The sequence below is a fragment of the Haliotis cracherodii genome, unplaced genomic scaffold (assembly GCF_022045235.1).
Source record: "Haliotis cracherodii isolate W230 unplaced genomic scaffold, xgHalCrac1.p SCAF_7, whole genome shotgun sequence".
NCBI lineage: Eukaryota > Metazoa > Mollusca > Gastropoda > Lepetellida > Haliotidae > Haliotis > Haliotis cracherodii.
The window spans coordinates 37,381,287-37,525,465 of record NW_027266330.1 but is presented as its reverse complement, the minus strand read 5'-3'; the positions used below and the strand labels follow the sequence as shown (position 1 = coordinate 37,525,465).

General features: G+C 40.1%; 5 protein-coding genes and 1 pseudogene across 5 annotated transcripts; 1 reads left to right on the top strand and 5 right to left on the bottom strand.

Moving 5' to 3' along the window:
- Window positions 1–6,845: 6,845 nt before the first annotated feature.
- Window positions 6,846–10,437, bottom strand: LOC139447879 (uncharacterized; annotated as a pseudogene).
- A 7,516-nt stretch (window positions 10,438–17,953) lies between these two features.
- On the top strand, window positions 17,954–36,730 carry LOC139447249 (uncharacterized). The gene is made up of 12 exons (XM_071228515.1): window positions 17,954–18,201; window positions 18,289–18,372; window positions 18,848–19,374; window positions 19,725–19,748; window positions 20,293–20,488; window positions 22,480–22,519; window positions 26,322–27,373; window positions 27,572–27,627; window positions 28,321–28,413; window positions 28,683–28,743; window positions 28,904–28,972; window positions 35,908–36,730. The coding sequence occupies exons 1-12, from the start codon at window positions 18,051–18,053 to the stop codon at window positions 36,561–36,563; spliced, it is 3,009 nt and encodes a 1,002-aa protein (XP_071084616.1). The 5' UTR covers window positions 17,954–18,050; the 3' UTR covers window positions 36,564–36,730.
- A 6,441-nt stretch (window positions 36,731–43,171) lies between these two features.
- Window positions 43,172–68,335, bottom strand: LOC139448112 (5'-nucleotidase domain-containing protein 3-like). Its single transcript, XM_071229626.1, has 16 exons — window positions 68,185–68,335; window positions 64,842–65,017; window positions 63,246–63,320; window positions 62,275–62,330; window positions 59,493–59,583; window positions 58,189–58,257; window positions 57,757–57,813; window positions 56,460–56,520; window positions 55,411–55,513; window positions 54,239–54,340; window positions 53,112–53,196; window positions 52,206–52,292; window positions 51,855–51,908; window positions 51,231–51,317; window positions 47,416–47,480; window positions 43,172–47,153 (listed from the first exon to the last, which is right to left on the bottom strand). The coding sequence occupies exons 1-16, from the start codon at window positions 68,333–68,335 to the stop codon at window positions 46,946–46,948; spliced, it is 1,527 nt and encodes a 508-aa protein (XP_071085727.1). The 3' UTR covers window positions 43,172–46,945.
- A 4,623-nt stretch (window positions 68,336–72,958) lies between these two features.
- Window positions 72,959–80,887, bottom strand: LOC139447205 (uncharacterized). Its single transcript, XM_071228430.1, has 6 exons — window positions 80,378–80,887; window positions 78,332–78,474; window positions 77,173–77,462; window positions 75,550–75,691; window positions 74,233–74,393; window positions 72,959–73,203 (listed from the first exon to the last, which is right to left on the bottom strand). The coding sequence occupies exons 1-6, from the start codon at window positions 80,885–80,887 to the stop codon at window positions 72,959–72,961; spliced, it is 1,491 nt and encodes a 496-aa protein (XP_071084531.1).
- A 3,114-nt stretch (window positions 80,888–84,001) lies between these two features.
- Window positions 84,002–109,778, bottom strand: LOC139448229 (uncharacterized). The gene is made up of 6 exons (XM_071229747.1): window positions 109,260–109,778; window positions 108,248–108,390; window positions 102,568–102,824; window positions 86,246–86,387; window positions 85,772–85,932; window positions 84,002–84,789 (listed from the first exon to the last, which is right to left on the bottom strand). The coding sequence occupies exons 1-6, from the start codon at window positions 109,767–109,769 to the stop codon at window positions 84,545–84,547; spliced, it is 1,458 nt and encodes a 485-aa protein (XP_071085848.1). The 5' UTR covers window positions 109,770–109,778; the 3' UTR covers window positions 84,002–84,544.
- A 6,096-nt stretch (window positions 109,779–115,874) lies between these two features.
- Window positions 115,875–122,475, bottom strand: LOC139447206 (uncharacterized). The gene is made up of 6 exons (XM_071228431.1): window positions 121,966–122,475; window positions 120,880–121,022; window positions 119,863–120,152; window positions 118,431–118,572; window positions 117,417–117,577; window positions 115,875–116,119 (listed from the first exon to the last, which is right to left on the bottom strand). The coding sequence occupies exons 1-6, from the start codon at window positions 122,473–122,475 to the stop codon at window positions 115,875–115,877; spliced, it is 1,491 nt and encodes a 496-aa protein (XP_071084532.1).
- Window positions 122,476–144,179: the final 21,704 nt, after the last annotated feature.

Here is a 144,179-nt window from a genome sequence, read left to right as displayed (position 1 = left end):
AAACTGACATGTAAATAATGTCTTGAATATATAAAGAAATCAGATTCTGTGATCGAGTATCTTATTTGGAGAAGACCCGCACTTGATCAAATACGCAAATGATTTTTTCAAACAAATAAAATATGTTTTGAATATGATGTATTCGTTCATTATGATATGGCAATTTATCTTCATATCGTGTCATAATTATGCAATGAAAGATCGAACAGGTTGCGTTTATATGGAATTATCATGGTGCATGCGATTTCATTTGTAAACAACATGTTGTATTTATCTTTATCCTCACAGAAATATATAAGTATTACAAATCAGATGTATAATATTCGCTTTCGTATTCGTACATCTATTTTGATATAATGTGTCTGAAGGACAGGAACTATCTGAACACGACCGGCTATTTACGGTGAAAATAGGCCTGTGAGTTGTCATGAAAAAAAAATATATTTGATATATTCTTCATGAACAGAAAATGTACATTCATAATTGATTCTCATAAAAATAACGTTATACATACGATACGAAAAATAGCTTGCCACAAATGAAGAAAATCGATTTTCCCCTATGACGTCAGAAGACGACAGTGGGGTGTACACACGCACAAAGCTGCTCTGTTTATATACGTTCGAGTAGCTGTGCATCTCTTGGCTTAAGGAGATCTATGACACATAGCGGGCCTAACTGTAATTCTTGTTTGAAACGAGTCCGGTCTGGGACGTGGTCTTGACATTCCAGTAACACGTGAGCAAAGGATTCAGGTTGATTGCAAGATGGACAAACCTTGTCATGGTGCTTTTGAGACCGAGTCTGAGGCCGGAGATGGCAATAACACCTTTCCTTTCATTTGAGTATGAGTTTGGCTTTTGGTGGATCTTGGGTTGAACTTTGTATAGCCATCTGCCGATCCTACTTGCGTCCCACTGGGCTTGCCATCTTTGGGCTATGGAGGCTTTGATTTTGATTTTTATCTCTAGTTTACTTAAAGGGCAAGTTCACACGGAAATGAACCTTTTTTTCTTGTACTTTTTCCACATTAAAAGTGTTAACATAGAAGTGTCATAGACAAAAATATGAAAACATCATATTTAATTAACATATTTTTTGCACTAAAACGATTTATATTTTTCACATTTACCAAGTGTTCTATTTCCGTAACAAAAACACCATGGCTTATGTCCCTTGCAATATGACGTCATTGGTGCCAATTGATAAACATTATGACGTCATCATGCTTTGTTAGAGCCGCTTCACGTGGTGTAGGTACAGTTTTGTGATTCTTGCATCTCAGATGCCAGCCAGAATTGTGTTATGCTGAGTCACCACTGCGCCGGAGTGTGTCGTAGACCATGTTGTTTTACCGCATACTGGTACTTGATATCTTTTGCGTTGAGAATAGACATGGACCCAGTTGAATTGGCACCAATGACGTCATAATCTAAGGGGGATAACTCAGGCCTATTTCGCTCGTAAAACGAAGGCCTCATAACGGCATATCACTTTCACACTATTGTGAGCTTCCTACTTTCACTGTGAAAAAAAATGAGTGTATATTTTCAAACACATATACTAACTAATTCTAAAATTGCGTTTTGTTTAGAAAAAGAAAGAAAGTGATTTTTGCGTGTACACTTCCCCTTTAAGGGAATAGGCTGTATATCCGCTTTGTCTAGTGCTAGCTTCGCCAGTGTGTCTGCTTTTTCATTTCCATGAACATATATGTGAGTGGGGATCCAACACAGCTCCCCCTGCTGCCCTTGGTCCGATAGTTTTGTATATTCATATAGAATAGTATTGACTGTGTTTGGCGTGGAGTTTGAGTTTCTGCCGCTGATGGCTTGAAGTGCACTTAGTGAGTCTGATAGGACGACTGCCTTTGCTACCGGTAGTTCCGGTATGAGTTTGAGTGCATGGTGAATTGTCTCCAATTCAGCAGTGAATACTGACTGACCAACTGGCAGGCGAATGTGCTTGGGGTTTGGAGCTGTGGATATGGATCCCGTAACCAGTACTATTGTTGGTAGGATTCATGGATCCATCAGTGACTGAGACTGACTGATTTATAGGTTTTACGTCCAATTCGCATTTATTGCATTTCGCGGACGGGGTAGGTGGGGAAGTAAAGATAAATAGATGAAATATGAAAATCACCATACCAAAAAACTGTAACCAGCCGGGGAGTAACCTAAATTATCCTAATGACTGTACTTGGAGAGTATTATTATTAGGGGTGTTATTCTTGGGAGGAGAGGTTTGGGGCCATTACTAAATTTTACAGGGGAATAGTAAGGTAAGGTTATAGCAAATTGGGTAATTGAAGATATGCAGTTGGGCTGCATTATTTAATATGGGAAATAGTTGAATAAAGAAAAACACAAGGGCTAAATATTAGAGCCGGTTGTCCCGGGGATAGGGAAGAGGGGGGGGGGGGGGGGGGGGGGGTTGTGACGTGGTTTGGTGGCGTGCGGAGTGGGCTTGTTGTTGGCGCCGGCTGGCTTAACGACCTTATTGAGTTAGTGTGTGGTTAACTGGGGTTAAAGGCACGGACGTCGGAGAGGGCGACTCGTGGTGGAAATTTCGATCCCGATCCGAAAGTTGGGGTGTTTGTTTACTAGGGCATAGTAAGGTTGTATTGTTTTGTTTGGGAGGTTCTAAATTCGGTCTAAAAGGTCGGCTTTGATGATGAATTGCGTTATTGCATTGAAGATGTAGATAGGGTTGGAAGGGTTGAAAAGTAGTGTGAGGTTTTGTTTATAGTTAGGAGGGATAGCGTGATAAAGTTCGGAGTGAAGGGTGTTATAGAAAGGACAGCTGTTAAAAACATGATACAAATCTTCTGGCTGTTTACAATATTTACATTTCCCGTCCGGGTGTCTGCCTTGTTTGTTTAGATTGTAGTTGAGGTAGGTATTTCCACTGATGATTCTTGATATGATATTGTCCAAATGGTTAGAGCTGTTATCGTTGCAACATTTGAGACTGTATTGCGTAAAAGATGTTTTGAGCCATTGCGAGTTAGTGTTTTGAATTATATTGTTGTAGTTTTGAAGTTTTATGGACTTTTTAAATTTATTCTTGATCTCCGCTTTGGAGGTATGGAAGTAGATTTCTAATGAGGGCTGATGGGTGGCTGTGTTGGCTGCGATGTGTGCTTTATTATTGCCTGTTATATGTGTGTGTCCCTGGGCCCAGAGTAGACTGATTTGTTTGTTGTTGTTAAGTTGGTTGATGAGAGTATTAATGTTGTTGATGAGGTCTGGACGTGTTCTTGAGTATTTGTTTTGTATTTGTTTGAGTGAGGTTAGTGAGTCTGATATTATTATAAATGTTTGTTGGTTAATCGCTTTGATAGCGTGTATTGCTGTAAGGATGGCTAATAGTTCCCCTGTGTTGTTGTTAGTGAATTTTTTATAGTGAAAGTTGTGTTGACGGGGGGTCGTTGGTCTATGCGTATTCCTAGTCCTGTTTTTCCATTGGATTGGGATGCGTCGGTGTAAATGTAAGTGTCCGCCAGTTATCGTGGAGGTGTCTAAGGGTTGCTTCGGCCTTTTTTTGCAGTTGGAGTGCCGGGGCTTTGTATAAAAAGTTCCTGGAGCGTTGTGTCAACTGGGGGGGGGGGGGGGGGTCGGCTATGTATTGTAGGGAGGGGGGTGAGTGTGTTTAGATTGTGGGTGTGTATTAGCTTGTGTAGGTGGGTCATGTATGGGGCTTGGTCAGGGAATTTATTGAATTTGTGTGCCGTCTGTTTGTTGATGTTGTTTGTATTCTTTGTGTAATGGAGAGAGTGTTGGTCATAAGTAGTAAGGCATGGTGTGAGGTACCAGCCCTGGTGCCGGTAGCTATTTTGAGGGCCTTATATTGGATTGATTTTATTTTGTTGTATTTAGTTGAAATGCCGCTTAGGACCGGAGCGGCGTATTCGATTTTGGATTGAATGAGTGTTTTGTAGATGTTGAGGAGGGTTTGTTTGTCAGACCCCCAATTGTTACCTTTAATAGCTCTCATAAAGTTTAAATCTTTTTCACAAGAGTTGACCAATTTTGATATATGGGGGCCCCATGTAAGGTGTTGGTCAAATGTAACCCCTAGGAACCTTTTTGTATGTAATTTCTATGTCACTAAGGTAAAGTTTGGGTGTGTAATTTTGCATATATTGTTTTTTAAAGAGCATGCCAGTGGTCTTATTGGTGTTGATTTGGAATCCCCAGTTTCGAAGCCCATTTTTGGATATTGTTTAAAGCAGATTGCATTCTGTTTTTTAATAAAATTGATGGAGGCCGAGGAGGTCCAAAGGGAAACGTCATCTGCGAATATTGCTGTGGTATTTTTCCTTTATTTTTGGAATCTGAGAAGATGTCATTAATCATAAAATTGAATAGTGTTGGCGATAAGATGCTTCCTTGTGGGTTACCGTTTTCAATGGGGTGTGTGTCGGATAGGGTTTGATGGGATTTTACGGTGATGTGTCTGTCTGATAGGAAAGAGTGAATGAAGTTTAGTATTCTCCCATTGATATGATTATTTGCGAGTTTTTTAAGGAGGCCGTTATGCCGAACCATGTCAAAAGCTTTGCTGAAATCTCTAAAGATGGCCAGGGTGTATTGTTTCATTGATTGCGCAGTCCTAATGTCTTGTTCTAGATGTAGAATGTGGTCTAATGTTTGTCTGTTATTTGTGAAGCCACTCTGGTCTGGGCTTATTAGTCTGTTTATAGAGATGTGATGCTTAAGTCTATTCAGTCCTACGTATAACCCAGTCTCCCTAGCATTTTGCCCCGATAAGCTATCACTTGTATTTGTTGTAAAGTGCCAAAATAAATTCAGCCAACAGGCCTTACCATACGACCTCTCTTGACCCCATTCCCTGACTTTTCTCATTAGCGATACGACCTTGCTTCCAGATGTGTCATTTGAGGAATTCTTTACTATTCTGTGTAGCCTGTGTTTTCAGCAAGTTGAACGAGTGGTTTTATAATTTATTATTACATGGTTGATTAATTAATGAGTATAATGTTGAACTGATGTTTAATGTTGAATTGGAGTGATTTACGGTTACACTAAAATTTGCAACTATTCAATAATATTTTATACATTAGAAGAAGATTAATTGTACAAAAATACCCACAGGGAGCAGGGTGTACACTTCTACTTATAACGGAAAGTTGACATACACCATTGAATACAAATATTAAAAGGCCAAGAGAGGAAATGCAAATTTTCTTTGCATGAACATTTTGTAATGTAAATGGAACAGGGGAGAACCTAAAGTGCGTCCTCCAGGCAAAGAGTAGGGTTTGTTCTCTCAATAAATATGTATTGAATAGCAAACATCAAATGAATTTAAAACAGAACGCACACAGCTGAGCATGAACTTCCGAGTACAGTAGAACATGGATATAACAAACTACAAGGAACCAGAGAAATCAGTTCATTATATCCGTTGTTCGTTGTATATGTTTTTTTCTCAGAAACGTCCGCCATCTTCGATAAAACAAAATGACAATACACGTATTTTCAGCATTGACTTGTATTAGCAGTGATCACTTCATAGCATTCAACTTATAACATTTCATAAACTTCATTTAATAACATCAAATTCATAACATTTTCAGAACATTGTTATCAAATACATGTAAACATATTTAGCAAATTTACGATTTGCATGCGGGGAGTCGGTAACTGTGCTCTGGTATGTATTTTCTGAAAGTTATTCAGCGTCAAATAGTATTGTATGAAAACTATGCTAAACTTATTGTAAACAGATTCGGTAAACTATTTACATATACTTACACATATACATATCGTTGTAAAGTATCATTCTGGTATAGAAAAAAATTATAAGGCACTTTATTCTGTCAATGAAAGAATCCATTCGGATCATGGATTGATATGATGTGTCAATTATGTTTTGTTTGTTTGTTGTCTAACGCCGCACTCGGCAATATTCCAGCTATACATGTATGACGGTGGTCTGTGAATAATCGAGTCCGGATCAGACAATCCAGTGATTGACATCATGAGCATCGAACCACGCAATTGGGGTGACATGCATCAACCAAGTCATCGACCTTGACCACCCGACCCCGTTAGTCACCTGTTACGACAAGCATAGCCGCCTTTTACGGCAAGCATGGGTTGCTGTACACCGTATCTTCCCGAGCCGTGAATTATATAGTGCACATTGATGCACTATAACATACATGTGTCTGCCGTTTTCAATCATCGACAAAAATGGCATTTCATGCAATATTACAGCGTTAAGTGCTCATAAAATAAGTTCATAAAATAATGGTAATTCACACGACTGTGTGGTGGTAAAAAGTGTTCATGACAGTATCATCTGTATGACTATCCACAACATAGTGAAAAACTGTCCATGTACTGCCTGTTGTCTGGCCATAACATATGCTAATTTAAATGTCTGTACATTGCTTAGTACAAACACAAACTGATAGTATGATTTTGATGAACATGTTCTACTTTATACAACTTGGTCATGAGAAGATACATATCTGTCCATATTGTAGATGTTACATAATACAAGGCACAAATATATACAAAATACTGACTATTGCAATTCACTGTGATAATATGAGCATAAAATGTCTTTTCATTTTCACTATCAACAAGAAATGGACTGTCTTGTCCTGGTCGTGTGATAGAAACTGTTTGTGAAATGTGTTGAATTCTTCTTTGAAGGAAGCAGTACTAACAAAATGCTGAATTATGTTGTTCACATTGTCAACTTTGGTATGTATAACATCTTCCTCTAAATATTTATCAACATTGTCTTTTGAATAGTTAAGTGACATCTGAAGTTTGATGATGTCAATTAAGGTACTGACTATATTTTCAAGGTTTCTTTCTGGGTGTGGATGTAAGTTGTCTCTTCCTCCTTTGTCCTTTCTGTGGTGTACCTTTTTGTTTTCTCTTGCCATCTTTAATTTTAGTTTGGATGTCTTGTACATTCATATGGACCTCCGGTCCAAAGTCATATTCGACCTCTCCTGTTTTTGTTATTTTGAGGCATGAGGAAGCCATGAAATCCGGCAGATTAGCATCGTGGTATCCTGCTGTCTCCAGGTACTCTACCTGGAGTTGGATCAGGTCAGCTAGGCGATGGAGTGCACTGGTTGGTGGCATCCATGTTTCGGCATTTCTGAGCTCAAGCTGGGAGATAAAGCTGTCATCGGATTTCTTTTTTCAGTTTCATGCTCACCGTTCTTACTTCTTCTACAGAAACAGAATTTGGGGATGCATTTTTTGGACAGTAGAGATGTTTTACGAAATCTTCATAAATATCTTTGTCAATTGAGGGTTGTGTTCCTTTCGAAATCTGGAAAAGATTTTGCCTAAAGTGACTGCTGGAGAGGTATGTCTTCAAAATTTGGGTATGTGAGATACCTTTGAATTTGGGGATGAAGTCATTCCTTCCAATGCAGAGACCCAATGCCAGCTTCACTCCTATGTCTGGATCTTGGTATTTGTCCTCAAAAAGTTGAATGATGGCTGTGATGTTGAAGATATCATGAAGCATATGAGGCTTCTGCAGAACCACAAAAACTTTATTCATAAAAGAGCCATTGTCATCATGAGGCCAGTGCTTGGATATGGCATAGAGATGAATGCAGACAACACCAATGTCCCCTGATGTAATCAAACTGACAACTCTTTCGCCTGCTTTGAGATCAGATCTGCTGGCTATTAGCCAGTCTACCTGTGACATTTCTGCTTCACCTTTACGTTGTTGAACATCCACCAGAGCTGTAATGGTTGGTTTTTGACTTTCTTTGTCAAATGTACAACGGATTGGCGTTGCATAATGTTTGCATGTGCAAGCTCCATCACACGTACAGGTGTGCATTTCAAGTTCACTGTCGATGTCAAGTGTGATCCCTGGTGGCAATAGCAGGTCTTTAGCGTTAGCTGCAACATACTTGCATACGAGAGATTTCCCAAATGTTGTTCCAGTTATGACATCTCGTTGAAATCGCTGCTGTGTAATGGCATCATCAGCTGGTTTCAGATGGGTAATAGAAGATACACTGCAGGCCTTCTTTCTCTGTTGCCTTGTGCCTGCCTTAAACTGATCGGGAGTGAAGGAATACTTCTCTTCACACAACACTATTCTCTCCAAATTTAGCATTTTTGACGGTAGGGGACGCATTATAGCATTTTGTACATATATTTTTCCTGTGATAACTTTACTTTTAAATTTCACTCAAGCAAATTCAAGGGTAACTAACTTTACATTACTTGTCAGCCATATTGGCAAGGGTCCTTTAACAGACTCAATGACATTTCCTGCCTGACAATCTTCAATGCATTTCATGAGAGCATTCTTCATAGAAGTTGATTTCTGGACCTTAGGTTTGCTGCAGTCTGGTTTCACTAGTGCTTGGCACATGTTCATTTCCGAGGAAAGGCAATCCGTTTGCTTAACTTCCCGTCTGATGGCCTTGGATCGTTTTGCTCCTTTCTCATCTTGTTCAGACTGTTGGACGTGTCTAGTAGCTTTGATTGTTCTCTTGATGGTAACACATTGGATCTCTTCACTCTGCTGAGCAGTGGTTTAGGACCTTCTACTGTTGTTAGGCTTGGAACATCAGCAGAGGATAAACCAAACAGTTGGTCATGACAAATGAACTTTTGTATACGATATTCGCCAATTGCTCTGGTGTCATCATCAAACATTTCTCTGGACAGTAAAGACATCTTTTCAGAATACATGTTGAATGGAGTGGTGCAGGCTTCCAAAGACAAAGAATTCTGGCGTAAAATGACTTCCACTACCCTGAAAATGTGCTCAGCATCTATGTTTGAACATAACCACTGTACTCCTTCATTTTCTTTGGTCTTCTCCTTGGTGGAATGGATGTCATAAGAGACATCCTTCTTGAAGCAGATTCAAGAGATGAGCCCGATCTAAATCCCTTCAGTGCATCTTTGTGGTCCATCTCCCTTTTGGCATCACAAGCAAAATTTACCGTACTGTTCCCAATAGGTGTTAGTACCTAAAGTACAGTGTCTCCTTTAGCTTCTGGTGGAAAATGTCTGCTGTATAGTGATGAGCCAGTAGCCTTGCACAATAGGGAGCATACGAGGTAGCACTATTCAAGAAAGAAAACTTCAAAGATGACTTTACAGTTCCCAATAGGAGACTGTATCCTTTGGAGCCCCCGAGCCGTTCCGAAACTGAAATAGCAACTACTTCATTGCAGTGTGTCATCATGTCATAATGGAGGGCAAAAATAGCATTCATCTGCCTTCCTTTATCCATGAATTGCGTCATTCGTTCATCCCATGTCTTAGAGGCAGTAGTTGACTTTCCTGTGATCAAGTGTCATGTGATTACCTTCGCATCATCATCACCCAAAGACTGTATAAATTTCAGTAAGAATGCCATTTGCAGTGCCTGAGCAATTCTTTTAACATGTATTATGGCTGTGTCGATGTGATCAGCAGTTAGTAGCTTTGACCATTCTGTGACATCTTGATCACTCATAACCTTGAGCAGCTCCACAAGGCCAGCATGTTTGTATGCACTAAACAAAGTATTAACTTTGGACTTTCTCAGATGTAAGAGGGGGAACTCTGGCAAAAACTTTGCATACTTTTTGTTTTCCTTAATCAAGGACAACAAATTCATATCAATTTTGTTGTCTGGTCCTAAAAGTATCCTGTCATATCCAAGATTATCATCCAGCTCAGTCTTGATCAGAATATCATCCAAGATCTCCCTCAGCTTGTTTATGTCATCATCTCTGCCAGAAGCCGGAGGTGTCTGGTAAGCAAAGGAGGGGGTGATTACTTCTGGAAGCCAAATGCAGTCATGATGTTTTCATCTCTTGTTGTGTCATCATCTAAAGTCAACTGATCTATTGAGGTCTCTAGCAGGGAGTCTTCTAAACCTGTGGCAATCCCATCCATGATTGTGTCTACACTTTTGGCATCACCAGCTACTTCTTTTTCTAGGACATCAACAGCTGTCACTATATCAATAAGGTAGTCCTCTTCCTCACTATCAGACTGGCCTTCAATGCAATCTGGTAGGTCTCATTGGGCAATCTAAAGGAGAAAAACATTTTTGAATTATGACCACCCTTTTTTGGTGTTAGTTGCGTTTTTCATATATAATTGTTTTAACATACATACATACATACATACATACATACATACATACATACACACAATACCACACACACGCACACACTCACACACATACTCACACTCACACACTCTCACACACACACTCTCAAACACACACACACACATACACATACGCACACACACATACACACACACACACACTCACACTCACCTGCAATGGAGATTCCACATCATACATGATGACATCTGCAGCAACAGAACCACCAACATCTATTTGGTCCTGGGTCTGTACATCACAGCCTTGCTTAAGATCTTCATTTTTTTCAGGTGCCATTTCCTTGAAATATGTCCGTAGCCATGCTGTTTTCGTACACAAGCCATCTGAAAAGTGTAACAATCTTCCTTTAATTCTGTGGATGGAACATTATTAACTTTGTATAGAACTAAGAAGGTAACTGTAAATAGGCAAATGTATTTGGTTATCTGCTCATTACAGAGTATAGGTTTGTCAAGTATTTATGTAAAATGGGAAAGACTTATTACAAGTACAAAAGTAACTATGCTCACCATCTAGTAGTCTCCACAATCGGGTAATATTCCAATACTGGTTGTTTCTTGTGTGGAAGGATTCAGAATGACATCAAAAGCTTCAGGTTTTGACAGGTGTCATCAATGGATTTGCTTGTTAAATTTCTTTCAGCAAGAGACAAGGATGTTGTTATTCTAGAAGCACCTGTTATTGAGAAGACATTGCTTATGCTATGGTAGTTCATTAGAAGCTCATCAGTCGTTGCCTGCTGCAGAACTCTGATAAAATTATTGTTGTAAGTATTCAATAGCAGGTCATAAGCTGTATAGAGTCGTTCCAATTTCTTCTGCAGGGTCTTTTGAGTGTTATTAGATTGCTGAATGGTATCTTTGTTGATGAATGTATCCAAGACGATTTGCACAACCAGTTGTACATCCAAAGTCCATTCCTTAAGGATTTCAAAGTTAGAGACAAGAGAGTGGTTTCGGTAGATTTGCTGTGAAACAAGATCGACATTTTTCACGGGAATCGAGAGAAATCTCTGTAACTTCATGTTGTGAAAGAGCATTGAGCTGCACAAATTCTTTCAGCTTTCACTTAGAAGTTTCTTCATGCGAAAGTCATATTGGAGACTTAACATTGCAATTTGGCCATTCTTTTGGTAATATGGTTCAAGTGATCCAAGTGGAAACAACACAATAAGATGACATTGTAAGCAGTGCTCTTGATTCAGCCTACTGGTAATGATCCTTTGTAGAAGTTCAGCATTTCTTTCCTCAATTGCTGGGTTACATTCCACAAACACCTCCACAAGATCTTGATGATTTTTGGTTGAAACACAATGGCAACTCACGCAGGTGACTGATAGTATTTCTCCAGGGAAAATGTTAGTTAGATCATTCAATATTTGATTTTCTACAATATGAGGGCGATGACGAAATGTTGCGTATATCTCAATGCTTTCTGCTTCAATGTGCGAACTATATCTGTCTAGTCGTCTTGTGATTGTGGATTTTGCAGTTTTTAGTATAGCACTGCTAAGATGTTTTGCACTGGCAACTGTTCCAAAATATTCCCATTTTTTGTCAGTGGTGTTATCACGCTCAGTCACTACAATGTCATTTGCAAAGTGCAACTCAAACAAACAAATGTTAGACCACTCCTTCTCTGTGAAATACTTCTTGTATAATATTTCTAAGTTCGGAACATCTGATTCAATGGCAGTGTAATCAATAAGGTCATGGATATCATGTGTAAATTGTGATGTTGTAATCTGTTTATATAAGTCAAATAATGTTCTTGAGTTTGTTTTTTGTTGGCCTCCAAATAAACTGCTGTGAATGCTCTGTGTTATTTTTGAGCATATTCTAAAGTCATCACTGTGGTGACAAATGTATTTTACAATTGCAACTGTATTGAGAAAAATTGCATTTCCGTCTGTCTTGATATAAGTATTGTGATAGGAAGCAACTTCTCTTCGGATATTTTCTTTTTTTTGTCTTTATTCTGTCTTCTTCGTGGTGTTCAGTCCTCAAAAATTTACAGAAGTCCTCAATGTTGATCCATTTGTTCTCCTTATCAACTAAAACCGGTATTGTGCTCAGCCCAAATATCCTTGTTAAGCAAGCCTAAAAGAAAAAGTTTGCTTGCTGGTATTATGCTGTTTTTCATACCCAAATCAAGTTTCAATATGGTTTCAAAGAGTGTATACATTATCAAGCAATTATCTTATCAAATATACAATTATTTTAATTAGGTTAGATAATTATGTTTTGATTTACATTTCAACTGTTTTTCTCGAAAGTAAATGGTAACTGTTGTGTATGTTATCATTTCTCAATACATATACACATCTCTAAATAAATATATATTGACAGAAGTCACAAGGAATAACTTAAAACATTACTCACCAAACTTCATGATGTATCCAGGCTCATAAATGTAGCACATTGCGTGATGAATATATTAACTTCACTGATAAAATGTATTCTCTCACAAGATATTTCTATGTCCACGTGTGTACACAGCTTGTTGTGGAGAGTAAAACAAGTCAAAGTAGGAGAACCATGGAATATTAACTGTAGCTAAAATTAGATTGTTTATCTTTATTCAAGTTAGCAAGAAATCCTAAACCATCCAGATACTGGAGAATGTCTCCCGCACCTCACCCCAACCCCCCAGTGTGTTAATTCATTGTCCACCAGAAAATTGGTGTTGCCAGCAACAGAGATCTTAGATGTGCTCAGACCGAGCACTGCTTAGGGGGTTGTACGTAGGACTGTATTTTTGATAATTGATTCAAGGATTTTGCATATATGGGAGGTTAGAGATATGGGGCGGAAGTAGTCGGGGTCATTGGGGGGTTTGCCCGGCTTCAGGACTGGAATGATTTTTGCGTGTTTCCAGGTTTGTGGTGTTGTGCCATTTGACCATATTTGGTTGTAGAGTTGTAGTAATAATTGTTGTATTTGAGGTGTGATTTTATTTAGTATTATGTAACTAATGTTATCGAGTCCTGTGGCTGAGGCTGTGTTTTTGTTATGGAGTGCATGTAGAAGTTCATGTATATTGATGGTTTTATTGATGGGAAGATGGGCTGTCGGGGCGCTTTATGTAGGGGGGGGGGGGGGGGGGGGGGGGTTGGGGTGCTTTTTGATTGTGTCCTGGAATGGGGGTGGAGGGTAGTTGGCGGTGCTGCTGGTATTTGCAAAGTGGATAGTTAAATGATTGGCTTTATCTTTATTGGGTGGGCATTTGTTTTAAGTTGGGTTGGACTGATTTTCGAAATGTTCCTTTTACTGATTTAACTTTGTTCCAGATTTGTCTTGAATTATTTTCGCCAATTTTTAGGGTATTGCAGAAGAGCTGCCAGTGTTTTTTTCCTGGTCGTTTTAATAAGCTGTTTAGTATGGTTTCTGAGATGAATGAAATCAGGAATGTTTGTTTTATCCCGTTTACTTCTATTTAAGGCTCTTTTTCTTAATTTTCTAGAGTTTTGGATGTCGTCATTCCACCAGGGGACTTGGTTGTGGGAGGGGGCGGGTTTGGTTGTGGGTATGCATTGGCTTGCGATGTCGAATAGAGTGTTGGTAAGGTTGGTGTTGAATATGTCTATGTTGCTGTTTTGTATTTTGTTGGGGTCGGTTTGGTTGCATAGTTTGGTAAAGAGTTGCCAATTGGCTTTTTTAACATTGAATTTTATTTGGTGGGTGGTTTCTAAAGGAATTTCGTGAGTGAGTGAAGGGGGATTTGGAGAGAATTTGGTTTCGATCTTAATGGGGCAGTGATCACTGCCCCAGGTGTCGTTATGAACATCCCAGCTAGGTTTGGAAGTTATTTTTTTAGTTTGAGGGTAGCTGTTTGGAGAGATGCAAAAGACTTCTGGAAGATTTTGGACTTGGTGGCTAGTGTGTGGCGGTAAGGTGTTTCAGAAGAATAGCTGCGATTATAAATTCGACTAGTTTGTTTGTGTTATTGTACAATTTTTGCGGAGTGATGTTTGAGGAGGGTGTGGACTTGAGTTGATGTATTTTGTTTGTTAGGAATTCCCTTCTGTGTTTGGAGATATGGAGTGGATTGGTAGTGGGGTGGGTGGGGGTGGAATTGGTCAGGGGGTTTGGGTGTATTGGCGGGGAAGTGGGGGTTTGCATTCTAGAATTTGTTTGGGGATGGTGGATGTGGGTTGGGGGGTTGGTAGGAGGGCTAGGGCCGGGGTGTTGATTGGGAGTGTTGGTTTGTGGTGTGTGTGGGGGGGGGGTGTATGTTGGAGGGTGGGGAGGGCGCTGTGGTTGTGGATGGTATGGGATGGACATCGGCTGTAGTTGTGGTGGTATTGAGTGGTGTGGTTTGGATTGGTTTTTGGATGTTGGCTCGTGAGTGAGTTGAGGTAGTTGGAGCTAAAGGAGGTGTCGGGGTCGTGGTCGGAGATGGGGTAGGGGTCTTCGGGGTTGTCTTCTGAGAAAAACTGGAGGAGGGGGATTTTGGCTGGTTTGGGGAGGTCAGTTTGTTTGAGATTTTTGTTTAGGCTGTGAATGAGGGACATTGTACAGAATATATATAGTTGCTGGCGGATTAACAGTCAGGGATTAAAAGTAACAACATTTGCATACATGAGTGGGATAACATGAGTGTGTGAGTGAGTGAGTGGGTTTAACGCCGATTTTAACAGTATTCCAGTTATATCGCGGCGTGTCAGCTTAATACGGGAGGAAAGCCCGAAGTGATGCAGGTCTCGGACGTTTACCACTTCGGTGAAAGCCACGAGCATGGGTGTGGCGCTGACAAACCTAGAAACATAATCGGGGCGAACCGGGATTCGAACCAACAATCATAGGTTTCTGGCGTGCCCAAGGGAAGCAGCTCTGCACAGCGAATCGCGGCGCCTTATACGACTGGGCCACCAGTGCCCACTGATAACATGAGTAATAACAACAGAAGGATAATACTGTCACAACATGATGGACAGAAACCACAAAGGTGGAAGCCAATGGGACATGAAGCCAATAAAACAGGATAAGTGATTATTGCTTAAAGAGTTCATAGAAGCCGGATGTGATGAAATAGCATTGATCTGTGTTGATTGATCGCTTGTTGCGGCGAATGCGGACTGATTCTGTTGGTTTTCCTTTAGTGAAATCATGGAGGTTGTTGGAGAGGATTTGGACGTTGTTGATGTGTTTAGGACAGTGACTGATATGGTCCGAGATTCCTGGTTGAGGTTTTGTGCTCTTTGATGCTGGTGTTGATGAGGCAAGATGTTTCAACTACGTAAAATTGTTTACAGTTGCAGTCAATTTTGTAAAGTACACCTTTAGGCTCTTGGGGTTTGGTTGTGTTTGTGTATAGGCTTGGGTGGCGGCTTTTCTTTTACACAATCATTTTGTAAGTCCAACTAATACTGAGTGACCTTGATCTTCAGAGTCATCCAATCACATGCGAGAACATCACTTTTGGCAAACTTGGGTGGTGTTACAAATATTAAAGCTGCTATCACATTGTCAGTAATTTCTGAATGGTAGTTTTTACAAGTCATTTCATGAGTCTATCTGACCTTGACATTTGACATAGACACATGCCCAGGATTGCGTTAACGTTTTAGAGACAATCATAAATCATTGGAAATTGATTCTAACGAATTCATTTAAAAAAGTGAATTTCGAATCATATTTCTAAATTTGACAATTAGTGACCTTGATCTTACAGGGCTATCTCCTAAAGGTTGTTATGGTATGTCAGACATTTTCTCCAGGAGTATAAAGGAGATATATCATGTCTTGGTTGCATCCATATCATACATTCGACTTCCCATTATTCTCTGGTGCCCTCTGCTTGGTATGACTTGGCATCTAATCGGGACAGTATACAGGTGAACACTGTGTTTGGGAGTTTCCTATTCTGCCTGGACTGTGGGTAGTAGTGGCAGGGCTCGCCACAAATTCAAACACACCCTCTGCCAAGCCAAACACACACACACACACACACACACACACACACACACACACACACACACACACCGCTGCACATCACAGTTCACGTCTACTTTAGACTGTGAAAATAAGATATTAATCCATCCATCCATCCATCTGTACATTTCTTCTTTGTAATCTAATTCAAACTTTACACATTTTCAGGTTGTAGAGTGATTGACTGGGGCGTGCAAAGAAGGCGCATCCAGCTTTGTTAATACTATGGTGCTGATGTCATGTCATCACTGGGTTCAGAAACAGCTAAGAAGTATATAGGTAACAATATTAATTGCTATTGTTATATTGCCTGCAGTTTATACATCTTAAGAATATTCTAATAATTGTAACAACAGTAGGTTCTGATGATTCAAAATTATTGGACACTTACTATTTGGTCTCATATATTGCGAATTTGTCATACACGTTGACGGATTCGAAATAATGGTTTCAGGTCAGATGTTTGTTTTTACATGTCAGTCAAGCTTCAACAAAAAGGAAAAGATCAAGATAAGTGTTGGGGTACCATATGTGATGTCTGAGGTGTAATAATGAGTCTCTGCAGTTGAATGCCACTTCAGTTTTCCAACTAAGCTATGGTTCCTTGTAAATTATCAAGTTTGGACTAAACAAATGTCTGACCAACAGCATGAGAAACCTTCCACACCATAGGAGTACGGCACTTTGTCACCAGCATAGTCGCAGTGCAGGATCAACAGATTTTACCGTTGTGATCCAGATTTCCAGAAGCGACAGTTTAGAAAGGCATGTACTGTTATTTGGTATATTGCAATGCATGTTTTTAGTAAGTGTTTTTCAAACATTTTACTGTCACATGTATATTTACAGATGGGTGCACAAAATGTGAGGCGGTAGGACAATCATACACGTCTCAATACAACAGCGCTAATTGCATCCTTCTTCACACGGAACGGTGTATTATTTGTGCTGGAAAGAAATCTGGACAACGTTTAGAAAAGAAAAAGAAAGCTCTTGACAGACTAGGGAAGGTAGTCTCAGCTTTGAGGAACAGCGGAGGGGGTCATGTTCTGATCCACGTAGAGGGTCAAATACCCGAGGACAGGTGTCTGGAACACTTTGATGAGTTCATCACCAGGAGTCTGTCGGATCTCATTGATGACGGAGAGTTATATGTAGAAACATACAAGCGACATTGGCTCTCTGATATACATGAGTTTCAAGGCCATACGGACTACGTTTTAATAAGCGTGAAGGAAACGAATGGGATAGCTACTGTGGATTTTAACACGAAAGTGAGGAACGATATTGAAAACGTATCAGTCACTTCCGCCAGTTTGGCTCTGTGCATGATCAATAGACAGAATAACACACATACCAAGAAACCCAAGACAAAAGGTTTATGTGAGAATAGTCAAGATCTCCATGAAAGCAGAAATATTGAGATCAAACGTTTCCATATTGGCAAACTGAAGAATCAGGTAACAAAGCAAATTTCTAGAAGTCTGTCAGATTTCGTAGATTATATATGGCATGATCTCAAACTTAAGGATAATCTGACCTCTATGTCCAAGGTTGAAGGAGGCGGATCATACTATGTTGGGATAAGTGAGGACATTCTGGACATTGAGAGTTACAGAACCAAACTTCTTAACATTGACGGGTTTTGCATGACATTTGAAGAATCTGAGATCATCAGAGCCATCAAAGCTAAACTTGAAAGTGACACAATAGCCTTAGAGAGGAGCACATTCCGTAGTGTCCCTGACGATTTGATTGAAGTGCAGTTACATCCATTACCGGGAACTGAGAGACGTGTTCTAGAGATAGCCGTACGCTATTATGATGGGATTGTCTTCAATGACAAGGACGGACCAAGGGCTTATGAAGTAAAGGACAATACTATACATCGGATGGACAAAGCGACCTGGCTAGAGCGTTTAAAACCACAAATAAATACTTTAAGAGACGTTCAACATGACAGAGCGTTTGGAGTGTCCCAGCAAGACGAGTGACAGTGACGAGAGTGATGACTCCAGTGTGCCCAGCAGGTACAGCTCGGAAGGAGAAGTTCCATTACTGACCTGTGATGACCTTTCTGACTCGGATGATCCAGTATTGGCTTCTGGTGAGGCTTTTTGTGTGTTCTATAATAGATACATCATTTTCATCTCTGTACAATTTGAAAGTAGACCGTTTCCTTTACCTGTTTCAGGTGATATGCTCCCTTTAGGAAGTGTCTCAATAACAGACCAAAGGAAAATAGTGAGGATTCTATCAGATGAATCGGGACAACCATGTACGTGTAAGATAGAGACTTCCTAATTTATATCAGAACATGCAATAATTGTATCTGACATGTACTGCGCCCGATCAAATGCTGCCTGTATGATTTTGTCACATGAACTGTTTCTTGTTGTGCCTTGTGATATGTTATATATGTATTATATACACTGTACAACTATATACATATAGTTTTATGCCTGGACATTCCAATTGTTTGAACGTACATAAGCCACGTCCATCTCTTTAGTTATCTCCAAGTTAAATAAGGGAAAACAATTCAGTGTTTATCATCAGGATCATCTCTTTCACACATATATATGCATTTTAAGAAACTTTTATATAAATTTGTACTCCGACATTTGTTTGACTTTATGTATACAAACTTTCGTAGCTTCCGACCTGCTGATTACCATCAGCTCAATATGAGCATGTGTGACTCAGTTGATTTCAAAACTTATATCATACTAATTTTGTGGTGGCTGTTTCAGTCTTTGGCATCTTCCCGGCCGTTATTGAAGGCATTCTCACCACAAAATATGCCCACATTGTACAGAGGCTGAGGGAGCTACCAGACAGAGATCGTACAGTCATCATCTCAGCAGGCAGCTTACTGAAGATAGTAGACCCATTCTGGGAGGGGCGGGTCCCCGTGTCTCTCCTGTGTGATGTATGTGTGTTCTCCCCTACACGGCCTGTCTTGGTGCTGACTTTCACAGCTAGGGATGGGGTCAACCAGAAGAGCATTCAATACAACACCCAGTTGGCGAGATTGATCGTAAGACATGTGAAGGAGGATACGAAATTTGATTTCAATGTTGTACACGCCGCTTTGGACAACTTTGTATGTCAGAAGAAGCAAAGTTTTCTGACAAGGATCGATCAACGTGAGAATGCAGCAGAATGCATCTGCTTCCCTGCCGACCTGCACATGAATAGAGACAAGTGTACAGCCATTATAAAGTCCTTCCTGAAATATCTGCCTGGAGACACTGAGTCAGAGACATCCAAACAAGATGTAAGTATACATTCCATTTCATAGGTCAAATAAACCAGTTGAATAACGTAATCTTCAGGCAGGCAGGGAGGGTTAGGTATAGATTTTAAATTACCAGGGGTAGAAATAGGGAAAATGAGGGAAAACAAGGGTGTGGATAAATGGGGTTATTACGAGAGTGTGAGTTGATACGATAAATATACTTAATCAGGCTTACACATTGTATTTATTCAAAAGTAATATCGGTGATTCGCACAGTGATATAGGTAATACGATTCCGACTGACAATGAGTTAACTTCCATATATGCAAAGTTCATAATTTTAAAAAATATATTTTTAAAGTACAAAATAACTTTGTAAGTCTTCGCAGAACGCCAGAGGTCCGCTCGTGAGAGTAAGCGCCCTTTCCTTTGGCAAATGAAAGCTTATTTAGTGTGTGGTACTACGAGACATTTGTTTAAAGTCATAATGTTAGGAAAGAGTGTCAGATATCTCACATTTATTTATTTTTACGAAATCCAACAATTAGGAATTAAGCTCCAGGCGCAGGTATTGAAAGTAATGATTAGCGTGCTCTCTAATATCCTTCGATAATATCTCCAATGGTAAATTACTTGTATAGTTCTAAAGACTTAGCTTTATCCCCAGTTAGACGCTGATTTTCGATATCTGATACATCTATTTTCATAATCACAGTTCCTGTAACTCCCTGACTGTTACGTCTGTTTCGATATTTATGTTTAATTTGTAAATACTGCAAGTACTGCCTACCGATCTTTTTATGTGTATAGTTTTCTGTCTGTTAGCTTTATTCAGCCGTGAAACATACCCATGATATGATAAATCATTAAATTGAAATTATAGTTTGTTCCTCATTGCCCCACGCTTCCTAATCAAATATTAGTTTTCCTACATACATGTTTATTTTATTTTTCAAGGCACTTGATGAATTGCGACAACAATTACATACAACGGAGACCGATCACGACCGTAAAATCAACAGCGTTAATCAACAATACAAAGTACAAGTATCACAACTGAATTATCTGCATGAACAGCAAAAGGAGAAACTGGAGAGCGAAATCAAAGAATTTCTTCTGCAGTTTCCGCATGATAGACAAGGCAAAACAGCTGGTAAATAAAAAAAAAACATTTGACATATGTAAAACATTAAATAAGGTTTTCAGTCTAAGGTTTTGAAACCCTCTAGCACCTGATTAATGTATTTATATGTCTCTGTGTTTTTCCTTGTTGACTCCTTAATTGATGCTAATACATGTATACCTACTGTATCAATATAATACAACTCGTTGGTTAATCACTTGATACCAAACCCAGTGAAACATAGAACCTGACAATGCCTGGATACGATACAAGTCATTATATACAATTTGTAAAAGCAAGTCAAAACTTTTATGTCGTATGTGGACTCTGGGGTTCATAGTTTTACACAGATGACTATGACCAACCATTTTGTCAGAAAACGGTGTCCTGGATGAACTGAACGTTCTTGCGTCACGACGAAAGAAATGAGTAGCGTTGGGATGTAGAAGTTCACCTCACAAAGAGATCAAGCTCCACTTTCTTCCCTCATGAGAAAACCGATGCCACGAGAAGAAAGTGTGTGTTCACGGATGCACTTTCACAATGGAGACAATGAATTGTTAAAGTCGAGTTTCGATGCATACTGGTACATCTCGGTGTCTAGGTTCAGACAGTACTTTATAATTCCGCGGTAAATTTGCTTAGAAACGGTTACATTCTCAGCGGCAAAAATATTTTTAAAAGGATTAACATTAACAATACCTTATAAATATTGGACAAGCTGACTTCACTCTAAACAGTTGATGTGTAAGTTATCCATTTTCTTACCTCATATAACAAAACACATGATAAATCAGACATGTGATTCTATTAGTCCTGCGGGAATCTAGATTAGTGGCGCAAGGATATTTAATAACTCATTTTGAATTTGTTGTTACAACACTTTTGGACGTAATAATAACAGCAGGAACATTTGGTTGGTCAGATGATTTCACCAAGTAAGTTATCAATCTGTATATAGTCGAGCAGCAAAACCTAGACAAGCCTTCACCTCAGGTAATTTTCAATGAAATAAAGATTAAATATTTCAGTTTAATATTTGAGCGAATGTAATGGATTCTGATGGAAGGAGATTGGCAAATATGAGGCTGTATATTATGTCTACAGTAGCAAGTGTATCAGCTTCTATTAAAGTTTGCAGTTTGGAAGATTTTATTGCTGTGAGATGAAGGGTGTGTTTAAACGTGTTAATAGACCCTGAACCGTGTCTAATGAAATGAAGGAGATGAAAGACACTCTGTCATTGTGTGTCCGCTCCACAGTATCATACTACTGAGCTCTAATTTGAAATGGAATCACCATAATATCTTCGCTAACCTATTTCTCCCAAATAATATTCGAAACTATCTTACACACTACCGGGTAAATATACTAACGGCCGCATACCTTGTGAAACATTACCAATTTCAAAAATGATAATTAAAATTACACTTAAAGAGTACCTGATTTCTGTTTTCTAGTATATCTGGCATGTGTGTCAATTGCAGAACTTACGCTTTACAAGCAATTCATGTAAACCGAGTTTCGCGTCATACTGTAACATCTGAAATAACTGTAACATTTTCAACAACTTTACCTGAAAAATACCATTTCCCTGACATTTGCATGGCGGTTGAATGTCAATAAATGTTGTGGTGAAACCTTCCGGGGTTCCCCGAGACACAGTAACGCCTCTTTGTTTCTAACAAACTGGCATCACCAGGACATTTCCATTTTTTTATCAGTGACCAAGATGCTGTTGGTTGGATGCAGGTCCCTATTTTGACATGTGTCATACGTGTTTGAACTATTGACTTGTCGTTGCATTAGACGTGCTACCATTGGGAAAGTTACGCTCACGTAGGTACCATCACTGTTTCAAATGGAGTGAAATGGCTTTATGTCCTTCGAGGATGCGTCTAAATCTTTGAGTAAGTGCGTTCGTTTTAACACATTCGTGTAGTGTACAATAATGGGACTTTACGGTTACAAAAATAATGTTATTTGTTAAAAGTGATGGTGTCATGTTATTCCTTTCACAGATCTACAAGACTTGAACTCCGGTACCAGAACATCGAGCAAGTAAGGCACATTATTTATCTTCCTATTTGCTATCCACATACATATTTATTAATTTAATTAAGGAGCAAGGCCTGCCAAAGGTACATTTACACCCCATTGCCCCAGTGGAATTATCTGTCTGACACTGACTGCCTTCTGCTATAAATTTGGAAAATTCGAGATTCTGTTTGGTCAGTTGGTGGTTTAAACCACAATAACCATTTGATAACAAAACAGATGGTTTGACGTCCGGTGAAGAAGTAAACATCGTGCAGATACAGTAGCATACAGAAAAATACGGTTATAACGAATTCAAAGGGACCACCATTTTTAGTTCGTGATAACCGTAATTCGTTCTAAGCATATATACAGCGAATATGCAGCATTATACATGTACAGCACATTGTTGGAATCAATACACATTTCACTATATCCGTCAGTTCGTTATGAGCGTGTTCGTTATAAACGTAGTTTACTGTGTTTGGTCTTGTGTTTGTTGTCGTTGTTTTCCCAATTCAGATCGACAACCCTTTCAAAACAATGGACTGGAGCCAAAATGCAAAATATTTAATGTTGCCACAATAGAATGGAGATGAACTCATTTTAGCACAAGTGAATCTACAGTTAATCGAGCTGAACATTGAAAACACAGTACGGTTATCTTCTAAATGGTGAGCCTCCTCTGCTTCACGTTACCCTGTAAGGAAGTCATTTTTTCAGCATATGGTCATTGGACGACGGAATATTCTTTAACGCTGTTACATTGGTGCGCTCCAGAACGTCGACATTTTGTTGTTCAGTCATAAGTCGACTTGTCTCAAAGGCGATTCTGCGAATCATATATCTGATAACGATACACAAGTGAATCCCTCACTTACAGGGGGCAACGTTTACTGGTAAGCTTTACTACATTTGAGTAAACAAGCAGAGCAGCCGCGAACCATTTCAGTGGAGTTAGTACAATTCAATAAAGTGAGATTAGGATTGGACAAATTCAGAAATTGGATAAATCAGGTCATTCATAACACTCTTTCGCTTGTCTGTAAACCTAAATGTATGAGGAGTATTTATCCAGAACTTTAATTACACACAGACAACGTCTTAGTTTGAGTGAGTGAGTAAGTGAGTATGGTTTTACGCCGCTTTTAGCAATATTCCAGCAATATCACGGCAGGGGACACCAGAAATGGGCTTCACACATTGTACCCATGTCGGGAATCGAACCCGGGTCTTCGGCGTGACGAGCGAACGCTTTAACCACTAGGCTTCCCGACCGCCCCTCTTAGTTTGAAGATATAAGTCCCTAATCACCACGTCTATACTATGTACCTCGTGTTTCATTCGCAGTGACCTGCTGAATTGTCACTAATCACGTTCGATTGTTTCGTGATATCCGGGTTAGCAATTAATTTCAGATAGGTATGCCATCTAATATACAAAGAGTACATTATACATAACGCTAACCCGGGCCTTTGGCGTGAAGAGCAAACGATTTAACCACTACACTATCCCACCGTCCCGAAGAGAAGAAGAAGAAGAATAAACTCTTAAAAGTGTCACACATTGTACAATGCAAGCAGGACATACATACACACATACACACATACATACATACATACATACATACATACATACATACATACATACATACATACATGTATGTTTGCTCGCAGTGTTCAGGTATTTCGATGTGCAAATTACTGTCACTTATAAAGTGTATTTCAATCATTGAACATGTCACCTTATGAGACGCAAAAGGTATTCCGAGATGATTTGTCGTGTCACACACTCGGCGACCATGTTGCAGTTCTTTTGAATTTTCACTCTTTTTGAATGTGGCATGTTTGTAGCTTTACCTCATGCTAGCACCATTCAAAAGATTCGTAACAGCGGATACACGTGGAACTTTGACTATTTTATTTCAATCTGTTGATTATTTATTTCGAACCCTCACTGTTTACATGTTGTGCTGTGAAAAAAAAAACACTTACTGTTTGTGCCTGATGATACTTGTGTGAGATCGAAATGTCCGCACGGTTATAGTTAGGGTCATATTTGACCATGGCCAGAAATCATCTGAATATAACGAAAACTGGTTGTCCTTTATCGTGTTATGCATAACTAGGATATCGCTTGCGCACAACATACTCACTCACCCATTGACTCACTCACTCACTCTAATATAGGGGCGGTCGGGTAGCCTAGTGGTTAAAACGTTCGCTCGTCAAGCCAAAGACCCGGGTTCGATTCCCGACATGGGTAAAATGTGAAACCTATGATTGTGGGTTCGAATCCCGGTTTACTGCGATTATGTTTCTAGGTCTGTCAGCACCATACCCGTGCTCATGGGTTTCACCGAGGTGGTAAACGTCTGAGACCTGCATCACTTCGGGCTTTCCTCACACATTAAGCTGACACGCTGCGATATGACTGGAATACTGTTAAAAGCGGCGTTAAACCCAACCCACTCACTCACTGTATTATGATCATGTCAATATATATATATATATATATATATATATATATATATATATATATATATATATATATATATACATATATATTTCACTACAGTGGTAGTGTTGTGTTTGCAGAATTCCACCTTGGCCAATGTACTAGGATATGTCACGACCTGAAGGGCTGGTGACCTAAAATCCTCATGGTGGTGTGATAAAATGAATTATTTCTCTTTCGGGATTATTAAGGCAGAGGGTTAAACATAAACACCACAAAAATGTCTATATTTATAAGATTTATATACTGGTAAACAAGCAGTTGTTGAGGAAGTAAATCACATCAGTATTATCTTTAATATTAGGGAACCTTGAAATAATGATCATAATAAAACTGATTTGATCCAGATCTTGATAATATTCGTATGTTATTGCAGAATAAATCAATTAATATAAAAAAATCTGGCCAAATAGTGTCCGGTATGTTGTGTTAACACGACTGTATGCGTGAGTACGCAAACAGAACTCGAGACATTTGTGATAAGTGAAAAGTTCCCCTTTGTTTCCGGATTTGTTAGCGTTTACTGTCTGACTAACAAGAATTCAACGCAAGTGTCAACATTATATAATCGCTGACCGTCACACATTCCTACTTTCCTACCTGTCCAGTCGTTATTCATACAAACCATAATCCACATTAGCCACTGATATGTTATGTAGAGATAAACCTCCGCCGTGTAGGATAACATTGGAAGCGGGATGGGTTGAGCCATGTTCATTTTCACACTGCACCGATATTGATTATATGGAAAAATAAAAGCACGATTTTTGTTACTATGATATTTGTGTTTGTGATCCTTAATGCAGAGTGACGGAATTGGATATGCCTTTTTTGAGTAAATGTATGGTGTATCTGAATGTGTCGTGTGGATGTGTTTCAATGTTGTGAGACGATTACTGGATGTCTGCAGTAAACAACATTGTGTGCTGCAATTGGTTAGCTTTAAAAAGTTGTCTATCCAGTGATCGTAGACATAAAGCATAACTTATTTTATTAATACTTATGGAAAAATAGCAAGACACAGTGAACGGGCGCAACAAATTATATCCATGTAATGAATCGAACAAGGCTCTTTGGCGTGGCACCTTCCATATATCTGTTTGATAGAACTGTTAGTGACAACTTTGAGTTTACAAGTTCAAACATTTTAGATGTTGGGCATGTTTAAATTATGTTCATGCAAAACAACCACAGATAAATCTGTAATATTGTAATGCAGTGTACACTTAATTTGAATGATGGTCTGGATTGGTACGTGTCACAACATTAAACAGATCTTAGCCGCTGATATACGTTTTCTGCCTTTCAGAATAGAAATATTTCCGATGTGTTCAGTCTGTCAGCTTCAGTTTACACTGAAAGGTCCAGTGCCCTACTTACTGCCCTGTCTACACGCTGTGTGTGAGACGTGTGTGACATCTGCAGCTCGTGGTGTGATATCATGCTCTACATGTCATAGGAAGGTCAACCTCACAGACACACGTCTCCAGAAGGATGCAGTGAGACAGAAGGAAATATACCACCTGACAGTCAAACATCGCCCCACAGACCTCCTCTGTACATATCAAGATGATGGGAACCAGGCTGTGTGTTGGTGTCAGGAGTGTGAGGTGTTCCTCTGTGAATACTGCCAGAACATGCACAGCAGCGTCAAATTTACCAAGAACCATGTACTTCAAAACTTCACTGACATGGAACCGACAGCCTCGAACATTCCAACATTTTGCGGTATCCATAAACACAACTCTCTTTATCTTGTTGATAAAAGCTGCAAGAAGTTAATCTGTGCGAGATGCAGGATTGAAGTCCATGCTGACCACGAAGTTGAGAAGATTGACGTGGTTGCTGACACTATAAGAAAACAGTTGGACCATCATAAGAAAGAGCTGTCAAAGTTACAGATTCGCCAGCAATCACACATGGGGAGCATCAGACTAAGAAGCGAACTCACAGACAGAACACACAAAACTTTGAAAGAACGTATCGGCCACTCATTCCAGAAACTGAGATCACAACTTGATCAAAGAGAGAGGGAACTTCTGGTCGATCTTGAAAGTCATACAAAGGAGACCAAGGCAACTCTTCGTGCTCGTCTAAACACCTGTGTAGAAGATTGGAAGACATGCACTAGGACTTTAGACTACATCGCCAATGTCTCCTTCTATGCCTCAAACTCAGACATCCTGGATCTGGAGAGTTGTGTAGGGAAAATGACTCAGATATGCCTGGACACTGTTATGCCACAAAGACATCACGTACCTACAGCTGTCTACAACACCAGCAGCCTGTCAAAACTTCTATCAAATATATTAGAATTTGGTACCATTCTGACGTGTGAAATGGATGGAGAATCTGTTAAAGGTATTCATTTGTGAAAATATCTGTTGGTCATTCGATCATGGTGCATTCTCTTACAACCTCTTTCACATTGTTATACAATTTGAGATCCAGTTTGTTTGAGGATAAGTAATGCATTGTTTCAAAATTCTCAATTTTCCAGTTGTTAGACCAGCCATGTTAACCTTTGAATCATGTCATATCCGTTTTGCTTTGTTTCAGACATGGATACGCTGACATGCGACTTTATTGCAGATTCAGAAATGAAACACAAAATGGTGAGTATAGTCAGTGGTGATACATAATGAATTCGTGTCTGCAAATTAACCAACAGACTGGAAATCTATCTGAACAGCCATGATTTGGTTTTATCAATTTGAGAGATAGCATCAGTTCATTAACTGTTTTGTGTTTATTATATTTTGGTATGAGGTGATTAACCAAGAAATCAGTTCATACACAACTAATTTGTGAAATCAGTAAATTACTACACAAGATAAATGAGTAATTAATACATTGTAGCTCTAGTTTAACAAGCACAAAATACAGGTAATAGAAAGGGTCAATACAGTGGCAGTAATAATGAGAAACAGACCCTATTGCATATTTCGATGTACTCATGGGCTCCATACGCGTACTTTAATCATTAGTGGTGTTGGAAGTTACAGAGCTTTTGACGTTTTCAGATAGGTATCCCATCCGCACTATGCAAGTAGATAACTCATGTCGTTCAAGACCACGTATCACCATAGTATTGCTCATATAACGTTACGGGCAAAAACAAAACTTCTTGACCACCAACCTCTCCTCATGTCAACAACAAACAAAAGAGGTAACTCTAACTCAAACTTTGGGTGCAGATTGGCCACTACAGTGTTCGATATTTTCCGAACGACATAATCATTTACTGTTTCAGGCATTCACTAGAAGTAAACTGTCAGGTTACATCATGTTGAAGATTTTTGTTGCAGGACATTACAGAACTGAAGACGAAAATTGATGCAGATGAGAAACACATTGAAAGCCTTAAACTGCTTAATGCTGAAATCAAAAGCTTGAAATCGGTTTGTTTATTAACCTACGTGTATTCATACCTTCTACCCTTCAGAATTGACATCACAAAATGTTATCACATTACTTAAAACATTTTACAGGAGATGCTTATATTAGTTAATGCGGAGTGAGGAGTGAGGAGTGAGTGAGTGAGTGAGTGAGTGGTCTCTATATAAATGGCTTATTCTTGACATAGATAGTAAACGTTCATTAGCGAATTATTGAACGCACACATTATTTAAGGCCGACCATGACAAGCAAATATTTGTTATATTTTCAGCGCATTGACGAGAAGGAACAAGTCGAGAAGAGAGCCACCAAAACCATGGATTTCTTGCTTGGTAAATTAGCATTTCCCTTCTTCCTTGACCTCCAATAATCACGCATCTAAAATTAATCTGACGAGTTTACATTACAATTGTATTAATATGGTAAACATGTACGAACGATATCCTCACAAAACTGACATATCAAGCAAGAAACTGTACACTGATGTTGCAGATTTAGCCAGTGAATACAGTATTCATCTGCTGAATCCAGGAGCTGTAGACACATCCATGCTGCTGAAATGTGAGTACATTTATCATTTACCCTTTTACGATATAACGAATGATGTACACATTTGATTAAGTAAAAATAGAATATTAGTGTAGTCCATACTTGTCTTGAGCAATGAAGACAGGGTGGTGGCCATGGGTGAGTGTGTGTCATTGTGTCAAAATGACCCATATTCATTACTTGCAGCAAGATATGATAAAGATACAATATTGGTGGCTGTTTGGCACGTATATTAACATGCAGGTTGCACCAGATTGGAAACCAGGAACCAGCATAACGTTTGTTGCAGTCTAATTTGGATAACGACAGATTTGAACCTTGAGCAATCAAATGAACACCTGTATCATTACATGACTAACCACACTGTGTGAGACTGGGTGTAAATGAGAATACACATAAATAATCTAATCTTTCTGTAATAACAACAAGCACGATTCCTTACTTGTAAGATAAAATCTGCCAAACCTTCCGAAAGTAGAATGAAAGGTTGATGCATTTGACACTGGAAACCATTTTAACTTGCCAGCAGGAAAACACAGAAAAGATGACATAGAAATCTTCTGAAAATGTCTAACGTATCGTTTAAAAGATACAATGTGATTTCAACTGCGTCAGCAATACGTTTCTAGTTTTGGAAGGTGAGGGGATTGGCTGAAATCCCCCAATTCAACAGTGGATCGGTTGTTCCCTTAAAACGTCAATGGTATTGTTAGCAGGTGAGAATATAACAAGGTGATTTTAACATCAGGTCTTTACTGTTGGGGTGAGGCTGAATTTTCGGAGCACCTTTAGAATACAGTACCACAACTTCTCGTGAGGACGGTCTCTGTCGTAGGTCACATGTCTCAAAGACAAGCAACCAGTTTTTGTGAGAATCCGTCGGACGCGAACTCGCAACCTTCGGATTGTTAGCCCGACAGCTAACCGACTGAACTACGTCCACACTGTGAAACAAAATGCAAATTTACCTAGTCATGCCTACGTATACGACGTTACGGAACTGAATGAAAAGGGTCGAATAGGTGACGGACCCTACGAAGGTTACGGGTAGACATAGTGTCTCGTGACTTTAGTCTATCGACACTTACGAATGATCCCGAAGCCATTTGGCTGAGTCGTCCCATTCCGTAATCTACAAAATACCGAGTGGCGAGGAATGATCCGATATAGCGCGAGCTGAAAACGGCTCAAGGCGTCAGACGTCAGACGTCGAACTCGCGAGTACGCACGAGTGACGTGTTTATTTAATAATTCGTCGGGTGGATTTTGTGACAGAAAAGTGTGGTAGGGAACACTGTAAGGATGGTGTGGAAAATAGTAAGGAACCAGGGAGACATGTGCATGCATGGCTAGTGACGACACAACGGTGAGTTCGCTTTTGAATCAGTACGGAAAAAATGTAGCCGTGAAAGTGGCTTGTGTGAATGTTCCAGGACAGTTTCCAGTAGCCAAAGTATTCGACACAAAACCGTTTTATTCTTATTACTCGATGTTTTTGTGTGAAGAATATTAGGAGCCGCTGTTTATAGAATCTATAATAGAAACTAAACGGGTAGATTTACCTAACCCTAATGATCGAAAAGGGGTGATTGATGGTAAAGGGGATCCAAGGGCTAAGGATAGAGTTCGGCTAACCTACCCTAACACGAGCGATATTTTGATGTGTTCAGCGCCAATATAATATCCCTAATAAACTACATTCTTGTGCATAATAATGAAAATTAATGCACCGAAAAAATATTATATGTATATCAGTTCCGATTTATAACCCTTTTAGCCACTTGAATTACGAGAAAAACGGAATAAAAAATATATAAAAAATAAAAGTGCTATCGTAAACTAGCGCTTGCTATAAAATGCGCCGCCGCAGGCTATATTCAGTAAACAAATATTCAAAACTCTCCACAGCGCTTGGCGTATTCAATGACATTTCGTATAGAGATGATAGATCACCGGGAGGAGCGTATGCACACTCGATGACCCCTGACGTCTCAGGGCATTGTTTCGCCAGTGTGACTGCCAACAAAATACTACAAATTACGTCATAGGGTAGTGTCACGTGTTTGAAAAGTTTGTGGTGTATTCTAAAGGTAGGCCGAATTTTCCAATAATGAAACGTCTGAAACATTGATGTTAAAAGACCCGCTGAAAACTTTACATGCCTGTATATAAATTGACCTGTGTCTGGGGACATGTAAAGAATTACAGGAATTGGAAAGGTGAGGGTCAGTAGATAAAAAATAAACAAACTGCGACATGGAAGTATGATCAAATGTATTGTTTGACAACGTATCATTATAGATTTTGAATGAGCTCACAGACACATAAATACAAGAAAATGTTTGCGCAATGTGAGTTCTAAGGCTAATTGCATATTTACCTTGTTTCACTTGGACACTTGAGTGTGTTTATCAGGTTCGTCTGCAGTGGCATTGACCGATTAACTTAGCAGATTCTGTTTACTATCAAAACTGTGGCAAGTATACAGTCAAGAGTCGTTTATCTGACACCTGTTAATCCGACTATCGGCTTTATCCGACACTAATGATGGGAACCGATTAAATCAATGCTTTTTAGACCCGTTAATCCGAAAGTCTCGCACTCCGACTCCGACACACCTAATTTGCAACGAATTGCTGAAAACACTTATTAATCAGTCTCGTTAATCCGACACGGCGATCAGCGTACTCCGTGGTCATCTGCCCGCGAGTACACAGCCCCGTGTTTTGGTGCGAGACGAGTCGGCGAGTAGCTGCGTATTTCAACGGCTGCAGAGATATACTTGCTTACCAGTAAACAATTACTGCTTTAAATAAACAAAACAGGATTGATCAAATGCTTAGACTACCTCAATCTCATTAAAATCGGATACAAGTTCTCGCTACCGCTGAGGTCACCCCATTACAGGTCACGCTAGAACGTTTATGAGTTCCTATTTACTACGAGTAACTCAAGGAGTTATATTGGGTTGAAACACTACTTTCCCTTATCAAACTACCTAGCTGTTATAATCTATTCTTGTTGGTTGCCAGATGTCTGTCATTTTATGTCCATCAGGCGGAGAAGTTGAGAGGTGTCGCCTGTGTGAGTGAGTGAATGTTGATTTAGGTTTCATGCAGCAATATTTTACTCGATTCACGGTGGTAATCGAGTCTGGGCAGGATACATCGGTATTTGATGGTCTCAGCAACGATCAACGCTGTCGAGGTACGATGACATACAATCAGCCAGATCATTGAACCCAACATTTTCTAGTCGCACGTCAAAGTCCCAGCTTCGATTCCCCACATGGGTACAATACGTGAAGCGCATTCTGGCGTTCCCCGCCTACATAATGCTGGAATATTGCTTAAGGCGGCATAAAACTCACTCACTCACTCTATATTGTCGCCTGTTACAAGAAACATGTTTGTGAAGGGGATGTACTAGTATTCTGCCTCCGAAGTGATGTGCATCGTGCAGAATACACGTAATTTCCAGTGCTGCATAGTTTACCCTTGGAGTATGAGCACCATGGGTTAAAGTGATATGTGATATTTACATGGCAAGTGTTGGTGTCAATATACATGGACGTTTGTGTTACATCTCATCTAAACGTAATCTGTTTATTTAATAGTTGCATTCAACTTAAAACAATCGTACAAGCCACATGTCATGCTGTGTCTTGCTCACTCTCAATTATTTTCAGGCTTCCGCGATAAAGCTATTCTTAACTATGAGTTACAACAAAATGCAGTTACTCAATCATCCCCAATCCCGCATGAAACATACTATTATCATTCAACCTGGATGTATCCTAGTTCTTGTGGCCAGCACACCCAGAAGATATCCCCATGCATGTGTACCTCGTCTTTCAGTGGTTTTATTAGTTATTAATTTGTCATTATGTTTTATTCATTATGAATCAAAAAGATAAATCAATTTTGGAATACCTAATGACTTGCACGTAATCACGTGACAGATACGGTGAAGACGATTGCGATAACGGGTACTGTAGAGTTTGTTATATTTCCATTGTTTTCGTTCCCACTTGTCGCTGTGTAACAGATCCTCTCAAACCTTTCTCCTTGAACCAAGATGAGCGTCTTTCCTCCTAGTTCCACAAAATCAATGTCGGCAGTACACTGAACTTTGAACTTTGAATAATCCTGAACTAAAGTGGTGACGACGGCGCCAAGTGATCGTCTGCTGTTTACAAAAACGAGAACATTCAAATCGAAAGCGCCTCAGCAAGAGCGGTGTCACCATGGTTTTACAGTCGTGATCTATTTCGCACGTGCAGGACGAAGTTTCGCGGGACCGCCTAAAAGTCGGGCCAAGAAAAGTCGGGCCGGGCCGGGCCAGCGGGTAATACTAAAAATGGATTTCAGAATAATAAAACGAAACGTGCATATCTAGACAGATCTCAGTTGTCCAGAAACGTTTAGTTTTGCTCATTTAATTGAGTTTGAATCAAAATGCATCTTCAGCAATGTAATAAATCGATAATTATAGCTACATACCGAGAGTCCACCCGGAAAAGTCAGTGTCTTGACTGTGTCTTTACTTTGATGAGAAGGTTTCTCACCGACCTTAGCGTGCAGGGGCGTGATGTCCTGGGCAGGAATTCGAAATGACCGTGTTTTGACTACTCTTCTTTCATTAATTAACGTGTTTGGCATCCCTAATAAACCTTTACTACTTCATGTAAAAACAACACAGGATGTATTCTGCAAGTGGATATTCGCGAATGTCATAGGACTGACACGACACGTGTTAGTAACTGTCAAATCGCTTCTAAAATGACATCATATACTTTACATCTATAGAATATTATACCTACCTAAATAACACTTTAGTGTTTCATATTGCAGTAGCAAACAAGGTGCTCAAAAGTGGAGCCCTTTTCCCTCTACATTCTCTCTATCAGAAGTGTTTGGCTTGTGTTGGGTCCGACTTGGCCCGGGCCGTCAAAATCAACTTTAAACACACAGATGTATCTTCAAATATGTTTACATCTATAGATTAGTGTTCTATCTACCTATATACCACTTAATAATGTCACGGTACATCGTATTTAAAGAAAACAAGGGGCTCAAGGTGAAGCATTTTTACTTATTTTCTTAAGAAAATCCAAGTCAGAAGTGTTCGGTCCAACTTGGCCCGGGCTGTCAAAATCAACTTAAACCTCACAGATGTATCATCAAATGGATCCACATCTTTCGATTAGTGTTCTATCTACCTAAATACCACTTTATAGTGTCTCAGATCGCTGTACTTAAAGAAAACAAGGGGCTCAAAGTGAAGCCCTTTTCCCTCTACATTCTCAACATAGTCTCTATCAGAAGTGTTTTGCTTGTGTTCGGCTTCACTTTGAGCACCTTGTTTTCTTTAAGTACAGCGATCTGAGACACTATAAAGTGGTATTTAGGTAGATAGAACACTAATCTATAGATGTGAATCCATTTGATGATACATCTGTGAGGTTTAAGTTGATTTTGACAGCCCGGGCCAAGTCGGACCGAACATTTCTGACTTGGATTTTCTTAAGAAAATAAGTAAAAATGCCTCACTTTAACGGCGCAGATTTCTTTAAATGCGAAACACCTGGACATTATAAAGTGGTGTATAGGTAGATATAACACTAATCTATAGATGTAAACACATTTGAAGATACATCTGTGTGTTTAAAGTTGATTTTGACGGCCCGGGCCAAGTCGGACCCAACACAAGCAAAACACTTCTGATAGAGACTATGTTGAGAAAAGGGCTTCACTTTGAGCACCTTGTTTTCTTTAATTACAGCCATCTGTGACATTATAAAGTGGTATTTAGGTAGATATAACACTAATCTGTAGATGTGAATTCATTTGATGATACATCTGTGAGGTGTAAGTTGATTTTGACAGCCCGGGCCAAGTCGGACTGAACACTTGTGTGACTGTTGAGAGTATAGAGAGAAGAGGTCTACTTTAACCAACGTGTCTGCTTTAAATACGACGATCAGTGACATTATAAAGTAGTAGTTACTTATATATAGTACGTTCCTATAAATATAAACGCTATGCCGACAGATGGAAATTTGTATCACGATAGCTAGAAGTATTTGATACGTTTCAAATCTTATTTCGTTTAACGATTGCTCTTTTACATGTTACCAAGATCAGCGCCGCTTACACACAGCTCCACTTTCTTGTTTTCAAGCGATTTACTCCGAATTACTTATTTATGTTGCACTTTTTTGTTTGGTGATTGTTCATTAATGTCTTGTGTGTATGTTTCATCAATTATGTGTAGGTATGATCGCCGATAATGAAGTAATTAGCCAGTAACACTTTGGCCCGTCTTGGCCCGGGCCCGACTTTTAGGCAATCCCAAGTTTCGCGTCACAACAAGACGGGTAATCAATTTTATCAACAATCTCCAAGCTGGTATAATACCAAATAAATCAGGTGTTGTATGCCCATATCAGTATATTAAAACAGAACATTATCACAATAATGATAATTCCTGAAAATGTTTGAATGATCTTCAAAGCATGCCCCTACAAAACTTCACACAGCTGCCGGTTGAGGCCACCTGGCCACGTGACATAGTGCTATTTGTTTGCCAAGCAATGTACATGTTGCTCGTTATACCGTGTTTCTGTTATAAGACCACTTGTGGGAGCAGTAACTCCCTGTCATCGCCTTCAGTTTTATTATCACGCTCCGTTTAAACGTGAGTAAATCCAAATAGCATCCGCAAATATATCTGATGGTGTAGTATTATTTTCTAATGTTGATATGTTGATATGTTATATATCTAAATCCTTCTTCACTTCTGTTATGTGATTGTTTTTATGTTACATTAATAGTAGTTGAGTAGATTGTAGTTATTTATAAATCACGAAACCATCTAAATATCATGATACACCTTAATCATCACTGTTTGTTTATGTACATGTAAACTACATTCATATGTTGTAGGTATACATCTGAAGTATGACAAAGACAGAGTTAATCTCGACGACGTCCACATCAACAGAGAAGGAGACCTGGTCAACAGGAAGTCGGGCACCAGACCTGCAGGGGAGGGGAGACTGAAGAAGTACTGTGGCACATGTAGCACTGCCCCCCTCCCCCGGGCTGGCTGTCCCCAGTATTGGGAGATGGAGTCAAGGGTCAGTCTGGACGAATCACTGACAAGGGGCGACCTCATCCTGGAGTTGGGTGTATGCAGGGAGGAGCAGAGGGACGTGCATCATTGTATAGATGGACAAACCAGCTCCTGGTGCATGACCGTCGTCCAGTGTCCTACACACGGCGGGATATGCAGGACGACATGGAAGGAGGGGACGCATGTGCTGTGTCTGCCTGACACTCTCCCCAACACAGCAGGGCCATCACACACACTACATTACGGTGTTGTCTATGATGACGCCAGGAAGAAGATTGTCTTCATTGATGTGAAGGAGAATAGAGTGATGTCGACGTTAGACAATGTAGACTCTAGTCAGCCACTGTGGCCGATGTTCGGGGTGTATAACCCACATCTCCACAGTGTCAGCATGACACTTGTAGTGGGCAGCGACATCAACATGACAGAGGAGAAGAAAGCAATGATAGCCAAGGCGCTGTCGTGATGGTGACAATGATAGCCAAGGCGCTGTCGTGATGGTGGCAATGATTGTCAAGGCACTGTCGTGATGTCGTGGCGTGAGAGAGGTGGCCATGATGGGAATAATGAACAAATATAGACTTGTGGATATTTACTGCTCAGAAACAACTACATGACAAACAAATAACTTATACGTGAGGAAGGCTTTCAGTATGAGCTGACGGTATAAGATATCCTCTTGTATCCTTGTAGTGGCCATGTATTCTACTAACAGTTAAGAACAATTGTCATTGAGAATAATGAATACTCAAGCTGAAATAGATAGTATTTTTCAGTTACCGACAGCCAATCTGAAGGCGACACATATCCCATGTTACCACACAAGAATGAAGTAGCTGAAGCGTTCGTAAAATGCACGAGATCAACAAATTTGAGAGGCAGATAGTGACAACAAAGTTGAATACAATATGTTTTGATTTACTATGAATTAAAGACGATTGGGGGATCTAAATTGGGTAAGGTTTGTACGCAATTATTATTAATACTTAGCATGGTCGCGCTTTGAATAATACTTTTGACACGTTTTGCTTGTTAAGTACGAGCGACACTGTCTCTTATAGGATTCCATAGGTGACAAAGACATGTTTTTGCAACATTCAACAATACTGATTCAATAAAATACGAGTCAAAATATGTATATTATTATTCAATGATTCAATGTATTTTTGCATCCGGGATATATATTGTATGAATTAAATCAATACAGCTACATAGAATGTTGATCTCTTAAAGATGTAATGTTCGTGATCGCTACATTTGAGCAGCAAGACTTTCTAAAAGTCCCCTGAGATTGATACACAGCCTGTTTATGTAATTCACGTATTATCAATATGCTCTGAATTGAACATATATATCAATACTTTGGTAATGAATCATCTCATGAAAGGTATGATCTACTCCATACTAATGTGGATATATTGTTTCGGGGTCGTCCCAATATCCTGGCTAGTGGATAGGTTTGGATAGGTTTACCCCGTGTTGTTTCACGCATCAACATTAAAGAGTGGCCGACTCTAATCTGTTTCTATTGTCCATTAAATATATCAACTTGTTAAACACACAACCTGATGAAGGAGTAAGCATATACTCCGAAACGTTGTGTTCATCATAATAAGGGGGCAAGGGTGGCCCAGTCGTCTAAGGCGCCGCAATTCGCTGTGCAAAGTTGTGTCCCTTGGGCACGCCAGAAACCTATGATTGTGGGTTCGAATCCCGGTTCGCCCCGATTATGTTTCTAGGTTTGTCAGACTATGCCCGTGAACGTGGGTTTCACCAAAGTGGTAAACGTCTGAGACCTGCATCACTTCGGGCTTTCCTCCCACATTAAGCTGACACGCCGTGATATGACTGGAATACTGTTAAAAGCGGCGTTAAACCCAACTCACTCACTCACTCACTCCTCATAACAAAGAAGTTGAGATCCATATATTCTCTTCCTTATGTGCATCACTTCTTTATGCCTTTCTAAGACTTGTTAAACACAATTTTCAGTATTAAGAACCAGTCAGGTGTGATATAATGCAACAACACAACCGATAGCACATTTCTGTCCATTATCAATTTGTCTCTTGTATTCGGCGATCATGGTCACCTTCCCTTCCAAAACGTTTCTGTTTCTGATAGCACTACTGTTGTACCATATATTCCACATAGGGCTAAGAGGTTATATGAAATACTTTGTTGTAAACCCGTCCCCATTCGCAATGTCAAGGTTCAATGTCAACTACATGTATGTCCACTGTTATTGTATATATTATGTACTTTTGTCCTATTATCCTCATAAGGGGGCACGGGAGGCCCAGTCGTCTAAGGCGCCGCGATTCGCTATGCAAAGTTGTGTCCCTTGGGCACGCCAGAAACCTGTGGTTGTGGGTTCGATTACCGGTTCCCCCGATTATGTTTCTAGGTTTGTCAGCACCATACCCGTGCTCGTGGGTTTCACCGAAGTGGTAAACGTCTGAGACCTGCATCACTTCGGCATTTCCTCCAACATTAAGCTGACACGCCGCGATATGACTGGAATACTGTTAATAGCGGCGTCAAACTCACCTCACTCACTATTATCCTCGTATACTAATAAGATGTCTATATATATAATACACAACAAAAAATACTGTGATCCTATCACTTACTGATCAGTGGATATCTTTATATGATATAACTGCTACGTCTCCTAACTTTGCACACAAAAAGCCGCGTCCAGGGTGTAGTGGATAGAGAGAGGGGTTAGTGTTTCAATCCCCTGACCACGTCATACCAAAAGACATTACATGATAGTATTTCTTGTTACCCTGCCTGGTGCTCGACATTAAGTGTGCTAGCACTACAAAACAGCGCATCCGCACATATACAAGCAACCAGACACACACGTGCATGCAACAATCATGATCTCATCCTCACCTTAATATGTTTTGTTTCAATAACTCAATTAACCTATCGTTACACGAGTCAAAACTTTTAGCGCATGGATGTACAGGCCAGAATGGAAAAAAAAACAAGGAATGGTCGGCTCGGTGTCTATACTGTGTCTGAGTGGGGTGTCCATGTTAAACTACAGCATGGTATCTCAGCAGGCTAACACTATAAAACTGACATGATATAAGTATGGACTGGTACAAACATCCAGACATGTGTAATCCTTATTTGGTAATAAATAATGAAGTCCCCTTTACTCCTGTGAAAAACACAGAATTTTAATTAGAAATCAAACAAAATCTAAATTCTGAGAGAACCCTATTGTCCGATTGAACACTTGACTCGATTGTGTGAGTTGAATGCCTCTTGCCATCAAAATGTGATGGAAGAGGATATGATCACAGTAATCTTTTGTTGGGTGAAGTACACATGAGTTTTCACGGCATGTATTATTATTTTGCATTTTGTTTCATGCAGAATGTTATGTTAGATGTGACTGGCTTGACGAATGTCTATGTGTGTTAACATGGTAGTTACACACTTCTAAAAATATGACATACAGTAAAAACAGCTGAAAAGACGTCTTGCATACTGACCATGGTTTGCAGTTTTATGTTGTGGGAGATATAATACTTGATGTTGATGAAGCATCACAATCACATGTACCGTTATCTCACATACACTTGTATTATTGATGTCATATAGTCAAAATATATATTTTATCATTTGATTAAAATGATTTCCCAAAATGTTGATGGCCCTGAATGTTGTTTGAAATATTTATTCCTTCTACCTCTGCTCGTGGGTTTCAACAAAGTGGTAAACATCTAAGACCCGCATCACTTGATTGCAGTCAACATGAAGCTGACACACCGTGATATAACTGAAATACTCAAGTGATCCTTAACCCCACTCACTTAGTAATGATCTATCAACATGATGGGTTAACGTGTACAATATCTTCAAACTTGCACCTACATTTCAATATCTTTGATAGGCCCATGACGAGAAACGTGGTTACTCTTGTCCTAACATATACTTACAGATAGTCCATATGGTTAACTAAAACAGTCGGGCATCCAAATCACTATATTATGACACAACAGACGTCGGATGTACAAACTGACCAAATAACGCATATTCAGACACACAAAAAAAGTCGGATATGACACACAGTTCTGGTAGCCGTGTTGGGACACACCAGACAGGGGAACAATACCACATATGTTTGTATCGAACAAACAATCCAGAGACAGACTACCAATGGATTTCATAAACCTTAGAACGAATAAATATTCCCACATAACCGACAGGAGTACATGGAGATATACATGCATCAACAGTCTCGCACAACATGCAGACAGTTTTGTATGTTCAGTATCAACCACTGGTTTACCTCTCCACATGCTGGGTTGTATGTTCAGTATCAACCACTAGGTTACCTCCCATATACTGGATTGTATGTTCAGTATTAACCACTGGTTTACCTCCACATGTTGGGTTGTATGTTCTGTGTCAACCACTGGTTTACCTCCACATGTTGGGTTGTATGTTCAGTATCAACCACTGGTTTACCTCTCCCATGCTGGGTTGTATGTTCAGTATCAACCATTGGTTTACCTCTCCAATGCTGGGTTGTATGTTCAGTATCAACCACTGGTTAACCTCCACATGCTGGGTTGTATGTTCAGTATCAACCACTTGTTTACACCTCATAAGCTGGGTTGTATGTTCAGCATCAACCACTGGTTTACCTCTCCCATGCTGGGTTGTATGTTCAGTATCAACCATTGGTTTACCTCTCCAATGCGGGGTTGTATGTTCAGTATCAACCACTGGTTAACCTCCACATGCTGGGTTGTATGTTCAGTATCAACCACTGGTTTACCTCCACATGCTGGGTTGTATGTTCAGTATCAACCACTGGTTTACCTCCACATGCTGGGTTGTATGTTCAGTATCAACCACTTGTTTACACCTCATAAGCTGGGTTGTATGTTCAGCATCAACCACTGGTTTACCTGCACATGTTGGGTTGTATGTTCAGTATCAACCACTGGTTAACCTCCCCCACGCTGGGTTGTATGTTCAGTATCAACCACTGGTTAACATCTCCCATGCTTGGTTGTATGTTCAGTATCAACCACTGGTTAACCTCTCCCACGCTGGGTTGTATGTTTAGTATCAACCACTGGTTAACATCTCCAATGTTCGGTTGTATGTTCAGTATCAACCACTGGTTTACCTCCCACATGCTGGGTTCTATGTTCAGTATCAACCACTGGTTTACCTCCCACATGTTGGGTTGTATGTTCAGTATCAACCACTGGTTTACCTCCCACATGCTGGGTTGTATTTTCAGTATCAACCACTGGTTAACCTCTCACATGCTGGGTTGTATGTTAGGTAGAGGTGACAGTGACCCGGTCGTCACGGGTACCGCAAATCACTCGTAGAATTGAATTTTCGGGATAAGACTATATATTCGAATCCCAGGTTAGCGTGTGATCATACGTTTGTTTGATCCATGCATACTCTTGTGATAAACGTGATAAGACTTTAGGCTTTCCTCCCTTTTAAACTCATACTGACATATATAAACATGGAAGATGTCAGTGGCTTATTTTTGCTTCGATTTCATCATTAGTTTAGATGATCAGTATGTTAATGCTTCCATCTGTATGGGGGGACGTTAGACCATTCTGTACCTTGGAGTGTGTCATCTGTTTCCTTCTATATGGATGGATATAAGAGCACTCTGGACCTTTGTGTTTGTCATTAGTTCAGATGATCTATAGGTCTTGTTTCCTTCTATATGGATGGATATAAGAGCACTCTGAACCCTGGAGTTTGTCATTAGTTCAGATGATCTATATGTCTTGTTTCCTTCTATGTGGATTGACATAGGAGCACTCTGGACCTTGGAGTTTGTCATTAGTTCAGATGATCTATATGTCTTGTTTCCTTCTATATGGATTGACATAGGAGTACTCTGGACCTTGGAGTTTGTCATTAGTTTAGATGATCTATAGGTCTTGTTTCCTTCTATATGGATGGATACAAGAGCACTCTGAACCCCGGAGTTTGTCATTAGTTCAGATGATCTATATGTCTTTCTTCCTTCTATATGGATTGACATAGGAGTACTCTGGACCTTGGAGTTTGTCATTAGTTTAGATGATCTATATGTCTTGTTTCCGTCTATAGGGATGGATATAGCACTCTGAACCGTGGAGTTTGTCATTAGTTCAGATGATCTATATGTCTTGTTTGCTTCTATATGGAATGACATAGGAGTACTCTGGACCTTGGAGTTTGTCATTAGTTCAGATGATCTATATGTCTTGTTTCCGTCTATAGGGATTGATATAGGAGCACTCTGAACCCTGGAGTTTGTCATTTGTTCAGATGATCTATATGTCTTGTTTCCTTCTATAGGGATTGACATAGGAGTACTCTGGACCTTGGAGTTTGTCATTAGTTTAGATGATCTATATGTCTTGTTTCCGTCTATATGGATTGACATAGGAGTACTCTGGACCTTGGAGTTTGTCATTAGTTCAGATGATCTATAGGTCTTGTTTCCTTCTATATGGACGGACATAGGAACACTCTGGACCTTGGAGTTTGTCATTAGTTTCGATTATCTATATGTCTTGTTTCCGTCTATAGGGATTGATATAGGAGCACTCTGAACCTTGGAGTTTGTCATTAGTTCAGATGATCTATATGTCTTGTTTCCTTCCATATGGATTGACATAGGAGCACTCTGGACCTTGGAGTTTGTCATTAGTTCAGATGATCTATATGTCTTGTTTCCTTCTATATGGATTGACATAGGAGTGCTCTGGACCTTGGAGTTTGTCATTAGTTTAGATGATCTATATGTCTTGTTTCCTTCTATATGGATTGACATAGGAGTGCTCTGGACCTTGGAGTTTGTCATTAGCTCAGATGATCTATTTGTCTTGTTTCCTTCTGAATGGGTGGACATTGGAACACACTGGGTTATCATTATGATAAGTATGTCCCTGAAAGACATTCATAAAGCAGAACAATGAAACAAACGTACACATGAATCTGAAACAGTGCAGTCTGTAACTTTTTTATTTCATACTAAAATACATATTATTAACAATAGATCTAGATTAACCACAACAATCATCCTACAATAAAACAAACTGCAATGCATGAAGTACCAGCATATGCATAAATAATTTTTTGCTGACATAATAACAAATGGCAACAAAAACGTTGCTTAAAAAGAAGCCTAAACTACAATTTAACTTATCCAAACCAATTTAAAAATCAGCTTGACAGTCTTCAAACAAACACACATAAATCAAATTTTTCTAAAACATATCACAGACTTAATACAATTCATAGGTTGTTAGAGCAAAATGGTATTTTTAATGGCTGGGTTTTCACAGAGAAATAAATCATAATCTGAAATAACAGCTGTTTTTATTTCTGTTTGTTTGTTTCACGCCGCACTTAGCAATATCCCAGCTGTAAATAATCAAGTATGGACCAGACAATCGAGGTATTGACGTCATGAGCATTGATCTACGCAATTGGGATATGATGACATGCATCAACCAAGTCAGTGAGCATGACCACCTGAATCTCTAAGTCGCTAAGTTCCTGAAGACCATTTCTAAACGAGATCTTCTCAGTTCGGTTTCCTTACTGATTTATTTGCCAACTACTTCCAGCACTGAATGTGAGTGAGTAAATCTTGTTTACCTCTACAGCAAGAAATAAACAGGCCTGAAGTTGTGGGTTATTATTATCTAGTTTCGGCCATGCAAACCAGAGACCGAAGTATGTTCAAGCATCCAAACCAGTCAGGCACGAAGTCACCGAGACTTATCACCATTTTAGCTGTTTGTTAGGATAAGCGTGAGGTACAGCCAATTTATTGCTTATTACCCGATTTTAACAGGGGCAGGGATGAGCAAAGGAAGCATCAAAGTAGGTCAATAGTGTAAAGTGGTAAAACTTTCGATTTTCAATTAATGTTTTTGAGAAAAGTTGAATTGTTTTGTCATCCATAAACCAAGTAATCTAACAAATATAAAGTTGTGTTGACTCATATTATTGCATTTGATTTCTGATGATCTCATAAAATAAAATGCATTTCTGAAAAAACAACAATATACAAGATTCAAAATGTTATTGATGTGATTAAGGTGCTCCACGTGTGAAATGGCAGTGGTTTACTCGAAGGGCTAATGCATATATACATGAATGTTGAGTAGGTTAGGGATCTATATAACAGTCTTACTACCTACACATGGACTGGTTATCATTTTAACAGTAGAACAATGGGGATATCTACATCTTAAAAGAAAACAACTCATAATACCTCAACTCTACTTATACCTTGTATTAACTTATGCCGAGGATACTGACTGTGAACCATGATACTGTGATGCACTCTGCATCCTTTGCTGATGAGCACATCCAGTGTATTATCAACACGTGCTACCACACACAGTGTTTGAAACGTATCTGTTTTAGTATCACATGTATTATCTAACACATCAGATTGATTTAACGACTAACATCTTCTTTAAAAACGACGATGATCATGACTGTTATTGTTTAACAAACAACACTAAATAACACTAATTCTGTCATCAGAACATTATCTTGCAACTAACATTCCCCTTAAGTAACAGTATGTGGAGTATTATACTTTCAAGTCATAGAGCCCCATATGATATACATCAAGGATACCAACATAGTGCCCACTTCTCCCAAGGAGAATACATAGAAGATACCATGTGTAAGACAGATTCTGATATAAAATGTAGTCAAAATCAGAATTTGATATTAACATACATACAATATTCTTATTTTTACTTAATCCTATATTCTCCACACATATCATCTAAAGGTAAGTGAGTGAGTGATTTGGGTTTAACGCTGCTTTCAACAGTACTATCGCAGCGTGTCAGATTAATGTGGGAGGAAAGACCGAGGTGATTATGATACAGGTCTCAGACGTTTTCCACTTCGGTGAAACCCACCAGCATGGGTATGGTGCCGACAAACCCAGAAACATAATCGGAGCAAACCGGGATTCGAACCCACAATCATAGGTTTCTAGTGTGCCTAAGGGATACAACTCTGCACAGCCAAACGCGGCGCCTTATAATTAGACGACTGGGCCATCCGTGCCACCTTAAAGGTAAGGATAGGGTGGAGAGCAACCTTCTAGCCACAGTCAGTAATAGACATATATGCATAAGTGGAAACCATGAACTTTAGGAAATCAATTTGTTGATGAAGGTTGATAATGTTAACTATGCGGGTAAATATAAATATCCCCTGTCAGAGATTTATTGGCAAATATTAGATAGCTACGCGATAAATCGTAAAGAACAGTGAAGAATGAAGCCTTGTTTATTTCACGATAAAACATGGTTCTATCATGACCTCATATCTCGAGATTCGAACATGCGCTCGCAACTTGAAGACATCGTATATCTGACAACGTTATGTTTGAGAGGGGAGTGTCTAGTGAGTTGTTTCCCAAAGATGTAGCCGGGCAACACAGATAAACGAGATGACCCAAAGGTCACATCCCAAAACGGGAGAGATATAGTAATTGGTATTTGGAGAAAAGGTACAGATAATCGACGTGAGGATTGTGAGAATATGTAGGAAATACCCATTAAATGGACATTCTATTAAGGAAGTCATCATTATTTAAATACGGGTAAATATTTTTAAAGCTTGTACATTTTATCATCATTCTTAAACAGGCCGTACATAATGTTGATATCTCATATAAGAAATAAACGAGTCGTGGTCATTGTTTATCATTCAATAAAACACTGCAGGGAGAATAAACCATGAGGGGCAGTGTTTTATTGTACGATAAACAACAACTACGAGTCCTTTTTTACCTAAATGTTCTACAAGCTACCACAATGAACAGGGTGCAAGATATCACATTTGTCATGTAATAATGAGATTCATACAACTGATGGTTAACTGGTCAACACTTATGATCCAGCGCTGATTAGGATAGGTAAAATATATTACACATATAGTCAGAGAAGTACATATCTTGGCAAAAGTATTGCATCTTTTGCGCAGAAAAAAGGGCAGCCTTTCAGAGGATTCGTTGAAATATTGTGATACTAACGCAGTACACCATCAGTGCTTCAATGTCAGTATTAGGGCCAGGTACCAGTGCAATAGACCATCAATACTTTACTGTCAGTATTAGGGCCAGGTACCAGTGCAATAGACCATCAATACTTTAATGTCAGTATTAGGGCCAGGTACTAATGGAGTATACCATCAATGCTTCAATGTCAGTATTACGGCCAGGTAGTAATGGAGTATACCATCAATGCTTCAATGTCAGTACTACGGCCAGGTACCAGTGCAATTGACCATCAATACTTCAATGTCAGTATTAGGGCCAGGTACTAATGGAGTAGGCCATCAATGCTTCAATGTCAGTATCAGGGCCAGGTACTAACGGAGTATACCATCAATGCTTCAATGTCAGTATTAGGGCCAGGTACTAACGGAGTATACCATCAATGCTTCAATGTCAGTATTACGGCCAGGTAGTAATGGAGTATACCATCAATGCTTCAATGTCAGTACTAGGGCCAGGTACCAGTGCAATTGACCATCAATACTTCAATGTCAATATTAGGTCCAAGTACTAGTTAAGTAGCCTATCAATGCTTTAATGCCAGTATTGTCCCCAGGTGCATCTAGTGAAATGTTTCAATGACACAAGTAGGCCTATTACTCATGCAGTAGACCATCAGTGCTTCCACGTCACTAATAAGGTCAATGTGCTCTTTTACTTGGCCATTACTTCCAAGAGGACTTTAATACTGAATTACCAATGTGTCCGATCCATGATAGTACATGCTTATTTCAGTGTACTGTTTCCACTCAGTACTTGGAGAAGGGGCCTGGTTCGTGTGGCAGCAACACTCGGTGTGGGTAGAAGGAGTGGTCCACTGAGTAGTGGAGCAGGTTTGTCAGACTCGACATGTACATGTCAGCAAAGCGAGCCAGTCGTCGAGTGAAGTAAGTTGGATTGTGGTATGTCCGAAACAGACTGCCAAACCGTGGATTGAACACGCCTTTTGTGTAGTTTCTGCCACAGAAGTAAAATAATGATTATTAAATTCAAATGATATCATTGAAATGTGAAAATATTCATAACATTCAAGTCATTGAAAAGATCACATGTTGCGATATACTGCTCATGATAAACCAAACTCTAATCATATAAGCATAGAAATTAACATTCACAAAGAGGTGATTATCAGAACACTGTTTGAAAGACATCTTCATGTTTACTGCAAACCATCAAGAAAGAGGAAAGCCTGGCCCCAGATGGTTTCAGACAGCCTCACCTGAGATCATCTCTCTCCTTCAGCCATGCCTGTATCACTTCTCTCTGTTCAGGGCTGTCCTGACACTGGGAAATAAACAATACTGTTAGTTGAGTTTCTCAAGATCCACACAACCACCAACCATTCGAAATCATCATAATTTTAGGCTCTACTTCTATATGATTTCACATGTGACGTACCACATAAATATGCTTTCATATCAACTTAATATCTCATAATTGCCCATTTGCTTTCTGGTGACATTCCAAAAGACAAATTTTCTATAATATCAACTCTCCAAACCATACTACCAATACTTCCTGGATAGAATTGTTTCCTGAGAGTATAAGGTCATGACCATGTAACATGTTGACTGATTGGCGAGGGACTTTGATGTGGCTGATTGCATATCATCTTTCCTGATATTATGGACCGTTGCTCATGCTTTCAGTCATCAGTTTGCCTGCTCCAACTCGATTATTTACAGGCCAATGTGACAAAGCTGTAATATTGCTGACTGTGGCCACAAAAGAAAAACTACATCAAACTATTTCTTTGAGTGACCTTAAAAAGTGTCATTGGCATTTCACTCAGTCAAACAGCTGGTGATTTAGTTATTTATAGCTTCTTCTTCACAGATTACAAAATGCTTTGTATTGATAAAAATAAAGCCACATATTTAAGGTTTTCAACATGTTTCTATTTTGAGCTATGGTGCCATTGGCTTTATATGGAGGTCACATCAACACTGATGCAATCCAGGCCTCAACAAAGAGGTCATGAGTCCTAAGTGTCCTCAAATGCCAATTTTAAATACTCCAAATATTGTGAACACATGCTCTTTCAGGATGACCTTAACTTTCAATATTCCTTGATATCAATACCGTCAATGATGCAACTCAATGAGATATACAGTGCTTTTACCACTACCACTACCACAATTACACATCCTCTATATTTCACCTTGTGGTGCATAAGAATATAGCCATACTCATATGACAAGAATATCTCAACTGATTGTATATCAGACTGCAGAGAGATTGTCAACTCAATGAGATAAACAGTGCATTTACCAACCACAGTATGATTTCTCACCTTGTGGTACATAAGAATATAACAATACTCTTAAGACATGAATATCTCAACTGATTGTATGTCAGACTGCAGGAAAATTGTCACTCCGACACAATATGATTTCTCACCTCATGGTGTGAAAGAATATAACTATACTCGTATGACAAGAATGTGTCAACATATTGTATATCAGACTGCAGGGAGATTGTCACACCAACACTGTATGATTTCTCACCTTGTGGTGCATAAGAATGTAACTATACTCATATGACAAGAAAATCTCAACTTATTGTATATCAGACTGCAGGGAGATTGTCACTCCGACACACTATGATTTCACACCTTGTGGTGTGAAAGAATATAGCAATACTTATATGACCAGAATATCTCAACTTATTGTATATCAGACTGCAGAGAGATTGTCACACCGACACTATATGATTTCTCACCTCTTGGTGTGAAAGAATATAACTATACTCGTATGACAAGAATGTCTCAACATATTGTATATCAGACTGCAGGGATATTGTCACACCAACACTGATGATTGCTCACCTTGTGGTGCATAAGAATATAACTGTACTCATATGACAAGAATATCTCAACTTATTGTATATCAGACTGCAGGGAGATTGCCACCCTGACATAGTATGATTTCTTACCTTGTGGTGCATAACAATAAAACTATATTCATATGACAAGAATATCTCAACTTATTGTATATCAGACTGCAGGGAGATTGTCACCCTGACAAAGTATGATTTCTCACCTTGTGGTGCATAGGAATATAACTATACTCATATGACCAGAATATCTCAACTTATTGTATATCAGACTGCAGGGATATTGTCACCCTGACATAGAATGATTTCTTACCTTGTGGTGCATAAGAATAAAACTACTCATATGACAAGAATATCTCAACTTATTGTATATCAGACCGCAGGGAGATTGTCACAGCAACACTGTACGATTTCTCACATACTGATGAATATAAAGGATATTACAATATTAATAGCATTGTAAATTTTACATCAAATTGTATATGTTTATCAGAATATATCCTTATCCCATCTCACACTATGCATTTATTCCTTCTCCTTTCTATACTTAAGTGGAATTGTGCTTGAAGTTTTAAGCATTTAAAACCATTTTGCCAAAACACATCACTGTGATTCCTATTGTGTCACCTAAAGTCACCTCACGTGACTTGATCACCTGACTACCCCTCCCACAGGCGAAAGGAGCTGTGATTCCGTGAAGTAGATAAGGGAGGGCTATGCCAATCTAGACTGTCATGTTTCCAAACCAACATAGTTAAATTTGATCCTTGATTCTTATATATATGTCAATGCTATAGAGTAACCCGTCTTGATGATACAGTACGTTAGGATGTAGGACAACTGTACAAGGCTATTCTGCATTATGCACCGTGGCCGTGGTTGTCAAACAGGCGGGAAACATTCAGCTGTTAAGAATGAAACGGATAACACATGCTCTTCCATTGATAGTGAAGTGATGGTCAATGATGAGGTTTTGAAAAAAACACAATAAGGGTCTGATTGCTTAGGTTTCATGGTTGACGATGGTACAGAATTCTTCAACGAAGCCTTGAAATACCGAACAATTGAATGCTTGACAGTTGTGAAGGCAGATTATATTTCAATCTCAGGAGCTAAAAGTACTGCTGACATTCTTTAGAGATAGAAAATATGCCCCTGATATCGATTTTGATGCCGACCCTCAGGAAAGGGGTGTCATTGTCGCTCGAATGTAGAACCCTCACATGTCGATCCTGGTCAGAGAGGTGTGATCTATCTCAATGCTTCCTTTCTGTAGGTGAAGGGTGAAGACAAGGCATCGAAGTATGCTGGGGTCCATACTACAGGAGGACTGGGGAGCACTAAATCATCTCAAGGGGGAGCGAGAGATGACAGACAACTCTCAGCTGAGGGTTGTGGAATGCTGGTAGGGTTGGTAGCAGTAGTTGTCGTGCTTGTCTTGCTTGTCGTGAAGGGACTGTCTTTTGCCAAAACTGTACATATGTCTGTAGTTGAGCAAATATCGGCTCAGTAACAGGTGTGCAGGTGACAGTCAACAGTCATCGTCAACTGATAATGAAGTCAGGGTGGTCACATGAGGTTGTATCAAGACTGTCCTAGATGTAAACTGTCTATCGATGTTGCGTTTCTGGCATTTGCCAGAGATCATGAGGACCTGCTGGTGAATAAGAACGTCTGCATATCTTGCAGGTCGGGCGTTTATCATGATCATTTCCAATAATTTCCGTAAATGTTTGTAAGATGTAAGAGGAAACCCTTTAAAAAAACAAGAATCAATTCTCTACTTATTCAAAACACGCCCCTACACAATGGTGATGAGAAAGAGAGTGATGTAGCAGGGGTAGTCAGATGATAAAGTCGTGTAAGGTGACTTTAGGTCACACACAGGGAAATACAGTGAGTGACCCATTTGTTTGGGTGGTGACTAAGGTGATGCTGGGATGTGTTTGGGTGAAATGTTTTTAGAAGCTAGAAACTTTGTTCAAGCACGTTTCAACATAAAGGTTAAAAGAAGAAGGAAGAAATTCATAGGATAAGTATAAAACTGAATATCTCAGCTGGTGTGTATCTCTGACTATAGTGAGATTATCACACAGACACAGTGTGTATCACACATACACATGATGGTATTTCATCTGGTGATGCAGCTGTGTATAGCTAGAAGACACACATACTCATGATGTTTGGATGATATCTCACCTGGTGTTTTTCTATGAGTTGTTGTAGAGATACCAGCCACCTCACGGCTGACTTGTATGCAGGGTCGTTCTGCTGTTCAATCTCAGCCTGAAGCAAACAATAAATGTTATGAATTTCCTATTGTCTAGAAGGAGGGCATGATTTATAGTGATAAATGGGTAGTTTCACTGGGTTTTTATCGTTTGTAATACTTTGCCCTGAGCTCTTTCTGAGAGAGAAAGTATGGGTGAGACTGTAGCTATTTGGATATGCCATCACAAGTAGGTTGCACTAAAGAAGCAAAAACATCCTTGTTTACTGAGTGTCACACATCTCCATTCTATTATGAGGAATCCCCTGGACTCAATAGACACCGAAGCTTTGTTTCCGAAATGATGCCAATAGCTCCATCCATTCCTCTTATGACTGTTTTCTCTTACTCTGTGTGTAGTTTGATTAGACAGCTGCATTGAGTGTACTGTCTGTTATTAAGATCCTCCTCATAACGAAGCTATGGTTGTGACTGGGTTCAGGGTTTGTATAACAGATGATACATGGAAGTGTGACTAACATAATGTATGTTCAATACAATGTTGAGTATGTGAAACTTTCCATATGAGTTGAAATTTCAACATGATAGCGTACCTCCAGCTCAGGAATGATAGCACCAGTTCTCCAGCCATGGCGTAGTGAGGGATCCTGAATGTAGAGGAAATTATACCCAGTGAACTTCAAGCATCATTGAAATGATACATTTCTACAGGCAGAACTGTCAGTGTCGGCAACATACCAACCCTGAAGTGTCAGCCTGCATATAATCAAGTCTGGTCCAGACAACATGTAATGGGGACCTCTGTAATAACACTGACTCGCATTTGAAAATTGTGTAATACTTTTAGTTGATTTTAATGCAAGAAGTATAATACTGTATCACAATGTGTTTCTCCCTGTACATGAAGTACTACAGAGTTCGCTCCCTTTATCTGCACTACTCACAGCAAGATCACTGTACACATGGTCACCAAAGTACAGAACCCTTGAGCCGTACCAGCCGGTCATCTGTGTCAGGAGGTAGAAGTTGCCCTGGTAAAAGAGATTGCGGTAAGTCACAGAATCAGCATCAAACATTGGAAATAACAACATTCAGTTCTTTGGTTGACCAGTAGTACATTCATTATCAGTACTTCAGACTGCAGACAACAAACATAAAGACAAACTCCCTTGCCAGGTCAACGAAACTGTGATGTTGACCTGGAGATACCTGCTGTTGCGCCCCAGTGAACTAAACCATGCATTATTATTATTAATTTCTTCAGTACAATGTCCACATCTTGTTCCAAAAAACACAGCGGTGTAGAGGGGGGTGCTCATTATACACTATATAATGAGTTTTGATGTCTTTTTCCCCCAACACAAAGACATTACCATGAGCCAATGGGAAAATGTATTATTTTTAAGTGCATAAAACTCAAAAGATTTTGTTTTTTAAAATAACGAATCCCCTAGAGGGGGGCTGCACACTTTACTCAAGAAAATATGATACTGTCTTACAGACTTCGATGATCTGGAGATATCTTCTGTTTATATCCTGGTGAACTAATCCGTGCATCATTGCTGTCTTATTGAAATAAGAAATAGGGGGCTCTTATTAGAATATTATTTTCGTGAAACAAAAACAGACTAGAATTTAATTGCCCATAACTAAGGGTGCATATAACACATGAGTGCGTATTGTATGCTAGTAAATTAGTCTTGTGAACATTGATCAATCGGAAGGGGTGCTAATTGGGATTGTTCACTAGCCAATATATTAGCAAATACCGGTGTGGGCACTTGTTAGAGCAGGGTGCTTATTACATCGAATTCGGTATCTGCTGTTTATATCCAGATGGAGCCAAGTACCTGTTGATAAACTTTGCCTTTCTCCAGTGTCTGAACCCGGTCCCAGGATTGGCTGAACAAGGCTGGATCGTAGGTGCGGAATGGCCTGAAAGAACATGTGTGAAGCTGCCCATAAAATACTGTCCAAGACCACCAGCTTAACACTGGACCTGTAAAGATCCGGGGTAGAACAGATCTTCAGCAACCCATGCTTGCTGTAAAAAGCGACTATGCTTGTCGTAAGAGGCGACTAACGGGATCCGGTGGTCAGACTCGCTGACTTGGTTGATGCATGTAATCGATCCCAATTGCGTGGATCAATGTTCTTGATGTCAATCACTGGGTTGTCTGGTCTAGATTGAATTATTTACACACCGCTGTCATATAGCTGGAATATTGCTGAGTGTGGCATTAAACAGCAAACAAACAAGTTTAACACACGTGTCGCTAACACGAGATGTGGTCCAGTGTATGGATGCATTTGGACTGAGATGATGGGAAAAACTGCATTTATGTGGTCCTACGTGCCCCATGCATTTCATGCTGATTCAAATACGTCACAACCCTAGACATAATTTCTTTGTACTTGCAATTGCAAGACTTACATGAATCAGAATATAAACTAGATTGTGAAAACAAGACCTAATTCGAAATGAAAAGGCAAGACAAAGACACTTGATCGGTAAACTAGTTGAGTGTTGTTAAGTGAGATCAAACTAAAATTGTTTTTCCTTAACATGCCAAACTGTTAGGTAAATTTATTCCTCAACTGGGATCACCGAATGTGGATAAGGTTTGGAAACACAGGTACTTGAGGCCATTTCCTTCTAACCTTTAGAGCGCTACTCAATCATCATGAAGCCTTCAGATGTTGATGGACAGAGGTAATCAAGATAAGTAAGACATCTGATTTTAATGAGAATGAATAATAATATGCATACATGTCTAGCTCTCATTCAACACAATGTATGCCTGTAGCTCATGCAGTTATTACACAAGTCCATGGAAATGTGACTCAACATTCAACTGACAATTCCTTATCTTCCATGTGAGTACACAAACTGATAGACACTAGATTCTTCCCCTTTCTCACTCCCATGGCAAACCTACACATTTCTAGGAAACAATGTCCACAACTGTTCACTTACCGAGAAGCTTCATTGAAAAACTTTGGCTTTCTAGCATTTGTGATAATGACATCAAACAGGTCCTGCCAGTCTGGTCCAATCATGTACGACATGCCAGCATGTCTGGAACACACAAAACAACTTAATTACACCAAATTGTTATAAAATATGATTTGATTAGGAACAGTTGTAAAGTTTGATGTTGGATTAAGACCTTAATTTCCCAAGATTAGGGGTGGGGGAATTAATGGCCCTGCAAGTTTTTCATCCAACAAAATCAACCAACCTGATTTCTTGATGTTTAACGTTGTAACGAAACAAAGCAAAAAATATTTTCCATGATTCCCATTTTCACCATGAGCTCGTTTTCATTATCAGGGCAAGTTGAGAGAAAATGTAAATTGTTATGTAACAGGATTTGCAAGGCATATGATGTTAGGAGTTTTCACAAAGTAGAGTTTTGTCATCACTGTCTTCATGAGATTGTGTTTTAGAGTATTAGGCTTAAAAAAAATTAAAAGAATTGGTTCTCAGGCAATAATATTTTAAAATATTTTTTAAAATATTATTTTTGGTGGGGGATGGTTTCAAACAAGCATGAACCAAATAAACAGTTGTGTAACCAAATAAACAGTTGTGTAACCAGATAAACAGTTGTGTACAATCAACCTGGCAAGAGCCTCCCTACATAAAGGTATTCCTTGATAAGTAAAATACTGGAATACAGTATTTGCTTACCGTTGGACTTGGAATATTTAAGGTTTTTTTAATATTTTTTTTAAAATTGAAACGTGCAGCAAACTTTATGATGAGAACCAAGACTAATTTTTTTTTACCTTTACAAGGACTTCAACATTTTCAGAATTAATTTATTGGGTGGGGTGGGGAGATATGTCTCAAAACTTAAGGAATTAACTTTTTTATCCTACATTGAACTTTCAACTGGTCTCTAAGGCAGGTCTTGCATAAGTCGTCAGTGTTAGAAATAGGCAGAAGGCCTTAGTCCTTGCCAAATAGCCCAATAGTTAAGGTATCATGACAAGTATACATTTGCCATTTCTATGGGTTTGGCTACATGTTATCATTATAAGGACTAGTGGATTAAGAATGTTTGTTTCTATCCGTTGGTCGGTCGTTTCCAGACATACGAAGCACCTGTTTTCCCCATTGACTGATTCCTAACAGAGACTTACATGAAGGGGAAGCCACTGTTGGTGATGAGGAAGAGTTTTTTACCAGCACCAGACAGTCCCTCCAACAACAGCTTGGTTTCATTGCCCTTCTGTAAGGTTGTTTCTGAAAACAAACAACACACACATGAGCATATAGCAGCATGCTTGTCAACTGAGGTGCATCATCTCCAGTGGTGGCAACACCTGCTGATAGTAAAGTTTACCTTAAGGGAAGTGGGTACACCTTCTATATGTTTGTATGTATAGCTTGGATTCTGTTTAATGCCTCACTAAGCCATACTCCAGCAGTATGTCGACAGCATGTGAGTAACACAGTCTGACAAAGACAAACCAGTGATTGATATTAAGAACAATGTCCCATCAGGGTATGATGGCAAACATTCAACCAAATCACGAAACCCAACCACCCGATCCACTGAGCCGCCTTGTACGACAAGCATAGGTTGCTGGAGACCAGTTCTAAAAGAAAACCACTGGCTTACGGAAGGGAAATTGAAACCAAGAACTCATTGATGAGTCTTTTTGAGCAGCAATATTGTTGCCAGTAAATGTTCAAGGATAGACCAGACAAACCAGTGGTTGATAGCACGAACACCACAATTAGTTGGGATACAATAGTCACATGAGCTGCATGTTAATGTGCAGAAGAAAAGGTCAGGTGACCGTGTACCATATTTGCCAAATTCTGCCCTTCAGTCTCCATGTCTATCTGACTCTCACTTCTTGTGTCACACACAACACTCTCAGAAGTCGGACGAGGCATTTAGGAGATTGTATTACACTCCTGGGGTTTAATTAGAATGTGAGAAACATGATGATGTGTCATGTTTAAGATATATAGGGCCGAGTTGGACATCTCTATTGCTCAGAGACAAACACTTTGTGTTTGTTAGGGTTGGCATCCAGCCCCTCCATCACCACCACAACCCTCCCCGCCCCTCTGTCACCTGACATTGTTGAAATTCCAACAGTCTGCCTTTATGACAATCATTCACCACTGGAAACCTATCTACTCTGGACTCCCAAGGATATACTGTCCCAGTACTCACCAAGGTTCTCCATGATCTTCTGATGGAGCAGCCCCGAGGAGTGGACACCCTGCACAGCATTCTGTAACAGAGACGGAACACAACCAGTTTATCACTCTACAATCTGCAGTACTAGAGACGTCCAGATACACTAGTATCTTCTAGCACGACCAACTATGGCTGATGTCCAGGTACAATTTTATCATGTTTGGAGTCATATGTTCAATTGGGGAGCATTCACAGGAGTGAGTGAGCAAGTTAGGTTCATTTTTCATTTACATCACGGCTTTTTAATTGATGAAGGTCTTAGTTGTTTACCATGATGCAAAAAACAACAACATGAGCATGCTGACAAACCAGGGCTCATAACCAGTGAAAATCGGGGATTTGAAGCTGGGATTCAAGGATTCTTGTTCATGTAGATGGCACAACACATCATAGTTAAGTGTGACCCCTTTTTGAAAGAAGAGTTAGCATACATGACAGGCAGCTTGTGTCCTATATTCATCAATACATTTAATCAATAGTCTTCCATGACTGCAATCTCCAGTTCCTGTTGTTGTGTGTATCATCTACCATCCCAACCAATACAGATTTATTGTGCCATATGGGACATTTCCTTTTGAAGCAATTAAAATGACTTAACGTAAGTGCACTGTTGATCAATGCAAAGTACACTCATCAATTGAACAGTTTGTTGGTGTCATGTGTGGAAAAGAAGTAAAACATGTTTCTTGACCTTAATGAAATGAATCACTATGTACACAGTGCTCATGTCTAGGCATGTCTAAGCAAATGATGTTGCATGACTTTACATTACCAGGGATTTATCTGGACCTATCTATTAGGCCTCAAGTCTGCAGGAACATGTACTTATATAATTCCCAAATTGGAATTACAAATTTCCCAATCCACGTTAATATAGATAACTAATATTACTAATTTATGTCTTTGTAGAGGTCGAGGGAACTTGTATTTCACTGATACAAGACCAAAAAAGAGGAAGATTATCATCATCATCATCATCATCATCATCATTAGTATTATTGCTTTGAATGTAAAATCATGATACAAGTACATCTGGATTTAAGAAAAGAAGAACTGGAACAAATAACACTTTTTTCCCAATTTGCCTGCCAGAGGGGCACTTAGTTAAAATCTTGTAACAATCCCTGCATTATGGCAAAGGTAAAAAGTGTTTTACTTTATGTTTATGTAACAGATGTATGAACAGTCATGTATTAGGGGCAGGTAAGCCATAATTGATCCTAGCCCATGGCTGTTCACTAAATACAACACAGCTATCACCAGTACTTACCCTCACATCATAGAACACATACTCAGGATCATACGTGATGTTGTTTTGTACAAAATACTGAAAAGAAGGTGAGATTGGTCACAACAATATGATAAATTAATAAAATTATATAACAAGTTGAAATACTAAGCCTTATCAAATGAAACACTCCCATCAGTACTGTCAAAACAATATGCTACAGAAACATTTAAGATTTTGTTTCTATCCAAATGCAACAAATACAATTCTATATGCAACTTGGATCTCATGTGGGAGTCCTCCTTTAATTTACAAAGACACTCTGCGAGAAATGTTTAGAGTGGAAAATTACTGCCACCATATTTTTAAATACCATAGGTCACTTTTCATGCAACCAGATGGTTTTGTCAGAAGACATCTAATGGTGGAGGAAAAGATGAACCACGCTGACAACCCAATGTAGGCTGTACGAACCTCTGTGATATTGGATATGAGAGTTACTTCAGGCAGGGCAAACAGATCCACAAGTTGATGCATGGGACCCTGGAACACAGGAAACCAAAGTAAGGATTGTGAACATTGTGTTATAACATGATATAATGAGAAAGCTATAAGTAGGTAAAGATACTGAGCGTCAACATTTAAGCAATCAGTAAATTGAAACAAGACAATGCACAATGTCCAGTAATTGATGAAAATTAATTCTGGACAAATAAATCAATGAAGTTAAACTAGCAATGAGGTCTATCAGCATACTCAACAAGTTGCCGAATGTCCAAGTACATATTTCACATGTTGGTATCTGTTGGATGTCAATGAATCAGGGGTCGATATAAAGAACTTGATCTTACTTGCACCAGGTGCATGTTGACATGAAAACCAAGTTGCACCAAACAAAACCATGTTGCACCCAAGTCTGATAAATGTATCAAAGTTGAAACACAGGCTGGTCTGCTGCCAGTGTCACAAAACTTAATGACCCATTGTAATAGGAACATGTGCACATAATCTTGAAGTACACACATTTTGATGATGTCAAGCTTAAGACAGGCATTAGTGATGTAGTATGGCATATAAACTTTAGAGGCACTGAGTGTGTACAAAGATGGATTTTGTTTGGACAAGTAAGGGTTTGTCAGACACATTTGACGTGCCCTTGGTGCACATAGACATAAATATTCGGTTGCATTTTTCAATACTAGGTTGCGCTGGTGCATGTTTTAAATAGCTAATATCGAGCCCTGTTTTCACATTCTTGCAGGGTCAGAAATTTATTGATATTTTCACTTGTCTGACACAAATTACATGCCAGAGAGTTGCAATCTAAAAGTGGCAGTCCACAATGAAATGTCATAAGTCCTTCCTGCGTGTTACTAGTCTTCCTGCATGTTACTAGTCTCGGACTAGAAGACTTATGGTAATGTAAAACCCAGGTTAGTATACCAAAGCCTGTCATGAACGGGTCTTATACATAATTTAAGTTTCTACTAAGGCCTTCCAAAATAGAACTCATAAAACAGTATCAAAAGTTCAAAGTGATACTCAAATAGGCAAAGTCAATATCAATTCAACATGTTGGAAGTGTTCACAAAAGAACAAATCAAACTGGAGCAACAAGGAGGAAAATACGATTCACAATTTCAATGAAAATCCGTTGTAGAAGTATTGTAACGGAAACATTAATTTGCAACATCAATTTTCCAACTTTATGTTACCGCACGTATTTCAGACTGTTCCCTAGCAGCATCTGACTTGAGGACAGAGGAAGCTGTACATACTGTTCCATAGAATGTGTTCATCTTCTCCAGGGAGACATGCGTTCCCTCGTAGGTGGCCTTCACCTCCACATCAGACACAGCCTGCATGCCCCTGTAACACAAGGCAAGATGGCCTCAAACAACTAAAGGTTTACTAGTCTAGGGACCTAGACCTGATCAAAGTATTCAGCCATCCTGCCTGTCCCTGTAACACAAGGCAAGATGGCCTCAAACAATCAACGGTTTACTAGTCTAGGGACCTAGACCTGATCAAAGTCTCCAGCCAGCCTGCATGCCCCTGTAACACATGGCAAGATGGCCTTAAACAACTAAAGGTTTACTAGTCTGGGACCTAGACCTGCTCAAAGTCTCCAGCCATCCTGCATGCCCCTGTAACACAGCAAGATGGCCTTAAACAACTAAAGCTTTACTAGTCTAGGGACCTAGACCTGATCAAAGTCTCCAGCCATCCTGCATGCCCCTGTAACACAAGGCAAGATGGCCTTGAACAACTAAAGGTTTACTAGTCTAGGGACCTAGACCTGCTCAAAGTCTCCAGCCATCCTGCATGCCCCTGTAACACACGGCAAGATGGCCTTAAACAACTAAAGGTTTACTAGTCTGGGACCTAGACCTGCTCAAAGTCTCCAGCCATCCTGCATGCCCCTGTAACACACGGCAAGATGGCCTTAAACAACTAAAGGTTTACTAGTCTAGGGACCTAGACCTGCTCAAAGTCTCCAGCCATCCTGCATGCCCCTGTACCACAAGGCAAGATGGCCTCAAACAACCAAAGGTTTACTAGTCTTGAAACCTAGACCTGCTCAAAGTCTCCAGCCATCCTGCATGCACCTGTAACACATGTCAAGATGGCCTCAAACTACTAAAGGTTTACTAGTCTGGGACCTAGACCTGCTCAAAGTCTCCAGCCATCCTGCATGCCCCTGTACCACAAGGCAAGATGGCCTTGAACAACTAAAGGTTTACTAGTCTAGGGACCTAGACCTGATCAAAGTCTCCAGCCATCCTGCATGCCCCTGTACCACAAGGCAAGATGGCCTCAAACAACTAAAGGTTTACTAGTCTGGGACCTAGACCTGCTCAAAGTCTCCAGCCATCCTGCATGCACCTGTAACACATGGCAAGATGGCCTCAAACAACTAAAGCTTTACTAGTCTGGGACCTAGACCTGCTCAAAGTCTCCAGCCATCCTGCATGCGCCTGTAACACGGCAAGATGGTCTCAAACAACTAAAGGTTTACTAGTCTAGGGACCTAGACCTGCTCAAAGTCTCCAGCCATCCTGCATGCCCCTGTAACACAAGGCAAGATGGCCTCAAACAACTAAAGGTTTACTAGTCTGGGACCCAGACCTGCTTAAAGTCTCCAGCCATCCTGCATGCCCCTGGAACACACGGCAAGATGGCCTCAAACAACGAAAGGTTTACTAGTCTATGGCCTAGACCTCCTTGAAGTCTCCAGCAAAAATCTCAGTAACATATTCTAAATTGGAAACATAAACTTCCACAATTCTTCTTAAAATATTGATAACTGGTGTTATAGCTGTGTTGAGGGGACTTGTATTTCACTGATAACAGGACCAACAAAGAGGAAGAAGAATCACTGAATTTCAATGTTAAGATACCTCTGAATTTCAGAAAATAAGACCATAAAAAAACATATAAGCTTTTGCACCAATAATGATAATTTTTTACCAATTTGTAGTTTGGAATCACAGATCAACCATTGCAGTTCCTCACAAATAAGGAGACAAATTCTTTGAGTGCACAAGAATAATTACAATGAAAATACTGTATTACCTGAAACAGGGAACTCGCTGCATATTGATTAAACAGACCGAATACAACATATAAAAAACAACCATAAAGGTTAAAATGCAAGACAACATTTAACCATCATTTAAAAGATGAATGCTCGTTTGGATGAAATGCATAAACATTACCAAGCTTTCCCTTTTTATGTAGTTTTTCTCACTGAGAGCATACAGAGCTCAATTATCAGGAGAAGAATGTAATCATGCTAAAAAAAGATATACAAATTAAATAATCCAATTTTCTTAAAACAATACACAGTACGCAGGACCAGTTGTGTAATTGTGTTGGAGGGGATATCAAGTAATAATGTTCTTTAAAGTTTATCTTATCCCCAAAGTGCATGACTTGTAAGGTTTATCATCTTGTCAAATTTGTGCCAAGTTTTTGAAACTTTAGAAAAGTTTATTTATAATCACAATTACCTATTTTGAAAACAAAAACACTTAAGGGTCTGATTTACACAGATACTGCATAACTATGCTTACATGTCAACAACAATGCATAAGGTTAAATCTGTTGCAGTGATTCACTGAATAATCACGTCAGATGATACTTTATATGAACATGATAACGCCTTGAAACATCATTTATATCAGGATCATATACAAACATGAAATATTCATGTCATGAAAGAGTCATGACTTGGCATTGTGTTATTTGTTTGTTTGTTGTTTAACGCCTCAATCAGCAATATTCCAGCTATATGACAGCGGTCTGTAAATAATCGAGTCTGGATCAGACAAACCAGTGATTGACATCATGAGCACTGATCCAGGCAACTGAGATACGATGACATGCATCAACCAAGTCAGTGAGCCTGACCACCCGATCCCGTTAGTCGCCTCTTACGACAAACATAGTTGCCTTTTTGGAGTCATGACTTGACATTGTGTTATGTCAACATAGCAACATGTTTATGAATAAAACACCTAAATCTTTGCAAAACAAAGAATAAACCAAATTGTTTACCTGTACACAGTTCCCAACTGTATGTTATGAAATGAGTCAATCTTCATGAGAAGTCCCTGAAATGATAAGCAAGCGTTCAGCCAGGTAAAACTATAAATATTGAAACTATATCATCATGCTGTCTGTGTATTATTTCCCCTTTACTCGTCCCACAAACAACAACATTGATAGACTTGACACTTTGACAATCCTGTTTTAGAAACTGTTATAATTTTTTTCTTCTCCAATGTCCTGGTTGCTGAAATACACTGCGTCTGCTGCTAAATGTCTGAACGCCATCTATGTAGGGGTGGGTAACTCTAACAAGAAAGATGTTGGTTATTCCAAGGGCAGTTAACTCTAACTGGTAAATTTGCCTGGGCTGATATCTACCAGTTGTTTTGGTTGTTAGAAATAGATTTCTAGTTCCCCAAAATTCATAAAATTTACACAACGGTTTTATGCTTGAAATGTTGCTGGTTGCAGCATAAACCACACACAATGTGATATTTTTAAATTAGCTGTTATGCAGCAACGTTTCTGCTAGGGCTGGGACGAGTCCAAATTTACTACCCGAGGACCCACCACCCTATTACCTGACCCTACCCGGGTACCCTCTGTAGGTCTCAAGCGATACAAAATGTCCGATTGGGAATTGTTTTACAAAATCACTTGCAAAACGTATTTAGATACATGTATTAAACAATCTGGTCATGCAGACACTGAAGTTGACTTATGGTTTATCTTTATTCAACCATATGAAAAGTCAGAAGGAATGGGTGCATAGTCAGAAAGAAATGCGAACATTAGTGACTTGTAGTGTAACCACAGAGTTCTAGATAATGTTTGTCTTTAAACAATATATCATGTGACTGACCATGGGTCCGGGTAGTCCTGTGGGTACCCGGGTCCTACTCAGTACCCACCCGACCCGAGTACCCGAGTTACCCGTCCCAGCCCTATTTTCTGCCTTCGGGCTCATTCAACCTTACCTGTCTGACATCATAATGGAGCCCCCTAATGGCAAAGTCTGGATCATATTTGAAGTTGGAAATCTCGTTTGGGTACTGAAAGAAATCATATTCAGTATAATTTACATGCTCTGTGTTCAGTGTTTGTAATTAGATGGAGGAACGTGAAGGGGTCCACAATTTTGTAGCATAAGCCTGCTGTTAATATTTTTAATAATACAAGGGAAAACAGAACCTCAAGAACACCCCAACCTTCCACCACCACCCTAAGATCCTTTGTATATAAATTCTTTCACTTCATTATTTCAACCAAAAGATCACTTAATGAATAAGATTTAATTGCTGTTTACACATACCATATTCGATGTAATAAGCGCCCTGCTCTAATAAGCGCTCACAGCGATATTTGCTAATATATTGGCAAGTGAACAATCCCAACTAGCACCCCTTCCGATTGATCAATGTACACAAGACTTATTTATTTATGTATAATACGCACGCGAGTGTTATATACACCCTAAATTATCGGCAATTAACCTCTGGAAAAATATATCTGTCGCATATAAACAGTTCAGGCCGTCAGCATAAACCACACAATTTATCTTTCAACTCTGTTTTTTTCCAACCAAAATAATATTCTAATAAGAGCCCCTATTTCTATTTTTGAGAGCGCCCTGGGCGCTTATTACGTCGAATATGATAATTAAAAATCTCCAAACATGATCTCTGTACTTGTTGGTAGTGTATCATAGCAAGGATTTACATGTTTATTTTGGGGGTCCAAGGAATCAAAGCTTTCATTTTTTGGTTCCAGGTTGAAAAGAATTTCAGCAAGAGAATGGGTGTCCCAAAGAAATGACAAAAATCGAATACAGTACCACCTCAAGGGACGAAAATATATGTTTTGACCCTGAGAAAGGGTTGTATATCAAACCACCAACAGGTATCCACACATCACAATAAGGTGCTGATTTCTCAAAATAAGGTGTATCAAATTAGGAAAAAATTCCTCAAAGTACATAATCATTCTTTATCATGATTATTAATATCATATCTCTATTCTATAATGATAAATACTCCATAAAGAATGGCTTAAAAAGCCTTGCTTTGAATCTGAATAACAATATGTAAAAGACAATACACCTGTCATGGTCATGGGACCCGTGAAGATCCGGGGTAGAACAGGTCTTCAGCAACCCATGCTTGCCGTAAAAGGTGACTATGCTTGTCGTAAAAGGCGCCTAACGGGTGGTCAGGCTCGCTGACTTGGTTGATGCATGTCATCGATCCCAATTGCGTGGATCGATGCTCATGATATTAATCACTGGATAGTCTGGTCCAGACTCGATTATTTACAGACCGCCGTCATATAGCTGGAATATTGCTGAGTGCGGCGTTAAACAACCAACCAACCAACCGACACATGCCATGGAGACAATCCGGCTTTTGATTTCCAGTATGCCCCAAAGATGCTGTGCCTGCATCGATGCTCACAGGGCATGGACCAGATACGGACATCACTTATTTACTATGAAGACTGAATTCCACAATGTCATTTCTGAACATATAATTGTTTGTGGAAAAAAACGTTAGTGCATCACTTTTAGCAGTACTGACCTTGTAGTCGTTGACAAGGGCTTGCTGTCCCAGCTTATACAGCAGATAGTGCAGCTGTGTTGTGTAGTGAGCCAATGTGTAGTCGTAGTCAAACCCATACACCTCCACGTCTCCCAGGTGGATCTCATTGTTAGCAAATATACCTTCCGTATTCACATCAGCAGCAAAGGATTTCTCTGAAATCAACTCACCTTAATTATTATTTCATTCCATGTGCTGAAAATAGTAAACAGTCATGCTGTTTTTAGCAAAAGTTGGAGCAATTGCAGAGAATAAGAGGAAGATAATAAGTTTCAACCACTGGCACAAACATCATTAAAATAAATCACTATTTATTACTTGCCCATGAAGAGATCACCCCTTTAATAGACATACAGCTGTATTACACATTGTGTAATACCAACACGCATGCTAATGTACTCTCGGAACACATTAAACGAATAAATATTGAAAGCTCTCAACATCCCTTGGCTTATTCAATGACATTGTGTGTGGAGATGATAGATCACTGGGAGGAGCTTATGCACACTCGATGACCCAAGCAACCTTGTCATGTTACATGGCATTGTTTCGCCAATGCCTCTTGCAACAAAATTCCACAAATTACGTCATCGGGTATTGTGACGTGATTGTAAACTTTTAGGTGCAAGGCCCCATTCCACAAGGCGATCGTATTGTAGCACAACGACAGTCATTAGTCTAAGTTAAATTATGTGAGTTGCGATAGCCTTAGCAGTACGATAATTTTATGGGAAGGACGCCTGAATTCTAAAGGTGGACCATTGTATGATATTAAATTCACACGTTTCAACTTTTGACGTGTTTGAAGTATTATTTGTTAAACTCAATTGGATAACGCCAAGGATTGTGTAGGTGTCAGCCTATTTACACTAAACAGTATAATTCTAAAAACATTATAAATGACAAGTAATAAATAAAATACTAAACTTGCTCCCGTGTAAAACCAATTTTAAGAAACTTGTTATTTCACTCGTTTCATAAGATTGGTATTACACGGGAGGTCGCTTAGTATTCTATATTTGACATTTAATATATATGTTATATTCGTCAGAAGATAACTTTGGTTTGATGATGTTGACATTAAGTTTTGCCCTTACTAAACTGTTGGATATATCCTTAACTTATTAATATTGCGGACGGGCTCCATGGTCTAGTGGTAGAGCGTCAACCCGGAGAGCGGAAGGTCGAGGCGTAACGCACACACGTCGCTGTATAAGTGCAATAATCTTGAACACGACGGTAAACTCACCTCACCATTATGTTGGGGAAAATGAAGTTTCCAGTTTGACAGTAACCTTTGATTACAGGCACGACTTACAATTTATTGGAAATAATGATTATTATCCAAAATGTCATTAAAATTACTTTCGAAATGGGTAATGATATTATAGTTTAGTAAACTTACCAAACACAGTCTAATCGAAACTGTTAAACTTGTTCTCCCTCGACATTTTCCTTTCTTGTTTTCATCTTTCATATTGGCTATCATCAGCCAGGGAGTCAATATAAACAAACATATATTGACCTAAGTCTCATACAGGAAGACTCCATGCATCTGCCAAGCTTACAATATACTACCTGACTTGTGTTCACGAACAATGGCTAAAGTTGTGATGGTTGAAACTGTCGATCATTTGGCTTGAAGATGTACACAAGAAGAAAAAAATCATCATATTCAACTTCCAACTGATACATGGATAAAACCCATGATGAACATTGATATGTAGAAGTGTTGTAACTAAACTGTGAAACCAACCAACTAGTCTGTCTCACATATTATTTCTCCTTCTGTCCAACTCTTACTGTAAAGCTATAGCCCTAATTAAATGAAACAAGTCTCGATTTTCCAAAGGAAATTCCCATCTCAGTTGGACTCAATTTCAAATTAAAAGTAGTTGCATGTTTCTATACAAAATCATATTTTTTCAGGGACAAAGTGTCAGTCTTCCAACCAACCAGTGATCAAATTAAAAGTAGTTGCATCTTTCTATACAAAATCATATTTTTTCAGGGACAAAGTGTCAGTCTTCCAACCAACCAGTGATCAAATGGGTGATAATGGTTCCAGCTAAAGTAGCACAAATGAAAACGGCAGCAGATTGGTGAAAACATGACTTTGCTAAAATGGCATTGTTTATCCTGTCGAAAACGGCACAACATCTTCATACAAAAATATCTATGAATACTATTTCTCCATCAAAATGACAAATTAGGTAAGTATGTCATGTTCTAGAAGTATATTCAAGTGAACAGTTCTCTATGATGGAGACATGATATGATCAATACCACACACTCAGTTGTAACTGATTCATGCATCTTGTTTTGTTTCCACCAATATATATGCTCATCATTCCCTAAGAAATTAGCAAGTGGATTCTTTAGTTCAAATAACAATACACGTAATAAGTGTCCCTCTCCAATACGTGCCCTCTATTTCTCATTTTGAGTGCACCCTGGGCGCTTATTACATCAATTACGGTAAATTAAAACATGCACCCTTATTTTAAATAAAATAGTAACAGGGATTTTGCTGGAGATAAATGGCATTAATTAGGACATAATATCAACTTTATCAACTTTTGATAGGACATATATCTCTACCTAATTTGAAAAATATCTTGCAGATGACAATCAGAAAATGCCCAAGAAATTGAACCAATTTGAATTCATGTGGTATCAAAGTTGACTTAACATATGGTTTAGATATTGCTAACATAATGTTAGAATTTGAGAATGTCGAGTGTATGTTAAATGCAATGTAGTAACTGTATTTCCGATTCACTGTGAGTGAAGTAGATTGTGCTATTTTCGCCAATTTGCTGCTGTTTATGAGAGGCAACTTTGGTGCCTTGTTGATGAGACACCCTTATAGGCTGATCAAACCACGTGTTCACAACCCTTAATTAGGCCTAATGCTTTTCATAATACATTATTTCAAAAGCAAATACATATTGCAACATTTTGTGCCTGGTAATGCCCCGATGTTTCATTAAAACCTGACCAAACATTGTGTTATTGGTTTGTACACGATGTCTACGATAGATGTCACCTCTAACAGCTTCTAGAGCAGGCAGCTAAAAAATCGTCTGCTAAAATTCCACGGATTGCAGGGGAAGCCACAACTGATAAACATTTTGAATAGGTCAAATGTGCATCAAATGTAATTATTTGTAAAGCAGATAAGCAAAAGATGTCAAATCTGACGAGGCAGGAAGATGAAGATTAACGCTCAGTTCTGCGCAGTTTTGGAGCCGTGGCGATGATTTGCCAAATGCAAATCGGTTGCCAGGACAAACACCTACAGATGAAGAGAAGGATCTACCTTGCAGTCGTTGTTTTCTTTTGTGATACACCTTCCACAAGTCATCCGTATGCATCTGGCTCGAGGATGCGCAATAAGATTTTGATATTGTAATGTAGCATCTTGAAACGCGTTTGCAGAAGACCTTCGTGAATCTGTGTAGGCTCGCCATGTTTATGTTTGGAGGTCAAAACCATCAGGGGGAGGTAATACATACCACTAACAATTGAGCTACCCGCTATAAATGTATTTAATGAACGCGAGACGATCGAAGTAAAATCTGACTCTGACTATTAGCAGTCTAAGGGAAATATTCAGGAGATATATTTTGTTACAGTTTTTTAAGGATTAGAATATCATACTGAGTATTTGGGCCCAGCTGAGAACTTTAGAATTTGAAACGGAACATTTTGAAAAAAAACAATATTTTTCACAAAGACGCTTATAAACAACACCCTGTAAACAGCAATACAAGTGACAGACAAAGTTAATCTACAAATGCGAAAATCTTAAGAGATCTGAAGCTTATGAGTACTTTGATAATCCAGAATTTAGATTTACGTTATTGTCACGAATATCTACTGTAAGATCTTCAAGAATCATTTGGAGACTGTAGTGTCGGTACAGCCACGATTAACTAAAAGTAAATGATACAAGATTCATGAGTACTTTGAGATGCGTACCCTGTAACGTATCGTGCCGACAGGTGCGTATTATGTAACGTATGGTACTGTGAAGTGCGTATCATGTAACGTACGTATCGTACCAAGAGATGCGGTGTGCAATATCGTACTGTGAGGCGAGTATAGCATGAATTATCGTACTGTGAGGCGAGTATAGTATGAATTATCGTACTGTGAGGCGTTTAAAGTATGAAATGTCGTACTGTGAAGCGAGTATAGTATGAAATGTCGTACTGTGAGGCGAGTATAGTATGATCTGTTGTACTGTGAGTCGAGTATAGTATGAAATGTCGTACTGTGAGGCGAGTATAGTAAGAATTATCCTACTTTGAGGTGAATACGGTGTAAACTATGAAGTGTCATACTGTAAGTCGAGTATGGTATCAATTATCGTACTGTGGAGCGAGTATAGGATGAAATATCCTACTGTGAGGCGAGAATAGTATCAAATATCCTACTGTGAGGTGAATAGCGTGTAAACTATATCTTCCTGTGGGGCGAATATGTGTAAATGATGGTACTTTGAGGCGAATATCGTGGAAAATACATGTAATGTACTGCGATACGAATATCATATTAATATATCGTATTGCATGTAAGGCGAATATCATGTAACGTATCGTACAGTGAGGCGAATATCATGTAAATATATCGTATTGCATGTGAGGCGAGTATCATGTAAAGTATCGTACAGTGAGCCGAATATCATGTAAAGTATCGTACAGTGAGGCGAATATCATGAAAAGTATCGTACAGTGAGGCGAATATCATGTAAATATATCGTATTACATGTGAGGCGAATATCATGTAAAGTATCGTACAGAGAGGCGAATATCATGTAAAGTATCGTACAGTGAGGCGAATATCATGTAAAGTATCGTACAGAGAGGCGAATATCATGTAAAGTATCGTACAGTGAGGCGAATATCATGTAGGTCTTCGTACAGTGAGGCGAATATCATGTAAAGTATCGTACAGTGAGGCGAATAGCATGTAAAGTATCGTACAGTGAGGGGAATACCATGTAAAGTATCGTACAGTGAGGCGAATATCATGTTAAGTATCGTACAGTGAGGTGAATATCACGTAAAGTATCGTACAGTGAGGTGAATATCATGTCAGTGATCGAACTGTGAGATGAATAACGTGTAAAGTACATTGAGATAGCAAGACACCACCATGTTCTGATTTACTCTAGACATAATACTTTTTCAAGTAATAAGTCTTCATTCCTCCAAAGAGTCGTAAGGCGCCCCGATTTGATGTCCAAAGTTGCCAGGATCCTATAATCTTGGGTTCGAATCCCAGTTTCACGCCGGGAACTAACTGAAATACAGTTCACAGCGGCGCTAAAGCCAAGACTCACCCTTTCTCGTACATAATTACTGCCATGTCCCCATTCCAACAGTAATGAGTTGATATGAATGTTAGTAAATTGCCAGTCATTAATATTACACCAATATCACTGCCTGGTCACCAGTGGTCGATATCATGAGCAATGCCAAGCGTCGTACATCACAATAAATGAACTCAAACAACATGTCCACGTCATTATTATAAAAAAGTTCTTTTTTACGTGATAATATTGTTTAACAAATACAAGTAAACAGTCGTCCTGTCGTCCAAAGGGTTTGGCTTTCCTTGGCGATAAACAACAAACAAACAAACAAAAATTATAGTCATCATTAATAATATTTCGTCGACTGTATGTGGCTGGTACATATATACTGAACCGCAAAAGAAACGTCACAATGGTTAGCTATATGAGAAACCTTATTTGTCCAAACACTGTAAACATACTTTGCGACATATTAAAAAGATGAAACTTGGCAAAACTGATCATCAAAGTGTCAAATGTTCTTAAAGTGAAACACAACACTAGTCTCTGAGGAAATGACATCACAAGTCAGTATCTCGTGTGTCCGCCAAATGCACTGATGACTGCCGTGCAACGTCGATAGATGGAATGGATGAGGCGCTTGATGAAGGCCATGGGCACTTGAGCCCACACTCTGGGGAACGCCTGACGCAGTTCAGCTGCAGTTGTCGGCCTTGGTCGGACGTCGTTCAGCCGTCTTTGAATCTCGCCACATAGGTGCTCGATGGGATTTAAATCGGGACTGAGGGCAGGCCACTGCATGGTTCTGATGCCTTTCTGTTGCTCTTGTTGCTCTCGCAGTGTGGGCGTTATTATGCTGAAACTCGTGGTTGCGGCGACGTGCCAAATGAGTTATGGTGTGTGGTCTCAAGACTTGATCAATGTACTGAGCTGCTGTAACACCACTGCCTCTCCCTGGACCGATGTTCTGGAAGATCACAGGGCCTACCCTCTGTGCAAGATCAATTGCAATGGTATTAATTCAATAACGAATGAATATTATCCGATCTGGGTGGATTTGTAAAGGGCAAGAAATGGGGGAACTCATGTGCGTTTCAATTTGCACGGAACTCACGTGCAACGGGTTACCATGGCCGTTGCCGTGATACGTTTGGGCGATCGGTTTTATTGTCATCTGCTTTGTTTTTTATCATCAAATTTCCCTTTTCCGGACAAGGTAATGTTAAATCTTAGAAACTTTGCCAAAAATTACCCAGATTTAAATGATAACTTTTCATGCAATGTCACTTGGGGTGACGTTTCTTTTGCGGTTCAGTATGTGTTGCATTAACATATTGGTTCTGTTAGGGGCTTGGTTATGTAAACACTTGATCATCCAAACTGGCTTCCACAACTTGCATTGCATGGATGAGATCAAGAAATGCATAGCGGACCTGGTTGCCATCGTCGGTCACAATGACGTTACAAACAAAAGATACACGCCTGCCACTAAGGCTGGTTACTTGTACTTTGTACATCCAACACACTGGTTAATTCTATTGAAAAACTGAAAACTCTGGAAGAAAGATTTTTATATGATAAATAGAATCTCACTCTTGTGTTGTTGTCTATCAAATATATACTACCGACAAAGATAAGGGAACTAATGATTTGAATGTAGCTGTCGTTGAGATGTTCATATACAATACCGTGGCGTTGCATCTGAATGCAACATCTAAAATCGCGATGATATTTCACATCATGCATAATCAGTATGTGGTGCACGTGCACACAGAAGCCAATGTGAATCTAACAGATAGCGTTGCAATGAGACTTGGGTGTGGTAGGTCTAAAAAAAACGACACCTAGATAAGATCATCCCATTACATTAAATGCACCACGCAATGGATTTACGTACAATAACAGGCGGACGGATTTCAACATCTACCGTTACAAATTGGCACTATGCAGCAAGACGTCGTGTGAAGCATGTGACCCTAACATCTTACTATAGCGGGCAAACATTGAGGTAGGCTAGGCAACACAAGGGTCCGGCTGTGCGCCAATGGCGTTACGCCATGTTTACAGACGAATCAGGATTTTGCCCTTGATTCACAGATGGCAGAAAACGTTTATGGCGACGTAGCGGCGAGCGGTATGCCAGAAAAACAATTTCTCGAACATTTATCAGTGTACGGACGGTAGTGTCAGAGTGTAGGTCGCTACTACACATGCCAGGCGAGCTGATTCGGTAATTATGAATGGACATTTGACAGGCCAGCGATATGTTCATGAACTTTTTCTTCCTGTCGTTGTTCTAGAAACTTTTAACAGCAAGATGACAATAACAGACCAGATCATGCCCAGCCAGTCACCAATTGGCTACAAGAAGGCAATCAGACATTGGACGAGCCTGCCTCTCCCTTGACTTATCTCCAATAGAGCATATGGTGGATGTTCTCGGGAGGAGTACACTAGAGACCCAGCATCCGCCAACATGGCAACAATATGCCACGAAGGTGTCGTGCATGTATCGCCCAACGTCGTGAATTCATTAGATTTTGATTTACACGCCCGAAAATAATATAGAGACATTTATCTTCATTACGCTTTCACTATCATATCATCAGATTCCATATTTTTGTCGGAAGTGATGTATACATCTGTTGCAACGCTTGGCGAAATTTCAAGGCTTGCCGATATATTTGATATGATAAAGACGCACGGGTGAGATTCTCAATGCCTGACTCATGAATGTTATGAAACATCGGTACGTAAAGATAGTAGTTCTGGGTCAGTCCGACTGGTAGAGTTCCACTCCTCCATCAAGGCGGGGTCCATTAATAGCACAGGTTATCACATTCACAAACAATGTTTTATCCGTGTCGACCACGACTTCGGATGCGGTGAAAACTACGCTGCCGTTGGAGAAGAAGCGACTGGTGAGGATGTCGTTGACGTAGCCTCCGCCCTGGCTGTTACTGATGGTCTTCAGCTGGGACCACAGCACATGGTTACCATCCGCTGAAACCTCGAAATCTGACAGAGACAACTAGAATTAATATCGCCCGAACAGTGGGTGAATTAACGTTACTTGTGTAGAATGCCTTTTACATTAATGATTAGGCATGTATTCCAACAGGCTTAGCAATTTCATAAAAAATGGCGGTCCAAATTGGCGGCTACCTTCTCGCCAGTTCCGATGCTGTGTTTCCTCTCTGTAAAGTGTTACTACATTTGGAAACGTTGGATTGTTTGTTTGTTTGTCTGTTGTTTAACGCCGAACTCAGCAATATTCCAGCTATATGACGGCGTTTGGAAACGTTGGAAACAGAGAGTAACGCCGTAAAGGGATAAGGCTATAGGTTATCACTGACTGGTGAGGAATCACAATAACAACAAAGCTCGAGCAACTTAAAAAACCCTGTCATGGCTGAGAAAGTAATGCGGGCTTTGGGGTCTTGAGATCGAGTCTGTATTCGGGCATGAACTAACATAAAAAGTTAAAGCTTAGTATGCCTGCATTAGTACGCCTGCATCAAACCTGATATTTCGTAAGTTTCTGTGCGTGCGTGCACGATAGTATATGAATGTCTATGTAGGTATTGGTAGCTACGTAGCTACAGTTATCGGACCAATCACTTCTGGACTTACGTAGATACGCTCTGAAGGGACCCACGGAAACCTGAAGCCATTTATAACTGTCAGGGTGGTTAAACGTCGTGATACTTTCCGATTGCACGACACGAACAATTCTGAATGACAGGCCGGTTATTGATGGGGCTGACGGGAGCAATCAACCAAATCACGGAGAATAAATTATTGGGCAAAATGTCCGACCGCTTTTTGATTGATTGCTGCAGACAATTAAAGCGCGTTCTAAGGACCGGTTTCTACAAACCAACATGTCTGTGGCATCTTAAATGTGAAAATACGTTCCTATTTCAACTGGGACTTTCACAAATGGGAATGGCATGAATACTAAGTACTATTAACAAAAGGTTTTGGGGCCTTACTGAATGCTTACGAAACCATCTGTGCTAGGGTGTGTGGTTCTTGTATACATACCCTCGATGTCAGCTCCACCGATGGTGTCTTTCTTCAGTGAACAGAGGCCATAATCTATTGTTGCCCTGATCCTTGACCCACTCTGTAGGGCTGTCACGAACTCTCCGAAGATAGCGAGTCGGGTTAAAGAAGCCCCGTCAGCAAAGAATGACGCAGAGACACTGTGAACGTACAGATACACTGTGAACGTTCAGAGACATTGTGAACGTACAGAGACACTATGAACGTACAAAGACACTGTGAACGTACAGAGACAACATGAACGTACAGAGACACTATGAACGTATAGAGACACTGTGAACGTACAGAGACACTGTGAACGCACAGAGACACTGTGAACGTACAGAGACACTGTGAACGCACAGAGACACTGTGAACGTACAGAGACACTATGAACGTACAAAGACACTGTGAACGTACAGAGACAACATGAACGTACAGAGACACTATGAACGTATAGAGACACTGTGAACGTACAGAGACACTGTGAACGCACAGAGACACTGTGAACGTACAGAGACACTGTGAACGCACAGAGACACTGTGAACGTACAGAGACACTGAACGTACAGAGGCACTGTGAACGCACAGAGACACTGAACGTACAGAGATCTTTTTAATGTACGGCATTATGAGGTATATCGTTTTCTCGCTCTATTGCTTTCTCCTTTTCCTGCTTTCTCGCTCTATCGCTTTCACCTTTTCCTGCTTTCTCGCTCTATCGCGTTACTACTTTCCCGCCCTTTCGCGCTATCGCTCAATCGCTTTCTCGCTTTATCGCTCTACTGCTTTATCTCACGACTTATTAACCATAGTCATATGAATGAATCGGATGTTCTTTAACTTCTATTAAATAATTATTTTATGTACTGTATATCTTGAAATTAACGCAAGAGTTAATTCAATGCAAACGATTCAAGTGGACTTAATTAATTAAACTTCTAAATGAGGCCATGAATCATCAATAAACTTTTACGCAGAAATCCGTGGATTGTATTAAAATCATCTACGTCTGTACAGTTAAATTATGTGTAAGTAGTGTAACCCGTTTATGTAGTTTTACGCTGAACAAACTAACAACAAAAATGGCATTGTGTATTCATAACAAACACAGGGTGGACCTGAACTCTCACCTGGAAGCCTTAGGGGCGGTCGGGTAGCCTAGTGGTTAAAGCGTTCGCTCGTCACGCCGAAGACCTGGGTTCGATTCCCGACATGGGTACAATGTTTGAAGCCCATTTCTGGTGTCCCCCGCCGTGATATTGCTGGAATATTGCTAAAAGCGGCGTAAAACCATACTCACTCACTCACTCTCACCTGGAAGAGTCGGGGCTGATGGTACAGTCGTAGTACTGTTTGTGTATCACCGTCTGGTAATCTGGTGAAAGAGTAGTGACAGTCAGCTTGACATCTCCTGTTTTGTAGATAGATCCTTCTCGGAGCCGGACCACCAGAGATCCTGGAACATTACAACGAGGGTGTGAGCGAATATTTACGTAGCATCGGCAGTGCTGTATGTCTGTAGCGACGTGTCTTCTATACAGCGTAGATATCTGAACCGAATGTGCCTATTAATGTCCTGTTTAATGTTATGTTTTAGATACAGTGTAAAGTCATGCTTAATATCATTGTAATGTCATGTTTAGTGTCAGGTTTAGTGTCATGTTTAAGGTCATGTTTATGTCCTCTGTAACGTCATGTTTAATGTCATGTTTAGTGTCATGTTTAATGTCATGTTTAGTGTCATGTCTAATGTCATGTTTAATGTCATGTTTAGTGTCATGTTTAGTGTCATGTTTAGCATTATGTTTAATGTTATGTTTTTGTCCTGTGTAATGTCATGCTTAATGCCATGTTGAATGTCATGTTTAAGTTTATGTGTAAGGTTATGTTTTGTTATGTGTAAAGTTTTCTTTTATCCCATGTTTATTTTCATGTTTATTGCCAAGTTATGTTTAAAGTATTTATGCCCAGTCAGCACTATTCAAGCTTTATCACAGATACTGGACACAAACCGAGTCTGGGGCAGGCATCCGAACAACGTCACACAACTGGGGTACGATTGCACACATTTAACCACGTCCCGAGCCTAACCTGTCCAATTTAGTCACCCCTCCTAACAAGCACAAGAGCGCTGGGGGCCAGTTACCGTAAATCTCATAACACTTTTAGACTTGAAACAGAAGATGGGGTTGTCAACTTTATTATGAGGAACACAACGTTTCGGAGTATATGCTTACTCCTTCATCTGATGAGGAACACACTGTTTCGGAGAATATGCTTACTCCCTCATCTGATGAAGGAGTAAGCAGATACTCCGAAACGTTGTGTTCCTCATAATAAAGAAGTTGACATCCATATATTCTCCTCCTTATGTGTATCACTTTTCAAAGACCTGAAGATGGGGCTGTAGTAGTTAGTGCCGTGGCACGTTTATAACGACCGTATCCATATTCATTCCCCCTGTTCTACTTATATATAGCGGGTGAGTGAGGACATGTTGTTTTATGCCACAGTCAGCCCTAGACCATCTGTACCACAGCAGCCTGTTCTGGACCAGGCAAACCATTATATTAAAGTTATATAAATGGTATATACCATCGGTGTACGACAGGATATTATCGCCCAACTGACATATTAAGTTCGTCCGAAAAACATGAACTACTGGACACCTACTGGACAGTGTACAGCTCTTTTAGCCATGGTCACTATGGGTGAACGCCACAAATGACCTTCACACGTTGTATTAATGTGGAAAATCGACCCCAATAACCCAAACGCAGCTTTCAACATGACGATAAATAGAGGATCATGTTCTGGCTAATGTGGGATTCGAACCCTCAATCAGCGGATCCTGGCAAAAACGATTGTTATTGACATCCCGTTCACGAATATACCCACTGCTTCACTGTTTGAAAAGTACTGCAACAGATATCTTACCAGAATCATCTCTTTGATAGCTCAGAGAGGCATATCCTATGTACGAAAGGGGACCGAACGTCGGACTGCTGAAGTACTCGAATGTGTCAATGTAGCCTCCTATCTGGGTAGAATTGGCCCCTGTGGCGCCGGTCACCCTGCACGCCGTGGGGGTGATGTAGTACCGGACTGCCTGACCGGACACCAGGGCTTGGAGAAGGTCATCAAAGGTCCTCAGCTGGGTCTTTGTCTGGTTCTTGTAGCGAAGGTAGACGTCTTGGCCCTGACGAGGCATTGTCTTTAGCGGTAACCTTTACACGAACAGACGAATGAATGAATGAATGAATAGGGAAATGAATGAATGATTGAAGGAATACACGAAGGAAGGAAGGAATAATTGAATGAATAAATGACGGAATGAACGACCTGCATGACGTTCAGACATGCAATAAGTTCAGACCTGCATGACGTTCAGACATGCACAAAGTTCCGACATACACAAAGTTCAGACAAACAGGACGTTCACACATACACATACACAAAGTACAGACATACATGAAGTTCAGACATACGGAAACGCCGTATGCCTGTAAATCCCGACACACTATGCTGAGCATTGCGTGACGTACTAATGTCTCGTACTCGACCACAGCACGGTGAATGGCGACATATTTGAACGGCATATACTTGCTAAAATTGATAGTTATGTGAATAATGTGAATATTGTACCAATATTGGTCGGTTGTTGGTTGGTTTGTTATTTAACGCCGCACTCAGCAATATTCCAGCTATATGGCGGTGGTCTGTAAATAATCGAGTCTGGACCAGGCAATCCAGTGATTAATATCATGAGCATCGATCCACGCAATTGGGACCGGTTACATGTTTCAACCAAGTCAGCGAGCCTGACCACCCGATCCTGTTGGTCGCCTCTTAAGACAAGCATAGTCACCTTTTTCGGCAAGCATGGGTTACTGAAGACCTATTCTACCCCGGATCTTCACGGGTCGAGCATAGTCGCCCTTTTCGGCAAGCATCGGTTGCTGAAGACCTATTCTACCCCGGATCTTCACGGGTCGACGTACCAATGACTTCCATAGCACGGTGCATGGTGGCAATTTTTAACGGGATATACTTGCTCAAATTGCAGGTTATTTGAAGCCTAATAACGTGGACGTACTTTGTCTCTGTGCCTACGATCTGTTTTGTCAGGTTGTACGGCACAGGGATGGACCTTACTATTGACCCATTGGCAACAGAGATCCACGTTTCCTTCACCGTCAGATAGGATGACGTCATGTCGTTTGTGTCCGTGATGAGAATCTGAAAATGTTCAGCATTGAGGAAACTCATGTTATCTTGTGCTGTTAGTACATAACTTCGTTGATAAATCAGTTCAGAAAATATTTTCCTGATTAACTTCATACTGCTTCTAGAAAGGGAACAACAAATCTATATCACAGCCACTGGTTTGAAACACAACAGAATAACCAACTAGCACATACATTTTCGGCATACGGAATAACTTAGTACTAAGTGCTCGAGTCTAGATTAACGTCAGTTTAAACAGTACGTGATGGGACAAATCAGCATGGGCTTCGTGAGTGAGTGAGTGAGTGAGTGAATGAGTGAGTGAGTGAGTGAGTGAGTGAGTGAGTGAGTGAGTGAGTGAGTGAGTGAGTGAGTGAGTGAGTGAGCAGAAAACCACAAGATGCTGCTGTTAGACGTTTAGCACTTAGGTGAAACCCTAGGACATGATGCTTACAAACCTAAAAACATATTCCGGCAGAACCTGGATTCGAACCCACAATCATAGGTTTCTGGCCTGCCCCTTGGACGCAACTCTGCACAGCCAATTGTGGAGCCTCGGGCGACTGGTCCACCCATCATGTCTAGGACTTATGTAAAACCTTATGAATGGGCGAATCGTAGTTATGTATTTTTGAACCCTGGATTTCGAAAGTAAAAACGGAGCAATGCATACGAGGGGCCTTCAATAAGTTTTGCAACTTGTGCATTTCTGTTTACATAAACAATGTCAACTTGTGGCAGGTGTGACACTAGTCATAACATCAGGTTGACACGTGTCCTAACAAGTTCCAGACACAACAATAAGTTTGATGTTATGGCTCCATTCACCTCAGGGTGGTCACAATCATGGATTCTCTCAAACCGGAACAACGCGCTGTAATAAAATTCCTTACCAAGGATGCAAAGCAAAAGAAATCCATGATCGCATGTGTAAAGTGATGGGTAAAGATTCCTTCGACTATTCCACAGTTTGTCGTTGGTCTCTACAGTATAAAAAGGGTAGGGAGTCCATAGACGATGACCCAAGGTCAGGCAGACCTTCAGATGCCACCCAACCGGAAACCATTGCTGCTATAGAAAGAAGAATTTTGTCTGACCGACGAGTGAAAGTATCTGAACTTTCTAGGGAATTCCAAATATCAGTTGGAACTGTTGTAACCATTATTCATGAGCATCTTGGTATGTCTAAGGTATCTATACATGGGCACCTAGAAACCTCAGAGCTCAAGATCGCCATCAGAGAACTGAAATTTGTCGAGACCTCCTGGATCTCTATACTGCTGATGAAGCCGGATTTCTTTCTTTTGTAGTGACAGGTGATGAAACATGGATCCACCACTGGGACCCAGAAACTAAATTGGAATCCATGCAATGGAAGCACCCCCATTCTCCGCCTCCTAGGAAGTTTCGCACTGAGCTATCGGCTGGCAAGGTAACGGCCACCATATTTTGGGATGCAAGAGGCATATTACTTATTGATTACATGCCACCAAAAACTACAATCAATGGACAGTATTATGCTAATATCATGAAAAAATGCGAAAATCTATCCGCCGTGGGATGTTAACACGTGGTATTCCACTTTTGCATGACAAAGCACCGGATTACAAGTCAAGAATTGCACAGGCCGTCATATGTGATTGTGGATTCGAACAGATAAATCACCCACTCTACAGCCCAGACTAGTACTAAGCCCCCAGTGACTATTTCCTGTTCAGGCAAATGGAATCTTGAAGGACAAATGGAATAAGTGTATTGAAGTGAATGGAGATTATATTGAAAAATAAAAGTGCAAAAGATATTCTGCGACTTGGTCTTAAATTGAAGTTGCAAAACGTATTGAACGCCCCTCGTAGCTACGATGTCCGCAGCTACCCTAAATTACTAAGCTGTGTTCATCGGCTTCTAAACTAACCTCAGCTCCATCAATCTCCACCAAACACGTGTTGAACATGTGTGACCTAAACAAGTCTTCAGTCACACGGTCCCAGTACACGTCACAGCCTTCAACATAGACCACATCTTTCATTGTCAGGTTCTTGAATAACGGAGAGTTGGGCGACGCGTGGGCGAACTGTTTTTGGTCCTTCAGTGTGTAAAATTTCAGATGGATCCTTTCTTCCTCGTCAACACCATAACTGTAAATTCTCTGTCGCACAAGATCGTTCCTGTCCCCGTTGACGAACTCCTCAAGGTAGAAGTTGGCCCTCCCCTCCAAAAAAGGCACCTTCTCGGGAGACACGGACATTGAGAGATGCACATGTCTATCTGTTTCGGGTATGTCATTCTTTATATCATTCTCGTACTGAACAGTGTTGTCATAGAAACCAGGGAATATGGCTGCTAGGTATTGCAAGTCTTTGGTTATGTCGCCCTTCACTGAAAGGCATGCACACGTCAACAGAGCGATATGTGTCAGATCCATGGTTTTCGCAGCAAATGTAGGGAAGCGTTTTGAGTGCGGTATATATGGGGGATAATTTATTGCATTCAGTGGTTGTCTCCCTTCGATCTTAGTCCGATATAAGAAAGAGTGCAGTTTGCTATTCAGTGCTATGCAAGTGAAAGATCTCCGTTCGAACTTATTGATGAAAGAGCGATAGTGCGCTGACAGTTTGTACGACATGTGGCGTGTGTTGCGCTAGATAACACTATCACCTGTCCAGTGGCCTAAACCTATCACTGAATGTGGGCTCAGTTTACTGAACTACTTTTTCTAGGATGGAGAAGTGTCATGAGAGGTGGGATGTCAGGTCATTGTCCGTTCACGGTAAGGTAGAATTACAAATCCAGACCAAACCCTATATAAAGTTTTTCAAAATAAATATCTTGTTTTTCTTGACCCGTTTGCCTCTAGTTTCTGTTTGTATGCAGAGTTGTAAAATCGTTTGTGGTTTTACACCTGATTCAAATTGTTGGCAAATGTCTCATAGGAATGCCAAGCCGTGATAACTGGTTTTCCTCTTCCAAACGTAGGCAATTGGTATATTAGATCTAGGAACAACTTTTTTCATAAATTTGTAAAGAAAAATCAATACATGAATTGAAATCCTCGTTGTCTACGCTAACAAAATAGAAATATTTAACGAAAAAATAATATCTTTTAACCAACCTAACCATCGTTCGACGCGGGATGCTTATGAGTTGGCGTGGATGAATCGTCACGTACTGTCGTGACCAAGGTTCATCAATTCGATATGGTTAGGTCTGATTATATATTTACATTTTTAGTATTGTGTTCGCTTCTATGGGGATTTCGGGTGAGAAGATCTCCACTGACAGACATGTAATATAAGTGGTGAGGCGAGGTGAAACGTTGCGTCCAAGATTGCACTTATATTGCGATGTGCATGCACGTTTGTGGCTGTTTGTACTAGTCCGGACTAATGCCGCAATTTGACATAAATACCCTACTCGGACACAGTATACAGACTCCGAGCTGACCAGGCCTTGTTTATCCCCTTTATGCCGATCGCCTTTTGGACCGCCTCCGTGGTCTAGTGGTAGAGCGTCCGCCCGGAGAGGGGAATGCCCGGGTTCAATTCCCGGCCGCGTCATACCAAACGACTTTAAAATATGGTACTTGTTGTTACCCTGTCTGGCGCTCGGCATTAAGGGGCTAAAACCATACCAGAATTATACCAGAATAGACAAAGACTTATCTGAATGTTTGCAGTGACCAATGACTGCTGTTACATAAATAAAATATTTGGACTGATACGAAACCCTAAACTCGCAACTCGCACGAATATCTTTGACATATATTATGCTTCTTCCCGAGAAATATCTTATTATCCCTAGCGTTATGCTGTAGTGACTTTCTTGCGATTGGTGGTAAACGTCAAAGACCTGCATGACGTCTGGCTTTCCTCCCACATTAAGCTGACACGCCGTGACATAACTGGAATAATGTTAAAAGCGGCCTTAAATCCAACTCATTCTCTTCTATGCTGATTTCTCAAAAGCCTCCGTACGTTGCGTTGAAGTGCAAAAATTAAGGAACATCATGGAAATCATTTACCCTAAAATAGCCAAACCTTTACTCAGGGAATGTACTTCTATACGAGTAGCGAGTCTCACAACCAGAGCGATTTTTCAACTGTCTCGGCCATCGTTACTTATGCGAGATATTCGTTAGGTGACCCACGACACGCACTGGCCACACGTGTTGTCATGTTTACATGGTCTTTTGGAGCAATTTTGATGAAAATAGTATTACTATATATTCATCTTGGACCACTGACAATTGGCTCAAATGCTCAATCGGAAACAGGATTTGAAAGAGTGAAGACGTAGGACGTTCTTTGGCTTGGCAGTACAGAATCAGAATGATTACGTCGACAGTATGACCCAAAGACAAATAAATTCAGTTTACATTCGCCGTGATTCTATTTTGAGAAGAAACCAAAAGACAGCTTTGGGTTGTCCATTACCAATTACGGAATCATCTGCATCAACTCTCCTGCTGCAAGATCATTCTTTGCAATATCACGGCGGGGGACACCAGAAATGGGCTTCACACATTGTACCCATGTCGGGAATCGAACCCGGGTCTTCGGCGTGACGAGCGAACGCATTAACCACAAGGCTACCCGACCGCCCCTCAGGGTTAGAACCCATGTACTTGTCAGAGAAGGGGACTTGGTTATGTCTTGGTACCAGATGTCATCGATAATTGCTAATAATACCAATCAGTGTTCTCTTGATGAACCTCTATTTTTTGCAGGCCGTCGTCGTGTCATGCTGAAGTGGGGTATTCAATACCAAACAAACAAAACGATGATCACTATATTACGCGAGGGAACAGTGAGTTAGTGAGTATGGTTTTACGCCGCTTTTAGCAATATTCCAGCAATAACATGGCGGGGGACACCAGAAATGGGCTCCACACATTGTACCCATGTCGGGAATCGAACCCGGGTCTTCGGCGTGACAAGCGAACGCTTTAACCACTAGGCTACCCGACCAACCGCAAGGGAACAGAATAAAGATAAAAACAACGATAATCCTTGGGAAACTCTCTGCCTTCAAACGAGGTCTCCGCACAGTAAGCCCAGGAGTCAGTGATGAAGGGTGATGCAGTAATTGTACGTTATGTCTTGATTGACTGGTGATCAATGTTTCTTGACGTATAACCGCCTTCAAATCTCCAGTAAACTATTTCAATCCTTACAGAATTAGTGAATAGCCAATCCTTACATGTCGACACTAAATCCTGCTAATTGAAGCTATGTAACTTCAGACCCGTGAAGATCCGGGTTAGAAAAGGTCTTCAACAACCAATGCTTGCCGTAAGAGGCGACTAACGGGGTAGGGTGGTCAGGCTCGCTGATTTGGTTGATGTTTGTCATCGTATACCAATTGAGTGGCTCGATGCTCATGATGTCAATCACTGGATTGTCTGGTCTGGAATATTGCGTTAAACAAGAAAGAAACAAACAAACAAACTATTCAACTTGACTTATAATTTATGTGAAATAAGATGGGAATCGTATCTGATAGGAAACATGATTCAGACCATGGAACGTATACAGGTCACTTGATAGCAGGCAGCTGTTCCTCGATCATTACTTAATAATCAAGAGATTTACCGGAATCCGAAAACACTTTTGAACGAGTCAGACCCTCACGTACCTATCGGTGCATTGAGTTACAAACAGCATGTGTCCAAAGACATATAGAGTATATAGAAGCACCTTTAATCCACATACATGTTAATTATAATTGGATGTGATTGAAAAGTAGTACATAATCCTTCATGGATTTAAACTATGTATTAATTTTGTATTGCCAGGCATAAGGGACCACACTCTTCAGTGATAATTACTGTAACAACCTGTCAACGAGTTCATGCAGGACGTGTGTTGTAGTGTAGAAGGAAAGGTTATGTTATCTGGTATGCTTAAATGGAGATGAAAGGTCAGTATCGTAGTGTAGTGACAACCTACAAAGAGAAAGGGGGCTCAGAAGAGCAGCATAGTGAATTTGACTGTTATCAACACAATTGAAAGAGTCATGACAGGGGACGGCGATATTGTCATAGGTCACGTTCTTGACTGCGGACTACGTCGTCAGCTGTGTATCACACTAATTGGAAGAGGTACACGCCTCCCCCAGGCCGTAGGCCGTTGATCTCGCAGTCGATCTCTTCCACGTAGACGGCGTTGTCCGTGTTCACCATGACGTCTGAGGCGATGAAGATGGCGCTGCTGTTGGAGTAGAAACTGCCGATGACGATATCTTCTACGTAGCCTGGCCCCTGGTAATTGGTGATGATTTTGTATTGTGACGATTTCACCATATTCCCGTCAGTGGAGACCTCAAAATCTGGAAAGAGATTCAAACACCATGAAGTGAACGATAAAAGGAACACTGGTGCCATCATGCTGGAGGCGATGACTCCACACAGGTTAGTGTTCCGAAATCCTGTGACACATGCTACATGTAAGTGTGCACGTCACTTAATCCTGAATGCAATCAAAGAAGGACCTTCTTCATATTCAGAGAACGTACTTGCGACAAGTGGAAAGAACACCATGTGGATTCCGAAAACCTCAAAACCTTTGTTTGAATTTTTGCAACCCAAGAAAGAACGATGCAGCCGCAGAAAGAAGCACCCCTCAATAAATTTGATTACATTCTACCCTGCACACCACTATTCCACGCAATATGGTTCATACTTTGTTCCATTTGTCACTATGGGGTGACTATAGACACATTTACAATTCTATCTTCAAATGCTCAGTTCCATTCCTCACATGGTGCGAAGCCCATTTCCCGTGATACTGGTGGACAGTTGCTAAAAGCTGCATAGAACTTACTCACTGACTCCCTCAGATGCTCAGGAAAGATGGACAAACATGAAAGTAAATGTCACTGGAAGTTTAATAGGATACCATCAGAGAAATGCGGGACTTCCTCACATATCGTATCGATGTCAAATCTGGGGGGACACAACATTTGGGCAAGACGCAGGCATCTCCAAAATGTGCCCCCTTCCTCCATGCTTATCTGTTTCGCCTTGAAAGATGAAGGCAATTTCTGTTCTGGTTGGGTAAATGAGAACACGAGAGTTTGGTCAAGAAGTTTAACTTACGCTGCAGGTATATCGTAAGAGGCGACTTAATGGATCAGCTGCTCAGGCTCAGTTAATTGGTTCAGTGCATGTCATCGTATCCCAAATGTGTGCATTGATGCTCATGATTGTCTGGTCCAGATTCGATTGTGGTACAGATCGCCACCAGAAAGCTGGAACATTGCTGATTTGGGCGTTAACCAAAAAGACAAATACAAAATAAAAACTACCTACCTTCAATTCTTCCTCCGCCAATTGCTTTTATACCCATATTACAAAGGCCATAGTTCGCAATGAATCTCACGTTGCCACCATTCTGGAGTATGGACACAAAGCTGGTGAAATTCGTCAGTTGTTTGACTGAGCGTTCTCCGGAGAAAAACGTGGCTGATCCACTGTGACATGAATGGATAAGATTGATTACTTGTCATAAGGAAAAGCAAACATAAGGATATAGACCTATTTTCCTATAAACATCCTTGTCCTTAAAACATTTAACACATCAAATGCAAAATGGAAATCAGTCTCTCCTTGTCTGTGACGTGGTATTCCCAAGTTTGAGTCCAGCTGTCATTTTTACCCCCTAAGAACTATTTAAAAGAACTACAATGAAATTATCTGAATGTTTTAGATACTTTAAGATTACCCCAAAATAAGAATATTTTAGCATGTAGTAGTGCGATTTGAAATTTGATGAACATGTCTCACCTTGACCCACTGGAGCCAATTGTACAAACTAGGTTCTGTTTGTTGAGAACTGTCTGGTAGTCTGGGGATAGCGCGGTCAGTCTCAGCTTCACATCACCAGTCTTGTACACCAGACCCTCCTTCAGAAGGATGAACAGGCCTCCTGGAGAACAACACGAGGCATAGATAACCAGCTCGGACAGTGTGGGTTAACGCTGCTTTGTTCAATAGCCAGGGAAAGTCAAGGCATAATAGATTAATATGGAATGCAAGGCCAAAGGAGAGCCGATTTTGGTGAAACACGTGGATATGATGGTGACAAACAGTGAATATAATCGAGGTTTCGAAACCACATTCGAAGCATAGATGCAGCACAGTATCACTCTGAGTGCATCATTCAGTGATAGTGGTAAATGCACTAACCATAAAGTCTTGCTCTGAAAGATCACTACTTATTATCTAAATGGTGCAGGGGGGTCAGATTCAAATTATGAAATATTCTGACCGCATGAAAATCGTTGTTCATGGTTTCGGTCACTGGTTTGCCTGGTGAAGCCTTGATTATTTACAGGCCGCCGTGATGAAGGAATATTGTTGCCTTAAACGACATACATTCACTCCTCAACTCGACTTTGGATGAGTGCAAGAAATCGCATTCCAACTTGATCGAACCTCATGATGTCAGCCATGTTTTGTTTCTATTATTTCGTCCGCCGTCATAGCTGGAGTATTGCTGACCACGTTTCACATAGTTACGTTGCAGGGATACACGTCGTAGACGTTCAACACTTAGGTAAAGCCTGTGGTCAGTGATATCACGGGGACACGGGTGGCCAGTCGTCTAAGGTGTCGCAATTCGCTGTGCTGAGTTGTACCCCTTGGGCACGCCACTAACACACCTTTGTGGGTTTGTATCCTGGTTCGCCCGATTATGTTTCTTGGTTTGACAGCACCATACCTTTGCTCGTGGGTTTCACCAGAGTGGTAAACGTCTGAGACCTGCATCATGTCGAGTAGTATAGGTAATGGGGGTTCTGGACCACTTCCACTGGAGCAGGATTTATATACCTATACTGCTACTACAGGGGGAATTTTTTATGTGTAAATGACTATGCGATTCAACGATAGTCATGAGATTAAGCTCCAGCTCACCAATACCTGGGTCCAATCATTGCTTTAGATGAGTCTAAATGGTAATAAAAATATTCTTCATTATTTTTATCGATAAAGCGATATTCAACATTTTTATTAAGTTCTTCGTTCATTTTACTAGGAGACCAGACTATATAACTACACTCTTTTTGTAAATTGATAAGAAACACTTGATTACCGTATTTGGTTGGTTTGACATCACTGATATAATAAAACCCTTGTGGTAATTCTCTCCATTTAATAGTTTTTTCCATTATTATATATTTATGTAAGCATTTGTCTAAATGTAATCACACGATAGTAAGCAATTTATTTTAAATCTCCAACCAGTTCTTTGGTTTTGGCACGGAATAATTGACGCGCTTGTTGCCTCCCTTGTTCTATGAACTTTTTTTTCTCGTTTTCGCTAATACCACTGGTCTTATGAGAATTTGATCGAATCTCCTGCTTCATTTCATTGTATTTGGTGAGTTCCGACAGCACTAAACGAAACTCATCCTCGGATATCTTACAATCGGACATTGCTGTCGAAATATGATCCTCGATGCTGTTCAACTTTGCTTCGGCGAGTATCCGAATACTATCGTGTTTTAATGCTTTCTTTTGCAACCTACGAGAAATCAATTTTATCGCTATTCCTGCCAGTCCCGAGACTCCAGCCACTATTTCCATGCCGAGCATGATAGGCGCGGCAATTATAGTTGATAGTAAACCTACACCGGCTACACCGAGTCCCATGCCAGCTACTACAAGAGCGGTGTCAACTCCGTCCAGAGCATTCACGGCTCTGCGATACTTTTTATACAATCCAAGTCTCCACTCCCTATCCTTTTCTATTCGATGTTTTATGTCGCTTATTTGATGTAATCGAAATCCATCAACAGTTTCCATCATTTCATCGAGCGCTGGATATAAACTCATAGTGTATATTACGAATATATGATAGTCTTTAATTGGTCTTGCTTAAATGTTTTGAGAGTATACATCAACCTTATCAAATGTATATTATACGGCAAGAATATCTTAGAAAGGGAAATACTACCACTTTTAATAATTTGAACCCCCTCGAGGGATGTAACGGGTGATGCACCGACATGAATAATACTGCAACGTTGACGCTCGTGTTTCTTGAGCCATTTAATCGATAGACCTGGTAATATTTCGAAGGCATCTACAGGTGCATCTCCGAACAAGACTTCAATAATAAGCGTAGAAATATTAGGTATTGCACTCAAGTTCTGTTTAATATCATCAAATTCTGTAACCAAATTTAAACTAACATTTTGGATTGCCGGACGACTATATAACATATGACCTGGTTTTTCTGGCAGGGGAGTGACTAACACACTTTTTCGTTTTGACGGGATATAGGCCGCGAGTACGATGCCACTATTTATTATCTTAGTTAAATTATGTCCCTTACCCATCATCGCATAAGGTGGGGTAATGACGATATTCAGTAGCCACTTGATGTTTGCCTCGACCATAGTCCATTTATTCTCACTGTTGTAAATAATATTGTACGGAGTGGTTTTAAGGAGTCTACTAACGTCGACATCGCTTAAATCTTCTAGATTACCCGCGAATGTGACTTCTTTCCGCTTGTATACATTATCGTGTAAGTGTAAAGCGTATAACTTACCATTGGTACCGGGTTTATCGAATCCTTCTGTGTCTCCGAGATCGGAAAGCGCAATTGTATTACATTGTCTTATCGTTCCAGGGCCTGATGCATCAACCATTATTTATAATATGGAGTGTTACACTTAAGTATCCTATATGTACAGGTTGGTGTTTTACATCTAATACAGAAATTTTAAGGTCTGAAATAATACCCCGCTTTAATTTTTTATATTGTAATGATGAGAAAGATTCCGTTCTACCGCTATTGTATTTTTCATTTTTCACTGGAACACTTCTGAGTAGAGTTGAAGGACTTTCTTGTTGAATATTATCCGTCGTGCTGATTTGATCAAGATGGATGCACAGCTCTTTATAGGGAGCTAAGTCGGGTAATGTATTTCCCTCATTTGATGAATCAACTATTATAGTATAATTGGTTGCAAATCCAATTGTAATTCTTAAGTTCCTGTAAGGAATTACACCCATTCCTCCAGGAGATAATTTCAGTCTCCCAGTCGCCTCATTTTGTGTTAGACTATCTCCATTAGGCTTAAAAAATTCATCATTGAGTGAGCATACGCTGTAATACCCATCAGGTATAGTAATAATTCTATCTCCTTCATGTGTTAATATTATCTCATTATTTCCTCTCGCAGCACTTATATTGGTCCACCGTGGGTAATACGTTACATCGCATAGAGCTACTTCGAGTTGTCCATCCGAGTTATCGATAGTACGAAGCAGTTGAATAGACTGACCATTTGTTATTCCCAGGAGTGTAACATACATATCAAATATACAATGATACTATATCATAACTTAAATATGGAATCAACCATTATTTATAATATGGAGTGTTACACTTAAGTATCTTACATGCACAGGTTGGTGTTTTACATCTAATACAGAAATTTTGAGGTCTGAAATAATACCCCGCTTTAATTTTTTATATTGTAATGATGAGAAAGATTCCGTTCTACCGCTATTGTATTTTACATCTTTGACCGGAACACTTCTGAGCAGAGTTGAAGGACTTTCTAGTTGAATATTATCCGTCGTGCTTATTTGATCAAGATGGATGAACAACTCTTTATAGGGAACTAAATCAGTTACGGTATTCCTTGAAATCACTGTTAAGCCGCGTGATAATGTTATTGCCCGATTAAATCCAAGTGTGTATGCTAAGTTCTCACCAATAACTATATCTTTGTTTCCATTGATGAATTTCACTGTATCAGTCGCCTCATTTTGTGTGAGACTTATTCCTATTGGAATAAGCTATTCATCATAAGAACTAAAAAATTCATCATTGAGTGAGCTTACGCTGTAATACCCATCAGGTATATTAATAGTTCTACCTTTGTCACCCATTAAAAATATCTCATTATTACCTCTCGCAGCACTTATATTGGTCCACCGTTGGTAATACGTTACATCGCATAGAGCTACTTCGAGTTGTCCATCCGAGTTATCGATAGTTTGAAGCAGTTCAATAGACTGGCCATTTGTTATTCCCGGGAGTGTAACATACATATTAAATATACAATGATACTATATCATAACTTAAATATGAAATCAACTTACATTACTAATCAATCGATTATAGTAACTGCCTCTGGTGCTGAATTTTTAGTTAAATTCCCCGATATCTTTGAAAAGTACAGAGTCACGGCAACTAGCGATAAAATGGTGCACGATTGGTTTCACAATCCAATGCAATTTTGGCAGAATCAGTTAAACTTTGCCATATGGTGTGCCACAACGGGATGTGGCGTATCTCTTTACGCTCCAGGATTTGAACTGAACAAGTCTGTTATGTCATTTCACGTGTACTATCAGATTAGACGTATACTTAAAGAAATTAGTGCTCCATTACCGCAGGATCGAGCGTGGAATTCCACAAATAATAATTATGATAGGTCCGCGTATGAGCGTATTTGTCAGGAATTTAATGTTTCTACGAGTAAAGATTGGCGTATTAAAGGAGCAAACCATGGTCTAGGTGTTCCTTACACAGAGGAAAATAAATCCGTCAAAGAAGAAAGCGATTATGTATATAAAGTACTTAATAAACCTCCAGTTAATTTTGGTAAGTTGTATAGTACCAGCAAACTTTACGCAAGAATATATGATCATTGGCATAAAACCGGTGATTGGTATAAAGGCTGGGAACTTTATAGTAACGATTGGAGAGGGGATATTATGAGTTTTAAGAGTGGTTTAATTTACATTGTTACAAAATTTATACAAATGAACGATACCTGTAACGCTTGGAATGAATTTCTTAATGATAAAACTGAAAATAATTTTACTAACCCAGGATTTGTAAGAGTTAATGAATTGATAAGAACTTATGTATGGGCAATTCTCGGAGCGCAATCTCAAACACGAACGTCCATTATCGGTTCTGGGACGGCGCTCGATGCGCAAAAACAGTTTGTCGCAAACGTGGAGGACGACATTAATTCGCCAGTTGACATACCATCGTCTATAAAGCGTTTTCAAGATGCATTACAGTACGCTCAATCCAAAGTGGACTTTGTTTATGCGCCGGGACTATACATGTCTCCGAGTAATATGGAACTTAAGATCGGTCAAGTGATAGGCTATAATAATAAAATTGTTATCGCTACCGATCAACAAAAACCAAGTATAAATTCAGATATGAACGTCGAATTAATAACGCAAACGATCACGGGTGAAAAGGGAATAGTCAAGCCGCAAACATCTTTTAATGCGCAACCATCTACTGATGCGCAAGTGTCACCGCATATTGCGGCTAAAAATCAACAACATATCGATGAAAAAACAGCGCTTGTAGTGGGTGGAGTCTCGGTTGGCTTACTCATGATTTGGTTAAATAGTCTTTAGCGAATACGTACAACAACCCTGCAATTGCTACGATCAACCCCCACAAGTTTTGACTAAGCCAAGTGGTGGTCTTAGCTAATAAATTCAATAGCCAGGAAACAACACTCCCTATTATACCGGGAAGTGCAGCCGCGGCTTTCTCGGCTAGCTTTCCCAGTGCTGAACCTAATGCTTTTAAATGCTTTTTTATCCACTCTCTTATACCGTTTTTATCGTTAGGCGGTGATCTGCCTCCACCACCTGTTAACGAGAGAGTCAAAGTCGATATGATAAATCCCAACGCGGTTAAAATACTAGCAATTGTTATTCCCTGTTCTCTGAACAATGTTTTAATTTTATCGGCCAGTGTAGTGTCATCGTTGAGGACTTGATTGATAGTTTCTCGAATACGACTGATTTGCGAACGAAGTGCCTTTCTATTACTGGAAGCAGCTTCGAGGCAGGCCAATCTTTCCTCTTCTAGGTTACGCAATCTTTCAGCAACGCGGCGTCTACTGAACTCATCGCCCGCCTGTTCGAGTTTTGTTTTCTCTTGAGCTATATGCTTGTCGATTTCGGATAGCTTGGCTGTATTATTGATGAGTTCTCCCCGCATAGTTTGCATTGCCTTGTCAAGACCTCGTAATTCCCTAATACTGAACTCTGAATATGGTGGTACCTGTAACGTGGAATTATCGTAATAGGTATCTAAGATTTCTCCGAGTCCGTTCGAGGCCACCATCGAGGCTGCTTCCAAATCATCTGTATTAACGAGTTCTTTCCTCATAGTCTGAAGAGCCTTAGTAGTCTTCGCGGGAAGTCGTCCGTATTCTACAAAACCTAATTTATCACGAACAAACTGGCGGCTATATCTGCCGGCTATAGTAGACAAGGCTAGGGGCTTACGAGTATTATAATGCATAAGATCAATATGCGGAGAGTCACGTACTCGCAATGTTCCTTTACTATCTAGCATAAACTTTGAATAGTCACGACCTATTGGGATAACATAATTTTTATCATCTTTTAATGCATCGTAATAATCATCAACGGCTGATTGTAAAAGTTCATCATTTACGGTTGGGATCATAAAGCTTGTTTCATCAGTACCCTCTTCGATGGTACTAGTATCAGTTATGTTATCTAGATCAAAGTCATTATGTTCAAAATTAGTCATTTTTATATTAAACATAGGGTACATGTTTTCAATATAACAATGTCTTCGCAATACGGACGCAAGTTAAACCCACAACGTAGATTTCGGGATCCATTAGGGGTCAAAGCAATTCGTCAGTCTGTAACTATAACTAATAACCCTAGTACCATCGATCAGAATCAAACGCTTCTGGTTCGCTTTCCTAATCTCGGCGCACACGATGTGTTAGTTCCGGGAACTGTCCGACTATCATTTATGATTGTTTTGAATTCTACCGACGTTAACAGGGAGCCGGTTCAGAACTTAGGTCGTGCTATCGTTAAGAAAATCGCTATTAAAATTAGCGGTAATGAGGTTTTGAGTATCGACGATAGCGATGTATACTATTGTTACATAGATCTCTGGAGAACGGATAAAGAGCGAGAAAACTTACAGTACCAAGGTATTTGTAATAAGAACACATTGAGACTGCGCGTAGATGCTTCTAGTGGTGATGGTACCATCGTAAAAGATCAGGCCGTTGCCGACGCATTAGGTAACAGATTCTATATTCCCCTAGACTTTGAATTACTAGATTCCCACATGCCATTTTATCAAGCATCCCTAGGCGATAGGTTAGAATACGAACTCACTTTTAACGACTACGGTAGAGTAATCAGATCCGCTAATGTAGATGCTAGCTATTCCATTGACAATATCTCGCTCGAGTACGATATGATAACGGATCCCGAATTAGCCAGACAAATTCGTAACCAGTATTCGGGAAGTTTAGCCACTTTGTACGATCGCGTGCTGCGACACCGAAAGATCACGAGGGACAAAAAAGATACGTTGTGGAATATCAATCTAAACGTCCCCACGAGGTCGTTGAAGGGTATTTTAATGTTGTTCGAGGACCCCTCCGATGCGTTTAAAAGAAATACCGAGAAGTTGTACAATCCCAAGATTACGAAAGTAGAATTGACTATTGAGGGCGTTCCTAATCAACTATATAGCCAAGGAATGCTATCGCATCACCAGTGGGATGAGATTAAAAAACTTCCTTCTATAAAACGCTCTCCGGAAGTTAACGCGGTCGTGAAAGATCTGTCTCTCGGGAGTGTATCGATGGGTGAATACCTCACCTCGAAGTATGCGCTATGGCTCGACATGCGAACAACGGACGATGACCAATTACACGGCAGTGGGAGGAGAATAGAAAATGCTAGCGAGGGTGTCACCATACAGATATCGAAGCTCCTCGAATCAGCTGGTAAATTAAACATATATTTGTACGTGATTATGGATGCGCAACTTAATATACAAAATGGGAGATTCGTGCAAGCAATCTATTGATAATCTTTTACCTAAAGATCCGCACTGCGCTATCATATGCGGGCAAACGGGCTGCGGAAAAACAGCTTTTATTCTAGATATTTTAGAAAGTCATTATCGGGACGTTTTCGATCATATTATTATTCTGTGCCCGACTATAAGCGTTAATAAAACATACCTATCGAGAGATTGGGTAATGAATGACGACGGAATACACAGAGTCGATCCGGGCGATCGTTTACAAGACTGTCTCCGAGTATGTCACGAAAAATACAAAGGAGAATCAACCCTTTTCGTAATAGATGACTGCAGCGCGAGTAAAGAATTAACAAAAAAGAAAGATATGCTTTCGTATTTAGCATTCTCCGGTCGGCATACTCAACATAGCGTTTGGGTACTTACTCAAAAATACAACTCTGTCCTGAAAGATCTCAGAGAGCAGACCAAATGGGTAGCGCTGTTTCATTGCAAAGACCGAGATTCATTCGAGGAATGTTTACGCGAAAATGACGTCATTTATACCAAGAATGAACGTGACAAAGTCAGAAAAGTGTTAGCTGCAACGAAGCACTGTAAACTCGTATTAAAAACCGATCAACCAGCTGCTTATGCAATTGCTTAGCAAAATGTAGCAAAATTATAGCAAATTATAGCAAAATTGTAGCAAAATGTAGCAAAAATGTAGCAAATTGAACATTAGCGGTTAATATTACATAAATTGTGGTTCGAAATCATCATTCTTTCGCAACAGTTCATTATTACCGGATGTATTGGATACGTCATATTATATTATGTTAGACTTAAATATCTCCTTAGGTATTACATTATGGAATGCGACGAACTCATCGAACAAATTCTCAAAGAATCTGATCCTGATGTAGATAAATCTTTAGATAAACATAGAGAAAGACTCGCGGCTTTGGTAGCCGGTGGAAAATGTTCCCAATATTTGGGAGAAAATTATACCATCGAAAAAATTGATAACATGACTGACGAAGAGATTAAAAAACTGTACGCGCGTTACGAGTCTAGACTGGGAGCTACCATGACTAAAACTATAGGGTCGTCTATATTACAACTATACACAGTCGTAGCTAGTACGTTTCTCCCCATCCCGGCAGAACATCGCATGTATTTATGCGAATCTCTAGAGAAAGACCCATTCATCGAACACGCTATAAGCTCAGTTAGCTGTGAGTTTTATCATAGATTCGGAATGTTCTTAGCTCTGCTCACCACAGCTTTAATAACGGCTAGGTATTGTCAATTTAAACATACGTGCCCACTTAATAATATAAATGGAGACACAACAGGTGACACCGCAACAGATTGCGCAACCACAACAGATTGCGGAACCACATGTGAGTGAGGATGCACCACAAGTGAATGAGGATGCACCACAAACACAAAAACAAGCTAGAGTTACTAAGAACCCCCAAAAAATAGCCGCAGGAAGGAAGGGAGGGCTGGCGCGCAAAGCAAAATTAATAAATAATTCAAATCCGATTAAAACATGGGCACTAGTAGGAGTTGCTGGTATAGCGGCTGTATGGTTCTTTTATAAGACCGAAGAAGAGAAAACGTCACCCCCGCCGCAACAACAAGTTCAATTAGAGGTTAGTCCACATATAATGCTATAAGAAGCATGACTACTCCAGTTACAGACGGTAAAATGTTGATAAACGCGACGTATCATTCAGCGGTTGTCACCGGCTTGGCCATTGGCTATGCCCGTATGGCTAAAATGCTTACTAAAGCCACACCTCCCAAGCTAGATTTTAATGGATTTGATATAGGTATGATGGTTCTGGATATAGGATTAGCAATGGCAACGAAGGATATGCTCATCAAACAAGGACTTATCCCGGAAGACATAATGAAGTAATTAAACATTTGAATATTTATATTCATATGGCATCAATTGCGATGATGGTCGGTGGAGCTGTTGTTAATGCTCTAGCTTTTTCGGGGAGTAATTATTTATTTTCCAGTATGAGGGAATCAAACGCTAAAGAAGTTGAAGAGGAGCGTAAATGACATAACAAAGCATTAGAACAATACCAAGCAGCCCAGTTACAATATACGCAGCAGAGAATGAAGAGATTAGACTTTATTCATGAAAAACTGATTAAGGAAGGACATTCAATTCAAACGTTTAAGGATGTCGAATCCGCCATGCACGAATACTACCTCGTTTATGGGAAAAAACTCGACCCAATACCGATACCAACAATGAGTCAGTTTTATACACCGTCAGAGGCTCAGAAAGACCGAGAGGTCGCATTTGTTATTATTGGGTTATCCGCTGTATTGATTTTCAGCTATACACTAGTTTAGATGTAATTTGCATTTAGACAAGTGATATGATAGATGTATATACCATGAATAACTGCAAGTTTACACTCATAGGGAAGACGACTCTATGTAACCGCCGCTGTGTTGATGTTTACTGCGGTATACACAATTATTACATCAAACGTGGACACATAAACTATACGTGTTCTGAATGCGGGATAGGGGTCAAAGGTCATTATTGTTTATGTAAGAAACACGGTGCTGATAGGGTCAGGAACCAGATTATTTATGCTAGGAAGAGAGATTACATCAATGAGAGGAATAGGTTGGGGAGGATACGTATTTAGATATATGAAAACAACCAATTAGACAAATGAATCATTTTGCATATACCATTCAACCACAATGGTTTTTGTCAGAGAGTTAAAAGCTATGGCAAAGCAACGTGGTCTACGTGGATATTCTCGAATGAGAAAAGCTGAATTGATTACCTTACTCGGTTTGGAACCACCCCAGACTGTTAGAGAACTCAGAGTTCGAGCGAGAAACAGTGGGCTGAGAGGTTATTCTCGAATGAGAAGAGCTGAATTGATCGCTTTACTAGATAATAATCAACAAGAACAAGACGAGGATGATGATAATCAACAACAACAAGAATTAATATTTGTACCCACATCCGCCGGCGTTGGTAAATATCTAAGAGGTTGGAAGATGGATATTAATTCCAACATGGATGTTAACGATATTAAGCCCATCATATCGAGTAAAATTAATGAGGAATTAGATGATTTACAAAATATAAAATACCAGCTGACGATTAAAATGACATTGAGTAAAAGTAACGCAGACGATAGCGTCGAATATACCGAACCATATTTCCGTAGCAATCAAGAAGTTATAACCGAATCCGATACTATAAACGCATCATTAGATACATCAATTCAGAGGATACAGGAAACTTTAGAACGCTGGACTAATAGAGGTTCGGGTTGGGGTGTGGATAGAATCGATAGTTTATATTTAGATATAGCGAATTATATGCCTTTCAAAGGTGGATCTTATATAGATTTACCCCCGTATTATAAGAAGAAAAAAGCTATAATTAACGTAAAAAATAAATCCGATGACTGTTTAAGAATGATGATAAGATCTGCATTGTTCCCCGTAGACAAGCATCCGGATAGACCTTCTAGCTATCCCCAAAACGATGGACTCAACTTCGCTGGTATAGACGAACCTACACCAATATCGCAAATTGATAAGGTGGAAAAGCAAAATAATTTAGCTATAAATGTTTTCGGACATTCTAAAGGAATTGTTGTACACAGGATAAGCTCCGCTCCGGAACATATTCCCAGAATCAATTCATTTCTGATCGAAAAAGATGGAAAATATCATTATACGTGGATAAAGAGTTTAAACAGGGTGCTATACGATCAAACAAAACATAAGGAAAAGAAATATTTCTGCGAAAGATGCCTGCATGGGTACAGCAGACAAGATCTATTAGAATCGCATAAAGAAGACTGTAGAGGTGTTGGACAGACCGCTATCAGGATTGATATGCCTAAAGAGGGAAAAAATATATTAAAATTTGAACATTATTGTAATCAAATGCCAGTACCGTACGTAATTTATGCCGACTTCGAAGCGCTTATCAAGCCCATAGAAAATACCAACCATAATAATCAAGAGAGTAGTTTTACGTACAAAACTCAAGAACATATTCCTTGTGGGTTTGGATATATAGTAAGGTATGATGGGAAAACAAACACTCCCGTGATTTACAGAGGTCCCGATGCAGCGGGAAAGTTCCTAGAATATCTACAAAATGAAGAGAGAATAATCAGGGAAGAATTATCGTGTAAGAAACCCATGCGTATGTCGATAGATGATTGGAGGGCCCACAAGAAGTCAACGAGTTGTCACGTTTGTAATAAACCTCTGGATGGGGATTCCGTAAGAGATCATTGTCACGTCACGGGTAATTATCGGGGAGCCGCTCATAACGAGTGTAACTTGAAACTAAAAATGAATGCTCAAACAATACCCATCCCCGTTGTGTTTCATAACCTTAGAGGATACGATTCACATCTCATTATGCAAGCTATCTCAAAGACCGACGGCGGTTTAACGTGCATTCCTAACAATATGGAAAAATACATATCGTTCTCGTTGACTAAACCTATACATTATAGGGACAAGGATGGGAAATCTAGAATAAAGCAAAGTAATGGGCTTAGATTCATAGACTCCGTACAGTTTCTGTTATCTTCCCTGGACAATTTAGCTAAAGCGAACAATCCCGATGACTTCGCTATAACAAATAAATATACCGATCAGATAACTCGTCATTTGCTGCTGAGAAAAGGTGTATATCCTTACGAATATATGGATGATTGGTCTAGATTCGAAGAAACTGAATTACCACCCCTCGAATCATTCTATAGTAACTTAACGGAATCTAGAATAACAGATGCCGATTATGAACACGCTCTGACGGTCTGGGATAAATTAGGTTGTAAGAATTTAGGCGATTATCACGATCTTTACTTAAAAACCGATGTACTGTTACTCGCCGATATATTCGAGATATTTAGAAAGACGTGTTTAAAACAATACGGCTTGGACCCTGCATGGTACTATTCCAGTCCCGGACTATCGTGGGATGCATTGTTGAAGAAGACCGGCGTAGAACTAAAACTACTCACAGATTACGATATGCACTTGTTTATTGAGAAAGGATTAAGAGGGGGTATATCGATGGCAGCGAAAAGGTATTCTAAGGCTAATAATAAATTAGTGGAAGGATACGATCCGAGTAAACCCGACACGCACATATTATATCTCGACGCTAACAATTTGTACGGATGGGCTATGAGTCAACCTTTACCCACGGGTGGTTTTGAATGGGTCAATGATATCAATGTGAATGATACGAATAAAGGGTACATACTAGAAGTTGACTTGGAATATCCGAGTTCCTTACATAAAGACCATAACAGTTATCCGCTAGCTCCCGAAAGATTAATGGTTAATAAAGACTGGATGTCGGAATATCAACGCTCCTTGATGGGTAATAGTAGGTTAGCTAACGTAGAAAAACTCGTACCAAATTTGATGGATAAGACAAAATATATAGTTCACTACAGAAATCTCCAGTTGTATCTATCGTTAGGTATGAAACTTAAGAAAATACACAGAGTTCTAAAGTTTGATCAAAGCCCTTGGATGGAGCCCTATATAAGGCTGAACACAGATTTAAGAAAGATAGCTACCAGCGATTTCGAAAAGAATCTGTATAAGCTCATGAATAACTCGGTATTCGGTAAAACTATGGAGAATCTAAGGAAGCGTGTTGATGTTAAATTAGTCAGATCTAATGAGGAAGAAAGACTCAGGAAACTTATAGCCAGTCCGGCTTTTAACAGAAGCAAGATATTCGATAACGACTTAGGCGCGTTGCATATGCAGAAGAGTAATATAAAATTCAACAGACCGGTGTACGTCGGTATGAGTATTCTCGACTTGTCAAAACACTTAATGTATGACTTTTATTACAACGAACTTAAGAAGCAATACGGCGATAGATGCGAGGTGTTATATACCGACACCGATTCTTTGTTGATGGAAATACAAACCGAGGATGTGTATAAAGATATGGCAGAAAAAATAGATATGTATGACACGAGCGATTACCCTAAAGATAATCCACTGCACAGCGTAGTAAATAAAAAGGTGTTAGGTAAGATGAAGGATGAATGTGCTGGGACCCCTATAGCGGAGTATGTTGGATTAAGACCTAAGATGTATTCTATAAAAAAGTCCGATAATGGAGAGATAAGAAAAGCCAAGGGCGTTAAGAAGTATGTTGTAAAAAAGCATATCAAACACGAACAGTATAAAGAATCATTATTCAAGGGTAGAACGTTCAAACACGAGATGAACTCTTTAAGAAGTTATGATCATAGGATATATGGATTAAGAATGAACAAGACATCATTATCCCCCTTAGATACAAAGAGATGGATTGATAATGATGGTGTAACTACCTATGCTTATGGTTATGGTGGTAATACCGTACCGTCGGGAACTATGAACAATTCTTCTCGTACAAATGCCCTACCCGGTCCATCTTGAAGATAATAAAGAATAGGCTCTCCTTCTTTCGTAACCAATCGACTAATGTTATACGTCTTGAGGGACCATATGGGATCGGTTGCGCGACGTAGGCCTCCTTCGAGTTCACCGGGCTGGTATAAATATCTTACCCTTACTCTATCCGGAAGTTTTTGTTCTTTGCCTCTCCTCGGTGCTGAAGATTCGGAAGTCACGGATTTCATTTTAATAGCATCGGATGGTTTCTTCCCTATTAATCTCGTTACTTCATTATTCAGCGCTGATACAACGGCTGATAATCGTGTCACCCATTCGGTTGATCTCAATCGCTCGGATTTCATTTCGATCCCATACTGATAGCCAAACAAACGTTCCGCTAGAGTCCGGTTAGCTTGACTGCGGTGGGCCTCTCTTTCACCACGGACGATTTTGACGTTGTGCTTTGTTAACAGTTTAGTTACCGATCCCATAAACTCGCGACCGGGATCTACTTGAAATAGCTTAGGCCATTTTAGCGGTCCGCGTTTATATATGCGACTCAGTGCATTAGCTACTTCTGTTGAATCTTTCGAGGTTAATGGCTCAGCCTCTTTGTATCGACTAGCCACATCCACTACTGTTAAAGCGTATTTATACGTTTTGCGTTTTACCTTATCGTGAGGAAGAAACAAGAGGTCAGCCTGATGAACTTCATTCGTCGTAAAAATATCAAACTTCTTCCTCGGTATATAACGCGGTGCCGGTAAATATATTTGCCACAACGCTTGTTTCTTTAACCAATCCTTGGCCACATCTTTAGATACCTTAGCCGCGGTGGCTAATTTTTTTATTGCTCCTACACCTTTCCAATATCCTCGTGGGCTATAGTAAATTTTATTCATTATTAATTAATATTGATGTTTCGTTTAATACAACTCATGACTATCGTTGAATCGCATAGTCATTTTCACATAAAAAATTCCCCCTGTAGTAGCAGTATAGGTATATAAATCCTGCTCCAGTGGAAGTGGTCCAGAACCCCCATTACCTATACTACTTGTCGTGTTTTCCGCCCATATTACGCTGATACACCGTGATATAACTGGTAAAAAGCGGCGTTAAACCAAACTCACTCACTCACTCGCTGTCAGAATATCAATGGGTGAATCTTGGAGTCCAGTCCACGACAGCCTCGTTTTTGGTGGTGAATGGACTCGGGGAATTGAACATTATAACATGTTGACATGCTACAATGTTTGGTTTCTTTGTTGTTGAACACCGCACTCAGCAATATTCCACCTTTATGACGGCGGACTGTGAATAATCGAGTCTGGACCAGACAATACAGTGATTTACACGATGAGCATCGATCAACGCAACTGAGATAGGATGACATGCATCAATCAAGTCTAAGAGCCTGTCCACCCGATCCCGTTAGACACCTATTAAGACATTCATAGTCACCTCTTTAGACAAGCCTTTGTTGCTAAAGACCTATTCTAACTCGGATCTTCAAGGATCTATCATACACTGAATAATCCAGGATGCAGTAATAGGTAGACTGAGGCAGATAATCGACATTTCACATCCGAAATGACAGTTATAAATTGCAATCTTATATTTCCTTGAACATTCCATGTTTCTGCTATATAGTAGTTTCGTAGGAGAACGTGACATTGCCCAAATGTCCTTACATGTACGTCATATATTGTGAGTGAGTGAGTTTCATCTTTAACAACCTTAGCAACATTCAAGTGTTTTACACATTGTACGCGACTTTGGACTCGAACCCGGGCCTTCGGCGTGGTGACACAAAGCTCTAACAACTGACACCCAGTACAGACAAACTACAAACCACTGGCGTTTCTCGTTGGGAGGAATGCTGAAAAGCCAAAGTATGGGACGGGCCCGAATGCTGGATCGTTGAAGTATTCGAATGTGTCAATGTAGCCTCCCATCTGAGGTAGGGCTCCCGCCCCCTTTCCCCCGGACACGGTGCAGTCCGACGTCTTTAAGTAGTACCGGACAGGCTGACCCTGGACCAGGGCGTTGAGGATGTCCTGGAAGCCTTTCAACTGGGTGGAGGCGACTTCAGAAGGGGAAGCGGGGATCCTGCAAGACAATCATTATACTGTACTTCCCCCATGTTTACTTAGCCTTAATGTGACAAAAATATATTACTTTGGGTCGGTTTGGATTTTCCTATTTGTTTATGTTGTATTTGAATTAAGGAGTTCCTGGAACCCAGTAGACTTGTTGGAGTCGACTTGACTTAAGGACACGGAGATCGTTTTTGTCTGCTTGAGATAAGGACACGGAGATCTTTTTTGTCTGCTTGAGATAAGGACACGGAGATCAGTTTTGCCTGTTTGAGATAAGGCCACGGAGATCTTTTTTGTCTGCTTGAGATAAGGACACGGAGATCTTCTTAGGCCACTTGAGATAAGGACACTGAGATTTTTTTGCCGATTTTGTTATCTCTTGTCTGTTTTTTTTTGTTTTTGTTTTTTCACAATTATCATTCTATTTGTTGTGAGAATGTTTGTTTGAAGATATTAATTGTTAATGAATAAATATTTTTAATTTCTAACAAGCCGAAGAACATTAACATTGAAGTAATAGAAGCGTTCTATCACCATCCTTCACATGTGCTCGCCTCACTTGTTTGACCCGGGCTCATAGAAGACTACTTACATAGCTCGGTCAGCTGGAGTATATATCTATATATATATATATGTGTTATACAAGTAGGGCGGGTGTTTGACCTGACTTGTGGTGTCTGCAACCTCCACGTGATCATATTGCTGCCAGAGGAAGGTAGGATGACACTCAGCAGGTGGTAACGTGTTCGTTGATATTGCCTGCATTAACTACCGCATAGAACACGCACTGAAGTCAGGGACAAGAACATGCGTGGGGGGATCTGTGTCTAGACTTTCACCTGGCTCAGAGTCCTCGCCATTGTTTTCTTGTATTATATAGCTGGGTTCAAAGTTAACATCTTTATGTGACTGATAACGTGCTAAATAATGACATTACCATCTTATTTTAGTATAATTAGTATGGTTAACATCAATATTCATATTATTATTATGATTTGGCTCACCTGGCTCTCTTGTATATTTTCATTATATTATGATGATGTTGATGATGATGATTATTATTATTATTATTATTATTATTATTACGCAGCCCAGACAGTGAATGGGACTTCTCTCTATGATGATGATGATGATGATGTCACACCTCACGCGAACTATTGCCATTATCATTATTCAGAACACATACCCTACATGGTTAGTAATACTAATGACGAATGAAATACATCACCGTGATTGTACACATGCCATGATCAGTGGCAGTACATGCATACATTAGTACTATGTTCAGTCAGTTTCGAAATATCTCCCTGACCTGGTCACCTTGTCCTAACTAACGTCCCAGCTCAAGTATCCTATCCCGCCCCACCCGCCTGGTGATATACATACTGATTCAGCAATCCAGACACTACAAGATAAGGGCATATGAAAATGAGAGTGAAGGGTGTTTAACAGTCAGCGGTATCTATCCAGGCTATTTACAGCGACCTGTAAGCAGTCGAGTGTAGGCTAGACGAGGCTGTTTGAGGTCCTGAGGGACAATTGAAGCGATCGTCGATGGCAGTTGGTTGGCTTGTTGTCTAACGCCACACTCAGCAATATTCCAGCTATATGACGGGGGTCTGTAAATAATCGAGTCTGGACTATACAATCCAGTGATTAATATCATGAGCATCGATCCACGCAATTGGGATCGATGACATGCATCAACCAAGTCAGCGAGCCTGTCTACCCGATCCCGTTAGTCGCCTTTTACGGCAAGCATGGGTTGCTGAAGATCTATTCTACTACGGATCTTCACGGGTTTCGTCGATGGTACTGCAGCTCACATATATGTAGTATATAAACATCTACACATTAATAATACAGTAAAGTACGGTTATAACGAACTAAAAGGGACAATTAATTTTAGCTCGTTTTAACCGTAGTTCGTTTTAGTCACATATACAGCCTCTTTACAGGAAATGGACGGGACACAAAAACAGTTCGTTATATCCGTCAGTTCGGTATAAGCGTGTTCGGTTTAAACGTAGTTTACTGTATGTATATATTTATTACATGTACCTCTTACCTCTAAGCGCTACATTATTACACCGGTTAATGGATAAGTGTGTATTCGACTTTCAGTATCAGCTCCCTGGGGAGTATACAATCTAAGCTGCTTTATAGTGCTAGAAGCTTAACATTCACAGCAACATCTGATCCTACCGGGTACCCATTAACTGTTGGGTGAACACAGGCATACTTCGTACCAAGCCACCTGCTTTAAGAGACACCGCATGTGATACATGCACCAGGACTCAGCATCACCTAACTTCGTTGCAAACCCGTGAAGATCCGGGTTGGAATAGGTCTTCAGCAGCCCCTGATTATCGTTAGAAGCGACTATGCTTGTCGTAAGAGGCGACTAACGAGATCGGGTGGTCAGGCTCGCTGACTTGATAGATGTATGTTATCGCATCCTAATTCCGTAGATCGATGCTCATAATGTCAATCACTGAATTTTCTGGTCCAAATTCGATTATATACAGAACGCAGTCATATAGCTGGAGCATTGCTGATTGTAGCGTTAAACAAGAAAGAAAGAAACAAACAAATCATTTAACTTGCGTCAAGTGAGGCGAACACATGTGAAGGATGGTGAGAGAATGAGATGTCTGATTCAAAGGCAACTTTTGCGTTAAACAAAATTCACTCCCAATCCGTTTGAAATGAAATAACGATAATGAATAGTGGTATATTGCGACATATAATGTTTTTTCCTGGGTTATACCAATGTATAAATTATGTTTTCAGACATGTGTGTATTTCCTCCACCGTGGCGTAAAACAACACCATTTTGTAGAAAATACATCGGTATGTTTTCTGCATATTAAAAATATTCATTGAGTTAATTCTGGTTTAACGCCGCTTTGAAAATTTTCTCACGACTGCATTTCAGTTTAATGTGAGAGAAATAGCAGATATCATTGTACAGACAGACCAAGAGTCCAGTCGGGGAGAATCTGGGATTTGGATTCAGGATCAGATATTCCTTTGAAAATTCAGATTGAATATTACTTGTAAAACAGTTGAACTGTGCAGACAACACACATTTAATTGCTCATATACACATGTGGTTAATGTTAAAAAAAGTAGTGGATTATGAAATATGTATGTTAATACCAAGCATTAGAACAAAGATGTGGACGACAAACATTCTATGAAAAAATGTTTACTTATAACTAAACACCAAAATTCATCCTAATATAGTTTGCACGTGTCTCACTCAGTAACTCAGTGTTATTCCTGATTTTGACACATCCAAGGAAGGTCGATTAATCTCTGCGGACCATTATTTCTGGCAGTCTTATTGATTCTGCTTATCATAAAGTTATGTTTTTTTCATTCATTGTTTGTGTATGAACAAGCGACGCGGCCTCTGCAACGTGCGGAGCGTCTCTAGGCTATTGGCATGCTGGAAACTGGCAGAGGTCAACGTGCAGTGACCAATACATTCAATGTTTCACAGTCTGTGTTAAGAAGACTATAGAACAGGTACCAGCAAACCAAATATGTTGGCACCTCGTTCATGGCGTCTCAGATCAACGACAGGAGTACATGATCAATGTTTCGAAGCCAGACTAAACGAAGTTCAAATGGCGAATAAAATTGCTGCAAACGTTCAGCAGGCTACTGGAGTTCGAGTTACTGGTCAGAAGATTTTAAATCATCCGTATGTAGCTCATCTCCTTGCTCGATGGCCACGTGTTGTTGACTTGGCCATGCGTTGCAAGAGGAGTGGGACAGTCTCTTTTCGCCATGGTTCAACTCATATGCAGTATGTCTCGTCGAGTTAATAAATGTTTGACACATCGTTGCGGTATTACCACTACTGATCCAAAAACTTCCCGAAATTTACCATCTTACTTACCCATGTCGTTCTCCAAGATCATTGGAGTTCATAACATCTACTGTCATACTTTGTAATGTGTTCCCAATTCGTGTATTATTATCATACAACTATTACTTGAAACTAATATATCTTACAAGTTTGAAATTTAAGTTACTTCCGAGTATCCCCGACTTATATTAAGAGTACAGTCAAACACAACAATGTCGAATTTGAAGGGACATACGTAAATGCTTCGACTTATCCGGTGTTCGACAAAAACGAAAATGATAAATAAAAAACTAGGCTTTTACTTCGAGACAACCGTAAGCTCGACATATCGGTGTTTGACTGCACATAATACAGGGTCTTTTAGAGCGTGATTACTTCACATTTTCATCCTGTCTCTGTTTTATGTAGGTGACATGTGAAATGGACTTGGAGAGGGGGCGATCCCCTGTCGACATCGCATACCCTAGCTGCTGGGAAACTAATGCCCTGTATGACAATACATGATCGTTGTCAGTAATCCGGCATTAACATCACCTTACACAGCGAGTCAGCATATGTGTAGGATGTCAAAGTCCAACTGATAAAAGTGGTGTGTGTCTTAGCTTATAACAGACCTCCGTACTGACCGCACTCGGTGACTTTAGGGCGTATGTGTACCCTACTACCCAATCTGCGGGTCACTGCAAATGCTTGGCGTAATCCCCGAGAATGGGCCACGCTCTGCACAATCCCCGTCATTCCGTAGAGGGGAATGCCCGAGTAACTCTCCATTCCTTAAAAATAATAAAGCAAAGGCCTCGTAGGGGCCGAGGCACATTATTTTTAAGGAATGAAGAGTTACGAGGTTATTCCCCTACTTAAAACTCATCCCTACTTTTACACTTTGACAAAATATTCTGTTGTTAAAAATATTTGAAAAATTCAAATGCTGCTTCACGATAATGTACAGTTGACAAGCAACTCTCCATTCCTTAAAAATAATGGAGCGTTCAAACAACAGAATGACGTCACAGATGTGTTTTAACTTGGTTTGGGCGATTAACTGATCTGCATTATCCCTTGGTGTGAGCACGTAAAGCATATAGGATCTGGATCCAGTTAAAATATCAATTTTCACTTTTATGTTACCATTATGAGGTATTTTATTGAGATACAGACATTATATGAATCTAAACTTGTTTGTTGCCTTTATTATTATTATTATTATTATTATTATTATTATTATTATTATTATTATTAGCCATTCCAGAATGTTCTTTTGTTTAGGTTTCAAATTTTTTATCGAGAATTTGTCAAAATATGTGTCGAAGCGTTGTCGCCAATTTGAAATTAGTGCCGAAAAGCACGAGAAAGCTGCCTTCTGATTGGCTAATGTGGACTTCTTGTCAGTCATTTCATTGGTCGGTCAAAGTTCGCGCAAGGTCGGTCTGACGTGACCCATAATGGGATGTCCTCAGATCTTTGTTTAGCGGCAGCGAGAACTAAGATTTGATTTCAATGAGATAGTAGTAGTAGTGGTAGTAGTAGTAGTCGGTTCGCTAACATGTACGTACATGGGACGCTGGTGGGAGATTTGCTTTGTCATGTTGTAGGGTGAGGGGTACACCTTGAGCACGGATCCATTCTTAATGAAGATCCACGTTTCATCAGCTGTTAAATACGTCGATGACAGTGTACTTTTATCGATGATGAGAACCTGAAACAATGAGGTTGGTGATGACAAAGCGTTGATGTAGTGAATACAACATAGTTGATGATGAAAATGTTATGAAACTAACGATGGTGACGTTATGAATCTATGATGATGACATTATGAAACCAATGGTGATGACGTTATGAAACCTATTATGCAGTTATGAAACTATGATGATCACGTTATAAAACTAATGATGATGGCGTTATGAATCAGTGATGTATGACACTAATGATGATGACGGTATAAAACTAATGATGATGACGTTATGTAACTAATGAAGACCACGTTATGAAACTAACGACGACGGCGTTATGAAACTGATGATGATGACGTTATGAAACTATTGATGACGTCCTTATGAACCTGACGATGATGACGTGATGAAACTAATGATGACCACGTTATGAAACTAATGATGATTACATTATGAAACTAATGATGCCGTTCAGAAACTAATGAAGACCGCGTTATGGAACTGCTGAGGATGACGTTATGAATCAAATGATGATGACGTTATGGAACTAATGATAATGACATTGAAATAAATAATGACAACGTTATGAAATTAATAATGATGGCGTTTGAGATCTACAACGCCATCAATAATGACGTTATGATGCCAATAAAGATGACGTTTTGTCACAGATGATGACGACATTATGAACCAATGGTGATGACATCAGCGACGATGATGTTATGTTTACTATAGCGTATCTGGATTTCTAGACTCACAGTGGGTCCCGAATGTAATTAAGCTCCTTGTCATATAATGAAGTAAATTCAACTTGTACTAACATTCGTTTCCCTTATATCATGAGTCCAAAACATTCAGGAAAAACTTTGTTCTAAGCTGTCCAGGGGATGCTTACCTCAGCTCCACCTATGGGAACAATGCATGTGTTGAACATGTTACTTCTGAACAAGTCGTCGGACACACGTGTCCAGTAAACATCGCACCCTGATGCATACACAATGTCTTTCATAGTCAGCTGCTTGAAGAGTGGAGAGTTAGTTTGGGCATGGGCGAATTTAGCTTGATCAACCAGAGAAAAGAGTTTCAAGTTAATTCTATTCTCGGCATCGAGTCCAAAGCTGTAAATTCGTTGTCTGATGAGATCACTTTGGTTTCCATTGAGATATTGTTCCAGATAGAAACTTGTCCGACCATGTAGGACTGGCACATCCTCAGCTGCTACAGATGTTATGAGATGGAGGTGTCTATCTTGAGGAGGCAAACCACGCTTGATGTCATTGTTATATTGATTGATGTTGTCAAACACCCCGGCAAATATGGAGGTTAGGTACTTGAAGTCGTCCTGTACATCGGCTCGGACATATGCAACAGCCAGGAACGCTATTAAAATACCTGTGCAGTTCATATTGCTCCCCACTGACGATCCCTTGTCTGCAGGCCGCGCGTGTGCTTCGTCTATATATAATAATGAATTTCTTTCCATACATAAGTTGTGCCCCTTGGATTTAAGAGCGTAGAGACCATGGTATGTGCAAGATTATATTAATCCTTGAGGCAATTGTGTGGATATATTTATAGGGGCTTAAGAAATGTCAAAGTCCAACACGTGTCTTCTTAGAAGAGTCATTAACGACGTGGAAAGTAATACATGTCTGAATGGATGCCTGTATTTTATATTTTATAAAAAGGAAAAAAATGTAAAAACATCTTTCGAAAACTCAAAATTAAAACTCGCCCATGGGCGAGAATATTTTCCTTTGCTCAAAACTCATGTTTTTCTTTGGCAAATACATAAAGGTTTGTCTATAAGCATCATGGCATATAATTCAACTCATTTTGACTTAATTGAACTTATTTGTTGTGAAAAGGTACGTAGTGTTTATATATTGATGATATACATGTATATTTATAATATTAAGACACTGTACCTCAATGGTCAAGTGTTTAAATCGCATTGCATCCATTACACAGATCTGCACTACATTTTATTCAGTATATACGCATACAGAAAACAAATCTAAAGCTGTACATTGATTATTAGTAGATTCGTTACCTTAGCCGTTTCGCTTCTTCGCCTATATTGTAGAGTCTGATAACATTAACATCAATAGTCCGTTTCTGATTTTTAATGCTGGAATTTCATAAAATTATTCAAAAATTAATGTAATTTGCCTCAAATAAGAGCAACCTTTATTAATGTAGGATTGTTGCAGGATTGCCAGTGTTATTCGCGTAGATGTAGGTGCACTTATTTTCACGTACGTAGATTACTAATTTTGAAAATGAACCGTATATCCACAATGCAGAGACATCGAAATAAGAGCAACAGTTTAGATGGCCATCATACCAGCGTTCAAATGTGTTTTTTAACTGTCAATATAAGATAGCTACGCGACAAATCGTTAAGATCAATAAAGAACGAAGCGCGGTTTATTTCACGATAAAACATTGTTCCATCTTGACGTCGTTTCTGGAGATTCGAACAAGCGCTCGCAAATTGGACGGCGTTATTTTTGAGAGGGGAGTAGTGAGTTGTTCCCCATGGATCTATTTGGGCAGCGTAGATAATCGCAATGGCCGAACGATCGCTTCCAAAAGTGGGATATATATGTCAATCGTGGGGAAAGGGTACAGATAACAGACTTGAAAATTCTGAGAATATGGAAAGACCAAATTTTTACCCCCCTGTTCATAAAAGGGACATGTCCGACATTGCCGCGGTTGGATTCTATTCAGAGAGTCACCATTATTCAAATACAGGTAAATATGCTTTAAAGCGTGTACTTTTTACTAACATCTTCAAAGAGGCTGTACGTGATGTTGATATCTCATGTAAGAAATCAACGACTCGTAGTCGTTGTTTATCGTACATAAAACACTGAAAGGAGAATAAATCATTATTTATTCTCCCCGTAGTGTTTTATTGTACAATAAACAACTCATATCCCTCGTTTATTTCTTAAATAACCGACGCTGCACCGGAAAATCAAGGGTTCATAATATAAGTAAAATAAGTCCCTGGCCATCAGATGACACACAATCAATCCATTCACCGAGACTGATCACCAGATCCATTTAGTTGCCTCATAGTTGACCAGCATAGATTGGCTGTTCTAACCCGGAATCCCCACGAGGCCGCTTACCACTTTTGTCGTAATGTCATGCAGATTTCATCGCATGTGCATGAATATGTACCAGGCTCATAACGTGAGTGTTCACTACGTTGTTGAATTATGTTACTTCAATCGTGTAGCACATAGGTGTGTGGATACATTTATGTGTGGATGTGAAAGTGTGGATGTGGATATGGTGATGGAGGTGGAAGTGGAAGTAGGTGCGGATGTATGTTGGAGTGTGGATGTTGATTTGGATGTGGGCGTGGATTTGGGTGTACATGAGGATGTGTAGGCATATGGGCATATGTAGGTGGATGTGGATGTGGATATGTAGGTGGATATGCAGGTGAATGTTGATGTGAAGGTGGACGTGGATGTGGATGTGGATGTGGATATGTAGGTGAATATGCAGGTGAATGTTGGTGTGAAGGTGGACGTGGATGTGGATGTGGATGTGGATGTGGATATGGATGTGGATATGTAGGTGAATATGCAGGTGAATGTTGGTGTGAAGGTGGACGTGGATGTGAAGGTGGATGTGGATGTGGATGTGGTTATGTAGGTGAATATGCAGGTGAATGTTGATGTGAAGGTGGACGTGGATGTGAAGGTGGATGTGGATGTGGATGTGGATATGTAGGTGAATATGCAGGTGAATGTTGATGTGAAGGTGGACGTGGAAGTAAAAATTAATGTAGATGTGGATGTTTCAGTGAAATATTTGTCGTTATCAGCGCTAACGCATGTTCAGTGACTACACATAGGTGTTGCACGTCCAACATTATTTCTACTTTCAGTATCCGAGCCAGCTACGAACACAGGTGAGTGAGGATGGGAGTGTCCACTGCATCTGCAGGTCCACCACAGTGTTCAAAAGGGTCTTCATCGTAGTTCTTGTCATATTAATAAATGATTTATTGATCAACAGGATGTTGAATTCTGTTTTTTTATGCTTTTTATTTTGAAATGTATCTTTCTAGTATTCTAATACTTTAATAACTGTGTCACTCTTCATTATTTTGATGATCATCAAAGATCCTGGAGCCTTTTCATCTGAGAGAATACCAGAAAAAACATTGTTGATGCCTAGTTAACTTAACAGTAGTGCTCTGTTTGTAGTGACATTTTCCCAAGCTTTAGGGATATTGGTTGACAGTTTTTGATAGTCCAAAATTATTCCTTTTTGTGTTAAAATCTCCACTGGCCAGTATAGTTTTTAATCATTGTCTAAAGTTATGTTACTTTTCAACTTCCCTACTCACACCTATATTTTCAGGCCAGGCATTTTATAGAAATTATTTGGTGTTTAAATGGCAACATTTAGGCTGTTTTCAGATTCTAACACGAGCTGAGTATCGTCAATTTTCTCTTGAATTGTTTAGAGACGATGTCAACTAATAACAGCCCGCCTGGTTTGTCTTTAGTCCTTTCGCAATACACGTACATATTTTTTTATAAAGGGAATTTTTCATTGTAATTGGACGCCATTTTTTAAATAATTTTCTGTCTTTATTTGGTTTGGGAAGACAATTGGTAATTCCTTTGTTCATTGTTACAGATAATCTATTGTTTTTAAAGGTTTCAAAATATCTCAACAAATGAATAATGAATAATAATGAATAATTGGATATCCATCGATACTGCTTTTTTAATTTTCTCAATGCTAAGCTCCTATTCAGGAAGGCCTCTTTACTTCGTTTTGTTGTATTGATGTTGTTCATATTGGTATCTTTAGCTGGCTCAGTTGTGTTTGGGTTTTTATGTAAAGATTCATGTAGTATAATTCTGCATGAGCAAAAAGGCTAGGTATTTTCCTCCCCTTCCTCGTACTATCTTATTCTATTTCTAATTTAAATTCCTCTTACTTCTTCATGAAGTTGTTCTTATTGCTTTTTATTAGTTGATAAATCAGTTAATATTGATTCGTTTTTGTTTTGAAAATATTTTTGATAGTAAACTGTATCTTCAAGAAGTGATATCATTACTTATAGTTGTTTAATGTTTTCTTCCGAATCTTTTTTTTAAGAATGATGAAACAGAAATGGTTTTACCCCATGAATTCATTAAAAAGCTTTCAAGAAACAAAACATCGGATATGATCAGATTCAGTGTTGCATGTATGTGTTGGCCTATCTCTTCTTCACATTAAATTTTGTCTGAATATTCATGTAATATTTCCTTTTATGTGTTCTTAATTTTTCATATTTTGTAATGTACTCTTCATTAAGTAGCAGTGATGTGTTATGTTTCCAGTAGCCTCGGCCTTGTTTCTTATCATCAGAGACGGCTAGTGTGATAGTGCTATGGACAGATTTATAGCCAGGTACAATATCTGTATCACATGGCCGCTTATATAATCTTGTGAAACTAAAACAAAATTCAAGCCTTACTTGCTGCCTTGGATTGTTTTAACACCATGTATTTTTTTCACACTGATCATCTAGTTCTCTTCAAACATCTACTTGGTCAAAATGTTCTATCTTTTCTTATACAATATTTCTTGCATTGTTTATGTTTTTGTTATTTTCAAAATCTACTGATGGGTTGAGCACACCATTCCAGTCACCACAAATGGAAATAGATTCATTTCATATTTATCCGTTTTCTTAAATATATTAACCTAAAACAAGTGCACATCTCTATTCGGGCCGTACAGGTTTGTAAAAGTAACTTTTATTCCATCTACTGTAATATAGGGGATACTATAATGACCATTTTCATCATACAAACATTTGTGGATATTTATTTTAATATCATTGTCACTATAATTAAATAGGATCACAACTCCCCTGAAACTAAATTTGAAAGGTGTTATTCTACTTTTTAATCCCCATTCATGATCCATCATCTTTTTTTCTTTCTGGAATGTGGATACTTTGAGTGTTTTTTCTCTATATTTTCATTATTTCGTAACGTTTATTGTATTTCAGCAAGCCAACTATAGTTTGCATTTACTATTTTTACATTATTATACATTGCTGAAGTAAGTGTGCAGGTGCGTGCGTCCGTACTAATGCCGGTTTTATAGTGCTGGCTCATGGAGATACCATGCCGCTATTTAACATGAATACCCCACTCAGACACAGTGCACTGAATCGTTAAACTTAGTGCTTTAATGCAAATGTCGCCCTTGAAGTAACCTTTAGACAGTTTTTACATTAAAACAAAGTGAGTGAGTGAGTGTATCAACACAGATGTTGAACTTTATCAGTACATCTTTATGTAATTTGGGTTAAAACATTCACCAATACAGCTACCCTTCTACCTCTTCAACGACGTCACTTCAGACCTACAATGTTCAAAGATTTACAATGACGAAATCCCCAGCCCTTCTGTGGAATAAGACTATCATTTGATGAGGATCAATTATCTGTTGGTGTCAGTTGCGGATTATTTGCAAATATAGATGGTCAGGTTGGTAATACTTTCAGTGTCGATCGTTGATCGAGTGAGAATTCAAGATGAGGCACATGATCAGATTACTAGGCCAGTTATCATCATTATCAGAAATTATACCGAAAATCGGCGTCTGAAACTCTGGAAATATAAACTGCGACGAAATTTAGCGTGGGTTTCAGTTCTCATTCCTGTGTTTGTAGACCTTTGCATCTTTGGGTCTTTTCCCGAAATAAAAAAACGTTAAATTTGGCTGAAATGTGTCGCTGTGTTGATGTCTGACTGCATTTGGTTACTCCGTTACGGAACTGTATGAGAGACGAGGCGTTATGGTATGGTATTTGGGTTCCAAGGCAACTCGGACGATAAAGATCTATTGCGCCAAACACATCAAATGTCTTAAGACAAGACCGAAGTGAGTAACAGACGAGGCGTTTCATAGACAAAATGTTCCCTTTAATAAAGGCAGGGTCCGATTGCCGCTGAAGGCGATCAGTGACAAAGTTGAAAAATTGTCTGCAGGCCTTTGTCTTTTTGTCTAAGTGATAGGAAGGCCACTGTCAAAAAGGCAAGTTTCAGCTGGAACTAAACTGACTGTTGTCACTGTCTGACTGACTAATCACACACATTGTGAATGATGGAATTTACGAACAACACTTTATGATTAAAAGGTATTTAATTTTGTGAGATGAAATGAAATTACATTGCAGTGCTTTGTGGAACATTGTGCGTCAAGGGTCACATTACGATACAATCAAATGCCATCACTGATATCGCAGCCACTAAGGCTGGTTATCTGAACTGTTAACACTCACTACCATGGTTATTACTGTTTTCAACTGAAAACGTTGGTAGATTGATTTTGGACATTAAATAGAATCTCACCCTCGCGTCTTTTAGCTTAAAATATATCAAAGAACATTTATAAAAGTTTAAATTTCCTTGGAAAGTATCCAGATCACATCTGACTCCTGTTATGAAAGCACAACGTACCAGGGTCAGTCCACCTGGTAGAAGTCCACTCCTCCATCAAAGCGGGGTCCGTTAATAGCACAGGTTATCACATTCACAAACAATGTTTTATCCGTGTCGACCACGACTTCAGATGCGGTGAAAACTACGCTGCCGTTGGAGAAGAAGCGGCTGGTAAGGATGTCGGTGGCGTAGCCTCCGTCCTGGCTGTTACGGATGGTCTTCAGCTGGGACCACAGCACATGGCTACCATCCGCTGAAACCTCTGAATCTGACAGAGACAACTAGAATTAATATCGTCTGCATAGTGGAGAAGCTAACGTTACTTACATAGTAGGGGGACACGGGTGGCCCAAACGTCTGAGGCGCCGCGATTCGCTGTGCAGAGTTGCGTCTCTTGGACGCGCCAGAAACCTATGATTGTGGGTTCGAATCCCGGTTCGCACCAATGGTGTTTCTAGGTTTGTCAGCACCATGCCCGTGCTCGTGGGTTTCATCGGATTGGTAAACGTCTGAGACCTGCATCACTTCAGGATTTCCTCCCACATTAAAGTTGATACGCCGTGATATAACTGGAATACAGTTAAAAGCGGAGTTAAACCCAAGTCACTCACTCACTTACATAGTATATATGTCTTACCGTTACAAGGTAAGATGCATTCCCAAACCTTAGAAATAACATAAAAATGGCGGCTACCGTCTCGACAGATTCGATACTGTGTTTGCTTTTCTGTAAATTGTCATTGAATGTGGAACCTTGCAGACAGAAACACACGCAGTGATAAGGCAAGCGAAGCGGTCAACATTGACCTCGGTCATTGATGGATCATTAATCAACCGATCAAGACAAAAGCAACGGTAGAATGCCTTGGAAAGAATTTCATGGTTAAGCAGGTTGTGTGGGCTTTTGGGTCATAAGATCGAGTTTATATTCTTGCGTGGGCTGAAGTGATGTTAGTCTTATACAAGTATGAAACCTGGTGTTGCGTTAATTCTTGTGTGTGCATGTCGACAGTACATGATTGTATGTGTGTAGGTAATTAGGAGTTAGGCCCATCGCTTGTGGACTTACGTAGGTGGCTGCTTTAGGGTCCCTCGAGAACCCTAAAGCCAGTTACAGCAACACGACAGCGTTTTGTGGACAGATCAGTCTGTTTGATTTTTTGTTTTTTGTTCAAAGCAGCACTCAGCAATATTCCAGTTATTTGATGTCAGCCTGTAATCAATGACCAGACAGTTCAGAGATCGATTCACGCCGTCTTCGTACGATGTCACACAACCTACCAAATCACTGATCCTGACAACCCGAGCCATGACACAGCAATAATAGGTTATTTGGAACCAGCTTGGCAATTTCACTTGGGCTCTTTTTGACTGGAGAGCAATGAATTTTTACTTCAAACCATCTCCGTTGGCATCATATGTTAAAATCACGTTCTTATTTCAAATAGGACCCTTTTCGCAACTGGAAATACCCTAAATGTGAACTAATTACAGATCAACAAGGGAGGGAATGTTTTTCCGGGCCTTTATAAGTGTGGCAGCGTGTGTGGTTCTTGTATACATACCCTTGATGTCACCTCCACCGATGGTGTCTTTCTTCAGTGAACAGAGGCCATAATCTATTGTTGCCCTGATCCTTGACCCACTCTGTAGGGCTGTCACAAACTCTCCGAAGGTTGCGAGTCGGGTTAAAGAAGCCCCGTCAGCAAAGAATGATGCAGAGACACTGTGAACGTACAGAGACACTGTGAACGTACAGAGGCATTGTGAACGCACAGAGACACTGTGAACGTACAGAGGCACTGTGAACGTACAGAGACACTGTGAATGTATAGAGGCACTGTGAACGCATAGAGACATTGTGAACGTACAGAGGCACTTGGAACGCACAGATACACTGTGAACATACAGCGACACTGTGAACGTACAGAGACACTGTGAACGTATAGAGACACTGTGAACGTACAGAGACACTGTGAACGTACAGAGACACTGTGAACATACAGAGTGAGTGAGTGAGTGAGTATGGTTTTACGCCGCTTTTAGCAATATTCCAGCAATATCACGGCGGGGGACACCAGAAATGGGCTTCACACATTGTACCCATGTCGAGAATCGAACCCGGGTCTTCGGCGTGGCGAGCGAACGCTTTAACCACTAGGCTACCCGACCGCCCCGAACATACAGAGACACTGTGAACGTAGAGACACTGTGAACGTACAGAGGCACTGTGAACATACAAAGATATGGAATAATATCTATGCGTGAGTGAGTAACAGCATCGGCATTATTTCAGCAATATTGGTACGATGGCATGTTTAATGAGCTAGAAGTATGTCATAAATACATCGAAGTTATATTTGTCAAACATTTTTTGGCACAAATAATATTTACAATTGTTTAAAACAATTGGAAAGCTACCAGCAACCAAAGCTAGACCAATCCACTGGGGATTTCCTTAACAACCTGTATCATCAGGGAACTGACCACTCTTGGAGGTCAAGAAAAAATACCGGTAAGAAATAATTGACCTATATTTGGGTCACCCCTGAAGTACGGGTAAAAACACCTGTACTCACCTGGAAGAGTCGGGGCTGACTGTACAGTCATGGTGCTGTTTGTGTATCACCGTCTGGTAATCTGGTGATAGGGTAGTGACAGTCAGCTTGACATTCCCTGTTTTGTAGATGGCTCCTTCTCGGAGCTGGACCACCAGAGATCCTGGAACATTACAACGAGGGTGTGAGCGAATATTTACGTAGCCTCGGCAATGTATTATCTCTGTAACGATAAGGGCATAGGGGTGCCTATAGATATCAGGTTCTTTTAAAGTCATGTTTCCAGTGCTTTGTTCTTCACAGTCAGCAATATACCAGCTCTATCACACATACTAGGCAAGATATCCGAGCAACATCACATAACTTGGGTACGATGACACACACTGAACCAAGTCACTGAGCCCAACCTACACACTCACCACAACCAAATGAGCCCTGGGGACTACTTATTACGGGATCTCCTACTGTCTGATTTGAAACAAAAGATATTGGCTAAGATCGGGGCCCTAGGTTTGGTTGAAATATAAAACATAGTTTGGACAGACACATCGTATTAGTCAGCACAGTGACAAGCGTATTAGAAACCATACACATGTTGAATCGCCTTGTTCTCCTTACGTATGGCGAGCGAGTGAGGTCATGTTGTTTCGTGCCGCAGTTAGAAATATCATAGGTGTCCACAGCCTGCCTGGACCAGGTAGTGAGTGAGTGAATATGGTTTTTACTCCGCGTTTAGCAATATTCCAGCAACATCCCGGCGGGGGACACCAGAAATGGGCTTCACACATTGTACCTATGTCGAGAATCGAACCCGGGTTGACGAGCGAACGCTTTAACCACTAGGCTCCCGGACAGCCCCCTTGGGCCAGGTAAACCAGTGAATGAGCTTCATGAGCGGTACATGCTATCGGTTTAGGACAAGCAAATTTATATGATAGGATATTATGAGATACCTCCCACCGAGATTCTGATAACTCGAAAAGCAAGAAATACTGGAGACCTACAATGTATTTTACAGCGCGTTTAAGAACGTTCAAGCCCTATTTCCGCGGGGACAGGCCAGAAATGGCCTTCACGCGTGGTAACCATTATTATGAGATACCTCCCACCGAGATTCAGATAACTTGAAAAGCAGGAACTACTGGAGACCTATTTTACTCTTTTTGAGAAGGTTCAAGCCATATTTCCGCTGGGACAGGCCAGAAATGGCCTTCGCGCGTTGTAACCATGGGGAGAATCGGACCCACTCACCCGAACATTGGGTTCAACAGGTTTCAGATATGTCCTGTAGGTCAGTAATGTTGACAAACCAAACATCATATACTGGCTAATGTTGGATTCGAACCCACGATCAGCGGTTCCTGGAAACTCTGATACCTATAAAGATCACATTACGAATGTACTGGTTGCCCACTGTTTCACTCTGTTAACGATACTCTCACAGATGTCTTACCAGAGTCGTCTCTTCTGTATCGTAGAGAAGCATATCCTATGTAGGGATAGGGACCGACATTCGGACTGCTGAAGTACTCGAATGTGTCAATGTAGCCTCCTATCTGGGTAGTATTGGCCCCTGTGGCACCGGTCACCCTGCACGCCGTGGGGGTGATGTAGTACCGGACGGCCTGCCCGGACACCAGGGCTTGGAGAACGTCATCGAAGGTCCTCAGCTGGGTCTTTGTCTGGTTCTTGTAGCGAAGGTAGACGTCTTTACCCTTTCGAGATATTGTCTTGCGCTGTGACCTTCCAAGGATAGAAGGATTAGCGTGTACAGGGTGGGTGTGTTTGCGTTTATGTTTGGGTTTGTTTTTGTTTGTGTGTGTGTGTGTGTGTGTGTGTGTGTGTGAGAGAGAGAGAGAGAGAGAGAGAGAGAGGAGGGGAGGGAGGGTAGTGGAAAGACAGATTTGCCGCAGGTCGTATATACTTGAAATACAGACTTACAAAACGTTAGGACACACATGACGTCCACGTGCTGTATGACGGAAACGTGACACAATGTTCAGAATATTGTATGACGTACCAATATTGGTTGGTTGTTGGTTGGTTTGTTGTGTACGCCGCACTCAGCAATATTCCAGCTATATGACGGTGGTCTGCAAATAATCGAGTCTGGACCAGGCAATCCAGTGATTAATATCATGAGCATCGATCCACGCAATTGGAACCGATGACATGTATCAACCAAGTCAGCGAGCCTGACCACCCGATCCTGTTAGTCGCCACTTACGACAAGCATAGTCTCCTTTTTCGGCAAGCATGGGTTGCTGAAGACCTATTCTACCCCGGATCTTCACGGGTCGAGCATAGTCGCCTTTTCCGGCAAGTATCGGCTGCTGAAGACTTATTCTACCCTGGATCTTCACGGGTCGACGTGTCAGTGACTTCCATAGCACGGTGCATGGTGACAATTTTGAACGGGATATACTTGCTCAAATTGCACATTATTTGTAGCCTAATAACGTGGACGTACTTTGTCTCTGTGCCTACAATCTGTTTTGTCAGGTTGTACGGAACAGGGATGGACCTTACTATTGACCCATTGGCAACAGAGATCCACGTTTCCTTCACCGTCAGATAGGATGACGTCATGTCGTTTGTGTCTGTGATGAGAATCTGAAAATGTTCCTGTTCTGTTAGTAAATGACAAAATGTATAATGTATACAGCAATACAGAAAATATGGCCTTATTAACGTCATACTAGCTTTGCAACGGGAGCAACACATCTATATTACAGTTACTTGTTTGAAACACAACATGCATGGCAAATTAGTAATACAATGTTAGCATACGTAATAAAATCGTATTATATCAACATACTACGGTGGCCCATAAGGGACATGGAGTCTGTTTTTCAATATTTTGATATTTCACTTACTTTTATAGTAACGTTTTGCAAATTAACACAATTTGTCATACAAATATGTGATAAATCATGTATAAAAACAACCGAGACATGGACAATTTAGCTATTTAATCGCAAAAATGTGAAGCGAAAATGTCAAAAACTAAAATGAAAATGTAAAAAACACACGAAAATGTCAAAAACAAAAGCGAAAATGTCAAAACTAAAATGAAAATACAGAAACCTATTTCCACCGCGGTGATAATATTTAGTAGTAGACCTTTTCGTTTTAGTTTTTGACATTTTCGCTTCACTTTTCAGCGATTCAATATCTTCCTTATAAATGATTTATCACATATTTGTATGATAAATCGTGTTAATTTGCAAAAGGTTACGATAACAGTAAGTGGGATATCAAAATATTGAAAAACAGACTCCATGTCCCTTATGGGCCACCGTAACATACGCATAAAATGAACCGTTTGAATTACTAATTGCGTGAGTTGGAGTTAACACTCCTATGAAAACCGCGTCTGTTATGTCACGGCGCGGTTTGTGGGAACGTCGGAGTTTGGTAATACCTTATGAATGTGTGAGACGTAGCTAAGTATAGCGACCCGTGGGTCCGATAGTAAAACCGGAGCAGCTACGATATAGAAAGATACATGTACTCCTTGAATTACTAAGCTTTGTCCGTCGATTGCCATACTAACCTCGGCTCCATCAATCTCCACCAAACACGTGTTGAACATGTGTGACCTAAACAAGTCTTCTGTCACACGGTCCCAGTACACGTCACAGCCTTTAATATGAGCGACATCTTTCATTGTCAGGTTCTTGAATAACGGAGAGTTGGGCGACGCGTGGGCGAACTGTTTTTGGTCTTTTAGTGAGTAAAATTTCAAATTTATCCTCCCTTTCTCGTCAACACCATAACTGTTTATTCTCTGACGCACAAAATCGTTCTTGTCCCCGTTGGCGAACTCCTCAAGGTAGAAGTTGACTCTCCCCTCCAAAATAGGCATCTCTTCGGGAGACAAGGACATTGATAGATGCTCATGTCTGTCTGTTTCAGTAATATCATTCTTTATGTCATTCTCGTACTGAACGGTGTTGTCATAGAAACCAGTGAGTATGGCTGCTAAGTATTGCAAGTCCTTGGTTACATCGCCCTTCACTGAAAGGCATGCACACGTCAACAGGGCGATATGTGTCAGATCCATGGTTTTCGCAGCAAATGTCGGGACGCGTTTTGAGTGTGGTATATATGAAGATACTTTATTGGTTATCTCCCTTTGATATTGATGCGCTACAAGAGACTGTGCTTTGAGTACTATGCGAGAGGTGAAAGTTCTACATTTGAACTTATTCAGGAAAGAGTGATAGTGTCTTGACAGTTTAATTGATGTACAAAGCATGTTGTGTTAGATAGCATTATTACTGGTCCAATTGTCAGTCCAACATTCTATATATACTACTAAAAGATGTGTATAAAAGGACTGTTCCTTCATCAATACATTTCTCGCTCTCACTTATGTGGGATGACACAAAGTTTGAAAAATACATTTTGTTTTTGCTCCAGATTCCGATTTCTGACAAGCTCCATGCATTTCGTTGAGTCTCAGAGATTGTTTGGATCATATGTGTTTTTTCATAGATTTAAAACTATCAAACAGATATTAATTAAGAAACAGAATCCTCCTAACCTTCCCAGTCAGGTCTAGAGAAAAGAGGGGAACAAGAAATTCTAAGTCGACCTAACATTAGTCCGACACGGATCACTTGTGAGTTGTGCCTCGATGAATCGTCACGTATTGTTGTGATGACAGTTAATCACAGCGGTATGGCTAGGTCTGAAAAGATTTTATTTATTTTACTTTGTCATATTTAGCTACTGTGGGGAAATATATGACAGACATCCAGTATATACACTTAAAAAAGTAAGGAATATTGGTAAATAATGTAAGCAATAATTGTAGTGAGTGAGTGAGTTGGGTTTAACGCCGCTTTTAACAGTATTCCAGTTATATCACGGCGTGTCAGCTTAATGTAGGAGGAAAGCCCGAAATGATGCAGGTCTCAGACGTTTACCAATTCGGTAAAACCCACGAGCACGGGTATGGTGCTGACAAACCTAGAAACATAACAGGGATTCGAACAGGGATTCGAACCCACAATCATAGGTTTCTGGCGTGCCCAAGGAACGCAACGCTGCGCAGGGAATTGCGGCGCCATAGACGTCTGGGCCACCGTGCCCCAGGAAATAATTGTAAGAGATGTTAATTTATCGTGATAGTTATATGATAATAATGAACGAATTGGGAACCTAAAATTACAACCAGGAATATCGTATTACAGAAGATATGACCATCAAAGATCTTGGAGGACGATAGGGGTAAGATGGGAAATTTTAAAGTTGATGTTTTTCGATCAGTAGGGTGTAATACCTCCACGGTTTGTCAAACATTCTCTCACTCGATGAGACATACTGCGTGTGAGTCTCCCAATGGCGACTTGAGGGAGTCTGTCCCGCTCCTCTTGCAGCGCCCGGCCAAGTTCAGCCAACGTAGTCGCGTCCGCGACCTTGACTCACAGGTCACTTGACTATCATACACCAGACGTGTTCAATTGGCGATATGTCTGGGCTCAAGGCCTACCATGGCATGCTATGGATGTTGTGCTGCTGGAGGTGAGCACGGAAGACAGCGTCCTGAACGAAAAAACGTCGACCCGCACGCCTTGCAAACGGGACAACAAAGGGTGCCAGAATGTTGTCCAGGGAGTACTGTCCAGTGACCCTTTCTAGCAAAATATGGAATGGGGCTTCGTCACTCATAGTGATGCCTCTCCACACCATGGTCATCCACTGACATATCCGTCATGAGGTCTCAAGTTGACGTTGGTTTGACGTTGATTTTGACGTCGCCAGACACGACCACGCCTATCAAGGAAGTGCAAAGTCAATCTGAAAATCATCTGAAAACATAACACGTGATCAACGATCAACCCAGTTTCGACGTTATGTACACCATTTATGTCTGTTGGCAACATGAAGATTAGTAAGGGGCGACACAACACGTGGCCACCGCGCGTGGCAATGAGCTGCATGCAGGCAATTCCTAACTCGTTCTCAAGTATCCTGATGAAAGTTTGCAGTAATTTGATTCGCCGTTTTACGAGTGCAGAGGACGTTTTCTCGAAATGAACGTTTTCCATTAAACGTTACACTTTCTCAGGCTATAGTTCATCGCATACGTCATTTCTATGTTTTACTTTATTACGTCATTAGATGGGGGAAATCTTGGTGTACTTTATTTTGGATGTCAGTTTAGTTGAACCTGCCTTAAAATGATTATATTCCAAAGTTTGTGTGTTGTTTATTCCAGCTATATGACGGTAGACTAAACAATCGAGTCTGACCAAACAATTCAGCGACTGATGACACTGTGAACAACGATCCTGAGCATCGGGTACGATTAGTCACCGAGCCTGACCCCACGATCCATTTGGTCGCTTCAAACGACCAGAATGGGTTGCCGGGAACCAATCTAACACGGAATCACCACGGGGGTCTGCAGCATTAAAACAAAAAATTCGTCTGAGGCTCCGCTCTCACCGCCTACTATACTGAAGCACACGGGCAATGACGAAATCTGCAGCAGCAGTCCTTGAACCCCACGGATTCCAGTACAGGTCTCCAGCATGTCGGATGCATGTCATAGTCGTAAGGTCGGATGCATGTCGTAGGGTCGGATGCATGTCGTAGTCGTAAGGTCGAATGCATGTCGTAAGGTCGGATGCATATCGTAAGGGCGGGTGCATGCCGTAAGGTCGGATGCATGTCGTAAGGTCGGAAGCATGTCGTAGTCGTAAGGTCGGATGCATGTCGTAAGGTCGGATGCATATCGTAAGGTCGGGTGCAAGCCGTAAGGTCGGATGCATGTCGTAAGGTCGGATGCATGTCGTAGTCGTAAGGTCGGTTGCATGTCGTAAGGTCGGATGCATGTCGTAAGGTCGGTTGCATGTCGTAAGGTCGGATGCATGTCGTAAGGTCGGTTGCATGTCGTAAGGTCGGATGCATGTCGTAGGGTCTGATGGTCAGGTTCTGTGAAAGGTTCATGCACTTCATCATAGTCATCGACGGCCAGGGATGTAGCTCATAATACCAGTCACTGGATTGTGTGGTTCAGACTCCGAACTAAAAGGGATTTTTGATAGAGATTAAATATAACTTTTAAGCTACAGCTGCAAGACCAGATATTCATTTTGAAACTATGAGCCTGATCTTCTTTGTCAGAGAAACACCTTGCAACAATGTAATTTTTGTGGTTGCATGTAATTTATGTTTAAACAGCCTGAAGCATAATTATTTTTTTCAATAAATTTCTGGGTAAATATATTTTTTTCGATAACCCCCGCCCCCTCCTCTCCCCAACGCCGACTGTCAAATGGTCAGTCCCGAAGATCCAATCAACACATATCCGGTAGATGGGTGAAATGTCACGTTGTTCGATCAGCGTGCATAAGTACGCAAAAATTACGTATGCTTACACAGGCGTTCCGTCTATCTGTACACACAGAAGACACGCATACGTGTGACACGGGTAAACAAGCCCATACTGGTTAATAACCATGATAGCCGTGAGGATCAGGTTTAGAATTGGCCTTCACAAACCTAACCTTGTCGTAAGAGGCGACCAGCGACAGCGGCCAACGACCTCGGGTGATCATGCTCGCTGGTTTGGTTGATGTATGTCATCGCTTCCCAGTTGCGTGGATCGGTGCTCAAGATGTCACCAACAAACAAAAAATGGTCCTGCAGACCAAGGATCTTAATCGCTAGGAGATCTAAACCCACCAGTGTGTCCTTCCCGGACAAGGTAGTCAACTCTGCACAGCGATCCACCGTGCCTTGTCCAATGACTGACCTGTAGATATCATGATCAAACAACTGGACCAAGCACACCATTAGTTAAAAGAACGAGCAAAGAACGAGCAAAGAACAACCCAACCCTTCGACCCACTCCATCGGTGCACGATTTCACACAAATTCTACCCTCGAATTACCAGGAGGTATTCGAATAAAATATATTAATGTGTAAACCGACGTCCATGAGAACTGTTCATTATCTTTGGAAGAATATAATATTTATATCCACATGCAAATTATGTTTTCGATCACTGTATCCCATACTCTGTATATCATACAATAAGTGTTTATTTTGGGTAAAACCTGCAACATAATTTTGTTTTTTCCAGCTTAATCTGGAACAAATTATTTTTTTATAAAAACATCACCCCCTTGACATGAAATCAAATCGTCGGTCCTTTTGTCGTCAACGGTGTCGCCAGTAGTTAGGATTTGCAAGTCACTGGTGGCCTTGGCTGACTTGAGCACATTGGAAATAAGCCTAAGGAAAAGGAGGGTCATGCAGAGACGTGTGCACTGAATGACTTCGTGTGATTCATGCTTATGAAACGTGCGGCTCAAGGATCTGGTCCGCCGAGACATCGACATTTAGTCATTGAACATTGTCACGTTTCGCTATTTCCGTTAAACTTGGACCAGTGCCCTTTGTCAGGTTATTGACCTACTAAATGGACTATAGATCTTACTTTCAAATGAATGTGTGCGGCGCGTGCATTTCTCGTGCAAGTGCTATTTCAGCAGTACTTGGAGCAAGATATTGATGTTATCAGGATTGTGGTGAAATGTTATATTACAGAGGACAAACCATTGAAAAAAATAAACCTAAACGAAATTACTGGCTCCATGCTTTCCAAATACCCGCATTGTACATTCTCCAAAGACATTATCATTTCCAGTGTCGAAAAGGCTATTGGAAATATTCTTTCAACCTTCTCCGCAGGGAAGGCCGAAAGATAATTAAACGCATGCATATAAATAACAGCGCCCTGCATCATTCAATTGAATGCTCTCTTTTTTGAAGAATTAACTATACAGTTTATTGCAATTATAAAGTTAGTTATTGCTGAAAATTTCGTTGCCGGTTTGGTTTATATCACACCGATTCCTCGACTCTTGTTTTTAAGCTGGGAAGATCGCAAATGATCTTTCTGCAGGCAACCTGCTGTTCAACAAGAGAAAACCAGGCAAAATAATGTAGTGAAAGTGACGTGAGACATTTACGTGATTGGACCATTAGTAACAGGATTTTCACGTTCCTCTAACGAGAGCAGTCTGTACAGCTGTTTAAGCAGGTTGAAGTCAAAATGCTTTTGTTTTAACATTACATCTTCGCTGTAGGAATTCGTACAAAAACCCTGACAACATTCAGTGATCACGATGCTAATTATGAGATTACCAATAAATTGATAAATAATCTGGCAGATTTATTTTACAGTGGTCTAACCCATGAACATGATTTTTTATAGCCATAGTTTTATAATGGAATTAACTGAATACTTGACTTGAATGAAAGAAATCCTTGTCCTTCGGGTAGAATTTTCAATTTGAATATATATTTTTTCAGTTGTTTTTGTTGGGCTTATGAAGGTGTATGAATGTCAGTTTTGCAAGCGTTGTGTTTCTCAACTCAGCCAAGTAATTAAAGATTCATTTATTATTATTTGAAAAAAGTTTTTTGTACCATCCTTTTAACATCCGGTTTTATTATTTCTATTATGTAATACTGACATAACGAAACAGTGTTTCAACAGTCGGACGTTACCATGCAGTGAACAATGACAATGAGAACATGCAGTAGGCCAGAACCTCAAGTTTACGTGCTGGGTGTCGTTTCACAAAAGCCTCTTAGCGCTTCGACCTCCTAAGCCACGCCGTAAACCATGTCATAACATTTAAGGCCGTTTCACTTCACAAAGCCCCCCTTAGTTTACAAAACGTCGTAAAATCACCCTAAATCCACGACAGCCCTTGGGCTCTCCTAATGTAGTTACGACCTCGCAAATTCAAATCATCATGGCGACACATGCATTCCTTTTAGAAATTATGAATAGATATGATATCAGGAGAGAACGTGTTTTCAGGGACAGCAGTCGGGCATTAGATGTTTTAGATGATATTGATTTGATGACGCAAACGAGGAGCACGAAACTTGTTTCTCTCTGATCAGATCTGACTTCACTGATGTGCAGACACACGAAGAGAGTAAAGCATCTGATAATGTGCCAAAACAAGTATTTTGATCAGGGGAAGACGCGTTTGTGGTAAAAATGCAATCTTAATCGGTATGATGTTACCAAATCATTAGGTCAGTTCTTAATGTAACATAGCACTTCCCCTTCCAAGCTATGCCTAACCCAGTATCCAGTGTTTGGTGGGACGATGTACAGACACGGAGTATGGGTGGACACCTGACAAGAAAAGCTGGATATCAAACTGGTGCTATGTACAGAATGTCCTGCCAAACGATGGTTCCCCTGTTGGGACACTGAAATAGAACCCGTGGTTGTCATAAGAGGCGACTTACTGGATACGGTGGTCAGGGCGGTGACTTTATTACCAAGCGTATCAGATTACCCGACCACGTTAACGTTGCTCATAATGCCAATCACTTGTCGTCTTGTCGAAACTCGATTATCTACAGACTGCAGTGCGGTATTAAGCTAACAAACAAGATTATATGTTACGCAAAGGAACGTATGTAGGTAAATACGATAATCCTAGTGACACTCTCTGTCTTCCAAAGATGTCTCAGACTGTATGTGTGAGCACGTCCCTTACCAGTACAGCCGGGAGTCAAAGATGAAGATGGATACAATAATAGGTACTTCTTTTCATTTTCATGAATTGCAGGTCATGTGTTGATAGACTGGTGATCATTGTTTCGTATGTATTGTATTGTTGTAGATGTTTGGTTAATTGAGGATGTCACCACACGTGATGTACCGGGTCAGAATTGGTCCGCATCACACCATGCCTGTCGTAAGAGGTGGATCTGAAACTACCCTTGAACTAATCAGACCCATTAAGTACCTGTTGGTGCATTGAGTTTCGAAACAGCATGTGTTCAAGGACATACAGATTATCTCATAAGATAGAAGCACCTTTAATTTAAGTACAAGTTAGGTATAACTGGATAACACAACACACTCCGTCATGGCTTTATGCCTCATTGTGGCTGTGATTTAGTGTAGTACAACTGAAAGCACCAGAATATGTTGCAGTGGTCAGATCACGTCAAGGGTCAGGTTTGAGTCTTCGGAATGTCTCATCTGTGCCTCGGTCAAACGACCTCCTCCTTCAGGACGTAGTTCAGATGATCTTGCAAAGTATGTCTACACAGACAGATTTGTCCGTGTCCACCATAACCGGAATCAAGGAGTCGGTGAAACAGCAGAGAAGTCGATGTTTTCCGATAAGTATCCAGTGAAATTAAACTTCATTGGCTGAATTAAAGACAAAGAAGAAAAGTCGTATCCATACGTTTATGTGAAGGACAATACAAGGCAGAAAACAAGGCAAAATCACGCGTTAACAAGTAAGGCCATGTGACCGTAACAAGCGTTGTTACAATCATCTGACGTCCAATCCACACCAAATGACACTAGCTTCAACACAAGAACACAACGTCAGTATCACGTGTAACCCCCGCCGCCCAGCGTCACATCATGAACCCTCCTCAATCACATACGAGACGTTCAGTTTGACGACGAGTTCATCAGTTCCATTTCTGGTGAAGGGCTTGGTCCATTTCGTCAAGACCTTACACTGGGAGATTCCCTCTGATGAAGAAAGCTCAGCCATTTTCGACTGCTTGTCGACTCCTTCTCAATGGTGCGCAAAGTGAAGACATGTCCTTTTCTAAGCAGTTGTAAAGGACCAATTCTTACCCAGGCCTCACATTTGTTCTGGTCAATAACCCCTGAACATGAAATAATACCGATTAATGGGTAATGATAAGCATGTTAAGGGTCCAAAAGCCTTACTAACCTAGACAATGATGTGCAGGTTTGCAGGTGGAAATTACCTGCACCCCGAAAAATACAAGTCAGACTGTGTACGTACAAAACTCAGAAAACAAGAAACATCAGGATGGATGCACAAATAATGACAGATGTCGTAAAATAGTGCAAGTAAAACATCGACATTTTAGCCATAACTAATCCTTCTCATATGTGTTATTGCTTTGGTAGGTTAGATCACTCGGACCCTGGTGTCTGATGGAGCCTCCATGTCTCGTGGTGTAACTAACTATTTCAACGATTAGATACCGTCCTCGTGATCTAACCTATACATAGAATACAGGAAATATAACACCGCAAACAGAAGGCAAACTTTCTTTCATCGTCAAGATGATACTATAAAAGCATGAATTCAGTATAGACACATCAAACTCATATGTTTCCATAGAACAGTATCGACATTGACACATTTCTCCATAGAACACCATCTCATTTACATTACTAATCCTAAGCAAAAACATATGTTACATTGTCAAGACATTGCATGGTAACGCGAAGATTTTTATACTGGTGTGAACAATTCACGCTAGTCAATATGTTACATACACAGGAATCTGTTCAGAACCTGGTCCTTGTTCAGGAAAAAAACTGTCCTTTTGTTAACGTTTATATCGAGCAATAACATCAACTCTCAAACTATTATTAACATTTAACACTAACATTAATCCAAATTCACATTACATCCACGAATCACGAAAGGACAACGATACAACCTGGCACGTCCGGGAGACGTGTAGCACAATCCTGTAGGAGCGACAGAAATCTGTGATCGTCAGTTTGAATCCTAGATTCGCATCTGATTATGTTATAGGTGAAAGTGGACGTATGTGAATGTGGATGTATAGGTGAATGTGGATGTTTATGTTGAGGTGGATGTGGATGTGTAGGTAGATGTGGCCGTGTACAGGGATGTGGGTGTGTGGATGTGGATGTTTATGTTGAGGTGGATGTGGGTGTGTAGGTTAATGTGGGTGTGTACATGGATGTGGGTGTGTAAGACGAGATGGGTGCATAGGTGGATGTGGATGTGGATGCATAGGTGAATGTGTATGTGCATGTTGAGGTGGATGTGGATGTGTAGGTGGATGTGGCCGTGTACATGGATGTGGGTGTGTGGATGTGGATGTTTATGTGGATGTGTGTGAGTGTGTGAGTTTGTGTGTGTGGGGGGGGGGGAGAGGGGGGGGGGTGATGATGGTGGATGTGGATGTGTAGGTAGATGTGGCCGTGTACAGGGATGTGGGTGTGTGGATGTGGATGTTTATGTGGATGTATAGGTGAATGTGGATGTCTTGGTAGACGTGGATGTGATGTGGAAGTACATGTAAATGGGTAGGTGTATTTGGATTTGAGTCTTGGCAAAGGGCGTGAAGGTGCTTTTGGGTGCGGAAGGAGAAATTGATGTAGAAGGATATACTGATGTGGACATATTGGTGGATGTGGATGTGATTGTAGATATGGGTGTGGAAGAAGAAGTTGAAGTGAATGTGGATATGGTTGTGGATGTTTCAGTGAATTAGTAGTGGTCCTCAGCGTATGGTTACTGTCGACACCTGCACCTCCAACATTATTTCTACTGGTAGTATCCGACCCAGCTACGGACACAGCTGAGTGAGGTTGAGAGTGTCGACAGTCAGACACCCGGTGTCCGAGTCGAGCGGAACCTGCAGGACCACGACCGCGTACGTCAGCACCGTGCCACATATCTGAAGACAAAGAAGTATTGGTCGTTAATCTTGTCACTTTAATAGATGAGGCATTGATCAACAGTAGGATTCATCACCATAGATACCCTTGTATCTACCCATGCCATTTCACAATGAGGTGCGGTCTGGTAGCCTAGTGGTTAAAGTGTTCGATCGTCACGCCGAAGACCCGGGTTCGATTCCCGACATGGGTACAATGTGTGAATCCCATTTCCGCTGTCCCCCGCCGTGATATTGCTAAAAGCGACGTAAAACCATACTCACTCACTCATTTCACAATGAGCTTATGTGTGTTATCCCGTGAAAGTAAATCAAGATGATAACATGGTTTTAAAGTACATCATTAAGAAGACAGAGACAAAATAGACTTATGAACATTGCATTTATCAGTGACAAATGATTATGCTCTCATTCATACAAGCGAAAAGCTATTAATAAAACTGCTTAATATCCCCCTGTGAAACATGTTACCATTTGAGCTAGGGAAACGTTATCTGCTCATGTTATTACCACACTATTACAACGAAGGCATTATTGCCAGGCCTACAATTGTCTGAACAATTAACTTCTTGTATTCGTATTGAAGTCAATCGAGATTCACTACCGGCTGTCCACTGTGTCAATATTTCGGATAATATCATTTACCATTAATATAGTAGACTTGTCGATGGTGAATAGTCCGCACACCGTATATCCGATATTTTCTGATGAGAGTCGAGCAACAAACAGGCATATCTGAAATAAAATCTGATTACTTCAAGAAGTCAAGTATTGTTCACAATCTGCTCATAAGTCATTACACGTGTATTCTCAGCATTATTACAATGAATCTCAGTTATCAACCAGCATGGCTTGCTTATGACAATAATAGTATGTGGAAGTCGTCACTGCATAAAATTGAATAGCCATTTTAATATTCCATTTGTTTCTTTTCCACTGTTATGACATGTGTCCCCACTTACCTTCTGTAGTGTTCCTTCGGAAAACGATGACCATTTGGAGCAAAATATGTGTTGGACAGGTTCGTGGGCCTTGCGACATAAACAGAAAACCAATTAATTTCCAAATTCATCTCTCCTGTTCAATTAACATATCTCTACTGATAGGCAGTATGTTATAAAATCTAATCATTTCAGTGCAAACAGTGAAACTTGCTGTACAGATCAGTTAAGTGGTGAACTGGTGATGGTTTGGGATGTTGAAAAATACAGATAGCATCATCTTACTTCACTGAACGGAAGGTATCAAATGGCAATGAATCAAATTAGGGGTATAAGTAGCCAAACTCCATTTTAGAAATGCACCAGACCGGGGACATATGCCATCTCCTGGTGACTCTTGTCTCTTGTCAATGTAACATACTTATAGTGTAGATTTCATAATACATTGTCCTTATTATAAACATACGAGTATACAAAAGTGCATTTTGAGAGAATAATGTAAGCAGGGTCCAAAAATAGGAAAAGCAAGGTCAAAATTGAAAATATCGAAAAAATGGAACATACACGATCTTTCATTTAATTTTGAACGAATGGACATATGTAATTTTCATTGGAAAAAGAACCAGATTCATGCCTCGTGAACAGATTGTGACTTTCATCATTGGTGAGAGCAAGCAAGTTTCAGCTTCATTGGTTGTTTCTGAGATCATGATGTTTACATTGAAAAATCTATGTTACATTCCATCTTACAAATGTAAGACATATAACATACAGCTTGATACTAGTCAATATCTGAGGTGAACCGCACTCATTTATTGTCGGGCTTATGATGTGATATTGGACACTCTCAGACATTCATTGCGTAATTTATTGCCTTGCATGGTAAGTTTAATTTCGCAACCTCCGGCAAGAGTTATCTCCCTGCCACCATGGTGGTGTGATCTGCCTATTCAATTTGTCTGGAGATCTCGCCATTCTCCATTACCGGCTTTGTGCCATCTGTCGTGTTAACGGTTACCTTGAGGTGTTTTAGGTATTGCGGGTTGTCATAGTTTTATTACAGGTGTGTATGTTTGCGTTTGTCATATCGTGTGATTTCCAAGTATGAAATATCCTTGAAAATGTCTTGTCGTCACTTGTGACTTGCAAGAGTTGGTGAAGTACACGATATGACCTCAGTCATGATCAAATGTATTAAGATAGATTCAGTTCAGAGTATAGATATCATACTATTTCCTTTTCTGGAAATTTAGGTCGAAGCTTATGAGTGTGATTCGGATGATGAAACGGGTTTGCAAACCTTTTCTTTTGCCTTTGTGTTGCTCGAGGAGCACATTGATACCACATTATGTCACAGGATATGTAGGGTTATGTAGATAGAAAATAACAGTTTCCCTGATAATAAGGCTAATCTTGATGCTGTTTTTGTGGAAAAGGAGAATGAAGAGGCGAACTTTTGAGCTTGGACGATATTATCGAATCTTTTATGGAACAGAAAGCCAGGGGGTGATGAAAGGGTCACATCAGGGGTTGTGGACCATTCGGGCTGGCCTTATGAGGGTTATTGGGCGTATATATAGGTTATTAGAAGAAGCATGTGCTGACCCAAATACTGAGATTGACTTACAATGCGTTACTGGATTTAGTTTAAAAGACTTTTTGTGCTGCTGAACAGGTTATGTGTTAGTAAGTTACAATAGACGTCTTTCTGTTTTGTGTAAAGTGGCGTAAGGTTGTAAAAAGAGCAACGCTCGTACGAGAAAGCCTGGCGATGTCTTTGAAACCCTCGATCCGCAACTGCTTGGGAATGGCTTTCAGGAGGTCCCGAATGAAGTTTGTGATGGTGTCTTTTCACGTTAGCTTGAAAGGACTTCTAGCAGTTCAAAATTATTTCCAATAGAAATAGGCAGCCATATGGCCATCTGTCTTTACTGCACAAACTGCTGCTTGAACTAGTCCAGACTAATGCCGAGTTTATTGCGCTAGCCCACTGAGATAGCATGTCGCAGTTTAACATGAATACCCCACAGTATACTGACTCCGCGCCGACCAGTTCTTGTTTTAACCCCTTAATGCCGAATACCAGGCAGGGTAACAACAAGTACCACCTTTAACGTCTTATGATATTATGGAACGCCGGACCATCTGCTGTCGGGGCGGATGTTCTACCACTAGTTTGGCAACTTCTTGTGCAGGAATCCAGAACGAAACGCCTTCTGAAATGCTGTGTTTTCAAGATAGGCTTTGAACTGACTCGTGAATATGTTGCGGGAGGTTGCGATATGAATTTGTCGATTTTTCGTCACTTTTAGCCTGTGCGATAATATCTTAATGTCATAAGGAACTGAAGGCAAGATATGAAAGTTTCCAATGCATCCCCTGTTTTCTCGATGTTTATAGCTATTTCGGCTTCAGTGGTAGTTTTAGTATTTTCCCTGCAGATGGGGAGATGGGTGGGGCAATAGTGGAGGGTGATCATTGATTCCTGGACATCTGTACTGTGCAGACTAACAGTTTTAGTACTACCCAATAGCACGTGTTTTCGGTTATCTTGGTATGTTTGTGTTTCCAATATTAAATTAAAAAAACACGTAATGGAGAGTTTTCGAGAGAATTTGCATTTCTGTTACGCCACTTGTTGACATTTGGGAAATGTTAGTCAACAGTAGCACACTTTATGAACAGAGTTTTGCCTGTGATTGGCAAAAGGGACCCAAGAGAGCTCACCAGCATGGAAAGAAACAGTTAAACAGCATTCGACCTTTGAATGCGAATTTAGACCACACGGAAAACGTTTAACCAAATGCTGGTGGTGGGAGCGAGAGACCAATTGTAAAAGACATGCGTGAGTGTTCGCGAGGATCTAACACGAAGACTAATAGCACGTGTCGTCGGTTATCTTGGTATGTTTTTGTTTCCAACATTAAAACTAATTTGGATATAGTTATTTCCTGTAATCATTCCGGACGCTTCCCTGCTGGTAAAAGACAGGTAATGGAGAGTTTTCAAGAAAATTAGCATTTCTGTTACGCCACTTGTTAATATTTGGTTAATCATTAAATCAAGATTTCATTGCACAAAACGTGACTGAACCTGTAAACAACATAGAATGGTTGTATTATCTTATTCACATGACATTCACTCGCTAACAGTTGTAAACGGGACCGTTATACATGCCCAACTAATTTGACAATCATCCTATTATCATTTTTAGTTATGTCCTACAGACGGCGACGAACATGAACATAATAGCTTTACCAATGTGCGTACCTTTGTGTCTAACATAACGTTTCGCGGAAGTTAACCTTGGATAACTTCTTTTGAATTTCAAAAATCACATCTAACATTTTTTAATCCCTCGAGGTTTGCTATAATTATTATCTTTACATGTATTTTGTCCATATGTAATTTAAACCACTGAAACCCGAATGGACGACTGGATCTCTCAAAATATCAGAAAATGCCAAGCAGTCTAAAAATCAGAATTTGGCTTTCTTCACATTTTCAAGCGAGTAGCTTTTTCAAATTACCGTCTTCGTTTTCACGCCCAATTTATTTTGCATGATTTAAAAGAAATAATTCGGTAAGTGATTCAGAAATGGTGAGGTGAGGTGAAATGGGGTTTTAACGTCGCGACCAAGATTATTGCACTTATATAGCGACGTGCATGTACGTGTGTGTGTTTGTGTGGCTGCTTGTACTAGTCCGGACTGATGCTGATTTATAGTGCTAGCTCACTAAGATACCATGCCGAAGTTTAACATGAATACCCCACTCAGACACAGTATACTGACTCCGAGCCGACCAGTCCTTGCTTTAGCCCCTTAATGCCGAGCGCCAGACAGGGAAACAAGATTCAGAAATGTATGTACCATGACTGATTTTGGAAATTATATGAGGCTATCAGAGTTTCATTACTGTCGCACCCGCAACATGGCAGAGAGTTCACTTCAGAGTATGGTTTTAAATATTTTCTGAAAAATACCGAACCAGTCTGAAGTTATTGGCGACGTTTCAGAATGGAGGAAATTAGCCTGCTGGCAGAACCATTGTGAATAATAGTACCTCTAAGTATTTCTGAGTAATGCCCTTTTTCAGTTGAAGAGGAACCGTCCTTGAGTGATTTATCATGTGTGTGAATCAGTGGTTAGTATACGTTTTACTTAATTCCATGTGTTCTGAAATTATGAAATTTCATATGGATGACAGACCGTTCTGATCAATGCATGTGTAACATCTGATAATGTTCAACATCAAACGTATACAGTTCTGATAGGTGACCGTCAACCATGGTTAAATGCATCGCTATATCGATAAATAGATTGGTCTCTTCACATGCAAGTTTTTGTGTGAAAGGCTTCTACATTTTGAGGGATCTACAAATACATACATCGTTTTCAAAGTTATTTGACCTGATCAGAATCAAGCATTCTTTGTCATGGCGAAGTCACAGACACTGAGAAACTAAGATGAAGTGGGTATCAACGTCGCATTCAAGTTATTGCAGTCTATATAGGGCCGGGTTTACACGTGTGTGTGGTTGTTTGTACTGGTCCATGGATACCCCACTCAGACACATTGTACTGACTCCCAACCAACCAGTCATTGGTTCATACCCTTAATGCCGAGCGCCAAAGATATAATCTTTCATCGTCGTTTGATATGATGCCGTCAGGAGATCAAACCACAAACCTTTAGCTTTCTGGGCAGAAGCGTTATCCACTACACAAAGTTTCATGTGTTATGAAAGCAGAGGGTGCGGGAAATGAGCAATAACGTTTAACATTCATTCGTTACGTTTAGATTATATGGTATATATGACATCAATTGCCTCATAACTGTTACTGGTTTGAATAGGAACATGTGGCGAAATGTATTTTGAGTTTTCGTCTGCCGACCAACCAGTTATAATTTTGAATCCAGGATATGAAAGAATCACACACACAATCTTTTATCTTACCTTGCCATTAATCATCACAGCAGCCAGAGTTACACTCGAGAGCTGACACAGACTCAGTAAAAAGATGCCAGCAGTGAAAAACAGTTCGCCCGTTAACAGTTGTCCTTTTGTCAAACCAAACACCACACAACACAATATCGGGATGGTGGACAAATATGTAAGTGTGACAAATGGCTTCATGAAACTATCAGCTGATTGTATTAGTTCACACAGAGAGAGGTGCTCGTCCCACAGTTCCTGAAACGTGGCCTCAAATGATTCCGTTTTTCCTTGGAAGAACTTCTTGAATTTTGTTGAGAAGAACTGGAACTCTTTGTAGAGACAGAAGCTCACTAGGCAGTATACAAGTTCTATCGCGTAAAAGCCAATGTTTCCAAGAGTCGTGACAATAAACATTACGAGCTTCAACATTAATGAAAAGGGCCCTTCTGGCAGGCCAAATGGCGCATCCAGCTGATTGGGCATTAAAAACAGCCGAAATTGATAAGCAAAATGTATAAACACCAAAATAAAAATAACTAAATAGGATATTCTTCTCAGTTTGGAATAATAGTCTCTCACGTCTTGTGTTAAAAAAATTCTCTGAACCAACAGTTGCTCAAACCTCTTGAATTTACCACCAATGATAACGTTCAGTGATACCATCAAACAAGCCAGTTCTGTGTTGAAGGTAAGATAGGCCGCAGATGTTATGGAGCTACTGGTAATCTTGATATTACCAAGGTATGCCAAGAGAAAGCTACATGCTCCACAGATGGCGCATGCAGTACAACCTATGCAGTACAATACCATGAGTATGTGACAACACCTGCTTTTCCTGGCACTTAGATCCGCTTCAACATAGAATCCACCTGCCCGTAAGTACCGTTTCATTGTTCTAAACAATTTTACAGTTTCTTTTCTATTGTTCTCAATGGCCGGCTGGAATGGTTGGACTTTCGTCGTCATCCTGCCTTTGGTTCTCCGTGTGCAGTCTACTTTGTTCATGGGTCTCTTCTCGCCAGATAATCTGAATGTGTTTTAACATTGCGACAGCACAAACACATTACCCCATAGCATCTCCATGACAACAAAGCCAACATTAGATAGAGTTATTGTCATTTGAAACATTTCTGATCAATGCGAGTTCAGCAGGAAAACCTAATGATTAGAATGCTATAAGTTTGTTGAATATTGACATAGTTCCTAATACGTGCATTTGAAAGTGGTTCTAGAATTAATGTACCTGAAACACTATTCATCGGGTGTTGACAGAATACGTCATTGCACTCTCATGCAGTATTGCCGCGCCTATGGACAGAGCTGACCTTTTGTTCAGTATGTGCTATTGTACCATACGTTTTACAGTGCAAGGAATATATTTTGTTAACGACATCACACATAACAAGGGCATACATTTGTGTCTATTTCTGTGTTCAGTTTCATGATTTGCTCCCAAGTAATCGTCAGTATTTATAATATCACTGATGGCTATGAAACATAGTGAATATCTATCAGAAAGTTTAGTAGTGTCTGTAGGACCGCCTCCGTGGTCTTGTGGTATAGCGTCCGCCCGGAGAGCTGAAGGTCCGGTGTTTGATCGCCGGCCGCGTCATTCAAAAAGACGTTAAAACATTGTACTTGTTGTTACCCTGTCTGGCGCTCGGCATTAAGGGGGCTAAAACAAGGACTGGTCGGCTCGGAGTCAGTATAATATGTCTGAGTGGGGTATTAATGTTAAACTACGGCATGGTATCTCAGTAAGCTAGCACTATAAATCGGCATCAGTCCGGTCTAGTACAAGCAGCCATACACACACATACACGTACATGCACGTCGCTATATAAGTGCAATGATCTTGGAGGCGACGTTAAACCTAATTTCACCTCACCTCACAGTAGTCTTTGGATAGCTTAATATAAACATGACAACTGGAGATTTCTAGAATGGGTTTATACTACAATTAGAGTTATCTGCCCATGCGGTGTGAATGGACGGGGCAGGCGAGATCGTTCTTGGAGTTTCTAGAAGGCTGGCTGCAGTTTCCGATTCGAGGCCTTTTATCGGTCTGACTTGTTTCTTGTTTACTTGTGACCTTTGGATACCCATTTGGATCGGATGGTCAGGCTCGCTGACTCGGTTGATGCATGTCATCGATCTCAGTTGCATGGATCGATGCTCATGATGTCTATCACTTGATTATGTGGTCCAGACTCGATTATTTTACAGACTGCCATCATAAAGCTGTCATAGTGCGGCGTTAACAACAAACAAACAACTTACCTTGAGGCTTCGAGGTACCAGAAACAACATTGGGAAAATCGACTGATGTAACGAGAACTGGGATCCGGGGATTTAGGAATCCTGGAGGGCACAGACAGAGTGTGCAGGGGAACACATTGGAACAACGTGGACATCGCCTATGGAGTTGGTTTGTCGCCATTTTCACGGGCATACTTTAGGCATTCCATGATAAGTATTGTATTGTGTACAGAGAGTGACCTTTGCAACACTACATTGTCATTTTTTCATCTGCTTGTCATCAAATTCGAAGTCTCGGATCGTCCACGCATTTCACGTGCGGTGTGATAGGCGTAACAGAGACCTACATTGGTAATGTATATCTTCCTTGTGCCGGTGATGTAAACAAACTGTCGGGAGAGGTAGAGCTGACCCTGGGCCCAACACCAAACTGGAGGATAATATTATGAATGAAATCAGTGGCTTCAGATCGGATGTTACCAAGGAGATTGTCGAGTTGCGAAATGACATTCATTCTTTGCAGTCCGATGATATTGTAGCATGCGAAGAATGCATTATTCTCTTGAGGACGAAACTAAGAAATTAGAAGAAAAAGATGATGCTACCGAGAAACTGGCGTTCTAAGTCAACAGTAGTACACTTTATAAACAAAATGGACATCAAGAGAGCTCACCAGCTTGGAAAGAAATAGTTAAACATCATTCGACCTCTGAATGCGAAATTAGACCACACGGAAAACCAAATGCTGGTGGGAGCGAGAGACCAATTGAAAAAGACATGCGTGAATGTTCGCGAGGATCTAACACGAAGACAGAGAGGCAAACGTGCTGGGAAAAGAGTCTACGAGTGAGTGAGTGTGGTTTAACGACACTTTTAGCATTATTCCAGCAAAATCACGGCGGGGGACACCAGAAATGGGCTTCACACATTGTACCCATGTTGGGAATCGAACCGGGTATTCGGCGTGACGAGCAAACGTTTTAACCACAAGGCTACCAAACTGCCCTAGCTACTACAGGGGCGGTGTCCTACATATTGACTCCGATGCACAAAAACCTCATCGTGGGTCTCGTCAGGTCTTTACAGCCAGGCATCTTGGACAAGAGACTAGCGGACAGTCCAGCAACGGGAGTACAGCTTGTATATCGGGACACGACTCAGCCCCGGTGAAGAGACATAAAATAAAACGTGGTTTCTGAAATATTGAAAGTCTCTTGGGGAAGGTTGATTTTATGAATTATATAAGTACATTTGATATAAAAGGACTCACAGATACATCATGGATGCATGGTTTTGATATTTCGTCGTATTTAGTGATTATCGGATCCATACACGGATTGATATATAGCATTCACAAAACGATAACAGGGAACGCTACTCGGGTGGCATATCCGTGTTGGAGAGACATTGTTTCAGAAGATATTTGAAGTGACTTCATACATTTTTTATGGGTATATTTCATAAATTGAGTCATGAAATGTTTCATCATTTCATATTGGTACATATAACCCTCCACAACTTTAACCTTATTATGAAAGAAATAACATCTCGAATGGGTTTGTGCACCTGGAGGATTGGATACTATTATTGACCTACTGTATCATTTTGATAATGATCCAATATTATTTATTGTGATGTGATTGTAATATCACTGTTTCGTTGAAGGAAAATTAGACATTTTACTTATGGGGACAACTATTATTATAGTAATTGTACAGATGATATAGTGGTAGATAGAAAATTTAACGACAACAACATAAATGGGTATGGGAAAACATTAATTGACATGAGTCGTACACTTCGTCTCTATATTATAAATGGTCGTTTTGAGTCTTACACCATGACTTGATCAATGACTGTTTTGGACACATGGCTGCAAGCTCAATTGATTCCTGCATTAAATCAACTAATGTGACGGCTTTTATCAAAGATTTTTCTATTGATGATAGTTCGGAATCCATTTGTATTGGAATACATATATTCGTGTATATTAGAAAGAAACAGAAACTGTAACAATGTCCCCTACGATAAATTGATATGGAATGTGGAAAAGAAAGATGTGTTTATATGGAATCTGTTTCGAAAGAGATCTCATGCAAATTAGAAATGGCGAAAAACATGAGTGTGCAATACGTTCACAATTCATTTAATATATTCTGTGATAGATTGATAAACACATTTGGATGGCATTAGTAAGACAGGTAAACACAGGGGTGAATGGTTCGACTAAAGGGAAGTAACAGATCAACTAACAATTACGACCTTGACAAGAACGCTAGAAATATGTATAAAGGCAATAAGAAGACATAAAAACAAGATTATAAAACAAAAATAGTTACATAGTTGGATAATATACTACATGAGGATTTACCAACATTTTAGAAGACACATAAACAAAAAAGGCAAAGAAGCTGAGAGTCCTATTTCACTTGAGTCATGGTTCACACATTATGGCGCTCTAGACGAAGGGGAATCTAGTATATGGAAATATAGATGAGACATTTACTAGTGTATAAAGAAATGAACGACATTACAAAAAGAGTTAATTCAAAATTAGTCGTGGTGAAATTATGAAGGCAGTTGACAAATTAAATGCAGGGAAACCTCCAGGCCTTATCAGTGAATTATTCTGGGAAGGTAAACAGTATCTGGCAATATCGTTCAATCACATTTTCCAAAATAAAAGACATTGGGAATAATTTTTCCATTATATAAAGTCAAAGATAAAATGAAATCTGATCTTTATAGAAGTATAACATTGGTGAGCGTTTTGAGCAAGTTATATACGTCTGTTTTAAATGGGCGACTTTCGTCATGGATTGGAGATAATGGTAACATATCAGAGGAACAAGCTGTTTTTCGATCTGTGGGGTTGTACCAGAAAGATATTAAGCCAAATGTTATGTACGCTGAATGTGGGAGATGAATGAATCAATGAATCATTTACTTAAGGATTGACTGTGTATTTTTTCGGTTCATTGAGGTATGAATCGAAAAACCGATGTGCAAACTGTATGCATCCGCGTAGCACAGGTTTTTCGATTCATACCCCAATGAACCGAAAGAAATACATAGTCAATGCTTATAATTAAATTCGACAATGAAAACATATGATAGTTTAACAAAAAACAGTTGTTTATATCTAAGCAGACAAAATTTACGAGATTGAGATACATTCCAGGTGTAGGAATACATACTGTGACGTGACATGAATCAGGTGATTGTTTGATTTATGCACATAACTTGACACGCCCACAAAATCAGTAGCCAATCAACGGAGAGTAGGATTAAGACAAAGTTCATAGGACCTGTCAATCAAGGCAAGAGGCGAGAAGAACTGCAACAGTCAGACTGTAACGAGCCGGAACAAATATGTCCGGGAGAAGGCGGCTGTTTCAAATGACATAGTCAGTTACCGCCAGATTCGAACATTAGTTCCCTGAGAACGGGAAGACCCATTTGGAAAAATGCTAGTTAGAACTGAAACCCAAAGACAGAAAAGTTGTGGAACCGAGGCCTGCACGTTTGCTGTTTCGTTCCTTCTCGTCCCCCGATTTCAAAGGGTTGTATGGACAAGGAATATGCATGAATTTGGCTAAATGCCCTGTGCATGTCGATACACGTGAGCAGAAAGGTAATTCCCTTGCATGTAATATTAGGATTCCCCTAGATTTCGTAGTAATAAAAGTAGTTAGCTTCGGTGGGCGTGGCATGATGTTTTGCATTCATTTGGAAATCAGCAAATCAGAATGCAGAAAGTTCAATGAACACAAAAAAGGATTAATTATTAGATTATAAAATATTGGTTATGACTTATTCATATACCACATTACCGCCTTTACAAAATAAGCATATGACAAATTATATCCCTTAGATTCTCAAAACTGATTTTCTTGGGCGACAGTGGCTAAACAGTCGCTTTTTATGTTGGTTTTGGGATATGCTTGGAAACATCAAGATATCGGCGATGGTAAATACTATTTAGATGAAACATAAGTGAGATTAAGAGATTAATTCGTCTTTTAATGTGTGAAAGCCGGAAATCCTTGGTTGTTAAAATAATGTAAACCGGAGACATTCTATTTGTGTAATTAGGGAAGCAAACAAAGTGTATTGAACTACAAATATTC

What these genes read in the sequence shown, in the direction of transcription:
- LOC139448112 (XM_071229626.1), bottom strand. Translation starts at nt 68,335, where the DNA reads ATGGCGAGCCTACACAGATTCACGAAGGTCTTCTGCAAACGCGTTTCA. An exon ending in TGAACACATTCTATGGAACA is followed by an intron (nt 58,258 to 59,492) that starts GTATGTACAGCT and finishes CCTGTGTTCCAG; the next exon opens with GGTCCCATGCATCAACTTGT. An exon ending in AAGGAGAGAGATGATCTCAG is followed by an intron (nt 47,154 to 47,415) that starts GTGAGGCTGTCT and finishes CTTCTGTGGCAG; the next exon opens with AAACTACACAAAAGGCGTGT.
- LOC139447206 (XM_071228431.1), bottom strand. Translation starts at nt 122,475, where the DNA reads ATGGATCTGACACATATCGCCCTGTTGACGTGTGCATGCCTTTCAGTG. An exon ending in ATACAGAAGAGACGACTCTG is followed by an intron (nt 118,573 to 119,862) that starts GTAAGACATCTG and finishes GTAATGTTCCAG; the next exon opens with GATCTCTGGTGGTCCAGCTC. An exon ending in GTCAGCCCCGACTCTTCCAG is followed by an intron (nt 117,578 to 118,430) that starts GTGAGTACAGGT and finishes GTACGTTCACAG; the next exon opens with TGTCTCTGCATCATTCTTTG.
- LOC139447249 (XM_071228515.1), top strand. Translation starts at nt 18,051, where the DNA reads ATGACAGAGCGTTTGGAGTGTCCCAGCAAGACGAGTGACAGTGACGAG. An exon ending in CAGAGACATCCAAACAAGAT is followed by an intron (nt 19,375 to 19,724) that starts GTAAGTATACAT and finishes AAGTCTTCGCAG; the next exon opens with AACGCCAGAGGTCCGCTCGT. An exon ending in CAGAAATGAAACACAAAATG is followed by an intron (nt 27,628 to 28,320) that starts GTGAGTATAGTC and finishes TTTTTGTTGCAG; the next exon opens with GACATTACAGAACTGAAGAC.
- LOC139447205 (XM_071228430.1), bottom strand. Translation starts at nt 80,887, where the DNA reads ATGGATCTGACACATATCGCTCTGTTGACGTGTGCATGCCTTTCAGTG. An exon ending in TGGAGATTGATGGAGCTGAG is followed by an intron (nt 78,475 to 80,377) that starts GTTAGTTTAGAA and finishes GAACATTTTCAG; the next exon opens with ATTCTCATCACGGACACAAA. An exon ending in CGGTGGAGCTGACATCGAGG is followed by an intron (nt 73,204 to 74,232) that starts GTATGTATACAA and finishes TGTCTCTGTCAG; the next exon opens with ATTTCGAGGTTTCAGCGGAT.
- LOC139448229 (XM_071229747.1), bottom strand. Translation starts at nt 109,769, where the DNA reads ATGAACTGCACAGGTATTTTAATAGCGTTCCTGGCTGTTGCATATGTC. An exon ending in TTCCCATAGGTGGAGCTGAG is followed by an intron (nt 108,391 to 109,259) that starts GTAAGCATCCCC and finishes TCATTGTTTCAG; the next exon opens with GTTCTCATCATCGATAAAAG. An exon ending in CCCAACGAGAAACGCCAGTG is followed by an intron (nt 86,388 to 102,567) that starts GTTTGTAGTTTG and finishes GTTGTTCTCCAG; the next exon opens with GAGGCCTGTTCATCCTTCTG.